Source organism: Anolis sagrei, chromosome 12, assembly GCF_037176765.1.
Source record: "Anolis sagrei isolate rAnoSag1 chromosome 12, rAnoSag1.mat, whole genome shotgun sequence".
Lineage (NCBI taxonomy): Eukaryota > Metazoa > Chordata > Lepidosauria > Squamata > Dactyloidae > Anolis > Anolis sagrei.
The window spans coordinates 12,535,276-12,679,454 of record NC_090032.1 but is presented as its reverse complement, the minus strand read 5'-3'; the positions used below and the strand labels follow the sequence as shown (position 1 = coordinate 12,679,454).

At 40.2% G+C, this 144,179-nt stretch overlaps 1 protein-coding gene and 1 long non-coding RNA gene across 3 annotated transcripts; one reads left to right on the top strand and one right to left on the bottom strand.

The window, feature by feature from the left end:
• Window positions 1-41,308: 41,308 nt before the first annotated feature.
• On the bottom strand, window positions 41,309-43,091 carry LOC132766787 (uncharacterized). The gene is made up of 2 exons (XR_010910411.1): window positions 42,273-43,091; window positions 41,309-41,626 (listed from the first exon to the last, which is right to left on the bottom strand). It is a non-coding gene; the product is annotated as an uncharacterized lncRNA (long non-coding RNA).
• A 28,579-nt stretch (window positions 43,092-71,670) lies between these two features.
• EML3 (EMAP like 3) lies at window positions 71,671-141,421 on the top strand. 2 transcript variants are annotated; one of them, XM_060758254.2, is made up of 24 exons: window positions 71,671-71,878; window positions 89,575-89,757; window positions 90,055-90,142; window positions 91,183-91,734; window positions 93,338-93,445; window positions 94,426-94,454; window positions 96,587-96,622; window positions 100,204-100,327; window positions 102,051-102,200; window positions 103,561-103,630; window positions 103,788-103,898; window positions 105,208-105,303; window positions 105,495-105,629; window positions 110,144-110,282; window positions 111,129-111,280; window positions 124,982-125,107; window positions 125,200-125,331; window positions 126,698-126,765; window positions 126,941-127,029; window positions 127,130-127,227; window positions 137,288-137,375; window positions 137,605-137,703; window positions 137,907-138,037; window positions 140,668-141,421. In XM_060758254.2, exons 1-24 carry the CDS (start codon window positions 71,848-71,850, stop codon window positions 140,845-140,847), a joined length of 3,015 nt encoding a protein of 1,004 aa, XP_060614237.2. In that variant the 5' UTR covers window positions 71,671-71,847; the 3' UTR covers window positions 140,848-141,421. The 2 variants fall into 2 exon arrangements, with proteins under 2 accessions (XP_060614237.2, XP_067328542.1); XM_067472441.1 differs by lacking the exon at window positions 125,200-125,331.
• Window positions 141,422-144,179: the final 2,758 nt, after the last annotated feature.

The window sequence follows — 144,179 nt, the reverse complement described above, 5'->3', positions numbered from 1 at the left end:
ATACTTTTGCATTTCCTTGCATTGATTTTGCATTCTATTTCCATTGCACCTCAATACTTTTGTATTTATTTGCATTGGTTTTGCATTCTATTTCCATTGCACCCCATTTCTTTTGCATTTATTTGCATTGGTTTTGCATTCTACTTCCATTGCACCCCAATTCTTTTGCATTTATTTGCATTGGTTTTGCATTCTATTTCCACTCCACCCCTATTTTTTTGAATTTATATGCACTGATTTTTCATTCTATTTCCATTGCACCCCAATTCTTTTCCATCTATTTGCATTGATTTTGCATTCTATTTCCATTGCACCCCAATATCTTTGAATTGACCATCATAGGTTTTGCAATTTATTTCCATTGCACCCCAATACTTTTGCATTTCCTTGCATTGATTTTGCATTCTATTTCCATTGCACCCCATTTCTTTTGCATTTATTTGCATTGGTTTTGCATTCTATTTCCATTGCACCCCAATACTTTTGCATTTCCTTGCATTGATTTTGCATTCTATTTCCATTGCACCCCAATACTTTTGTATTTATTTGCATTGGCTTTGCATTCAATTGCCATTGCACCCCATTTCTTTTGCATTTTCTGGCATTGATTTTGCATTCTGTTTCCATTGCACCCCAATACTTTTGCATTTATTTGCATTGGTTTTGCATTCTATTTCCATTGCACCCCAATTCTTTTGAATTTATATGCACTGATTTTTCATTCTATTTCCATTGCACCCCAGTTCTTTTGCATTTATTTGCATTGATTTTGCATTCTATTTCCATTGCACCCCAATACCTTTGAATTGACCATCATAGGTTTTGCAATTTATTTCCATTGCACCTCAATTCGTTTGCATTTTTTTGCATTGATATTGCATTCTATTTCCATTGCACCCCAATACTTTTGCATTTTCTGGCATTGATTTTGCATTCTGTTTCCATTGCACCCCAATACTTTTGCATTTATTTGCATTGGTTTTGCATTCTATTTCCATTGCACCCCAATTCTTTTGAATTTATATGCACTGATTTTTCATTCTATTTCCATTGCACCCCAGTTCTTTTGCATTTATTTGCATTGATTTTGCATTCTATTTCCATTGCACCCCAATACCTTTGAATTGACTATCATAGGTTTTGCAATTTATTTCCATTGCACTCCAATATTTTTGCATTTCTTTGCATAGGTTTTGCATTCTACTTTCATTGCACCCTAATACTTTCGCATTGACTTGCATTGATTTTGCAATCTTTTTCCATTTCACCCCAATTCTTTTGCATTTATTTGCATTAGTCTTGAATTTTATTTCCATTGCACCCCAATACTTTTGCATTTACTTGTATTGATTTTGCATTCTATTTCCATTGCACCCCAATTCTTTTGCATTTATTTACATTGGTCTTGAATTCTATTTCCATTGCACCCCAATACTTTTGCAATTACTTGTATTGATTTTGCTTTCTATTTGCATTGCACCCCAATACTTTTGCATTTCCTTGCATTGATTTTGCATTCTATTTCCATTGCTCCCCAATACTTTTGTATTTATTTGCATTGGCTTTGCATTCAATTGCCATTGCACCCCATTTCTTTTGCATTTATTTGCATTGGTTTTGCATTCTATTTCCATTGCACCCCAATACTTTTGCATTTCCTTGCATTGATTTTGCATTCTATTTCCATTGCACCCCAATACTTTTGTATTTATTTGCATTGGCTTTGCATTCAATTGCCATTGCACCCCATTTCTTTTGCATTTATTTGCATTGGTTTTGCATTCTATTTCCATTGCACCCCAATACTTTTGCATTTCCTTGCATTGATTTTGCATTCTATTTCCATTGCACCCCAATACTTTTGTATTTATTTGGATTGGCTTTGCATTCAATTGCCATTGCACCCCATTTCTTTTGCATTTATTTGCATTGGTTTTGCATTCTATTTCCATTGCACCCCAATACTTTTGCATTTCCTTGCATTGATTTTGCATTTTATTTCCATTGCACCCCAATACTTTTGTATTGACTTGCACTGATTTTGCATTCTATTTCCATTAAACCCCAATACTTTTGAAATGACCTTCATATGTTTTGCAATTTATTTCCATTGCACCTCAATTCGTTTGCATTTTTTTGCATTGATATTGCATTCTATTTCCATTGCACCCCAATACTTTTGCATTTTCTGGCATTGATTTTGCATTCTATTTCCATTGCACCCCAATACTTTTGCATTTATTTGCATTGGTTTTGCATTCTATTTCCATTGTACCCCAATTCTTTTGAATTTATATGCACTGATTTTTCATTCTATTTCCATTGCACCCCAGTTCTTTTGCATTTATTTGCATTGATTTTGCATTCTATTTCCATTGCACCCCAATACCTTTGAATTGACTATCATAGGTTTTGCAATTTATTTCCATTGCACCCCAATATTTTTGCATTTCTTTGCATAGGTTTTGCATTCTACTTTCATTGCACCCTAATACTTTCGCATTGACTTGCATTGATTTTGCAATCTTTTTCCATTGCACCCCAATACTTTTGCATTTACTTGCATTGATTTTGCATTCTATTTCCATTCCTCCCCAATATTTTTGCATTTATTTTCATAGGTTTGCATTCTTTTTCCATTACACCCTAATACATTTGCATTTATTTGCATAGGATTTGCATTCTACTTCCATTGCACCCCAATTCTTTTTGTTCATTTGCATTGCTTTTGCATTCTATTTCCTTTGCACCCCAATACTTTTGCATTTTCTTGCATTGATTTTGCATTCTATTTCCATTGCACCCCAATACTTTTGCATTTATTTGCATTGATTTTGCATTCTATTTCCATTGCAACCTAATACTTTTGCATTTATTTGCATTGATTTTGTATCCTATTTACATTGCACCCCAATACTTTTGCAATTATTTTGCATTCTATTTCCATTGCATTCCAATACTTTTGCATTTACATGTATTGATTTTGCATTCTACATCCATTGCACCCCAATTCTTTGCATTGACTTGCTTGATTTTGCCTTCTATTTTCATTGCACCCCAATTCTTTTGCATTTATTTGCATTGGTCTTGCATTCTGTTTCCATTGCACTCCGATACTTTTGCATTTCCTTGCATTGATTTTGCATTCTATTTCCATTGCACCACTATACTTTTCCATTTACTTGCACTTATTTTGCATTCTATGTCCATTACACCCCAATACTTTTGCATTTCCTTGCACTGATTATGCATTGTATTTCCATTGCACCCAATTCTTTTGCAGTCTGTTTTCCATGGTTTTGCAGTCTGTTTTCATTGCACCACAATACTTTTGCATTTATTTTCATTGATTTTGCAATCTATTTTCATTGCACCACTATACTTTTGATTTTATTTGTATTGATTTTGCATTCCATTTCCATAGCACCCCAATTCGTTTGCATTTATTTGCATTGATAATGCATTCTATTTCCATTGCACCCCAATACTTTTGTATTGACTTGCACTGATTTTGCATTCTATTTCCATTGCACCCCAATACTTTTGAATTGACTTGCATTGGTTTTGCATTCTATTTCCATTGCACCCCAATACTTTTGCATTTACTTGTATTGATTTTGCATTCTATTTCCATTGCACCCCAATTCTTTTGCATTTATTTGCATTGGTCTTGAATTCTATTTGCATTGCACCCCAATACTTTTGCATTTACTTGTATTGATTTTTCATTCTATTTCCATTGCACCCCAATACTTTTGCAATTACTTGTATTGATTTTGCATTCTATTTCCATTGCACCCCAATACTTTTGAATTTCCTTGCATTGATTTTGCATTCTATTTCCATTGCACCCCAATACTTTTGCATTTCCTTGCATTGATTTTGCATTCTATTTCCGTTGCACCCCAATACTTTTGTATTTCCTTGCATTGATTTTGCATTCTATTTCCGTTGCACCCCATTTTTTTTGCATTTATTTGCATTGGTTTTGCATTCTATTTCAACTCCACCCCAATTCTTTTGAATTTATATGGACTGATTTTTCATTCTATTTCCATTGCACCCCAATACTTTTGTATTGACTTGCACTGATTTTGCAATTTATTTCCATTGCACCCCAATACTTTTGCAATTACTTTCATTGATTTTGCATTCAATTTCCATTGTACCCCAATTCTTTTGCGTTCATTTGCATTGCTTTTGCATTCTATTTCCATTGCACCCCAATACTTTTGCATTTTCTGGCATTGATTTTGCATTCTATTTCCATTGCACCCCAATTCTTTTGAATTTATATGCACTGATCTTTTATTCTATTTCCATTGCACCCCAATTCTTTTGCATTTATTTGCAATGATTTTGCATTCTATTTCCATTGCACCCCAATACCTTTGAATTGACTATCATAGGTTTTGCAATTTATTTCCATTGCACCCCAATACTTTTGCATTTATTTGCATAGGTTTTGCATTCTACTTTCATTGCACCCTAATACTTTCGCATTGACTTGCATTGATTTTGCAATCTTTTTCCATTGCTCCCCAATACTTTTGAATTGACTTGCATTGGTTTTGCATTCTATTTCCATTGCACCCCAATTCTTTTGCATTTATTTGCATTGGTCTTGAATTCTATTTCTATTGCACCCCAATACTTTTGCATTTACTTGTATTGATTTTGCATTCTATTTCCATTGCACCCCAATACTTTTGCAATTAATTGTATTGATTTTGCATTCTATTTCCATTGCACCCCAATACTTTTGCATTTCCTTGCATTGATTTTGCATTCTATTTCCATAGCACCTCAATACTTTTGTATTTATTTGCATTGGTTTTGCATTCTATTTCCATTGCACCCCATTTCTTTTGCATTTATTTGCATTGGTTTTGCATTCTATTTCCATTGCACCCCATTTCTTTTGCATTTATTTGCATTGGTTTTGCATTCTATTTCCACTCCACCCCTATTTTTTTGAATTTATATGCACTGATTTTTCATTCTATTTCCATTGCACCCCAATTCTTTTCCATCTATTTGCATTGATTTTGCATTCTATTTCCATTGCACCCCAATATCTTTGAATTGACCATCATAGGTTTTGCAATTTATTTCCATTGCACCCCAATACTTTTGCATTTATTTGCATAGGTTTTGCATTCTACTTTCATTGCACCCTAATACTTTCGCATTGACTTGCATTGATTTTGCAATCTTTTTGCATTGCACCCCAATACTTTTGAATTGACTTGCATTGGTTTTGCATTCTATTTCCATTGCACCCCAATACTTTTGCATTTCCTTGCATTGATTTTGCATTCTATTTCCATTGCACCCCATTTCTTTTGCATTTATTTGCATTGGTTTTGCATTCTATTTCCATTGCACCCCATTTCTTTTGCATTTATTTGCATTGGTTTTGCATTCTATTTCCATTGCACCCCAATTCTTTTGAATTTATATGCACTGATTTTTCATTCTATTTCCATTGCACCCCAATTCTTTTGCATTTATTTGCATTGATTTTGCATTCTATTTCCATTGCACCCCAATACCTTTGAATTGACCATCATAGGTTTTGCAATTTATTTCCATTGCACCCCATTTATTTGCATAGGTTTTGCATTCTACTTTCATTGCACCCTAACACTTTCGCATTGACTTGCATATATTTTGCAATCTATTTCCATTGCACCCCAATACTTTTGAATTGACTTGCATTGGTTTTGCCTTCTATTTCCACTGCACCCCAATTCTTTTGTATTTATATGCACTGATTTTTCATTCTATTTCCATTGCACCCCAATCTTTTGCATTTATTTGCATTGGTCTTGTATTCTATTTCCATTGCACCCCAAAACTTTAGCATTTCCTTTTATTGATTTCGCATTCTATTTCCATTGCACCCCAATTCTTTTGCATTTATTTGCATTGATTTTGCATTCTATTTCCATTGCACCCCAATACCTTTGAATTGACCATCATAGGTTTGGCAATTTATTTCCATTGCACCCCATTTATTTGCATAGGTTTTGCATTCTACTTTCATTGCACCCTAATACTTTCGCATTGACTTGCATATATTTTGCAATCTATTTCCATTGCACCCCAATACTTTTGAATTGACTTGCATTGGTTTTGCCTTCTATTTCCACTGCACCCCAATTCTCTTGTATTTATATGCACTGATTTTTCATTCTATTTCCATTGCACCCCAATCTTTTGCATTTATTTGCATTGGTCTTGTATTCTATTTCCATTGCACCCCAAAACTTTTGCATTTCCTTTTATTGATTTTGCATTCTATTTCCATTGCACCCCAATTCTTTTGCATTTATTTGCATTGATTTTGCATTCTATTTCCATTGCACCCCAATACCTTTGAATTGACTATCATAGGTTTTGCAATTTATTTCCATTGCACCCCATTTATTTGCATAGGTTTTGCATTCTACTTTCATTGCACCCTAATACTTTCGCATTGACTTGCATATATTTTGCAATCTATTTCCATTGCACCCCAATACTTTTGAATTGACTTGCATTGGTTTTGCCTTCTATTTCCACTGCACCCCAATTCTCTTGTATTTATATGCACTGATTTTTCATTCTATTTCCATTGCACCCCAATCTTTTGCATTTATTTGCATTGGTCTTGTATTCTATTTCCATTGCACCCCAAAACTTTTGCATTTCCTTTTATTGATTTTGCATTCTATTTCCATTGCACCCCAATTCTTTTGCATTTATTTGCATTGATTTTGCATTCTATTTCCATTGCACCCCAATACCTTTGAATTGACTATCATAGGTTTTGCAATTTATTTCCATTGCACCCCATTTATTTGCATAGGTTTTGCATTCTACTTTCATTGCACCCTAATACTTTCACATTGACTTGCATTGATTTTGCAATCTATTTCCATTGCACCCCAATACTTTTGAATTGACTTGCATTGGTTTTGCATTCTATTTCCACTGCACCCCAATTCTTTTGTATTTATATGCACTGATTTTTCATTCTATTTCCATTGCACCCCAATTCTTTTGCGTTCATTTGCATTGCTTTTGCATTCTATTTTCATTGCACCCCAATACTTTTGCATTTCCTTGCATTGATTTTACATTCTATTTCCATTGCACCCCAATACTTTTGCATTTATTTGCATTGATTTTGCATTCTATTTCCATTGCACCCCAATACTTTTGCATTTTCTTGCATTGATTTTGCATTCTATTTCCATTGCACCCCAATACTTTTGCATTTATTTGCATTGATTTTGCATTCTATTTCCATTGCAACCTAATACTTTTGCATTTATTTGCATTGATTTTGTATCCTATTTACATTGCACCCCAATACTTTTGCAATGATTTTGCATTCTATTTCCATTGCATTCCAATACTTTTGCATTTACATGTATTGATTTTGCATTCTACATCCATTGCACCCCAATTCTTTGCATTGACTTGCTTGATTTTGCCTTCTATTTTCATTGCACCCCAATTCTTTTGCATTTATTTGCATTGGTCTTGCATTCTGTTTCCATTGCACTCCGATACTTTTGCATTTCCTTGCATTGATTGTGCATTCTATTTCCATTGCACCACTATACTTTTCCATTTACTTGCACTTATTTTGCATTCTATGTCCATTACACCCCAATACTTTTGCATTTCCTTGCACTGATTATGCATTGTATTTCCATTGCACCCAATTCTTTTGCATTTATTTGCCATGGTTTTGCAGTCTGTTTCCATTGCACCACAATACTTTTGCATTTATTTTCATTGATTTTGCAATCTATTTTCATTGCACCACTATACTTTTGATTTTATTTGTATTGATTTTGCATTCCATTTCCATAGCACCCCAATTCGTTTGCATTTATTTGCATTGATAATGCATTCTATTTCCATTGCACCCCAATACTTTTGTATTGACTTGCACTGATTTTGCATTCTATTTCCATTGCACCCCAATACTTTTGAATTGACTTGCATTGGTTTTGCATTCTATTTCCATTGCACCCCAATTCTTTTGCATTTATTTGCATTAGTCTTGAATTCTATTTCCATTGCACCCCAATACTTTTGCATTTACTTGTATTGATTTTGCATTCTATTTCCATTGCACCCCAATTCTTTTGCATTTATTTGCATTGGTCTTGAATTCTATTTGCATTGCACCCCAATACTTTTGCATTTACTTGTATTGATTTTTCATTCTATTTCCATTGCACCCCAATACTTTTGCAATTACTTGTATTGATTTTGCATTCTATTTCCATTGCACCCCAATACTTTTGCATTTCCTTGCATTGATTTTGCATTCTATTTCCATTGCACCCCAATACTTTTGCATTTCCTTGCATTGATTTTGCATTCTATTTCCGTTGCACCCCAATACTTTTGTATTTCCTTGCATTGATTTTGCATTCTATTTCCGTTGCACCCCATTTTTTTTGCATTTATTTGCATTGGTTTTGCATTCTATTTCAACTCCACCCCAATTCTTTTGAATTTAAATGGACTGATTTTTCATTCTATTTCCATTGCACCCCAATACTTTTGTATTGACTTGCACTGATTTTGCAATTTATTTGCATTGCACCCCAATACTTTTGCAATTACTTTCATTGATTTTGCATTCAATTTCCATTGTACCCCAATTCTTTTGCGTTCATTTGCATTGCTTTTGCATTCTATTTCCATTGCACCCCAATACTTTTGCATTTTCTGGCATTGATTTTGCATTCTATTTCCATTGCACCCCAATTCTTTTGAATTTATATGCACTGATCTTTTATTCTATTTCCATTGCACCCCAATTCTTTTGCATTTATTTGCATTGATTTTGCATTCTATTTCCATTGCACCCCAATACCTTTGAATTGACTATCATAGGTTTTGCAATTTATTTCCATTGCACCCCAATACTTTTGCATTTATTTGCATAGGTTTTGCATTCTACTTTCATTGCACCCTAATACTTTCGCATTGACTTGCATTGATTTTGCAATCTTTTTCCATTGCACCCCAATACTTTTGAATTGACTTGCATTGGTTTTGCATTCTATTTCCATTGCACCCCAATTCTTTTGCATTTATTTGCATTAGTCTTGAATTCTATTTCTATTGCACCCCAATACTTTTGCATTTACTTGTATTGATTTTGCATTCTATTTCCATTGCACCCCAATTCTTTTGCATTTATTTGCATTGGTCTTGAATTCTATTTCCATTGCACCCCAATACTTTTGCAATTACTTGTATTGATTTTGCATTCTATTTCCATTGCACCCCAATACTTTTGCAATTACTTGTATTGATTTTGCATTCTATTTCCATTGCACCCCAATACTTTTGCATTTCCTTGCATTGATTTTGCATTCTATTTCCATTGCACCTTAATACTTTTGTATTTATTTGCATTGGTTTTGCATTCTATTTCCATTGCACCCCATTTCTTTTGCATTTATTTGCATTGGTTTTGCATTCCTTTTCCATTGCACCCCATTTCTTTTGCATTTATTTGCATTGGTTTTGCATTCTATTTCCACTCCACCCCTATTTTTTTGAATTTATATGCACTGATTTTTCATTCTATTTCCATTGCACCCCAATTCTTTTCCATCTATTTGCATTGATTTTGCATTCTATTTCCATTGCACCCCAATATCTTTGAATTGACCATCATAGGTTTTGCAATTTATTTCCATTTCACCCCAATACTTTTGCATTTATTTGCATAGGTTTTGCATTCTACTTTCATTGCACCCTAATACTTTCGCATTGACTTGCATTGATTTTGCAATCTTTTTGCATTGCACCCCAATACTTTTGAATTGACTTGCATTGGTTTTGCATTCTATTTCCATTGCACCCCAATACTTTTGCATTTCCTTGCATAGATTTTGCATTCTATTTCCATTGCACCTCAATACTTTTGTATTTAATTGCATTGGTTTTGCATTCAATTTCCATTGCACCCCATTTCTTTTGCATTTATTTGCATTGGTTTTGCATTCTATTTCCATTGCACCCCATTTCTTTTGCATTTATTTGCATTGGTTTTGCATTCTATTTCCACTCCACCCCTATTTTTTTGAATTTATATGCACTGATTTTTCATTCTATTTCCATTGCACCCCAATTCTTTTCCATCTATTTGCATTGATTTTGCATTCTATTTCCATTGCACCCCAATATCTTTGAATTGACCATCATAGGTTTTGCAATTTATTTCCATTGCACCCCAATACTTTTGCATTTATTTGCATAGGTTTTGCATTCTACTTTCATTGCACCCTAATACTTTCGCATTGACTTGCATTGATTTTGCAATCTTTTTGCATTGCACCCCAATACTTTTGAATTGACTTGCATTGGTTTTGCATTCTATTTCCATTGCACCCCAATACTTTTGAATTGACTTGCATTGATTTTGCATTCTATTTCCATTGCACCTCAATACTTTTGTATTTAATTGCATTGGTTTTGCATTCAATTTCCATTGCACCCCATTTCTTTTGCATTTATTTGCATTGGTTTTGCATTCTATTTCCATTGCACCCCATTTCTTTTGCATTTATTTGCATTGGTTTTGCATTCTATTTCCATTGCACCCCAATTCTTTTGAATTTATATGCACTGATTTTTCATTCTATTTCCATTGCACCCCAATTCTTTTGCATTTATTTGCATTGATTTTGCATTCTATTTCCATTGCACCCCAATACCTTTGAATTGACCATCATAGGTTTTGCAATTTATTTCCATTGCACCCCATTTATTTGCATAGGTTTTGCATTCTACTTTCATTGCACCCTAATACTTTCGCATTGACTTGCATATATTTTGCAATCTATTTCCATTGCACCCCAATACTTTTGAATTGACTTGCATTGGTTTTGCCTTCTATTTCCACTGCACCCCAATTCTTTTGTATTTATATGCACTGATTTTTCATTCTATTTCCATTGCACCCCAATCTTTTGCATTTATTTGCATTGGTCTTGTATTCTATTTCCATTGCACCCCAAAACTTTAGCATTTCCTTTTATTGATTTCGCATTCTATTTCCATTGCACCCCAATTCTTTTGCATTTATTTGCATTGATTTTGCATTCTATTTCCATTGCACCCCAATACCTTTGAATTGACCATCATAGGTTTGGCAATTTATTTCCATTGCACCCCATTTATTTGCGTAGGTTTTGCATTCTACTTTCATTGCACCCTAATACTTTCGCATTGACTTGCATATATTTTTCAATCTATTTCCATTGCACCCCAATACTTTTGAATTGACTTGCATTGGTTTTGCCTTCTATTTCCACTGCACCCCAATTCTTTTGTATTTATATGCACTGATTTTTCATTCTATTTCCATTGCACCCCAATCTTTTGCATTTATTTGCATTGGTCTTGTATTCTATTTCCATTGCACCCCAAAACTTTTGCATTTCCTTTTATTGATTTTGCATTCTATTTCCATTGCACCCCAATTCTTTTGCATTTATTTGCATTGATTTTGCATTCTATTTCCATTGCACCCCAATACCTTTGAATTGACTATCATAGGTTTTGCAATTTATTTCCATTGCACCCCAATACTTTTGCATTTATTTGCATAGGTTTTGCATTCTACTTTCATTGCACCCTAATACTTTCGCATTGACTTGCATTGATTTTGCAATCTATTTCCATTGCACCCCAATACTTTTGAATTGACTTGCATTGGTTTTGCATTCTATTTCCACTGCACCCCAATTCTTTTGTATTTATATGCACTGATTTTTCATTCTATTTCCATTGCACCCCAATTCTTTTGCGTTCATTTGCATTGCTTTTGCATTCTATTTTCATTGCACCCCAATACTTTTGCATTTCCTTGCATTGATTTTACATTCTATTTCCATTGCACCCCAATACTTTTGCATTTATTTGCATTTATTTTGCATTCTATTTCCATTGCACCCCAATACTTTTGCATTTTCTTGCATTGATTTTGCATTCTATTTCCATTGCACCCCAATACTTTTGCATTTATTTGCATTGATTTTGCATTCTATTTCCATTGCAACCTAATACTTTTGCATTTATTTGCATTGATTTTGTATCCTATTTACATTGCACCCCAATACTTTTGCAATGATTTTGCATTCTATTTCCATTGCATTCCAATACTTTTGCATTTACATGTATTGATTTTGCATTCTACATCCATTGCACCCCAATTCTTTGCATTGACTTGCTTGATTTTGCCTTCTATTTTCATTGCACCCCAATTCTTTTGCATTTATTTGCATTGGTCTTGCATTCTGTTTCCATTGCACTCCAATACTTTTGCATTTCCTTGCATTGATTTTGCATTCTATTTCCATTGCACCACTATACTTTTCCATTTACTTGCACTTATTTTGCATTCTATGTCCATTACACCCCAATACTTTTGCATTTCCTTGCACTGATTATGCATTGTATTTCCATTGCACCCAATTCTCTTGCATTTATTTGCCATGGTTTTGCAGTCTGTTTCCATTGCACCACAATACTTTTGCATTTATTTTCATTGATTTTGCAATCTATTTTCATTGCACCACTATACTTTTGATTTTATTTGTATTGATTTTGCATTCCATTTCCATAGCACCCCAATTCGTTTGCATTTACTTGCATTGATAATGCATTCTATTTCCATTGCACCCCAATACTTTTGTATTGACTTGCACTGATTTTGCATTCTATTTCCATTGCACCCCAATACTTTTGAATTGACTTGCATTGGTTTTGCATCTATTTCCATTGCACCCCAATTCTTTTGCATTTATTTGCATTAGTCTTGAATTCTATTTCCATTGCACCCCAATACTTTTGCATTTACTTGTATTGATTTTGCATTCTATTTCCATTGCACCCCAATTCTTTTGCATTTATTTGCATTGGTCTTGAATTCTATTTGCATTGCACCCCAATACTTTTGCATTTACTTGTATTGATTTTTCATTCTATTTCCATTGCACCCCAATACTTTTGCAATTACTTGTATTGATTTTGCATTCTATTTCCATTGCACCCCAATACTTTTGCATTTCCTTGCATTGATTTTGCATTCTATTTCCATTGCACCCCAATACTTTTGCATTTCCTTGCATTGATTTTGCATTCTATTTCCGTTGCACCCCAATACTTTTGTATTTCCTTGCATTGATTTTGCATTCTATTTCCGTTGCACCCCATTTTTTTTGCATTTATTTGCATTGGTTTTGCATTCTATTTCAACTCCACCCCAATTCTTTTGAATTTAAATGGACTGATTTTTCATTCTATTTCCATTGCACCCCAATACTTTTGTATTGACTTGCACTGATTTTGCAATTTATTTCCATTGCACCCCAATACTTTTGCAATTACTTTCATTGATTTTGCATTCAATTTCCATTGTACCCCAATTCTTTTGCGTTCATTTGCATTGCTTTTGCATTCTATTTCCATTGCACCCCAATACTTTTGCATTTTCTGGCATTGATTTTGCATTCTATTTCCATTGCACCCCAATTCTTTTGAATTTATATGCACTGATCTTTTATTCTATTTCCATTGCACCCCAATTCTTTTGCATTTATTTGCAATGATTTTGCATTCTATTTCCATTGCACCCCAATACCTTTGAATTGACTATCATAGGTTTTGCAATTTATTTCCATTGCACCCCAATACTTTTGCATTTATTTGCATAGGTTTTGCATTCTACTTTCATTGCACCCTAATACTTTCGCATTGACTTGCATTGATTTTGCAATCTTTTTCCATTGCACCCCAATTCTTTTGCATTTATTTGCATTGGTCTTGAATTCTATTTCCATTGCACCCCAATTCTTTTGCATTTATTTGCATTAGTCTTGAATTCTATTTCCATTGCACCCCAATACTTTTGCAATTACTTGTATTGATTATGCATTCTATTTCCATTGCACCCCAATACTTTTGCATTTATTTGCATTGGTTTTGCATTCTATTTCCATTGCACCCCAATTCTTTTGCATTTCCTGGCATTGATTTTGCATTCTATTTCCATTGCACCCCAATACCTTTGAATTGACTATCATAGGTTTTGCAATTTATTTCCATTGTACCCCAATACTTTTGCATTTATTTGCATAGGTTTTGCATTCTACTTTCATTGCACTCTAATACTTTCGCATTGACTTGCATTGATTTTGCAATCTTTTTCCATTGCACCCCAATACTTTTGAATTGATTTGCATTGGTTTTGCATTCTATTTCCATTGCACCCCAATTCTTTTGCCTTTATTTGCATTGGTCTTGAATTCTATTTCCATTGCACCCCAATACTTTTGCATTTACGTGTATTGATTTTGCATTCTATTTCCATTGCACCCCAATACTTTTGCAATTACTTTCATTGATTTTGCATTCTATTTCCATTGCACCCTAATACTTTTGCATTTACTTGCACTGATTATGCATTCTATTTCCATTGCACCCATTCTTTTGCATTTATTTGCATTGGTCTTGCATTCTGTTTCCATTGCACCCAATTCCTTTGCATTTATTTGCCATGGTTTTGCAGTCTGTTTCCATTGCACCACAATACTTTTGCATTTATTTTCATTGATTTTGCAATCTATTTTCATTGCACCACTATGCTTTTGATTTTGTTTGTATTGATTTTGCATTCCATTTCCATAGCACCCCAATTCGCTTGCATTTATTTGCATTGATAATGCATTCTATTTCCATTGCACCCCAATACTTTTGTATTGACTTGCACTGATTTTGCATTCTATTTCCATAGCACCCCAATACTTTTGAATTGACTTTCATATGTTGTGCAATTTATTTCCATTGCACCCCAATACTTTTGTATTGACTTTCATATGTTTTGCAATTTATTTACATTACACCTCAATTCGTTTGCATTCATTTGCATTGATATTGCATTCTATTTCATTGCACCCCAATACTTTTGCAATTACTTTCATTGATTTTGCATTCTATTTCCATTGCACCCCAATTGTTTTGCGTTCATTTGCATGGCTTTTGCATTCTATTTCCATTGCACCCCAATACTTTTGCATTTCCTGGCATTGATTTTGCATTCTATTTCCATTGCACCCCAATTCTTTTTAATTTATATGCACTGATTTTTCATTCTATTTCCATTGCACCCCAATTCTTTTTCATTTATTTGCATTGATTTTGCATTCTATTTCCATTGCACCCCAATACCTTTGAATTGACTATCATAGGTTTTGCAATTTATTTCCATTGCACCCCAATACTTTTGCATTTCCTTGCATTGCTTTTGCATTCTATTTCCATTGCACCCCAATACTTTAGTATTTATTTGCATTCAATTTCCATTGCAACCCATTTCTTTTGCATTTATTTGCATTGGTTTTGCATTCTATTTCCATTCCACCCCAATTCTTTTAAATTTATATGCACTGATTTTTCATTCTATTTCCATTGCACCCCAATTCTTTTGCATTTATTTGCATTGATATTGCATTCTATTTCCATTGCACCCCAATACTTTTGAATTGACTTTCATATGTTTTGCAATTTATTTCCATTGCACCCCAATACTTTTGCATTTATTTGCATAGGTTTTGCATTCTACTTTCATTGCACCCCAATGCTTTTGCGTTCATTTGCATTGCTTTTGCATTCTATTTCCATTGCACCCTAATACTTTCGCATTGACTTGCATAGGTTTTGCATTCTACTTTCATTGCACCCTAATACTTTCGCATTGACTTGCATTGATTTTGCAATCTTTTTCCATTGCACCCCAATTCTTTTGCATTTATTTGCATTGGTCTTGAATTCTATTTCCATTGCACCCCAATTCTTTTGCATTTATTTGCATTAGTCTTGAATTCTATTTCCATTGCACCCCAATACTTTTGCAATTACTTGTATTGATTATGCATTCTATTTCCATTGCACCCCAATACTTTTGCATTTATTTGCATTGGTTTTGCATTCTATTTCCATTGCACCCCAATTCTTTTGCATTTCCTGGCATTGATTTTGCATTCTATTTCCATTGCACCCCAATACCTTTGAATTGACTATCATAGGTTTTGCAATTTATTTCCATTGTACCCCAATACTTTTGCATTTATTTGCATAGGTTTTGCATTCTACTTCCATTGCACCCCAATACCTTTGAATTGACTATCATAGGTTTTGCAATTTATTTCCATTGCACCCCATTTATTTGCATAGGTTTTGCATTCTACTTTCATTGCACCCTAATACTTTCGCATTGACTTGCATATATTTTGCAATCTATTTCCATTGCACCCCAATACTTTTGAATTGACTTGCATTGGTTTTGCCTTCTATTTCCACTGCACCCCAATTCTCTTGTATTTATATGCACTGATTTTTCATTCTATTTCCATTGCACCCCAATCTTTTGCATTTATTTGCATTGGTCTTGTATTCTATTTCCATTGCACCCCAAAACTTTTGCATTTCCTTTTATTGATTTTGCATTCTATTTCCATTGCACCCCAGTTCTTTTGCATTTATTTGCATTGATTTTGCATTCTATTTCCATTGCACCCCAAAACCTTTGAATTGACTATCATAGGTTTTGCAATTTATTTCCGTTGCACCCCAATACTTTTGCATTTATTTGCATAGGTTTTGCATTCTACTTTCATTGCACCCTAATACTTTCACATTGACTTGCATTGATTTTGCAATCTATTTCCATTGCACCCCAATACTTTTGAATTGACTTGCATTGGTTTTGCATTCTATTTCCACTGCACCCCAATTCTTTTGTATTTATATGCACTGATTTTTCATTCTATTTCCATTGCACCCCAATTCTTTTGCGTTCATTTGCATTGCTTTTGCATTCTATTTTCATTGCACCCCAATACTTTTGCATTTCCTTGCATTGATTTTACATTCTATTTCCATTGCACCCCAATACTTTTGCATTTATTTGCATTGATTTTGCATTCTATTTCCATTGCACCCCAATACTTTTGCATTTTCTTGCATTGATTTTGCATTCTATTTCCATTGCACCCCAATACTTTTGCATTTATTTGCATTGATTTTGCAATCTATTTTCATTGCACCACTATACTTTTGATTTTATTTGTATTGATTTTGCATTCCATTTCCATAGCACCCCAATTCGTTTGCATTTACTTGCATTGATAATGCATTCTATTTCCATTGCACCCCAATACTTTTGTATTGACTTGCACTGATTTTGCATTCTATTTCCATTGCACCCCAATACTTTTGAATTGACTTGCATTGGTTTTGCATCTATTTCCATTGCACCCCAATTCTTTTGCATTTATTTGCATTAGTCTTGAATTCTATTTCCATTGCACCCCAATACTTTTGCATTTACTTGTATTGATTTTGCATTCTATTTCCATTGCACCCCAATTCTTTTGCATTTATTTGCATTGGTCTTGAATTCTATTTGCATTGCACCCCAATACTTTTGCATTTACTTGTATTGATTTTTCATTCTATTTCCATTGCACCCCAATACTTTTGCAATTACTTGTATTGATTTTGCATTCTATTTCCATTGCACCCCAATACTTTTGCATTTCCTTGCATTGATTTTGCATTCTATTTCCATTGCACCCCAATACTTTTGCATTTCCTTGCATTGATTTTGCATTCTATTTCCGTTGCACCCCAATACTTTTGTATTTCCTTGCATTGATTTTGCATTCTATTTCCGTTGCACCCCATTTTTTTTTGCATTTATTTGCATTGGTTTTGCATTCTATTTCAACTCCACCCCAATTCTTTTGAATTTAAATGGACTGATTTTTCATTCTATTTCCATTGCACCCCAATACTTTTGTATTGACTTGCACTGATTTTGCAATTTATTTCCATTGCACCCCAATACTTTTGCAATTACTTTCATTGATTTTGCATTCAATTTCCATTGTACCCCAATTCTTTTGCGTTCATTTGCATTGCTTTTGCATTCTATTTCCATTGCACCCCAATACTTTTGCATTTTCTGGCATTGATTTTGCATTCTATTTCCATTGCACCCCAATTCTTTTGAATTTATATGCACTGATCTTTTATTCTATTTCCATTGCACCCCAATTCTTTTGCATTTATTTGCAATGATTTTGCATTCTATTTCCATTGCACCCCAATACCTTTGAATTGACTATCATAGGTTTTGCAATTTATTTCCATTGCACCCCAATACTTTTGCATTTATTTGCATAGGTTTTGCATTCTACTTTCATTGCACCCTAATACTTTCGCATTGACTTGCATTGATTTTGCAATCTTTTTCCATTGCACCCCAATTCTTTTGCATTTATTTGCATTGGTCTTGAATTCTATTTCCATTGCACCCCAATTCTTTTGCATTTATTTGCATTAGTCTTGAATTCTATTTCCATTGCACCCCAATACTTTTGCAATTACTTGTATTGATTATGCATTCTATTTCCATTGCACCCCAATACTTTTGCATTTATTTGCATTGGTTTTGCATTCTATTTCCATTGCACCCCAATTCTTTTGCATTTCCTGGCATTGATTTTGCATTCTATTTCCATTGCACCCCAATACCTTTGAATTGACTATCATAGGTTTTGCAATTTATTTCCATTGTACCCCAATACTTTTGCATTTATTTGCATAGGTTTTGCATTCTACTTCCATTGCACCCCAATACCTTTGAATTGACTATCATAGGTTTTGCAATTTATTTCCATTGCACCCCATTTATTTGCATAGGTTTTGCATTCTACTTTCATTGCACCCTAATACTTTCGCATTGACTTGCATATATTTTGCAATCTATTTCCATTGCACCCCAATACTTTTGAATTGACTTGCATTGGTTTTGCCTTCTATTTCCACTGCACCCCAATTCTCTTGTATTTATATGCACTGATTTTTCATTCTATTTCCATTGCACCCCAATCTTTTGCATTTATTTGCATTGGTCTTGTATTCTATTTCCATTGCACCCCAAAACTTTTGCATTTCCTTTTATTGATTTTGCATTCTATTTCCATTGCACCCCAGTTCTTTTGCATTTATTTGCATTGATTTTGCATTCTATTTCCATTGCACCCCAATACCTTTGAATTGACTATCATAGGTTTTGCAATTTATTTCCGTTGCACCCCAATACTTTTGCATTTATTTGCATAGGTTTTGCATTCTACTTTCATTGCACCCTAATACTTTCACATTGACTTGCATTGATTTTGCAATCTATTTCCATTGCACCCCAATACTTTTGAATTGACTTGCATTGGTTTTGCATTCTATTTCCACTGCACCCCAATTCTTTTGTATTTATATGCACTGATTTTTCATTCTATTTCCATTGCACCCCAATGCTTTTGCGTTCATTTGCATTGCTTTTGCATTCTATTTCCATTGCACCCTAATACTTTCGCATTGACTTGCATAGGTTTTGCATTCTACTTTCATTGCACCCTAATACTTTCGCATTGACTTGCATTGATTTTGCAATCTTTTTCCATTGCACCCCAATTCTTTTGCATTTATTTGCATTGGTCTTGAATTCTATTTCCATTGCACCCCAATTCTTTTGCATTTATTTGCATTAGTCTTGAATTCTATTTCCATTGCACCCCAATACTTTTGCAATTACTTGTATTGATTATGCATTCTATTTCCATTGCACCCCAATACTTTTGCATTTATTTGCATTGGTTTTGCATTCTATTTCCATTGCACCCCAATTCTTTTGCATTTCCTGGCATTGATTTTGCATTCTATTTCCATTGCACCCCAATACCTTTGAATTGACTATCATAGGTTTTGCAATTTATTTCCATTGTACCCCAATACTTTTGCATTTATTTGCATAGGTTTTGCATTCTACTTCCATTGCACCCCAATACCTTTGAATTGACTATCATAGGTTTTGCAATTTATTTCCATTGCACCCCATTTATTTGCATAGGTTTTGCATTCTACTTTCATTGCACCCTAATACTTTCGCATTGACTTGCATATATTTTGCAATCTATTTCCATTGCACCCCAATACTTTTGAATTGACTTGCATTGGTTTTGCCTTCTATTTCCACTGCACCCCAATTCTCTTGTATTTATATGCACTGATTTTTCATTCTATTTCCATTGCACCCCAATCTTTTGCATTTATTTGCATTGGTCTTGTATTCTATTTCCATTGCACCCCAAAACTTTTGCATTTCCTTTTATTGATTTTGCATTCTATTTCCATTGCACCCCAGTTCTTTTGCATTTATTTGCATTGATTTTGCATTCTATTTCCATTGCACCCCAATACCTTTGAATTGACTATCATAGGTTTTGCAATTTATTTCCGTTGCACCCCAATACTTTTGCATTTATTTGCATAGGTTTTGCATTCTACTTTCATTGCACCCTAATACTTTCACATTGACTTGCATTGATTTTGCAATCTATTTCCATTGCACCCCAATACTTTTGAATTGACTTGCATTGGTTTTGCATTCTATTTCCACTGCACCCCAATTCTTTTGTATTTATATGCACTGATTTTTCATTCTATTTCCATTGCACCCCAATTCTTTTGCGTTCATTTGCATTGCTTTTGCATTCTATTTTCATTGCACCCCAATACTTTTGCATTTCCTTGCATTGATTTTACATTCTATTTCCATTGCACCCCAATACTTTTGCATTTATTTGCATTGATTTTGCATTCTATTTCCATTGCACCCCAATACTTTTGCATTTTCTTGCATTGATTTTGCATTCTATTTCCATTGCACCCCAATACTTTTGCATTTATTTGCATTGATTTTGCAATCTATTTTCATTGCACCACTATACTTTTGATTTTATTTGTATTGATTTTGCATTCCATTTCCATAGCACCCCAATTCGTTTGCATTTACTTGCATTGATAATGCATTCTATTTCCATTGCACCCCAATACTTTTGTATTGACTTGCACTGATTTTGCATTCTATTTCCATTGCACCCCAATACTTTTGAATTGACTTGCATTGGTTTTGCATCTATTTCCATTGCACCCCAATTCTTTTGCATTTATTTGCATTAGTCTTGAATTCTATTTCCATTGCACCCCAATACTTTTGCATTTACTTGTATTGATTTTGCATTCTATTTCCATTGCACCCCAATTCTTTTGCATTTATTTGCATTGGTCTTGAATTCTATTTGCATTGCACCCCAATACTTTTGCATTTACTTGTATTGATTTTTCATTCTATTTCCATTGCACCCCAATACTTTTGCAATTACTTGTATTGATTTTGCATTCTATTTCCATTGCACCCCAATACTTTTGCATTTCCTTGCATTGATTTTGCATTCTATTTCCATTGCACCCCAATACTTTTGCATTTCCTTGCATTGATTTTGCATTCTATTTCCGTTGCACCCCAATACTTTTGTATTTCCTTGCATTGATTTTGCATTCTATTTCCGTTGCACCCCATTTTTTTTTGCATTTATTTGCATTGGTTTTGCATTCTATTTCAACTCCACCCCAATTCTTTTGAATTTAAATGGACTGATTTTTCATTCTATTTCCATTGCACCCCAATACTTTTGTATTGACTTGCACTGATTTTGCAATTTATTTCCATTGCACCCCAATACTTTTGCAATTACTTTCATTGATTTTGCATTCAATTTCCATTGTACCCCAATTCTTTTGCGTTCATTTGCATTGCTTTTGCATTCTATTTCCATTGCACCCCAATACTTTTGCATTTTCTGGCATTGATTTTGCATTCTATTTCCATTGCACCCCAATTCTTTTGAATTTATATGCACTGATCTTTTATTCTATTTCCATTGCACCCCAATTCTTTTGCATTTATTTGCAATGATTTTGCATTCTATTTCCATTGCACCCCAATACCTTTGAATTGACTATCATAGGTTTTGCAATTTATTTCCATTGCACCCCAATACTTTTGCATTTATTTGCATAGGTTTTGCATTCTACTTTCATTGCACCCTAATACTTTCGCATTGACTTGCATTGATTTTGCAATCTTTTTCCATTGCACCCCAATTCTTTTGCATTTATTTGCATTGGTCTTGAATTCTATTTCCATTGCACCCCAATTCTTTTGCATTTATTTGCATTAGTCTTGAATTCTATTTCCATTGCACCCCAATACTTTTGCAATTACTTGTATTGATTATGCATTCTATTTCCATTGCACCCCAATACTTTTGCATTTATTTGCATTGGTTTTGCATTCTATTTCCATTGCACCCCAATTCTTTTGCATTTCCTGGCATTGATTTTGCATTCTATTTCCATTGCACCCCAATACCTTTGAATTGACTATCATAGGTTTTGCAATTTATTTCCATTGTACCCCAATACTTTTGCATTTATTTGCATAGGTTTTGCATTCTACTTCCATTGCACCCCAATACCTTTGAATTGACTATCATAGGTTTTGCAATTTATTTCCATTGCACCCCATTTATTTGCATAGGTTTTGCATTCTACTTTCATTGCACCCTAATACTTTCGCATTGACTTGCATATATTTTGCAATCTATTTCCATTGCACCCCAATACTTTTGAATTGACTTGCATTGGTTTTGCCTTCTATTTCCACTGCACCCCAATTCTCTTGTATTTATATGCACTGATTTTTCATTCTATTTCCATTGCACCCCAATCTTTTGCATTTATTTGCATTGGTCTTGTATTCTATTTCCATTGCACCCCAAAACTTTTGCATTTCCTTTTATTGATTTTGCATTCTATTTCCATTGCACCCCAGTTCTTTTGCATTTATTTGCATTGATTTTGCATTCTATTTCCATTGCACCCCAATACCTTTGAATTGACTATCATAGGTTTTGCAATTTATTTCCGTTGCACCCCAATACTTTTGCATTTATTTGCATAGGTTTTGCATTCTACTTTCATTGCACCCTAATACTTTCACATTGACTTGCATTGATTTTGCAATCTATTTCCATTGCACCCCAATACTTTTGAATTGACTTGCATTGGTTTTGCATTCTATTTCCACTGCACCCCAATTCTTTTGTATTTATATGCACTGATTTTTCATTCTATTTCCATTGCACCCCAATTCTTTTGCGTTCATTTGCATTGCTTTTGCATTCTATTTTCATTGCACCCCAATACTTTTGCATTTCCTTGCATTGATTTTACATTCTATTTCCATTGCACCCCAATACTTTTGCATTTATTTGCATTGATTTTGCATTCTATTTCCATTGCACCCCAATACTTTTGCATTTTCTTGCATTGATTTTGCATTCTATTTCCATTGCACCCCAATACTTTTGCATTTATTTGCATTGATTTTGCATTCTATTTCCATTGCAACCTAATACTTTTGCATTTATTTGCATTGATTTTGTATCCTATTTACATTGCACCCCAATACTTTTGCAATGATTTTGCATTCTATTTCCATTGCATTCCAATACTTTTGCATTTACATGTATTGATTTTGCATTCTACATCCATTGCACCCCAATTCTTTGCATTGACTTGCTTGATTTTGCCTTCTATTTTCATTGCACCCCAATTCTTTTGCATTTATTTGCATTGGTCTTGCATTCTGTTTCCATTGCACTCCGATACTTTTGCATTTCCTTGCATTGATTGTGCATTCTATTTCCATTGCACCACTATACTTTTCCATTTACTTGCACTTATTTTGCATTCTATGTCCATTACACCCCAATACTTTTGCATTTCCTTGCACTGATTATGCATTGTATTTCCATTGCACCCAATTCTTTTGCATTTATTTGCCATGGTTTTGCAGTCTGTTTCCATTGCACCACAATACTTTTGCATTTATTTTCATTGATTTTGCAATCTATTTTCATTGCACCACTATACTTTTGATTTTATTTGTATTGATTTTGCATTCCATTTCCATAGCACCCCAATTCGTTTGCATTTATTTGCATTGATAATGCATTCTATTTCCATTGCACCCCAATACTTTTGTATTGACTTGCACTGATTTTGCATTCTATTTCCATTGCACCCCAATACTTTTGAATTGACTTGCATTGGTTTTGCATTCTATTTCCATTGCACCCCAATTCTTTTGCATTTATTTGCATTAGTCTTGAATTCTATTTCCATTGCACCCCAATACTTTTGCATTTACTTGTATTGATTTTGCATTCTATTTCCATTGCACCCCAATTCTTTTGCATTTATTTGCATTGGTCTTGAATTCTATTTGCATTGCACCCCAATACTTTTGCATTTACTTGTATTGATTTTTCATTCTATTTCCATTGCACCCCAATACTTTTGCAATTACTTGTATTGATTTTGCATTCTATTTCCATTGCACCCCAATACTTTTGCATTTCCTTGCATTGATTTTGCATTCTATTTCCATTGCACCCCAATACTTTTGCATTTCCTTGCATTGATTTTGCATTCTATTTCCGTTGCACCCCAATACTTTTGTATTTCCTTGCATTGATTTTGCATTCTATTTCCGTTGCACCCCATTTTTTTTTGCATTTATTTGCATTGGTTTTGCATTCTATTTCAACTCCACCCCAATTCATTTGAATTTAAATGGACTGATTTTTCATTCTATTTCCATTGCACCCCAATACTTTTGTATTGACTTGCACTGATTTTGCAATTTATTTGCATTGCACCCCAATACTTTTGCAATTACTTTCATTGATTTTGCATTCAATTTCCATTGTACCCCAATTCTTTTGCGTTCATTTGCATTGCTTTTGCATTCTATTTCCATTGCACCCCAATACTTTTGCATTTTCTGGCATTGATTTTGCATTCTATTTCCATTGCACCCCAATTCTTTTGAATTTATATGCACTGATCTTTTATTCTATTTCCATTGCACCCCAATTCTTTTGCATTTATTTGCATTGATTTTGCATTCTATTTCCATTGCACCCCAATACCTTTGAATTGACTATCATAGGTTTTGCAATTTATTTCCATTGCACCCCAATACTTTTGCATTTATTTGCATAGGTTTTGCATTCTACTTTCATTGCACCCTAATACTTTCGCATTGACTTGCATTGATTTTGCAATCTTTTTCCATTGCACCCCAATACTTTTGAATTGACTTGCATTGGTTTTGCATTCTATTTCCATTGCACCCCAATTCTTTTGCATTTATTTGCATTAGTCTTGAATTCTATTTCTATTGCACCCCAATACTTTTGCATTTACTTGTATTGATTTTGCATTCTATTTCCATTGCACCCCAATTCTTTTGCATTTATTTGCATTGGTCTTGAATTCTATTTCCATTGCACCCCAATACTTTTGCAATTACTTGTATTGATTTTGCATTCTATTTCCATTGCACCCCAATACTTTTGCAATTACTTGTATTGATTTTGCATTCTATTTCCATTGCACCCCAATACTTTTGCATTTCCTTGCATTGATTTTGCATTCTATTTCCATTGCACCTTAATACTTTTGTATTTATTTGCATTGGTTTTGCATTCTATTTCCATTGCACCCCATTTCTTTTGCATTTATTTGCATTGGTTTTGCATTCCTTTTCCATTGCACCCCATTTCTTTTGCATTTATTTGCATTGGTTTTGCATTCTATTTGAACTGCACCCCTATTTTTTTGAATTTATATGCACTGATTTTTCATTCTATTTCCATTGCACCCCAATTCTTTTCCATCTATTTGCATTGATTTTGCATTCTATTTCCATTGCACCCCAATATCTTTGAATTGACCATCATAGGTTTTGCAATTTATTTCCATTTCACCCCAATACTTTTGCATTTATTTGCATAGGTTTTGCATTCTACTTTCATTGCACCCTAATACTTTCGCATTGACTTGCATTGATTTTGCAATCTTTTTGCATTGCACCCCAATACTTTTGAATTGACTTGCATTGGTTTTGCATTCTATTTCCATTGCACCCCAATACTTTTGCATTTCCTTGCATAGATTTTGCATTCTATTTCCATTGCACCTCAATACTTTTGTATTTAATTGCATTGGTTTTGCATTCAATTTCCATTGCACCCCATTTCTTTTGCATTTATTTGCATTGGTTTTGCATTCTATTTCCATTGCACCCCATTTCTTTTGCATTTATTTGCATTGGTTTTGCATTCTATTTCCACTCCACCCCTATTTTTTTGAATTTATATGCACTGATTTTTCATTCTATTTCCATTGCACCCCAATTCTTTTCCATCTATTTGCATTGATTTTGCATTCTATTTCCATTGCACCCCAATATCTTTGAATTGACCATCATAGGTTTTGCAATTTATTTCCATTGCACCCCAATACTTTTGCATTTATTTGCATAGGTTTTGCATTCTACTTTCATTGCACCCTAATACTTTCGCATTGACTTGCATTGATTTTGCAATCTTTTTGCATTGCACCCCAATACTTTTGAATTGACTTGCATTGGTTTTGCATTCTATTTCCATTGCACCCCAATACTTTTGCATTTCCTTGCATTGATTTTGCATTCTATTTCCATTGCACCTCAATACTTTTGTATTTAATTGCATTGGTTTTGCATTCAATTTCCATTGCACCCCATTTCTTTTGCATTTATTTGCATTGGTTTTGCATTCTATTTCCATTGCACCCCATTTCTTTTGCATTTATTTGCATTGGTTTTGCATTCTATTTCCATTGCACCCCAATTCTTTTGAATTTATATGCACTGATTTTTCATTCTATTTCCATTGCACCCCAATTCTTTTGCATTTATTTGCATTGATTTTGCATTCTATTTCCATTGCACCCCAATACCTTTGAATTGACCATCATAGGTTTTGCAATTTATTTCCATTGCACCCCATTTATTTGCATAGGTTTTGCATTCTACTTTCATTGCACCCTAATACTTTCGCATTGACTTGCATATATTTTGCAATCTATTTCCATTGCACCCCAATACTTTTGAATTGACTTGCATTGGTTTTGCCTTCTATTTCCACTGCACCCCAATTCTTTTGTATTTATATGCACTGATTTTTCATTCTATTTCCATTGCACCCCAATCTTTTGCATTTATTTGCATTGGTCTTGTATTCTATTTCCATTGCACCCCAAAACTTTAGCATTTCCTTTTATTGATTTCGCATTCTATTTCCATTGCACCCCAATTCTTTTGCATTTATTTGCATTGATTTTGCATTCTATTTCCATTGCACCCCAATACCTTTGAATTGACCATCATAGGTTTGGCAATTTATTTCCATTGCACCCCATTTATTTGCATAGGTTTTGCATTCTACTTTCATTGCACCCTAATACTTTCGCATTGACTTGCATATATTTTGCAATCTATTTCCATTGCACCCCAATACTTTTGAATTGACTTGCATTGGTTTTGCCTTCTATTTCCACTGCACCCCAATTCTTTTGTATTTATATGCACTGATTTTTCATTCTATTTCCATTGCACCCCAATCTTTTGCATTTATTTGCATTGGTCTTGTATTCTATTTCCATTGCACCCCAAAACTTTTGCATTTCCTTTTATTGATTTTGCATTCTATTTCCATTGCACCCCAATTCTTTTGCATTTATTTGCATTGATTTTGCATTCTATTTCCATTGCACCCCAATACCTTTGAATTGACTATCATAGGTTTTGCAATTTATTTCCATTGCACCCCAATACTTTTGCATTTATTTGCATAGGTTTTGCATTCTACTTTCATTGCACCCTAATACTTTCGCATTGACTTGCATTGATTTTGCAATCTATTTCCATTGCACCCCAATACTTTTGAATTGACTTGCATTGGTTTTGCATTCTATTTCCACTGCACCCCAATTCTTTTGTATTTATATGCACTGATTTTTCATTCTATTTCCATTGCACCCCAATTCTTTTGCGTTCATTTGCATTGCTTTTGCATTCTATTTTCATTGCACCCCAATACTTTTGCATTTCCTTGCATTGATTTTACATTCTATTTCCATTGCACCCCAATACTTTTGCATTTATTTGCATTTATTTTGCATTCTATTTCCATTGCACCCCAATACTTTTGCATTTTCTTGCATTGATTTTGCATTCTATTTCCATTGCACCCCAATACTTTTGCATTTATTTGCATTGATTTTGCATTCTATTTCCATTGCAACCTAATACTTTTGCATTTATTTGCATTGATTTTGTATCCTATTTACATTGCACCCCAATACTTTTGCAATGATTTTGCATTCTATTTCCATTGCATTCCAATACTTTTGCATTTACATGTATTGATTTTGCATTCTACATCCATTGCACCCCAATTCTTTGCATTGACTTGCTTGATTTTGCCTTCTATTTTCATTGCACCCCAATTCTTTTGCATTTATTTGCATTGGTCTTGCATTCTGTTTCCATTGCACTCCAATACTTTTGCATTTCCTTGCATTGATTTTGCATTCTATTTCCATTGCACCACTATACTTTTCCATTTACTTGCACTTATTTTGCATTCTATGTCCATTACACCCCAATACTTTTGCATTTCCTTGCACTGATTATGCATTGTATTTCCATTGCACCCAATTCTCTTGCATTTATTTGCCATGGTTTTGCAGTCTGTTTCCATTGCACCACAATACTTTTGCATTTATTTTCATTGATTTTGCAATCTATTTTCATTGCACCACTATACTTTTGATTTTATTTGTATTGATTTTGCATTCCATTTCCATAGCACCCCAATTCGTTTGCATTTACTTGCATTGATAATGCATTCTATTTCCATTGCACCCCAATACTTTTGTATTGACTTGCACTGATTTTGCATTCTATTTCCATTGCACCCCAATACTTTTGAATTGACTTGCATTGGTTTTGCATCTATTTCCATTGCACCCCAATTCTTTTGCATTTATTTGCATTAGTCTTGAATTCTATTTCCATTGCACCCCAATACTTTTGCATTTACTTGTATTGATTTTGCATTCTATTTCCATTGCACCCCAATTCTTTTGCATTTATTTGCATTGGTCTTGAATTCTATTTGCATTGCACCCCAATACTTTTGCATTTACTTGTATTGATTTTTCATTCTATTTCCATTGCACCCCAATACTTTTGCAATTACTTGTATTGATTTTGCATTCTATTTCCATTGCACCCCAATACTTTTGCATTTCCTTGCATTGATTTTGCATTCTATTTCCATTGCACCCCAATACTTTTGCATTTCCTTGCATTGATTTTGCATTCTATTTCCGTTGCACCCCAATACTTTTGTATTTCCTTGCATTGATTTTGCATTCTATTTCCGTTGCACCCCATTTTTTTTTGCATTTATTTGCATTGGTTTTGCATTCTATTTCAACTCCACCCCAATTCTTTTGAATTTAAATGGACTGATTTTTCATTCTATTTCCATTGCACCCCAATACTTTTGTATTGACTTGCACTGATTTTGCAATTTATTTCCATTGCACCCCAATACTTTTGCAATTACTTTCATTGATTTTGCATTCAATTTCCATTGTACCCCAATTCTTTTGCGTTCATTTGCATTGCTTTTGCATTCTATTTCCATTGCACCCCAATACTTTTGCATTTTCTGGCATTGATTTTGCATTCTATTTCCATTGCACCCCAATTCTTTTGAATTTATATGCACTGATCTTTTATTCTATTTCCATTGCACCCCAATTCTTTTGCATTTATTTGCAATGATTTTGCATTCTATTTCCATTGCACCCCAATACCTTTGAATTGACTATCATAGGTTTTGCAATTTATTTCCATTGCACCCCAATACTTTTGCATTTATTTGCATAGGTTTTGCATTCTACTTTCATTGCACCCTAATACTTTCGCATTGACTTGCATTGATTTTGCAATCTTTTTCCATTGCACCCCAATTCTTTTGCATTTATTTGCATTGGTCTTGAATTCTATTTCCATTGCACCCCAATTCTTTTGCATTTATTTGCATTAGTCTTGAATTCTATTTCCATTGCACCCCAATACTTTTGCAATTACTTGTATTGATTATGCATTCTATTTCCATTGCACCCCAATACTTTTGCATTTATTTGCATTGGTTTTGCATTCTATTTCCATTGCACCCCAATTCTTTTGCATTTCCTGGCATTGATTTTGCATTCTATTTCCATTGCACCCCAATACCTTTGAATTGACTATCATAGGTTTTGCAATTTATTTCCATTGTACCCCAATACTTTTGCATTTATTTGCATAGGTTTTGCATTCTACTTTCATTGCACTCTAATACTTTCGCATTGACTTGCATTGATTTTGCAATCTTTTTCCATTGCACCCCAATACTTTTGAATTGATTTGCATTGGTTTTGCATTCTATTTCCATTGCACCCCAATTCTTTTGCCTTTATTTGCATTGGTCTTGAATTCTATTTCCATTGCACCCCAATACTTTTGCATTTACGTGTATTGATTTTGCATTCTATTTCCATTGCACCCCAATACTTTTGCAATTACTTTCATTGATTTTGCATTCTATTTCCATTGCACCCTAATACTTTTGCATTTACTTGCACTGATTATGCATTCTATTTCCATTGCACCCATTCTTTTGCATTTATTTGCATTGGTCTTGCATTCTGTTTCCATTGCACCCAATTCCTTTGCATTTATTTGCCATGGTTTTGCAGTCTGTTTCCATTGCACCACAATACTTTTGCATTTATTTTCATTGATTTTGCAATCTATTTTCATTGCACCACTATGCTTTTGATTTTGTTTGTATTGATTTTGCATTCCATTTCCATAGCACCCCAATTCGCTTGCATTTATTTGCATTGATAATGCATTCTATTTCCATTGCACCCCAATACTTTTGTATTGACTTGCACTGATTTTGCATTCTATTTCCATAGCACCCCAATACTTTTGAATTGACTTTCATATGTTGTGCAATTTATTTCCATTGCACCCCAATACTTTTGTATTGACTTTCATATGTTTTGCAATTTATTTACATTACACCTCAATTCGTTTGCATTCATTTGCATTGATATTGCATTCTATTTCATTGCACCCCAATACTTTTGCAATTACTTTCATTGATTTTGCATTCTATTTCCATTGCACCCCAATTCTTTTGCGTTCATTTGCATTGCTTTTGCATTCTATTTCCATTGCACCCCAATACTTTTGCATTTTCTGGCATTGATTTTGCATTCTATTTCCATTGCACCCCAATTCTTTTGAATTTATATGCACTGATCTTTTATTCTATTTCCATTGCACCCCAATTCTTTTGCATTTATTTGCATTGATTTTGCATTCTATTTCCATTGCACCCCAATACCTTTGAATTGACTATCATAGGTTTTGCAATTTATTTCCATTGCACCCCAATACTTTTGCATTTATTTGCATAGGTTTTGCATTCTACTTTCATTGCACCCTAATACTTTCGCATTGACTTGCATTGATTTTGCAATCTTTTTCCATTGCACCCCAATACTTTTGAATTGACTTGCATTGGTTTTGCATTCTATTTCCATTGCACCCCAATTCTTTTGCATTTATTTGCATTAGTCTTGAATTCTATTTCTATTGCACCCCAATACTTTTGCATTTACTTGTATTGATTTTGCATTCTATTTCCATTGCACCCCAATTCTTTTGCATTTATTTGCATTGGTCTTGAATTCTATTTCCATTGCACCCCAATACTTTTGCAATTACTTGTATTGATTTTGCATTCTATTTCCATTGCACCCCAATACTTTTGCAATTACTTGTATTGATTTTGCATTCTATTTCCATTGCACCCCAATACTTTTGCATTTCCTTGCATTGATTTTGCATTCTATTTCCATTGCACCTTAATACTTTTGTATTTATTTGCATTGGTTTTGCATTCTATTTCCATTGCACCCCATTTCTTTTGCATTTATTTGCATTGGTTTTGCATTCCTTTTCCATTGCACCCCATTTCTTTTGCATTTATTTGCATTGGTTTTGCATTCTATTTGAACTGCACCCCTATTTTTTTGAATTTATATGCACTGATTTTTCATTCTATTTCCATTGCACCCCAATTCTTTTCCATCTATTTGCATTGATTTTGCATTCTATTTCCATTGCACCCCAATATCTTTGAATTGACCATCATAGGTTTTGCAATTTATTTCCATTTCACCCCAATACTTTTGCATTTATTTGCATAGGTTTTGCATTCTACTTTCATTGCACCCTAATACTTTCGCATTGACTTGCATTGATTTTGCAATCTTTTTGCATTGCACCCCAATACTTTTGAATTGACTTGCATTGGTTTTGCATTCTATTTCCATTGCACCCCAATACTTTTGCATTTCCTTGCATAGATTTTGCATTCTATTTCCATTGCACCTCAATACTTTTGTATTTAATTGCATTGGTTTTGCATTCAATTTCCATTGCACCCCATTTCTTTTGCATTTATTTGCATTGGTTTTGCATTCTATTTCCATTGCACCCCATTTCTTTTGCATTTATTTGCATTGGTTTTGCATTCTATTTCCACTCCACCCCTATTTTTTTGAATTTATATGCACTGATTTTTCATTCTATTTCCATTGCACCCCAATTCTTTTCCATCTATTTGCATTGATTTTGCATTCTATTTCCATTGCACCCCAATATCTTTGAATTGACCATCATAGGTTTTGCAATTTATTTCCATTGCACCCCAATACTTTTGCATTTATTTGCATAGGTTTTGCATTCTACTTTCATTGCACCCTAATACTTTCGCATTGACTTGCATTGATTTTGCAATCTTTTTGCATTGCACCCCAATACTTTTGAATTGACTTGCATTGGTTTTGCATTCTATTTCCATTGCACCCCAATACTTTTGCATTTCCTTGCATTGATTTTGCATTCTATTTCCATTGCACCTCAATACTTTTGTATTTAATTGCATTGGTTTTGCATTCAATTTCCATTGCACCCCATTTCTTTTGCATTTATTTGCATTGGTTTTGCATTCTATTTCCATTGCACCCCATTTCTTTTGCATTTATTTGCATTGGTTTTGCATTCTATTTCCATTGCACCCCAATTCTTTTGAATTTATATGCACTGATTTTTCATTCTATTTCCATTGCACCCCAATTCTTTTGCATTTATTTGCATTGATTTTGCATTCTATTTCCATTGCACCCCAATACCTTTGAATTGACCATCATAGGTTTTGCAATTTATTTCCATTGCACCCCATTTATTTGCATAGGTTTTGCATTCTACTTTCATTGCACCCTAATACTTTCGCATTGACTTGCATATATTTTGCAATCTATTTCCATTGCACCCCAATACTTTTGAATTGACTTGCATTGGTTTTGCCTTCTATTTCCACTGCACCCCAATTCTTTTGTATTTATATGCACTGATTTTTCATTCTATTTCCATTGCACCCCAATCTTTTGCATTTATTTGCATTGGTCTTGTATTCTATTTCCATTGCACCCCAAAACTTTAGCATTTCCTTTTATTGATTTCGCATTCTATTTCCATTGCACCCCAATTCTTTTGCATTTATTTGCATTGATTTTGCATTCTATTTCCATTGCACCCCAATACCTTTGAATTGACCATCATAGGTTTGGCAATTTATTTCCATTGCACCCCATTTATTTGCATAGGTTTTGCATTCTACTTTCATTGCACCCTAATACTTTCGCATTGACTTGCATATATTTTGCAATCTATTTCCATTGCACCCCAATACTTTTGAATTGACTTGCATTGGTTTTGCCTTCTATTTCCACTGCACCCCAATTCTTTTGTATTTATATGCACTGATTTTTCATTCTATTTCCATTGCACCCCAATCTTTTGCATTTATTTGCATTGGTCTTGTATTCTATTTCCATTGCACCCCAAAACTTTTGCATTTCCTTTTATTGATTTTGCATTCTATTTCCATTGCACCCCAATTCTTTTGCATTTATTTGCATTGATTTTGCATTCTATTTCCATTGCACCCCAATACCTTTGAATTGACTATCATAGGTTTTGCAATTTATTTCCATTGCACCCCAATACTTTTGCATTTATTTGCATAGGTTTTGCATTCTACTTTCATTGCACCCTAATACTTTCGCATTGACTTGCATTGATTTTGCAATCTATTTCCATTGCACCCCAATACTTTTGAATTGACTTGCATTGGTTTTGCATTCTATTTCCACTGCACCCCAATTCTTTTGTATTTATATGCACTGATTTTTCATTCTATTTCCATTGCACCCCAATTCTTTTGCGTTCATTTGCATTGCTTTTGCATTCTATTTTCATTGCACCCCAATACTTTTGCATTTCCTTGCATTGATTTTACATTCTATTTCCATTGCACCCCAATACTTTTGCATTTATTTGCATTTATTTTGCATTCTATTTCCATTGCACCCCAATACTTTTGCATTTTCTTGCATTGATTTTGCATTCTATTTCCATTGCACCCCAATACTTTTGCATTTATTTGCATTGATTTTGCATTCTATTTCCATTGCAACCTAATACTTTTGCATTTATTTGCATTGATTTTGTATCCTATTTACATTGCACCCCAATACTTTTGCAATGATTTTGCATTCTATTTCCATTGCATTCCAATACTTTTGCATTTACATGTATTGATTTTGCATTCTACATCCATTGCACCCCAATTCTTTGCATTGACTTGCTTGATTTTGCCTTCTATTTTCATTGCACCCCAATTCTTTTGCATTTATTTGCATTGGTCTTGCATTCTGTTTCCATTGCACTCCAATACTTTTGCATTTCCTTGCATTGATTTTGCATTCTATTTCCATTGCACCACTATACTTTTCCATTTACTTGCACTTATTTTGCATTCTATGTCCATTACACCCCAATACTTTTGCATTTCCTTGCACTGATTATGCATTGTATTTCCATTGCACCCAATTCTCTTGCATTTATTTGCCATGGTTTTGCAGTCTGTTTCCATTGCACCACAATACTTTTGCATTTATTTTCATTGATTTTGCAATCTATTTTCATTGCACCACTATACTTTTGATTTTATTTGTATTGATTTTGCATTCCATTTCCATAGCACCCCAATTCGTTTGCATTTACTTGCATTGATAATGCATTCTATTTCCATTGCACCCCAATACCTTTGAATTGACTATCATAGGTTTTGCAATTTATTTCCATTGCACCCCAATACTTTTGCATTTATTTGCATAGGTTTTGCATTCTACTTTCATTGCACCCTAATACTTTCGCATTGACTTGCATTGATTTTGCAATCTTTTTCCATTGCACCCCAATTCTTTTGCATTTATTTGCATTGGTCTTGAATTCTATTTCCATTGCACCCCAATTCTTTTGCATTTATTTGCATTAGTCTTGAATTCTATTTCCATTGCACCCCAATACTTTTGCAATTACTTGTATTGATTATGCATTCTATTTCCATTGCACCCCAATACTTTTGCATTTATTTGCATTGGTTTTGCATTCTATTTCCATTGCACCCCAATTCTTTTGCATTTCCTGGCATTGATTTTGCATTCTATTTCCATTGCACCCCAATACCTTTGAATTGACTATCATAGGTTTTGCAATTTATTTCCATTGTACCCCAATACTTTTGCATTTATTTGCATAGGTTTTGCATTCTACTTTCATTGCACTCTAATACTTTCGCATTGACTTGCATTGATTTTGCAATCTTTTTCCATTGCACCCCAATACTTTTGAATTGATTTGCATTGGTTTTGCATTCTATTTCCATTGCACCCCAATTCTTTTGCCTTTATTTGCATTGGTCTTGAATTCTATTTCCATTGCACCCCAATACTTTTGCATTTACGTGTATTGATTTTGCATTCTATTTCCATTGCACCCCAATACTTTTGCAATTACTTTCATTGATTTTGCATTCTATTTCCATTGCACCCTAATACTTTTGCATTTACTTGCACTGATTATGCATTCTATTTCCATTGCACCCATTCTTTTGCATTTATTTGCATTGGTCTTGCATTCTGTTTCCATTGCACCCAATTCCTTTGCATTTATTTGCCATGGTTTTGCAGTCTGTTTCCATTGCACCACAATACTTTTGCATTTATTTTCATTGATTTTGCAATCTATTTTCATTGCACCACTATGCTTTTGATTTTGTTTGTATTGATTTTGCATTCCATTTCCATAGCACCCCAATTCGCTTGCATTTATTTGCATTGATAATGCATTCTATTTCCATTGCACCCCAATACTTTTGTATTGACTTGCACTGATTTTGCATTCTATTTCCATAGCACCCCAATACTTTTGAATTGACTTTCATATGTTGTGCAATTTATTTCCATTGCACCCCAATACTTTTGTATTGACTTTCATATGTTTTGCAATTTATTTACATTACACCTCAATTCGTTTGCATTCATTTGCATTGATATTGCATTCTATTTCATTGCACCCCAATACTTTTGCAATTACTTTCATTGATTTTGCATTCTATTTCCATTGCACCCCAATTGTTTTGCGTTCATTTGCATGGCTTTTGCATTCTATTTCCATTGCACCCCAATACTTTTGCATTTCCTGGCATTGATTTTGCATTCTATTTCCATTGCACCCCAATTCTTTTTAATTTATATGCACTGATTTTTCATTCTATTTCCATTGCACCCCAATTCTTTTTCATTTATTTGCATTGATTTTGCATTCTATTTCCATTGCACCCCAATACCTTTGAATTGACTATCATAGGTTTTGCAATTTATTTCCATTGCACCCCAATACTTTTGCATTTCCTTGCATTGCTTTTGCATTCTATTTCCATTGCACCCCAATACTTTAGTATTTATTTGCATTCAATTTCCATTGCAACCCATTTCTTTTGCATTTATTTGCATTGGTTTTGCATTCTATTTCCATTCCACCCCAATTCTTTTAAATTTATATGCACTGATTTTTCATTCTATTTCCATTGCACCCCAATTCTTTTGCATTTATTTGCATTGATATTGCATTCTATTTCCATTGCACCCCAATACTTTTGAATTGACTTTCATATGTTTTGCAATTTATTTCCATTGCACCCCAATACTTTTGCATTTATTTGCATAGGTTTTGCATTCTACTTTCATTGCACCCCAATGCTTTTGCGTTCATTTGCATTGCTTTTGCATTCTATTTCCATTGCACCCTAATACTTTCGCATTGACTTGCATTGATTTTGCAATCTATTTCCAATGCACCCCAATACTTTTCAATTGACTTGTATTGATTTTGCATTCTATTTCCATTGCACCTCTATACTTTTGCATTTATTTTCATTGATTTTGCATTCTATTTCCATTGCACCCCCATTCATTTGCATTTATTTGCACTGGTTTTGCATTCTATTTCTTTTGCACCCCAATACCTTTGCATTTACTTGCACTGATTTTGCATTCAATTTCCATTGCACCCAATACTTTTCCCTCTATTTGCATTGTTTTTGCATTTTGTTTCCATTCCACCACAATACTTTTGCATTTATTTGCATTGATTATGCATTCTATTTCCATTGCACCCCAATACTTTTGCATTTTCTTGCACTGATTATGCATTCTGTTTCCATTGCACCCCAAAACCTTTGCTTCTATTTGTATTGATTGTGCATTCCATTTCCATTGCACCCCAATTCCTTTCCATTTATTTGCATTGGTGTTGCATTCTATTTCCATTGCACCACAATACTTTTGCATTTTTTGCATTGATTTTGCATTCTATTTCCTTTGCACCCCAATACTTTTGCATTTTCTTGCATTGCTTTTGCATTCTATTTCCATTGCACCCCAATACTTTTGCATTTATTTGCATTGTTTTTGTATCCTATTTACATTGCACCCCAATACTTTTGCATTGATTTTGCATTCTATTTCCATTGCACCCCAATACTTTTGCATTTTCTTGCATTGATTTTGCATTATATTTGCATTGCACCCCAATTCTTTTGCAATTATTTGCAACGATTTTGCATTCTATTTCCATTGCACCCCAATACTTTTGCATTTATTTGCATTGATTTTGCATTCTATTTCCCTTGCACCTCTATACTTTTGCATTTATTTTCATTGATTTTGCATTCTATTTCCATTGCACCCCCATTCATTTGCGTTTATTTGCATTGGTTTTGCATTCTATTTCTTTTGCACCCCAATACATTTGCATTCACTTGCACTGATTTTGCATTCAATTTCCATTGCACCCAATTCTTTTCCCTCTATTTGCATTGTTTTTGCATTTTGTTTCCATTCCACCACAATACTTTTGCATTTATTTGTATTGATTATGCATTCTATTTCCATTGCACGCAATTCTTTTGCATTTACTTGCACTGATTATGCATTCTGTTTCCATTGCACCCCAATACTTTTGCATTTTCTTGCATTGATTTTGCATTATATTTGCATTGCACCCCAATTCTTTTGGAATTATTTGCATTCTATTTCCATTGCACCACAATACTTTTGCATTTTTTGCATTGATTTTGCATTCTATTTCCATTGCACCCCAATTCTTTTGAATTTACTTGCATTGATTTTGCATTCTATTTCCATTTCTCCCCAATATTTTTGCATTGACTTGCATAGGTTTGCATTCTTTTTCCATTACACCCTAATACTTTTGCATTTATTTCATAGAATCATAGAATCAAAGAGTTGGAAGAGACCTCATGGGCCATCCAGTCCAACCCCTTGCCAAGAAGCAGGAATATTGCATTCAAATCACCCCTGACAAATGGCCATCCAGCCTCTGCTTAAAAGCTTCCAAAGAGGGAACTCTCTCCGGGGCAGAGAGTTCCACTGCCGAACGGCTCTCACAGTCAGGAAGTTCTTCCTAATGTTCAGATGGAATCTCCTCTCTTGTAGTTTGAAGCCATTGTTCCATGTCCTAGTCTCCAAGGAAGCAGAAAACAAGCTTGCTCCCTCCTCCCGGTGGCTTCCTCTCACATATTTATACATGGCTATCATATCTCCTCTCAGCCTTCTCTTCTTCAGGCTAAACATGCCCAGTTCCCTAAGCCGCTCCTCATAGGGCTTGTTCTCCAGACCCTTGATCATTTTAGTCGCCCTCCTCTGGACACATTCCAGCTTGTCAATATCTCTCTTGAATTGTGGTGCCCAGAATTGGACACAATATTCCAGATGTGGTCTAACCAAAGCAGAATAGAGGGGTAGCATTACTTCCTTAGATCTAGACACTATGCTCCTATTGATGCAGGCCAAAATCCCATTGGCTTTTTTTGCCGCCACATCACATTGTTGGCTTATGTTTAACTTGTTGTCCACGAGGACTCCAAGATCTTTTTCACAAGTACTGCTCTCGAGCCAGGCGTCACCCATTCTGTATTGTAGCAGACCTTTTGCCCAATTGGGCCCTCAGCCAAAAGCTTGGCTTGGCAACCGGTGAGCGAGCGCAGGCAGAATCAAGAGGACGGACAACGTGATTCATCCAAAGAAAAGCAGTTTACTGAATTTCAAGCAGCTGTGAGAGGTCTCTTCCAAACACAACGAGGCGTCTCTAAGGAAGCGACCCCCTCTAGTGGGCTTAACCCCTTATATACAGTTTGGAGAAATGAAAGTTTTCATTTCCCTGAAATCAGGTGCTTTCCGGGAAATCACATGGTTCCCTATAGGGGCTGCACTCTGCACTCAACTTTTGCACACGGGACCCGCACTCAACCTTTGCACACGGGACCCCCCCCCCCTCACCTTCCTTATTTGGTAATACATCCGCCTTATTCTCATTTTCACAACAATAAGGCTGCCTCATTTCCCCGTTTTCTTTTTTGCTAAGCGTTTTACAAAAGCGAAAGCAAATCAGCAAAGGTTATTATGGGTCCCTCCAACTTTTCCTCTGGATGAGGCCTATCTTTTCTATTGGCGTTACTTGCATTATACACTTTTGGCAGGCTTGGAGCATAATTGGAAAACAACATATTAGCAATAGAAAAATGAAACAGCATAATATAATTATAAACATCAACTCTTTGAGCCATGATATTGAAGGGATCCAAGATGTCAGCCACGAAAAAGGTTTCCACCCATCTTCTTTTACATTATGATTTACTAATTCTTGTAATTTTTCTAAATCATCTTCAATCGTTTGGTTGAGATCATGAAATTGAACCACACAATGGCCCTTTATTATAGAACAGAATCCTCCTTTTGCTGCCAGCAGATAATCCAGGGCCAACCTGTGTTGCAATAACATCTGGCTCAACTCTTCAATTTCAGATTGCAATTGTTTAACTATCTTCCCGGTGGCATTTATGCTTTTCTCTAACCTACACGTGAGCCCTAGAATACTTTTTCTATTCTCTTGGGCAATTATACCTGGGTAGGATCCGAGAGTCAGGACTCCTGTTATCAATCCCCCCCCCCCACCCGTGAGCCCTCAGTGTCAGACAAGGCAGAGTTTATGATCACTTCATCTGAACACTAAAGGCGCCACGGGTTGTAGGGACCTTCGAAGCCTTGTGAGGGTTTTGGGGTGTCTGAGAACTCTCACAGGGAATGTTAAATATCCTACCCCAACACACTGGTATCTTCCCGGATGGTAATTGGTGGCCCATTTGTCAAAGAAAAACCACATATTAGGATCTCTAATTTGCCATCCTGAACAAATACTACCACCACTATTCAAGGTAGTGTAATTTGAATCAAACATTGGATATTCGGGGTACAGTTCTTTCCAATCTGTTTCTGCCAAATTTTGTCTATTGGTATAGGTAGAATTATGGGTTCCATGTAGATAGAACCTATCTGTGCAGTGAGTATAATTCTTTAACCCTATTAGGAAGGCTTTTCTGCATTCCCAATCTCTCCACCTTTGATTCCATGTACCCTTATTTCCACAAAAAAACACATTCCTCGCGTAGTGGCAGTGTACCTTATTCGTCTAAACCTAGTTTGATTTAGTCCATCAGGAACCTGGGAAAACATGGTGGGATTTTGAATACTTCCTTGCAATCCCCCAAGCACCACCTGAGGGTCTTCTATTAGTGCTGGGAGGAAAGACAAATCACCTATTTTTTCTGGATGTTCATATATAAGAGACACATCTTTACCATGTTGGGCAAACATAAGTCTTGCATGTTCTTTTAGCCAATTTCCCTGTATCACAGTGATCATATTTATGAGCATTAGGAACCCAAATACTGTCCGAACTCCTGTTGGTTTTCTGGTTCCTCCTCCTCCCCTTCCCATCACACTGTCTTTCCACCACTTCCAGGATAGTGCTTTTGTTGGGCCACACTGCGACATACTTGACCTTCGACGTTCTGTTGTACCCGATGGGGTCAGCTTCATGGCCTTGTTGACCCCGTAGGGGGTTGCCGGACGATCCTGAGTCTCAGGTCACTCTGATCCGCTTTTTCCACTTTCCACACAGGGGGCGCCAACTTGGCATGGGTGTAATGTATCCAAGGTTTGACTTCCTTCACTTTGATGGTGGTAGGGGTTGATAACAGCACAGTATAGGGTCCTCTCCACTTTGGTCCAAGCGGGTCAATCTTCCACTCCTTGATGAGCACTTCGTCACCTGGCGAAAAACAATGCAAAGGTGTGGTAGGATAAGGTGGGCTCAGTTCTGACGTATATTGAGCTATTTGTTCTATCTGTCCATCCAGAGCTTGCAACTGTTGAATCGTCTGTTTGTCTCCAATCACATGTTGGTCTCCCCCTTTGTTTATTATTGACCTTAAATTTAGTCGTGGCCTTCCATACAGTCTCTCATAGGGGGTCAGACCTGTTCTTTTGTGGGGGGTACATCTTATTCTCAATAGCACCATGGGCAGCACTGCAGTCCATCCCAGCCCTGTCTCTTGGCAGGTTTTTGATATAGCATTCTTTATAGTCCGATTCATTCTTTCAACTTTTGCTGACGACTGGGGTCTATAGGCACAATGTAATTTCCACTTGGTGCCCAATATTTGGCACAGTCCCTGAACTACCTTGTGTACATAGGCTGGACCGTTATCAGATCCTATTTCCAATGGTATTCCAAACCTTGGAATTATGTCTCTCAACAGTGCCCTAGAAACTTCTACCGCCTTCTCAGTACGGGTCAGGTATGCCTCTACCCACCCAGTATAAGTGTCCACAAAAACAAGCAAATATTTGTAGCCCTTTTGTGGAGGCAGTTCAGTGAAATCAGTCAAAATTGCCTCGAACGGAATGTTGCCTACATGTTGAACTCCTGGGGGCTTTAAGGGTCCTTCTCGAGGGTTATTCTTGGCGCAGGTCCAGCACCTGCGTGCAGCCGCTGCCGTTAAGCTATGGAGCCCATCGATGTACATCTGTCGTCCCAACAATGCTGCCAGGGCCGTCTTACCCAGGTGTGTAGTGTAATGCATGTGTCGGACTATGTGCCACGCCATGTCCTTAGGGACGTAGATGCGGTTATCTGGCATCACGATGACCTCTCCCTTCCATTTTCCTTTTTCCCCCAAGGCCCAATTCTCCTCCTCTTGTGTATATGCAAACTTTTCTAATGGGGGGTCCTCTAATGCAGTTGCAGTCAGCAGGCACTGCTTATTGCGGGGGTGTTTTGCTGCCTCCCTTGCGGTCAAATCAGCTAACCTATTTCCTTGCGTAACTGGATCTTCTCCCCTCTGGTGTCCCTTACAATGCATTACAGCAACCCGATCCGGTTCCCAAACCGCCTCCAGAAGGGCCACAATCTCAGCTGCATTCTTAACGCCCTTTCCAGCTGACGTAAGGAGTCCCTGCTCCTTGTACAAAGCTCCATGGGCATGAAGCGTAGTAAAAGCGTACTTTGAATCCGTGTAGACATTGACCCGCTTTCCTTTTGCCAACTGCAGTGCCCTGGTGAGGCTATCAACTCAGCCCGCTGAGCGGAGGTTCCCGGAGGGAGCGACTCTGCTTCCAAAATCTCTCCCCCACCCCTGCACCACCGCATACCCTGCACGCCTCTCACCATTCTCCACGAAGCTGCTGCCATCTGTGAATAGGGTCATGTCTATGTTGGACATTGGTACGTCTTTTAAATATACCTGTTCCATCACCTGAATGCACTGGTGGACCATTTCCTCCCCCGGGGCAGGCAACAAGGTAGCCGGATTCAGGGTGGCACAAGTTGCTAGGGTTACCATCGGGTTGTCACATAACACCCCCTCATACTTAGTCAGTCTCTCTGTGAGCCAGCGTGGTCCCTTGGTGTCTAACAGTGCCTTCACATGGTGTGGTACCTTTACGACCAGTAGCTGCCCTAAAGTCAATTTGTTTGCTTCTTTTATTAAATCTACTGCTGCTGCCACAGCCCGCCGGCATGGTGGCATTCCCTGCGCTACTGTGTCTAGTTGCCTTGACAAGTATGCCACTGGTCTTTGCCATGACCCTAAAGCCTGGGTAAGTACGCCCACTGCTACTCCTTCTCGCTCCGATACGAACAGAGTGAAGGGTTTTTCCATATCAGGTAGGCCCAGGGCTGGTGATGACATCAAAGCCTCTTTCAAAGCTTCAAAGGCTTGTTGGCATTTTTCTGTCCACTGGAATGGATCTTCTCTATTTCCTCGGGTGGCCTGATACAAAGGCTTGGCCAATACAGCATAACCTGGGATCCACTGCCTACAATACTCTGTGGAACCCAAAAAATCCCTAACCTGCCTCCTGTTGGATGGAGTTGGTATTGCACAAATAACTTCTTTCCTTTCGACCCCCAATGACCGATGTCCCTCAGTTATTTCACACCCTAGATATTTTACACTTCTTTGACACAATTGAGCCTTCTTTTTGGACACTTTATATCCTTTTTCCTCTAATGTTTCCAACATTCTCAGGGTGTAGTGCCTACATCCAACTTCTGTCCTACAGGCTATCAGCAGATCATCCACGTATTGGAGCCACACCCCTTCACTCTCTGGAATTTCAAATTCCTCCATGTCTTTAGCCAGTGCCTGTCCGAATATCGTCGGACTGCTGTGATAGCCCTGAGGAATACGAGTCCACATATACTGGGTCCTTTGGCCGGCTTGCTGGGTGTCCCACTGGAACGCAAAAATCGGCTGGGACACCGGAGCCAACCGGATGCAAAAGAACGCATCTTTAATATCCAATACAGTGAACCACGCCGTCCATGCGGGTATTAAACTCATCATGATATATGGATTTGGCACTACCGGGGTCAAAGTAACAGTGACTTGATTTACTGCTCTTAAGTCCTGAACAGGGCGAAATTCGCCCTGCCCTCCTGGCTTTTTGACTGGCAACAGGGGAGAGTTCCAGGGTGAGCTGCAAGGTATAATTATTCCATGTTCCAGTAGCCTGTCAATATGTTTTTGTATTCCTATTGATGCTTCCCGACTGACAGGGTACTGGGGCCTCTTTACCGGCCCCATTCCTTTCTTTACTTCCACCACTACTGGGGGCACATATTTAGCCAGGCCGGGTGGGTTATCTTCTGCCCATACCAAAGGCGTCCTCTCCCACGACCACTGGGCTTTCGGTGGTTCTGATGCTTCCTGCCTTATGAGAAACAACCTCCATTCCTCTTCCATTGGAATAGTCAATTCCATCTGGCCGGTGTTAATTAATTGAATCTGTGCCCTTAATTTAGAGAGAATGTCTTGCCCCAAGTGGGGAACAGGGCAATCTGGGAGGTATAATAATTTGTGACTCACATTATGTCCATCCAAATTACAAGTCCTTTCCTGGAGCAAGGGGCATTTCTGGACTTTTCCTGAAACCCCTACAACTCGAGTGGTTTCAGCACTTGGTGGGCTCGTTAGCTTGTTTATTACTGATCTTTCAGCCCCTGTATCCACCAAGAAATCAATTTGTTGGCCCCCGATTTCTACAGTGACCATAGGCTCCCCGGGGTCCAACAAAGCAAGAACCTGGCTCCTTCATTCACCATCTTCTATGTCCTCCCATCCTTCTTCCTCCACCACTGCAGCCACTATTGCCTCCTTTTCCTGGTACGGTGTATAACTTCCGCGTCCTCTGCCACGTCCTCGGCCTCTTCCTCTACCATTTTCTTGACCTCCTCGGCCACCAATCACCTGCTCTGTACATTCCCCCTTCCAGTGACCAAATTTCTTGCATCTAGCGCATTGATCTCATCCTAGTCTTCCGGTTCCTCCTCTTCCTCGGCCATTTCCCCTTCCACGTCCTCTGCCTCTCTTTTCTCCTGTTCTATCATCCATCATGGTTAGGAGAGTCTTGTATCCTTCCTTTCTGTCCCTCTTCTTCTTTTCTTCTTCTACCTGGTTCCTAGCCATATAGACCTGGTCAGCTATGGCTAATAACTCATTCATGGTCTTCCCTAAAAACCCAGGTTGTTTTTGGATTTTCCTTCTTATGTCATCTGCTGCTTGTGTAATGAAAGACTGTGCCAGTGCCCTCTTTCCATTGTCATCTTCCAAATTGTAGGGGCTATATCTTCTATAGGCATCTTCCAATCTTTCCAAGAATGCTGTAGGGGATTCTGTTTTTTCTTGTTTGACACTCTGTATTTTGAGTATGTTTGCAGGGCGCGGTGGACCGTGCCTTACAGTGTCCACCAAAAGGCCCTGAAATACTTTCAAGTCCACCCTATGTTGTGGATTGTTGGGGTCCCATTGGGGATCCACCTCGATCGGGAGACGTTGGGCCCCCCAAACCACTGCATCTGTCCCCGCGGGGGGCTGTGCCTGAGCCAGTAGTATCGCCTGGTTGATCACCTGTCTCCTTTCCTCAGTAGTAAACAGAACCTGGAGTAATTGTTTGCAATCCTGCCAGGTGGGATTATGGGTTGCCATAATACTTTCCAATAAGTTAGCCATTGCTTGGGGCTGCTCCGAGTATGGAGGGGTGGAATTTTTCCAGTTCAACAGATCACTACTGGTAAATGGGACCACTTGGTATGTTCTCACTATTTGATCCAGGCTATTGAGGATCGGAACTTCCCGGATGGGCATCTCAACCAGTGGGGCATTTATGAGCGACCCAAACAAAGGGGCCAAATTGCCCCGGCTCCTGGTCTGGGCCGGGCTTGCCTCACTCGGCATTCTACTGGACTTTTTCTCAATCTGTCCTCCTTCTCCAACTTGAAGGGCCGACAAGTCTGGGTATCTCAAAGATGAATTTTTATTTCCCCCCTGTCCATGATAAGGTGGGGGTGGTGCCGGAGGTAATGGGGGGCGACCGGCAGTGAAGGGGCGTTAGGGACTGCGGGGGCCGCTGGTCTTCTAACAATTCTCCTTGTCGCCTCAGGTTGGTCTTCCTCTTGCGACCAAACCTTCCCTTTTCCCTTGCCTCCTCTCTTCTTTAATGCCACACATTGTTCTTGTTTACATTTTCTTATCCAATCTGGATTTTCTGAGACAACACTGTTCCAAGTGGCAATATAAATGAACTGGTCTGGATGATTGTCTGCACAATATTCCTCTACTTGTTTAATCTTCTTCAGATCCCAAGTTCCCTCTTTGGGCCAATCAAAGGGAAACGTGGGCCACTCGCCTGTACACAAATTTCTTAACCTGTAATCCTTAAAATCTCCTGGATCTGCTTGACTAGATGCTGCCACAAATTTGTCAAAATGGTCTAACATGCACTGTAATGGAGACATTGGCTTTGAACTCCCCCCTCCCATGGCTTCTAGGTGGGATTTGGCCCTGACCTGGACGCCCGGACACTCAACGGTGCGCCTCAGAAACCGCAGGACCTCCTCCTTTCCTCCCACCAACCCAATGGGAGACTTAGTGGTTCCTTTCCTGGCGCCGGTGTATGTTCCCTAGTGTCTTTACTCAACCACTAATACTTGCCAGATTACTGTAGACGTCGGAACAACCTTCGCCCCTGGACGTTTTCCTCCTGGCCTTCCCGCCTGGTTTTCTCTGGTGATTTAAGTCGTTGCGATTACCTTGATCCAGCGACGCGGACAGAAGAGAGAAGTACCACAACCGGTCAGCTGGGGGCCCCCTTTACTCGGCTCACGGTGGTTGCCTCCAGTCCTCGGTGCTGATCAAGAATCGTCCTGCCAACAGGATCCGCCCCTTGATCCTTGGCTCGTCTTACTCGATCCGAGTCACGGCACCAGAAATGTAGCAGACTTTTTGCCCAATTGGGCCCTCAGCCAAAAGCTTGGCTTGGCAACCGGTGAGCGAGCGCAGGCAGAATCAAGAGGACGGACAACGTGATTCATCCAAAGAAAAGCAGTTTACTGAATTTCAAGCAGCTGTGAGAGGTCTCTTCCAAACACAACGAGGCGTCTCTAAGGAAGCGACCCCCTCTAGTGGGCTTAACCCCTTATATACAGTTTGGAGAAATGAAAGTTTTCATTTCCCTGAAATCAGGTGCTTTCCGGGAAATCACATGGTTCCCTATAGGGGCTGCACTCTGCACTCAACTTTTGCACACGGGACCCGCACTCAACCTTTGCACACGGGACCCCCCCCCCCCTCACCTTCCTTATTTGGTAATACATCCGCCTTATTCTCATTTTCACAACAATAAGGCTGCCTCAGTATCTTTGCATTTCATTTTTTCTGCCAAAGTGGAGTATCTTACATTTGTCACTGTTGAACTTCATTTTGTTAGTTTTGGCCCATCTCTCTAATCTGTCAAGATCGTTTTGAATTCTGCTCCTGTCCTCTGGACTATTGGCTATCCCTCCCAATTTGGTGTCATCTGCAAACTTGATGATCATGCCTTCTAGCCCTTCATCTAAGTCATTAATAAAGATGTTGAACAGGACCGGGCCCAGGACGGAACCCTGAGGCACTCCACTTGTCACTTCTTTCCAAGATGAAGAGGAAGCATTAGTGAGCACTCTCTGTGTTCGTCCACTTAACCAATTACAGATCCACCTCACCGTAGTTTTGCCTAGCCCACATTGGACTAGTTTCCTTGCCAGAAGGTCATGGGGGACCTTGTCGAAGGCCTTACTGAAATCCAGGTACGCTACATCCACGGCGTTCCCCGCATCTACCCAGCTTGTAGCTCTATCGAAGAAAGAGATCAGATTAGTCTGGCATGACTTGTTTTTGATAAATCCATGTTGACTATTAGCGATGACTGCATTTGTTTCTAAGTGTTTGCAGACCGCTTCCTTAACAATCTTTTCCAGAATCTTGCCTGGTATCGACGTGAGGCTGACCGGACGGTAGTTGTTTGGGTCATCCTTTTTTCCCTTCTTGAAGATAGGGACCACATTGGCCCTTCTCCAATCTGCTGGAACTTCTCCCGTTCTCCAAGAACTCTCAAAGATGGTTGCCAACGGTTCCGAAATGACTTCCGCTAGTTCCTTCAATACTCTGGGGTGTAGTTGATCTGGCCCTGGGGACTTGAACTCATTAAGAGCGGCCAGGTATTCCTGGACTACTTCTTTCCCAATTTGGGGTTGGATGTCCTCCAATCCCTCATCCACTCCATCTTAATGAGGTTGAAGATGACCTTCTTTTTGTGAGAAGACCGAGGCAAAGAAGGCATTAAGTAGTTCTGCCTTTTCCCTATCCCCTGTCAGCATTGCCCCATCTTCTCCTCGAAGAGGTCCTATCGCCTCCTTGTTTTTCCTTTTTCTACTGACATAAGAATAGAAGCCCTTTTTATTGTTTTTAATGTCCCTGGCAAGTCTGAGCTCGTTTTTTGCTTTAGCCTTGCAGACCTTTTCCCTACAGGTGTTGGCTATTTGTTTGAATTCTTCTTTGGTGAGTTCTCCCTTTTTCCACTTCTTGTGCATGTCTCTTTTGTGTCTTAGCACAGTTAGAAGTTCTTTGGACATCCATTCTGGCTTCTTTGCACTTGTCCTATTTTTTCTCTTTGTTGGCACGGTTTGCAATTGCGCCTTGAGTATTTCACTCTTGAGAAATTCCCATCCATCCGTAACTCCCTTGTCTTTTAGTATCTGTGTCCATGGAATGCTGCTCAGCGTTTCCTTCATTTTTTGGAAATCAGCTCTCCTAAAGTCCAAAATGCGGGTTTGACTTGTCTTAGTTTCGGCCTTCCTTTGTACCTCAAATTGCAGGAGCACATGGTCACTTGCCCCTAAGGATCCTACCACTTCGACCGCATCGATCAGGTCCTCCGCATTTGTTAGGATGAGATCAAGAGTAGCCAATCCCCTTGTTGCCTCTTCTACCTTCTGGACCATGAAATTGTCTGCAAGGCAAGCGAGGAATTTGTTGGACCTTGTACTCTTGGCCGAGTTTGTTTTCCAGCAAATATCGGGATAGTTGAAATCGCCCATGACTACTACATCTCTTCTCTGTGCCTGTTTGGTCAACTGTTGGCAGAAGACTTCATCAAGTTCTTCCTCCTGGCTTGGGGGTCTGTAGTAGACGCCTACAACGACATCTTTTTGAGTCCCAGTTCCCTTGATTCTTATCCAGATGATTTCAAGCTGGTTTCCCAGATTGCTGTCTTGAATCTCTTCTGAAGCATAAGAGTTTTTGACATATAAGGCTACTCCGCCTCCTCTCCCCTTTGTTCGGTTTCTGTGAAAGAGGTTATCTACATTCCAGCGATAGGAGTCATCCCACTAGGTTTCAGTGATCCCTATGATATCATATTTGTGGTGTTGTGCTAAAAGTTGGAGTTCGTCTTGTTTATTTCCCATGCTCTGTGCATTAGTGTAAAGACATGTGAGCCCCTGCGATCTTCCCTTGAGCTGTTTAATTGGGATTATTGTGCTTTTGGTACTTGGTCCTTGTTGTGTTTGTGCAGCCCTCCGTTTAGCCTTCTGGCGATTCCCAGACATTATGGGTAAAGTAGTGTTCGCAAGGCTGTTGTCCCCCTCCCCCGGTGGACCTAGTTTAAAGTGTGCCTAATGAGGTTTGCGAGTCTGTGAGCAAAAAGCTGTTTTCCTACTTGTGTGAGATGCATCCCATCCCTTGCCAGTAGGCCATCCTCCTGGAAAAGCAGGCCATGGTCGAGGAAGCCAAAGCGTTCCTCCTGACACCATTTTCTAAGCCAGTCATTGACCTGTACTATTTTTCTGGCTCTTGTGGGTCCGTGTCTTACAACAGGGAGGAGGGATGAAAAGACCACCTGTACATTACATTCTTTTAGCTTTGCTCCTAGAGCTCGAAAATCGTTTGTGATCTTTTGAAACGTATGCCTTGCAGTATCATTGGTTCCTACCTGAATCAACATGAGGGGAGGACGGTGATAGGACTTGAAGAGCCTGGCGAGCCTCTGAGTGATATGGTGCATTTTTGCCCCCGGTAGGCAGCATATTTCTCGAGCCATCCCATCCGGTCTGGAAATGACAGCTTCCGTTCCTCTAAGGAGGGAGTCGCCTACTACCAAGACCTGTTTACTTTCGGGAATGACAGGGCCCCTTTTGTGCAATGTAGTGTGTAGGTCTCCAGAAAAGTGATCCTGTTGGTGTGAATTGTGTAGGTGAAAAGTGTTGTCCTCCTCCTCGACATCCCCGGTGCATTCGTCAAGGACAATCCATTGAGATTCGTCCAAGAGCCTATGGTTCTCCTGTATGTGTTCCTGTTGCACCTGGTCTATGGTTGGGGATGGTACACATGCACGATTGTGCAAGTGTGAATGTTGTGAAGTGTTGTCCCAGTCAGGGCTGTCCCCCGCACACTGATCAAGGATGAGCCACTGATCAGTATCTAAGCCATTCTGGTCTTCCCCAATATGTTGTGTTTCTTTGTCAGGTGATAATTGTGTGAGAATTTGGAATCTATTGTGTAACTGCAGCTGAGCGGAAGTATTCTGAGGAGGCTTCCGGGTCCTATGTGTCCTTCTAAGGGTGACATTTCTCCAAGCCTGAGGGTTGTCCACATCTGAGGTGCTGTTCTCTTGAGCCTCCCCGTAATGTTGGTGTGATATGGGCTGCGTGTCTAGGACAGTGTGGTGTGTGGTGTCTAAGAACAGCTCAAGTTCCTGAATGTCCTTAAGGGTCTTAATACGGTCCTCGAGTTGTCGGATCCTGTGTTCCATGCGAGAGATCTGTTTACACTTGGGGCAGATGTAATTGAGTAAATGTAGTGTGAAAAAGCTGAACATGCCACAGCTTGTGCATGAGACGGGAAGTTTTCGTGTTTGTTCCATCTGGAGGTTGCTAATTACCTCCTCTTGGTGTGTGTTTTATGTTGTTGTCTGTATGCAGGGGTGAAAGTATAGGTTACTTAGTGTACGAGTTCAAACAAAGCAGTTAATTTTTAAACTCAGGAAGCCCCGCCTCTCAAGGAAAGCAGCACTGAAAGCAGTTAAATTTAAACAAAGCTTATCCTGAAGCAGAAGGAAACAAAATGGGTTCCTGCTTCCTCAACTTCTGTGGAAAGCCCAGCTGCCCCTTGGGTTCAGACACTGGTTTATATAGGATAACCAGGAAGCCCCGCCTCTCAAACAAAGCAGTTAATTTTTAAACACAGAGAGCTCCGCCTCTTAAACAAAGCAGTTAATTTTTAAACTCAGGAAGCCCCGCCTCTCAAGGAAAGCAGCACTGAAAGCAGTTAAATTTAAACAAAGCTTATCCTGAAGCAGAAGGAAAGAAAATGGGTTCCTGCTTCCTCAACTTCTGTGGAAAGCCCAGCTGCCCCTTGGGTTCAGACACTGGTTTATATAGGATAATCAGTGCATAGGATTTGCATTCTACTTCCATTGCACCCCAATTCTTTTTGTTCATTTGCATTGCTTTTGCATTCTATTTCCATTGCACCCCAATACTTTTGCATTTTCTTGCATTGATTTTGCATTCTATTTGCATTGCACCCCAATTCTTTTGCAATTATTTGCAAAGATTTTGCATTCTATTTCCATTGCACCCCAATACTTTTGCATTTATTTGCATTGATTTTGCATTCTATTTCCATTGCATCCCAATACTTTTGCATTTATTTGCATTGATTTTGCATTCTATTTCCATTGCAACCTAATACTTTTGCATTTATTTGCATTGATTTTGTATCCTATTTACATTGCACCCCAATACTTTTGCATTGATTTTGCATTCTATTTCCATTGCATCCCAATACTTTTGCATTTCCTGGCATTGATTTTGCATTCTACTTCCATTGCACCCCAATTCTTTGCATTGACTTGCATTGATTTTGCATTCTATTTTCATTGCACCCCAATTCTTTTGCATTTACTTGCATTGATTATGCATTCTATTTCCATTGCACCCATTCTTTTGCATTTATTTGCATTGGTCTTGCATTCTGTTTCCATTTCACTCCAATACTTTTGCTTTAATTTGTATTGATTTTGCATTCCATTTCCATTTCACCCCAATTCGTTTGCATTTCTTTGCATTGATATTGCATTCTATTTCCATTGCACTACTATACTTTTGCATTTACGTGCACTGATTATGCATTCTATTTCCATTGCACTCAATTCTTTTGCATATATCTGCCATGGTTTTGCAGTCTGTTTCCATTGCACCACAATACTTTTGCATTTATTTTCATTGATTTTGCAATCTATTTCATTGCACCACTATACTTTTGATTTTATTTGTATTGATTTTGCATTCCATTTTCATAGCACCCCAATTCGTTTAGATTTATTTGCATTGATAATGCATTCTATTTCCATTGCACCCCAATACTTTTGTATTGACTTGCACTGATTTTGCATTCTATTTCCATTGCACCCCAGTAGTTTTGAATTGACTTTCATATGTTGTGCAATTAATTTCCATTGCACCCCAATACTTTTGATTTTATTTGTATTGATTTTGCATTCCATTTCCATAGCACCCCAATTCGTTTGCATTTATTTGCATTGATAATGCATTCTATTTCCATAGCACCCCAATACTTTTGCATTGACTTGCACTGATTTTGCATTCTATTTCCATTGCACCCCCATTCATTTGCATTTATTTGCATGGGTTTTGCATTCTATTTCCTTTGCACCCCAATACATTTTCATTTACTTGCACTGATTTTGCATTCAGTTTCCATTGCACCCAATTCTTTTGCATTTATTTGCATTGATTTTGCATTCCTTTTCCATTGCACCCCAATACATTTGCATTTACTTGCACTGATTATGCATTCTGTTTCCATTGCACCCCAAAACCTTTGCTTCTATTTGTATTGATTTTGCATTCCATTTCCATTGCACCCCAATTCCTTTCCATTTATTTGCATAGGTCTTGCATTCTATTTCCATTGCACCACAATACTTTTGCATTTACTTGCATTGATTTTGCATTTTATTTCCATTTCTCCCCAATATTTTTGCATTGACTTGCATAGGTTTGCATTCTATTTCCATTGCACCCCAATACTTTTGCATTTTCTTGCATTGATTTTGCATTATATTTGCATTGCACCCCAATTCTTTTGCAATTATTTGCAAAGATTTTGCATTCTATTTCCATTGCAACCTAATACTTTTGCATTTATTTGAATTGATTTTGTATCCTATTTACATTGCACCCCAATACTTTTGCATTGATTTTGCATTCTATTTCCATTGCATCCCAATACTTTTGCATTTACTTGTATTGATTTTGCATTCTACTTCCATTGCACCCCAATTCTTTGCATTGACTTGCATTGATTTTTGCATTCTATTTTCATTGCACCCCAATTCATTTGCATTTATTTGCATTGATTATGCATTCTATTTCCATGGCACGCATTCTTTTGCATTTATTTGCATTGGTCTTGCATTTTGTTTCCATTGCACCCCAATACTTTTGCCTTTACTTGCATTGATTTTGCATTATATTTGCATTGCACCCCAATTCTTTTGCAATTATTTGCAAAGATTTTGCATTCTATTTCCATTGCAACCTAATACTTTTGCATTTATTTGCATTGATTTTGTGTCCTATTTACATTGCACCCCAATACTTTTGCATTGATTTTGCATTCTATTTCCATTGCATCCCAATACTTTTGCATTTACTTGTATTGATTTTGCATTCTACTTCCATTGCACCCCAATTCTTTTGCATTTACTTGCATTGATTATGCATTCTATTTCCATGGCACCCATTCTTTTGCATTTATTTGCATTGGTCTTGCATTTTGTTTCCATTGCACCCCAATACTTTTGCATTTACTTGCCATGGTTTTGCAGTCTGTTTCCATTGCACCCCAATACTTTTGCATTTATTTGCCATGGTTTTGCAGTCTGTTTCCATTGCACCACAATACTTTTTAATTTATATGCACTGATTTTTCATTCTATTTCCATTGCACCCCAATACTTTTGATTTTATTTGTATTGATTTTGCATTCCATTTCCATAGCACCCCAATTCGTTTGCATTTATTTGCATTGATAATGCATTCTATTTCCATTGCACCCCAATACTTTTGTATTGACTTGCACTGATTTTGCATTCCATTTCCATTGCACCCCAATACTTTTGAAATGACTTGCATTGATTTTGCAATCTTTTTCCATTGCACCCCAATTCGTTTGCATTTCTTTGCATTGATATTGCATTCTATTTCCATTGCACCCCAATACTTTTGCAATTACTTTCATTGCACTGATTTTGCATTCTATTTCCATTACACCCCAATACTTTTGAATTGACTTTCATATGCTGTGCAATTTATTTCCATTGCACCCCAATACTTTTGCTTTTATTTGTATTGATTTTGCATTCCATTTCCATAGCACCACAATTCGTTTGCATTTATTTGCATTGATAATGAATTCTATTTCCATTGCACCCCTAGACTTTTGTATTGACTTGCACTGATTTTGCATTCCATTTCCATTGCACCCCAATACTTTTGAAATGACTTGCATTGATTTTGCAATCTTTTTCCATTGCACCCCAATTCGTTTGCATTTCTTTGCATTGATATTGCATTCTATTTCCATTGCACCCCAATACTTTTGCAATTACTTTCATTGATTTTGCATTCTATTTCCATTGTACCCCAATTCTTTTGCGTTCATTTGCATTGCTTTTGCATTCCATTTCCATTGCACCCCAATACTTTTGCATTTCCTGGCATTGATTTTGCATTCGATTTCCATTGCACCCCAATATTTTTGCATTTATTTGCATTGGTTTTTCATTCTATTTCCATTGCACCCCAATTCTTTTGCATTTATTTGCATTGATTTTGCATTCTATTTCCATTGCACCCCAATACTTTTGAATTGACTTTCATGTGTTTTGCAATTTATTTCCATTGCACACCAATAATTTTGCTTTTATTTGTATTTATTTTGCATTCCATTTCCATTGCACCCCAATTCGTTTGCATTTATTGGTTTGTATTCTATTTCCATTTCAACTTTTGCATTTACTTCCTCTGATTTTGCATTCAATTTCCATTGGACCCTACTCCATCTATTTGCATTTGTTTTGCATTTTGTTTCCATTCCACCACAATAGTTTTGCATTTATTTGCATTGATTTTGCATTCTATTTCCATTGCACCCGAATGCTTTTGCATTTATTTCAATTGGTTTTCCATTCTTTATCCATTGCACCCCAATAATTTTGCATTTACTTGCATTGGTTTTGCATTGTATTTTCATTGCACCCCAATACTTTTGCATTTATTTGCATTGATCTTGTATTCTATTTCCATTACACCCCAATTCTTTTGCATTGACTTGCACTGATTTTGCAATCTAATTCCATTGCACCCCAATTCTTTTGCGTTCATTTGCATTGCTTTTGCATTCTATTTCCATTGCACCACAATACTTCTGCATTGACTTGCCTTGATTTTGCATTCTATTTCCATTGCACGCCAATTCGTTTGCATTTATTTGCTTTGGTTTTGCATTCTATTTCCATTACACTCAATACTTTTGCATTTGCTTGCACTGATTAGGCACTCTATTTCCATTGCACCCAATTCTTTTGCATTTATTTGCATTTGTTTTGCTTACTGTTTCCATTGCACCCCAATGCATTTGCTTTTATTTGTATTGATTTTGCATTCCATTTCCATTGCACCCCAATTCGTTTACATTTATTTGCATTGATTTTGCATTCTATTTCCATTGCACCCCAATCCTTTTGAATTTACTTCCATTGATTTTGCATTCTATTTCCATTTCTCCCCAATATTTTTGCATTGACTTGTAAAGGTTTGCATTCTTTTTCCATTACACCCTAATAGTTTTGCATTTATTTACATAGGTTTTGCATTCTACTTCCATTGCACCCCAATTCTTTTGTATTTATATGCACTGATTTTTCATTCTATTTCCATTGCTCCCCAATTCTTTTGCATTTATTTGCATTGGTCTTGCATTCTATTTCCATTGCACCCCAAAAGTTTTGCATTTACTTGTATTGATTTTGCATTCTATTTTCATTGCACCCATTCTTTTGCATTTATTTGCATTGGTCTTGCATTCTGTTTCCATTGCACTCCAATACTTTTGCATTAATTTGTATTGACTTTGCATTCCATTTCCATTTCACCCCAATACTTTTGAATTGACTTTCATAGGTTTTGCAATTTATTTCCATTGCACCCCAATACTTTTGCATTTATTTGCATAGGTTTTGCATTCTATTTCCATTGCACCCCAATACATTTGCATTTACTTGCACTGTTTTTTCATTCAATTTCCATTGCAACCAATTCTTTTCCATCTATTTGCATTAGTTTTGCATTCTATTTCCATTGCACCCCAAAGCTTTTGCTTTTATTTGTATTGATTTTGCATTCCATTTCCATTGCACCCCAATTCCTTTCCATTTATTTGCCTTGGTCTTGCATTCAATTTCCATTGTACCACAATATTTTTGCATTTTTTACATTGCTTTTGCATTCTATTTCCATTGCACCCCAATGCTTTTGCTTTTATTTGTATTGATTTTGCGTTCCATTTCCATTGCACCCCAATTCATTCGCATTGATATTGCATTCTATTTCCATTGCACCCCAATTCTTTTGCGTTCATTTGCATTGCTTTTGCATTCTATTCCATTGCACCCCAATACTTTTGCATTTCCTTGCATTGATTTTGCATTCTATTTCCATTGCACCCCAATACTTTTGCATTTATTTGCATTGGTTTTGCATTCTATTTACATTGCACCCCAAAACATTTCCTTTTATTTGTATTGATTTTGCATTCCATTTCCATTGCACCCCAATAACTTTACATTTATTTGCCTTGGTCTTGCATTCTATTTCCATTGTACCACAATACTTTTGCATTTTTTGCATTGATTTTGCATTCTATTTCCATTGCACCACAATACTTTTGTATTTATTTGCATTAGTTTTGCATTCAATTTCCATTGCACCCCATTTCTTTTGCATTTATTTGCATTGGTTTTGCATTCTATTTCCATTGCACCCCAATACTTTTGCAATTACTTTCATTGATTTTGCATTCTATTTCCATTGCACTCAATTCTTTTACCTTTATTTGCATTGGTTTTGCATTCTGTTTCCATTGCACCCCAAAACCTTTGCTTTTATTTCTATTGATTTTGCATTCCATTTCCATTGCACTCCAATTCGTTTGCATTTATTTGCATTGGTCTTGCATCCTATTTCCATTGCCCACAATACTTTTGAATTTACTTGCTTTGATTTTGCATTCTATTTCCATGTGTACCCAATATTTTTGCATTGACTGGCATAGGTTTGCATTCTATTTCCATTGCACCCAAATACTTTTGCGTTCATTTGCATTGCTTTTGCATTCTATTTCTATTGCACCCCAATACCTTTGCAATTACTTCCATTGATATTGCATTCTATTTCCATTGCACCCCAATTCTTTTGCGTTCATTTGCATTTGTTTTGCATTCAATTTCCATTGCACCCAATTCTTTTGCATTTATTTGCATTGGTCTTGCATTCTATTTCCATTGCACCCCAATACTTTTGCATTGACTTGCATTCATTTTGCATTCTATTTCCATTGCACCCCATTTCTTTTGCATTTATTTGCATTAGTTTTGCATTCTATTTCCATTGCACCCCAATTCTTTTGTATTTATATGCACTGATTTTTTATTCTATTTCCATTGCACCCCAATTCTTTTGCATTTATTTGCATTGGTCTTGAATTCTATTTCCATTGCACACCAATACTTTTGCATTTACTTGTATTGATTTTGCATTCTATTTCCATTGCACCCCAATACTTTTGCATTTCCTTGCATTGCTTTTGCATTCAATTTCCATTGCACCCCAATACTTTTGCATTTCCTTGCATTGATTTTGCATTCTATTTCCATTACACCCTAATACGTTTGCATTTATTTGCATAGGTTTTGCATTCTACTTCCATTGCACCCCAATTCTTTTTGTTCATTTGCATTGATTTTGCATTCTATTTCCATTGCACCCCAAAACCTTTGCATTTTCTTGCATTTTTTTTGCATTCTATTTGCATTGCACCCCAATTCTTTTGCAATTATTTGCAAAGATTTTGCATTCTATTTCCATTGCACCCCAATACTTTTGCATTTATTTGCATTGATTTTGCATTCTATTTCCATTGCAACCCAAATCGTTTCTATTTCCATTGCACCTCAATACTTTCGCATAGACTTGCATTGATTTTGCAATCTATTTCCATTGCACCCCAATACTTTTCAATTGACTTGTATTGATTTTGCATTCTATTTCCATTTCACCCCAAAACTTTAGCTTTTATTTCTATTGATTTTGCATTCCATTTCCATTGCACCCCAATTCGTTTGCATTTATTTGCATTGGTCTTGAATTCTATTTCCATTGCACTCCAATACTTTTGCATTTACTTGTATTGATTTTGCATTCTATTTCCATTGCACCCAATTCTTTTCATTTATTTGCCTTGGTCTTGCATTCTATTTCCATTGCACCACTATACTTTTGCATTTTTTGCATTGATTTTCCCTTTTATTTCCATTGCAATTCAATACTTTTGAATTTACTTGCATTGATTTTGCATTCTATTTCCATTGCACCCCAGTACTTTTGCATTTGCATTGATTTTGCGTTTTATTTCCATTGCAACCCAATTCAATACTTTTGAATTTACTTGCATTGATTTTGCATTCTATTTCCATTTCTCCCCAATATTTTTGCATTGGCTTGCATAGGTTTGCATTCTATTTCCATTGCACCCCAATACTTTTGCATTTTCTTGCATTGATTTTGCGTTCTATTTGCATTGCACCCCAATTCTTTTGCAATTATTTGCAAAGATTTTGCATTCTATTTCCATTGCACCCCAATACTTTTGCATTTGCATTGATTTTGCGTTTTATTTCCATTGCAACCCAATTCGTTTCTATTTCCATTGCACCCCAATTCTTTTGCATTGACTTGCATTGATTTTGCTTTCTATTTCCATTGCACCCCAATTCTTTTGCGTTCATTTGCATTGCTTTTGCATTCTTTTTCCATTGCACCACAATACTTTTGCATTTATTTGCATTGATTTTCCATTTCATTTGCATTCCACCCCAATTCATTTGCATTTATTTGCATTGGTTTTGCATTCTATTTCCATTGCACCCCAATACTTTTGAATTGATTTTCATAGGTTTTGCAATTTATTTCCATTGCACCCCAATACTTTTGCATTTATTTGCATAGGTTTTGCATTCTACTTTCATTGCACCCCAATACTTTTGCCTTTATTTGCATTGCTTTTGCATTCTATTTCCACTGCACCCCAATACTTTTGCATTTATTTGCATTAATCTTGTATTCTATTTCCATTGCACCCCAATTCTTTTGCATTGACTTGCATTGATTTTGCATTCTAATTCCATTGCATCCCAATTCCTTTGCGTTCATTTGCATTGATTTTGCATTCTATTTCGATTGCACCACAATACGTTTGCATTGACTTGCACTGATTTTGCATTCTATTTCCATTACACTCAATACTTTTGCATTTGCTTGCACTGATTAGGCACTCTATTTCTATTGCACACAATTCTTTTGCATTTATTTCCATTTGTTTTGCATACTGTTTCCATTGCACCCCAATGCTTTTGCTTTTATTTGTATTGATTTTGCATTCCATTTCCATTGCACCCCAATTCGTTTGCATTCATTTGCATTGCTTTTGCATTCTATTTCCATTGCACCCCAATACTTTTGCAATTACTTTCATTGATTTTGCATTCTAATTCCATTGCACCCCAATTCTTTTGCGTTCCTTTGCATTGCTTTTGCATTCTATTTCCATTGCACCCCAATACTTTTGCATTTCCTTGCATTGATTTTGCATTCTATTTCCATTGCACCCCAATACTTTTGTATTTATTTGCATTGGTTTTGCATCCAGTTTCCATTGCACCCCATTTCTTTTACATTTATTTGCATTGGTTTTGCATTCTATTTCAATTGCACCCCAATTCGTTTGAATTTATATGCACTGATTTTTCATTCTATTTCCATTGCACCCCAATTCTTTTGCATTTATTTGCATTGGTCTTCCATTCTATTTCCATTGCACCCCAATACTTTTGAATTTACTTGTATTTATTTTGCATTCTATTTCCATTGCACCCCAATACTTTTGAATTGACTTTCATAGGTTTTGCAATTTATTTCCATTGCACACCAATACTTTTGCATTTATTTACATAGCTTTTGCATTCTACCTTCATTGCATCCCAATACTTTTGTGTTAATTTGCATTGCTTTTACATTCTATTTCCATTGCACCCCAATAGTTTTGCATCGACTTGTATTGATTTTGCAATCTATTTCCATTGCACCCCAATACTTTTCAATTGACTTGTATTGATTTTGCATTCTATTTCCATTGCACCTCTATACTTTTGCATTTATTTTCATTGATTTTGCATTCTATTTCCATTTCACCCCAATTCATTTGCATTTATTTGCATTGGTTTTGCATTCTATTTCCATTGCACCCAATTCTTTTGCATTTACTTGCACTGATTATGCATTCTGTTTCCATTGCACCTCAAAACTTTTATTTATATTGTTTTTGCATTCCATTTCCATTGCACCCCAATTCCTTTCCATTTATTTGCATTGGTCTTGCATTCTATTTCCATTGCACCCCAATTCATGTGCATTTATTTGCATTCGTTTTGCATTCAATTTCCATTGCACCCCAATTCCTTTCCATTTGTTTGCATTGGTCTTGCATTCTATTTCCATTGCGCCCTAATACTTTTGCATTTACTTGCACTGATTATGCATTCTATTTCCATTGCACCCAATTCTTTTACATTTATTTGCATTGGTTTTGCATTCTGTTTCCATTGCACCCCAAAACCTTTGCTTTTATTTCTATTGATTTTGCATTCCATTTCAATTGCACCCAATTCGTTTGCATTTATTTGCATTGGTCTTGCATCCTATTTCCATTGCCCACAATACTTTTGAATTTACTTGCTTTGATTTTGCATTCTATTTCCATTTCTCCCCAATATTTTTGCATTGACTGGCATAGGTTTGCATTCTATTTCCATTGCACCCCAATTATTTTGCGTTCATTTGCATTGCTTTTGCATTCTATTTCCATTGCACCCCAATACTTTTGCCTTTATTTGCATTGCTTTTGCATTCTATTTCCACTGCACCCCAATACTTTTGCATTTATTTGCATTAATCTTGTATTCTATTTCCATTGCACCCCAATTCTTTTGCATTGACTTGCATTGATTTTGCATTCTAATTCCATTGCATCCCAATTCCTTTGCGTTCATTTGCATTGATTTTGCATTCTATTTCGATTGCACCACAATACGTTTGCATTGACTTGCACTGATTTTGCATTCTATTTCCATTACACTCAATACTTTTGCATTTGCTTGCACTGATTAGGCACTCTATTTCCATTGCACACAATTCTTTTGCATTTATTTCCATTTGTTTTGCATACTGTTTCCATTGCACCCCAATGCTTTTGCTTTTATTTGTATTGATTTTGCATTCCATTTCCATTGCACCCCAATTCGTTTGCATTCATTTGCATTGCTTTTGCATTCTATTTCCATTGCACCCCAATACTTTTGCAATTACTTTCATTGATTTTGCATTCTAATTCCATTGCACCCCAATTCTTTTGCGTTCCTTTGCATTGCTTTTGCATTCTATTTCCATTGCACCCCAATACTTTTGCATTTCCTTGCATTGATTTTGCATTCTATTTCCATTGCACCCCAATACTTTTGTATTTATTTGCATTGGTTTTGCATCCAATTTCCATTGCACCCCATTTCTTTTACATTTATTTGCATTGGTTTTGCATTCTATTTCAATTGCACCCCAATTCGTTTGAATTTATATGCACTGATTTTTCATTCTATTTCCATTGCACCCCAATTCTTTTGCATTTATTTGCATTGGTCTTCCATTCTATTTCCATTGCACCCCAATACTTTTGAATTTACTTGTATTTATTTTGCATTCTATTTCCATTGCACCCCAATACTTTTGAATTGACTTTCATAGGTTTTGCAATTTATTTCCATTGCACACCAATACTTTTGCATTTATTTACATAGCTTTTGCATTCTACCTTCATTGCATCCCAATACTTTTGTGTTAATTTGCATTGCTTTTACATTCTATTTCCATTGCACCCCAATAGTTTTGCATCGACTTGTATTGATTTTGCAATCTATTTCCATTGCACCCCAATACTTTTCAATTGACTTGTATTGATTTTGCATTCTATTTCCATTGCACCTCTATACTTTTGCATTTATTTTCATTGATTTTGCATTCTATTTCCATTTCACCCCAATTCATTTGCATTTATTTGCATTGGTTTTGCATTCTATTTCCATTGCACCCAATTCTTTTGCATTTACTTGCACTGATTATGCATTCTGTTTCCATTGCACCTCAAAACTTTTATTTATATTGTTTTTGCATTCCATTTCCATTGCACCCCAATTCCTTTCCATTTATTTGCATTGGTCTTGCATTCTATTTCCATTGCACCCCAATTCATGTGCATTTATTTGCATTCGTTTTGCATTCAATTTCCATTGCACCCCAATTCCTTTCCATTTGTTTGCATTGGTCTTGCATTCTATTTCCATTGCGCCCTAATACTTTTGCATTTACTTGCACTGATTATGCATTCTATTTCCATTGCACCCAATTCTTTTACATTTATTTGCATTGGTTTTGCATTCTGTTTCCATTGCACCCCAAAACCTTTGCTTTTATTTCTATTGATTTTGCATTCCATTTCAATTGCACCCAATTCGTTTGCATTTATTTGCATTGGTCTTGCATCCTATTTCCATTGCCCACAATACTTTTGAATTTACTTGCTTTGATTTTGCATTCTATTTCCATTTCTCCCCAATATTTTTGCATTGACTGGCATAGGTTTGCATTCTATTTCCATTGCACCCCAATTATTTTGCGTTCATTTGCATTGCTTTTGCATTCTATTTCCATTGCACCCCAATACTTTTGCATTTCCTTGCATTCATTTTGCATTCTATTTCCATTGCACCCCAATACTTTTGTATTTATTTGCATTGATTTTGCATTTTATTTGCATTCCACTCCAATTCTTTTGCATTTTTTTCCATTGGTTTTGCATTCAATTTCCATTGCACCCAATTCTTTTGCATTTATTTGCATTGGTCTTGCATTCTCTTTCCATTGCACCCCAATACTTTTGCATTGACTTGCATTAATTTTGCATTCTATTTCCATTGCACCCCATTTTTTTGCATTTTTTTGCATTGGTTTTGCATTCTATTTCCATTGCACCCCAATTCTTTTGTATTTATATGCACTGATTTTTTTTATTCTATTTCCATTGCACCCCAATTCTTTTGCATTTATTTGCATTGGTCTTGAATTCTATTTCCATTGTACCCCAATACTTTTGCATTTACTTGCACTGATTATGCATTCTGTTTCCATTGCACCCCAAAACGTTTGCTTTTATTTGTATTGATTTTGCATTCCATTTCCATTGCACCCCAATTCCTTTCTATTTATTTGCATTGGTCTTGCATTCTATTTCCATTGCACCACAATTCTTTTGCATTGACTTGCATTCATTTTGCATTCTATTTCCATTGCACCCTAATACTTTTGCATTTACTTGCACTGATTATGCATTCTGTTTCCATTGCACCCCAAAACGTTTGCTTTTATTTGTATTGATTTTGCATTCCATTTCCATTGCACTCCAATTCCTTTCCATTTATTTGCATTGGTCTTGCATTCTATTTCCATTGCACCACAATTCTTTTGCATTGACTTGCATTCATTTTGCATTCTATTTCCATTGCACCCCATTTCTTTTGCATTTATTTGCATTGGTTTTGCATTCTATTTCCACTGTACCCCAATTCTTTTGTATTTATATGCACTGATTTTTTATTCTATTTCCATTGCACCCCAATTCTTTTGCATTTATTTGCATTTATTTCCACCCCAATAGTTTTGCATTTACTTGCACTGATTATGCATTCTATTTCCATTGCACCCAATTCTTTTGCATTTATTTGCATTGGTCTTGCATTCTATTTCCATTGCACCACAATACTTTTGCATTTTTGCATTGATTTTCCCTTCTATTTCCATTGCAATTCAATACTTTTGAATTTACTTGCATTGATTTTGCATTCTATTTCCATTTCTCCCCAATATTTTTGCATTGACTTGTATAGGTTTGCATTCTATTTCCATTGCACCCTAATACTTTTGCATTTATTTGCATAGGTTTTGCATTCTACTTCCATTGCACCCCAATACTTTTGCATTTTCTTGCATTGATTTTGCATTCTATTTGCATTGCACCCCAATTCTTTTGCAATTATTTGCAAAGGTTTTGCATTCTATTTCCATTGCACCCCAATGCTTTTGCATTTCCTTGCATTGATTTTGCATTCTATACTTTTGCATTGACTTGCATTCATTTTGCATTTTATTTCCATTGCACCCCATTTCTTTTGCATTTATTTGCATTGGTTTTGCATTCTATTTCCGTTGCACCCCAATTCTTTTGCGTTCATTTGCATTCCAGCTTTAGACTTGGAAACAGACATCGTCATGCTTATCGGCGCAGATTGTCCCATGCTGTTCCGTATTAGCAACCAGATTGAAGGTCCTAAGGGATCGCCCATAGCCCAGCAGTTGCTTTTAGGATGGACGGTGTTAGGCCCAGTCTGCTTGAACAAGATGTTCCAGCCTGTCACAAAAAGGCCTTCACTAATGCAAGGATGTGCCATCCACATTTCAGTTTGTTGCCAGGGAGTAATGCCTGATTACTCTTCCATCTTCGAAGTCACAGAGAGAGATGAGCAACCAGCCTTCTCTAAAGATGAACAGAAGTTCCTTGAGATGATGTACAACCAAGTCACTCAAGACCCTCAAGGTAATTGGATAGCACCTTTACCTTTCAAGCCAGAAAGACCATCTCTACCCAACAACAGAGATGCTGCCCTTCATCGTCTCCTGTCCTTAAAAAGAAGGATGTTAAAGGATCCCAAGGTGAAAACCCAGATCACCCAGTTTGTAGAAGACCTTTTCAGCAGCAACTACACTGAACCAGCGAGTGCATGTGCGGAGGGAGAAGAGCAGTGGTTCCTACCGTACCACAAAGTGACACATCCTCAGAAACCCGACAAAGTCCGCATTGTTTTTGATGCTAGTGCTGAATGTCAAGGCAAAGCTTTAAATCATGTTCTTCTTAAAGGCCCTGACTTGCTTAACAGCCTGCTTGGAGTTCTTTTAAGGTTCAGAGAAAAGAAGTATGCAGTAATAGCCGACATACACAAAATGTTTTACGCATTCTTAGTTTGCCCAGAACATTGAAGGTTCTTGAAGTTTTTATGGTTTAGAGATACTGAGTCCCTCTCTGACGTGACCGAATACCAGATGAGGGTTCACGTGTTTGGTAACACTCCGTCTCCGGCAGTTGCCAATTATTGTTTTAAAAAGACTGCAGACAAATTTGGCCATTTGTTTAGCCAATCAACATCAATGATTGTCAACCAGAACTTTTACGTTGATGATCTCCTTACGTCCTTTGATTCTGCGCAGCAAGCTTCAAAGACAGTCAAAGAAATTCAAGAAATGTTGAGCAAGGCCAACATCCATCTTTACAAAATAAACTCAAATAGTCCAGCGATACTTCAGGCTTTCCCACCAGAAGACTTGGTGGAAAAGGATGCATCAAAGTTGTTTCAAGATTTGAACGCTCAAACCAGTCTAGGTTTGTTATGGAATGTAGCTACAGACTGTTTTACTTTAAGAGCCCCCAAATTGGGCAGAGTCACCTCCAAAAGACTTATGTTGTCTGCCATCAATGGCATTCATGATCCATTGGGTATAGTGTCTCCAGTAGTCATCTCTGCCAAATTGCTTTTCAAACAGGCAATCCAGCACAAGCTCACCTGGGACCAAGAGCTTCCCCAAGATTTCATGTCACAATGAAAAAATTGGACTTGCCAAGCCCAAGGCTTAGAAAACATACAACTGCCAAGACAGTACATAGCAAACAGTTCCTCACCTTCAGAGATCATGGAACTGCACATATTCTGCGATGCATCCACCAAGGCCATCGCTGCAGTCGCATATGCCAGACAAAGAGGCATCAGTACCTGCTCTTCAGGATTTGTGATGTCAAAGGCTAAAGTAGCACCCATTGACTCTACAGTGCCCAGATTAGAACTCTGTGCCACTCTCCTAGCTACTCAGTTGAATCAAACCACCAGAGAAGAAATAACTTAAACAAAAGGACGCTCCTAGACACCAATGGGCTAAGGGTATTGTGTCTAAATTATATCCTAGCTCTGACAATAGAGTGCGCAAGGCCCAAGTTAAGGTCGTTTCAAACGAAAAGGTTTCTTTGTTTGACAGGCCTATTAGTGATATGGTTGTGTTATTTTCACAAGACCTACAGTCTTAGAGTTATAAAAGTTAAAGGTGTTTAACTTCATTTTTGTTTAGATTTTTGAAAGCCCGAAAATCTAGGCCGGGAGTGTGACGGCGCGAGTGGCGCCACCTATGTATAGAACTGTTAGTTGTAAGATTTAAACTGTAGTATTATGCTTAATCCTGCCCCTTTTTACCTTGCTTGTGTACAGTTGTATGGATTGGTTGCTTGTAGTTGTCAGTCAGTACTGTTTGGCTCCACCTCTTCCTGCAAGAGGGGAGAACTTCCTTTTCTTTTCATTCTGCCTTCAGAGATCATACCATATGGACGTGAGTAAGAGACTTCATTCTTAAGGACCCTGATTTAAGTTACCTCTTAGCACCAGTTCTGAGGTTTTCTACCCTGGGGACTCATGCTTTATGTCCAGATCATCCTGGATAACATTGAGGAGACCCCAGCGCCTTCATACCAGTTCTTTTGACAACAGAGGAAGATCCTGAATCTTCAAAAATAGGCCATCTGAACTGGGGTTGTGGTTTGCTCCGGCATTCACAGCCATTGAGGAAGAGGAAACCTGGTGAGGCTTCTCAGCTTCAAACCCCTTGGACCCAGGACTAATAGAGACTGTAAAGCATGTTTTCCTTCACCCTCTGAACTTTTCCAGCTCATTGCTTTAAAGAAATTACTTCGTGTTCAATAAAACTCATTTTGAGCATTTTACAGCGTTTTGGGTTTTTGGGAGTTCCAGTTTCCTATAGGAGGGCAAGAAGCAATCCCCTGGGGGAAAGATGCCACGTCCACCCCTCCTTTATTGAGGATAATAGCTCCCAGGTGCGACGGCACACTTGCATTGAAAACATTCACAGTATCAGAAATAGATATCCTCCCAATGTGACAAACTTCATGTATATGGATATTTCCGAGGAACTTGCTTTGAAAGCATTCACAGTATCAGAAATAGTTGGTACCCTCCCAATGTGACAAACCATGTATATGGCTATTTCTGAGGAACTTGCATTTAAAACATTCACAGTATCAGAAATAATTGATATCCTCCCACTGTGACAAACGTCTTGTATATGGCTATTTCTTAGGAACTTGCATTAAAAACATTCACAGTATCAGAAATAGTTGATATCCTCCCAATGTGACAAACTTCATGTATATGGCTATTTTTGAGGAACTTGCATTGAAAACATTCACAGTATCAGAAATAGTTGATATCCTCCCAATGTGAAAAACTTCATGCATTTGGCCATTTCTGAGCAGCCAGCATTGAAAACACTCAAAGATTCAAAAACAGTTGAACCCCTCCCAATGTGACAAACTTCATATATATGGCTATTTCTGAGGAACTTGATTGAAAACACTCAAAGATTCAAAAACAGTTGAACTCCTCCCAATGTGACAAACTGTTGCATCCCAGTTCAAGAAACAAGACCATAAGATTAAATCCACCACTCTGGACTGTAGGAAAAGCAATCCTTGTTTATTGATGAAAAATTGGTTACAAAAGAAAGGTAAATGCAGAGTAAAAAAAACCACAGAAAAACACAGGAGTCAATAGGATCTCTGAACTTGAGCAAAACTTCAAAAGCCACAAAACAATAACCAAGAGTCTGTTAGCCTTTTACTAACCATGAACTTGGAAACAGAAGCCTCTGGGATTACTGGCCATGGAACACAGGAATCCTGCCAAGACCAGCCACAGTCCCGAACGTTGCTTGACCTAAAGAAGCACCCGGCAGGGATGCTCTTAAACCAAAGAAGCTATTCTTAGAAACGCCCCTTGACTTTTCTGTTTGGGTCTCTTTTTGCTGAAGCCGCTGTGACCTTCGTACAGACTGGGAGACAAATCTATCTCTCACTATTTGTTCTCTCTGGAGCTCAATATCTAGCCCAGGTGGGGAGATATCACGGCTAACTTCCAAAACATTCTCTTCTAACTGTTGGGTTTCGTTTTCATTCCCACTGAGCTCTGCATCAACAACAGATTCCACACTGTCAGGATCAGGGAAAGCTTGCTCAGTTTGAAAAACTATCGGAGAATCGTGTTCACACAGATCAGGATCAGGCTGAACCCCAACACAAACTTCATGTATATGGCTATTTCTGAGGAACTTGCATTGAAAACATTCACAGTATCAGAAATAGTTGATATCCTCCCAATGTGACAAACTTAGTGTATATGGCTATTTCTGAGGAACTTGCGTTGAAAACATTCACAGCATCAGAAATAGTTGATATCCTCCCAATTTGAAAAATGTCATGCATTTGGCCATTTCTGAGCAGCTAGCATTGGAAACACTCAAAGATTAAAAAACAGTTGAACTCTTCCCAATACGACAAACTTCATGTATATGGCTATTTCTGAGGAACTTGCATTAAAAACATTAGTGCGTCTTTATTGTGTGCCAGGGCCCATTTTGCCCATTTGGCGCCTTAAGGAAATTGTTTAGCGCGTCTTTAGTGTGTACCAGTGAAGCTGCTAGGAGCTTTAGGAGGGTCTTCCCCAGGAGGAAGGACCCTAAGACCCCACCAAGGAGGGTTCGCAACTTTGGCGAGCCAGAGAAGCCTGATTTCAGCAATTTTATTTGTATTAAAAATTCAGAATAAAGCTCACCAAAGTTGAAGAAGTGGTACTGAGGTGTTTATTAGCGATTCAGCTGAAAAGGATGCTAGGTAGCAATAATTCGCCTACAAAGCATACCAGTACAGAGATCAGAGGCATTTTTATAGGAGTTTACAGGTTTGAAAGTTCAAAATTCCCACCCCCGCCCTCCTCCCAGCTCGCAGGTGATTGGCTGACATGATTCCAGCTGAGAGTAGGCGCAGCTGCCCGCCCTGCGTCAGGGCCAATCACAGAGCTCCTCCGCTGCACGGGAGCCAGTGGGAAGACTTCCTCTGTCTCGGTGCTCTGGCAAATCAGAAGAAGGGAGGTGGGGCGAAGAAGAAACAATGGGCTGATGAAGAGATCAATGGGTTTTGATGCCCAGGAGCTTGGAGCCCGAGAAATCCAGTCTATTGTGGGTGCCCAGTTTATTGTCCCTGAGTGGATTTGTGATGAGCTTTGATTACCTTATCCGAGTCTTCCTGTTGCAATCAGATAAGGCACAAAGGAGAGGCTCGGGAGGAATGTCTAGTTTGAATGAAGTAAACAAAATTGGGAAGGCGAGCTCCTGAGGGTCGTCTTGCCCCTATTGTGAAATGACCAAAAAGTGGGCAGAAGGAAATTCCAGTCTGATGGCTCTACTTTGAAACCAAATAGGAATTCCAAGTCTTATTGTCCGTGTCAGAGTTTCAATGATATGGGTTTCTTTTGTGGTTGTCAACAGCTGGCCGCCTCCTTGATGGGCCCCCCTCATGATGAAGGGAGAGGGGCTGGGTGCCAAAAAGAAAAATACATGGAGAAATATAGGGATCTGAGGAAATTCATATCAAGCCTCCCTTCCCTCCCTCCACCCGCCAGAGAAATTGATTAAAATATTAATTTTATTTAAGCAAGAGTCCATAGTTCATATTGGGAAGTTCGGATATGAAAAGGAGTTCATTGGAGCCAAAAAGAAATTTGAAGAAAGTCCAACAGTTACAAAAAGTGTTTGATTATTTCCACTGAACCAAAGGATGGATTCCTGCATTGCCAAGATCGAGTTGGTTTTTGGTCCTTGGGAAACTATAACTCCCTCCAAGGACTGGGGTCTCCAGGCCAGGCTCTTCCCTGTGAGCCTCATGGGATAGCCACACCAAGTCTCCAGGGGCAGGGGTCTGGCAGAGGCAATGGAATGGCAGAACGCAGCAGCGCAGCAGCAACGGAGCTGGCTTTTTTGATAATCAGCTGTTCCTTGTAAAAATATATTCTTTAAATTAAAAGGTTATTCCCCGGGCGTAGAAGCCCGAAATGCAAAAAGCGAGACAGCAGATAGTGTTAGGATTAAGCTAGGAAAAATATGCCATCAAAATGGAGGCGATCCGCCATCTCGTGGATACTGGGGTCCGAAAGGGGGAATTCAGTATCCACGGTTGGAGAAGTGCAGATTCGGTCTCCCCAGAACGCCAGGAAGGCATTCCGGGCAGGCCTGCAGTCTCCCATGGCCTGGAAAAGGTTAGTTTCATGCATTTAGATAATTTAGGCAGGGAAAGACACAAAGTATCAAGCCAGAGAGTTGAAAGTTGTAATTTCATTAATCTTTATTTGGGGATTTGTTACAGAGTTGGGGCTGGGTAGGAAAGTGAAAAGGGAGAGAATAGGGCTGTGTTGAGTCCCTGGTTGAGCTTTGCTGTTGGGGCGCATTTCAATGCAAAGTCATCAGAAATGTCCAAATGTCCGTTTTGCCTATTTTGTGCCTTTTAGAAGATGTACAATGTGCTCTGGTTCATCTGAGTCCACACTGCCATAGTTCAAAGCAGATAATTTTGCTTTTTATACAGCTGTGTGGAAGTGGCTCAGTTCAAAGCAGATATTGTGGATTATCTCCCTTGATATTCTGGGTTATATTGCTGCACGGAAGGGCTTAGGGTGCAATGTTCCAATTTGGCCACGTGATGGCAGCAAAGGACTATATTGGGGCTGCCCAGTCCTGGGCAAAAAGTGCCTCTGCAACTTTAATGAGAGAGCAGATCAAGGAGGGTGTAATTTCCGACCAGTGTCTACTAGGGGTATCACAACATAACTTTGGAAAACGGATACAGAAATTATTATTATTACTGTATTATTAATACTCAACAATAATGCCTTGTCTAACGACAATCCCCAGGATTCGATTGCAGCTAAAAGTGGCACCAAACTGCATTAATTCTACAGTGTAAATCCGCCCCTAAGTTTTCTGCTTTAGCTGGGGAACTGTGATGCGGTTTTTGTTTTGTTTTTTGTACTGCAAGCAAGCATGCAAGGCGGAACATCCCGAGAAGAAGCGCTGCTTTGCCCGCTCCTTCCCTTCCTTCCTTTTGCAAGGGAAATGACATACAGATCTGGGCAGTGCTCCTAGCCTCCTCCTCCTCCTCCTCCTCCTCCTCCTCCTCCTGCTTCTTCTTTTGCCCAACTTCAGCCGTGATGGAGGGCTTTCCCGAGGGAGACGCCAACGGTGAGGCTTGCACTTTGTTTGGATTCGTAAACAGAGCCATCATGAGGCTCGATCCAGGAATGGGAGGGAAGAGAGGCTGCACTGGAGAATTAACCCAACTTGATACCGCTTTTCCGAAGAGAAAGCTAAAACAGGGTCAGCGTCCAAAAGAGTCAGAGAATCCTAGAGTTGGAAGGGAACCCCAAGGGCCATCTAGTCCAACCCCAACCTGTCTCTGCTTGAAAAGCTCTAAAGAAGGAGACTTCATCATCATCATCATCATTATTATAAAAGATTATTATGTTTGGGTTCTTTGATGGGAACGCAGATTTCCACTACGATTGCAGATCACCACACCATCATTATTATAAAAGATTATTGGGTTGTTGTGAGTTTTTTCGGGCTATATGGCCATGTTCTATAGGCATTCTCTCCTGACATTTCGCCTGCATCTATGGCAAGTATCCTCAGAGGTTGTGAGGTCTGTTGGAACTAGGAAAATGGGTTTATATATATGTGGAATGACCAGGGTGGTACAAAGAACTCTTGTCTGTTGGAGCTAGGTGTGAATGTCTCAACTGACCACCCTGATTGACATTTGATGACCTGGCAGTGCCTGGGGCAATCTTTTGATGAGAGGTGATTAGATGTCCCAGATTGTTTCCCCTCTGTTGTTTTGCTGTTGTAATTTTAGAGTTTTTTAAATACTGGTAGCCAGATTTTGTTCATTTTCATGGTTTCTTCCTTTCTGTTGAAATTGTCCAGATGCTTGTGGATCTGTCCAAATGGCTGTGTAGCCTGATATGGTGGTTGTGAGAGTGGTCCAGCATTTCTGTGTTCTCAAATAATATGCTGTGTCCAGGTTGGTTCCTCAGGTGCTCTGCTATGGCTGACTTCTCTGGTTGAAGTAGTCTGCAGTGCCTTTCATGTTCCTTGATTTGTGTTTGGGCAATGCTGCTGCGTTTGGTGGTCCCTCTGTAGACTTGTCCACAGCTGCTTTTCCTAGTTCCAACAGACCTCACTACCTCTGAGGATGCTTGCCACAGATGCAGGCGAAACGTCAGGAGAGAATGCCTCTAGAACATGGCCATATAACCTGAAAAAAACTACTACAACCCAGTGATTCTGGCCATGAAAGCCTTCGACAATACATAAAAGATGATGATGATGATGATGATGATGATGATAGAATCCTAGAGCTGGAAGAGATCCTAAGGGCCATCCAGCCCCATTCTGCCAAGCAGCAAAAGCACAAAGCTCTGTTGAACAAATGCCACAGGAGGAGAATCCATCATTATAATCATCAAGTAATAATAATAATAATAATAATAATAGGAAGAGACCATCCAGGCACACTGGCATTGTATTTCTATGTACCGCTAACCGTTTCAGAGTAATGAATGCAAGGTGGAATCAAATTATTTGGATAATGTGGTTCAGACCAGAGAGTTAGAGACAGTTCCCCCCTTGTACAGATGTGACTCCGCAGATTTGCATTGAGTTCATATCCATGACTTCATGCACTAAAATCCTCCGGTGTGTCAATATTTGTCTTCTCCTTGGTATGGTGACACCCACAATACTTGTCTGGGGAGAGGTTTGTATGTGGACCCTATCAGTCCGGGAATGAGAAGAATCCACATATTGCACAACACCTGGACTCTAGGTTTGTAAATGTGGGAAAGAACTTCCAAATGTTATGAAGTTGTTGTCCGTTTTATTATGTTCATACCTCTGCTTCAGGGCTTTTAGGCCTTGATTGATTTCAACTCATTACAACTCCGTTAAAATGTTACGCTTTTCAGAAATGGAAATTTTTAAACAAAGGCTGGATGGTCATCTGTTGGGAGGGTTTTGATTGTGTCCTCCGGCCTGGCAGAGTGTTGGCATAGATGGCCTTTGGGGTCTAGGGATCTATAAAAACAATCTTTGATAAAAATGATTTTTTTTTTGTCGCGTCAGGAGTGACTTGAGAAACTGCAAGTCGCTTCTGGTGTGATAGAATTGGCCGTCTGCAAGGATGTTACCCAGGGGACACCCAGATAATTTGATGTTTTTATCATCCTTGTGGGAGGCTTCTCTCATGTCCTCACATGAGGTCTATGTGCCAAGTTTGGTGTAGATCAGTCACTGGATGAAGGTCACAGCAGTCTCAGAAAGTGAGTGATGGTACTGCAAGTCCCATCATACATGATCCATCCTCCTCCAAACTGCAGTAGGATGTAAAGTTAGTGAAGGTACTGCAAATCCCTCAGGTACTTTCCTTTCTCTTCTCATCCACTTGGGAATGTTAGAATGGTTTTTTTTTGGGGGGGGGGTTGTTTTTTTGTGGTGTCAGGAGTGACTTGAGAAACTGCAAGTCGTTTCTGGTGTGAGAGAATTGGCCGTCTGCAAGGATGTTGCCCAGGGGATGCCCGGATGTTTTGATGTTTTATCATCCTTGTGGGAGGCTTCTCTCATATCCCCGCATGAGGAGCTGGGGCTGGTAGAGGGAGCTCATCCGCGCTCTCCCCGGATTCGAACCTGTGACCTGTCTTTAGTCCTGCTGGCACCGGAGTTTAACCCACTGCACCACCAGGGACTCCTCGATAATAATGATGATAATGATGGAGTCTCCTCTGGAGATTTTAAAACAGAGGCTGGATGGCCATCTCTCGGGAGGGCTTTGCTTGTGTCTTTGTTTATAACAGAATGGGGTTGGCCTTTGGGGATCCCTTAAAATAAGAATAAGGTTGGACTGGATGGCCTTTGGGATCCCTTGCAACTCTATGATTCTATAATAATAATCTTTGATGATAATAATGTTGGAGTCTCTCCTTATGTGGAGGTTTTCAAGCAGAGGTTGTTTGGCCATCTGTTGGAAGGGCCTTGATTGTGTCTTCCTTTGTGACAGAACAGGGTTGGACTGCATGGCCTTTGGAGATCCCTTAAAATAAGAATTTTACGCTCATTTTAAAACTAATTTTTTGAGTCCTGACCACACCACAGGCTTATTTATCTCTAGCATCACAGATTGAGAACTTTACATGTGACTTCAGTTTTTCTCCCTGGGTATCATCAGAAGCTTATCACCGAAAAAGACTCACCATGCGACGGACTAGATTTCCTGGCCAACGGCTGATGTGCTGCTGTTTTCTTTTCAGTGTATAACCACAGAATATTTGTTAACTTCCCTTCTGCAGGAAGCAGCTCTATTTCTAGTAGCAGTACATCTATGACAACTTTATTTTTATTTTTGGAGATCAGCATAGATTTCTAGACTACTGTTCTTTAACCACTATAGCAACAAATTGACTTCTGGCTGTAAATGCTATGGCTGAAATGAAAGCTGTATTTCTAATGCTCACAAACAGTAGGGTTTGAGGTGGGACTCGAACTTGGGACTTTCCAGCTTGTGTTACGATCGGCAAAATATATTTGCTTCTAACATAGAATCATGGAGTTGGAAAGATCCAAACCCAAACCCATTCTGCTATAAGGGAAGACACCATCCAAGCCCTCCCAACAGAGGGCCATCCAGTCTCTGCTTAACCTCCAGAGAAGAATACTTCCCCAGACTTCCAGGTAGTCTATATTACACTATGAGTGGGAAGAGACCCTGGAGATGATCCAGTCCAACCTTATTCTGCCATTCAGGAAAACATACTCAAAGCCCTCCCAACAGATGGCCATCCAGCTTTTGCTTAAAAACCTCCAGAGAATAATGATGATGATTATTTTACATTATTATTATGATTACAATTGGAAGCGATTATCTAGTCCAACCTGCTTCTGCCAGGGAGGAAGACACCATCAAAGCCCTCCTGGCAGATGGCCACCCAGCCTCTGCTTGAAAGACTCTAAAGACTTTATAATTATTATAAAAGATGATTATTATGTCTGGGTCCTTTGATGGGAATGCAGATCTCCACTACGATTGCACCATTATTATTATTATTATTATTATTATTGTATTGTCGAAGGCTTTCATGGCTGGAATCACTAGGTTCTTGTAGGCTTTTTCGGGCTATAGGGACATGTTCTAGAGGCATTTCTCCTGACGTTTCGCCTGCATCTATGGCAAGCATTCTCAGAATTATTATTATTATTATTATTATTATTATTATTACCACCACAAGATGAGTCCACAGCAGACACTCTGCTGGCTGTTGTGTTGGATCACACGTCGGACACTTCCCACTTCCCACGTCGGACTGTGTGATGTATCGGCAAATAATGCATGCAGATCCCAGTAAGGTGGCCTTTTGCAGCTGGCAGATGGTAATCTTGTCAGTGCTGATTGTATGTAAGTGTAGGCCAAGGTCTTTAGACACCGCACCCAGTGTGCTGCTGCTGCTGATTATTATTATAGTAGATTCTCGCTTATCCAACATAAATGGGCCAGCATAACGTTGGATAAGTGAAAATGTTGAATAATAAGAAGGGATTAGAGAAAAGCCTATTAAACATCAAATTACGCTATGATTACGTTATGATTTTACAAACTAAGCACCAAAACATCATGTTTTACAACAAATGGGCAGAAAAAGCAGTTTAACACATGGTAACGGTATGTAGTAGTTAATGCATTTACTAATTGAGCACCAAAAGAGACAAGGGTTCTTTCTTTCTCCCACCCTGGACTGTGTTGGATAATACAGAACGTTGGATAAGTGAAGGTTGGATAAGTGAAACTCTACTGGATTATTATAGAATCCTAGAGCTGGAAGAGACTCCAGTCCAAACCTATCTTGCCATTCAGGAAAACATAACCAAAGACCTCCCAACAGATGGCCATACAGCCTCTGCTTATGTATATGGGTAACCAAGTAATGGAAGGAAAGCATCATTCAGTATATATATATTCTGTGTGTGTGTGTGTGTGTTCAACCATTGTGTATTTATATGTTTTGCATCAGACTCAAGAAGTCTGATGTCAACTGCTCATAACTATGCAACAACGTTTGGAATTTTTTCTGTTCTTGGTTTGAAAGTGTTATTTCGATATTCATTGAAAAACTATAGCAAAATGTGCTGCTGGAAGTTGCACAAAAACCAAGTTTAGCAAGTTTAATTAACTTTTCCCATGTTTTTATGCAAGAACCAATTAGGAAATGACATTTATAACCCAGGAACAAAAAATGTGCTACATCGTGTTATCTGACTAAAAGGCAGAATAGGTTTGGACTCGATGGCCCCTTGGGTATAGGGTGGCAACATGCGTTGGACGGGGTTACACTCCCCCTGAAGCCACAGGTCGACAGTTTGGGAGTCCTCTTGGATTCATCACTTACGCTTGAGGCTCAGGCCTCGGCGGCGTCTGGGAGGGCTTTCGCACAATTAAGACTCATGCGCCAACTGTGACCGTACCTCGCGAAGGCTGATCTGGCCGGGGTGGTCCATGCCTTGGTCACCTCTAGATTGGACTACTGTAATGCGCTCTACGTGGGGCTGCCCTTGAAAACGGCTCAGAAGTTCCAACTGGTCCAACAGGCAGCGGCCAGGATGTTAACTGGTGCTCCTTACAGAGAGAGGTCAACCCTTCTGTTCAAGGAGCTCCACTGCTTGCCGTTTATTTTCCGAGCCCAATTTAAGGTGCAGGTGCTTACCTACAAAGCCCTGAACGGTTTGGGACCATCCTACCTGCGTGACCGCATCTCCATCTACGAACCCACGCGTTCACTTCAGTCATCTGGAGAGGCCCTGCTCGTGATCCCGCCTGCGTCGCAAGCGCGTTTGGTGGGGACACGAGACAGGGCCTTTTCTGTGGTGGCCCCCTGACTCTGGAACACCCTCCCCAAAGATCTTAGACAGGCCCCTACATTGGCAGTCTTTAGAAAGAACTTGAAGACCTGACTGTTCCGATGTGCCTTCCCAGAATAGGAAATCTCCAATACCAAGCCCCATAAGCACTTTATTAAAACCAAGATTGCCGCACGCTGCACACTGCACTTGCCCTATAAGCCTTATATACCACCTGTCACATCAGCACTTTTAATTCTGTACCCATTACTCTGGCCCGGCCCAGTTTTACTGTGTCTTAGTGTATTGTTTATTGCTTTTGTTTATATTGCTTTAATTGTTTTTAATTTGCTTTAGGTTTTGTATTGTTATGTTGTGTGTTGAGGCCTTGGCCTTTGTAAGCCGCATCGAGTCCTTCGGGAGATGATAGCGGGGTACAAATAAAGTTTAATAATAATAATAATAATAATAATAATTGGGGTCTCTTCCAGCTATCTTAACTATTGTGAACTATTCAGAGATGTTGTTATGTGCTTTCAAATCAACTCTTTGAAGCCTTTTATTTGCCATATTTGTTTCGTGGAGGTTGGCGAATGCTGCCCTTTTAGGTTGAGAAAAGATTAGGCAATGGATTCCCAACTGAGCAGGATTTGAACCCACATCCAACACGGACATTGGCTCGGACTTGTACAAATGCTCTACAAAGAGAAAGTGGGGAGGTGCCAAGGATGAGCACCTTTGCTCAAAAATGCCATCCAACATGTTTAGCAGGAAGGGTGAGGTGTGTGTATGTGTATGCATTATGGGTGTGTTGAGGGGGGAGTTGTGCTGATATTCCTATAGGAATTGGAGAACCAGAAACAGGAAGCTCCTATTAAGGTTCGTCTTCTGCACAGGAAACAACACATCAGGATCTGGGGGAAGTGATAAGAATCCAGAAACAACAGGTTCCTTTCTATGAGTATGAGGGCCCTTCCTGACAGGCCCTATATTCCAGGATCTGATCCCAGTTTTCTGCTTTAACTGGGATTATATGAGTCCCCACTGCCAGATAATCTGGAATAAACAGAAAACCTAAGGTCAGATCCTAGGACAGTGATGGGCAACCTTTTGAGCTTGGTGTGTCAAAATTTGCCAAAAACCTGAGCATAACTTGGGTGGGGTGTCAACTTCGAGAGAAAAAACCCATAATTTTGCAATATTTATAGTTTAAATAAGAAAAATGTATATTCCATGCTGAGTTATGGAGTGAACAATGCTCAAACATGCAGATGTTAAATTTGTAGAACCTTTTACAAATTTAAGGATAGAATTAGATTGGTTCTTATAAGGTGTACTTCTCTGTATGTGGTCGCGTGTCATCAAAAATAGCCATGCGTGTCAGTGCTGACACACGTGTCATAGGTTCACCATCACGGTCCTAGGATATAGGTCCTGTCTGGAAGGGCCCTTAGTGTTGCCCTGAGTCCCTTCGGAGAGATGGAGGCGGGGTAGAAAATAAACTTCTTTTCTTCTTCTCTCTCTTCTGCTTTGGTCAGACCTCACCTGGATTATTCTTATGGATATTCCTTATGGATTGGGTTGTTGTAGGGTTTTTTTGGGCTATATGGCCATGTTCTAGAGGCATTTTCTCCTGACGTTTCACCTGCATCTATGGCAAGTATCCTCAGAGGTTGTGAGGTCTGTTGGAACTAGAAAAATGGGTTTATATATCTGTGGAATGACCAGGGTGGGACAAAGGACTCTTGTCTGTTGGAGCTAGGTGTGAATGTTTCAACTGACCACCTTGATTAGCATTTGATGGCCTGGCAGTGCCTGGGGCAATCTTTTGTTGAGAGGTGATTAATGTCCCAGATTGTTTCCCCTCTGTTGTTCTGCTGTTGTAATTTTAGAGTTTTTTTAATACTGGTAGCCAGATTTTGTTCATTTTCATCGTTTCCTCCTTTCTGTTGAAATTGTCTCCATGCTTGTCTGTGGCTTCTCTGTGTCATCTGATATGGTGGTTGTGAGAGTGGTCCAGCATTTCTGTGTTCTCAAATAATATGGTGTGTCCAGGTTGGTTCATCAGGTGCTCTGCTGTGGATGACTTCTCTGGTTGAAAGAGTCTGCAGTGCCTTTCATGTTCCTTGGGCAATGCTGCTGCATTTGGTGGTCCCTATGTAAACTTGTCCACAGCTGCACGGTATACGGTAGACTCCTGCAGAGGTGAGAGGATCCCTCCTTATGGATTATTCCTTATTATTCTTATGACTATCTGTTGCACTCTAGGCCACGAACACCTTTCCACACAGCAACACACAGAGTCCAGTAGTAGCTAACTAGCAGTTTATTTGCAAAAGAATCGACAGAAGGGAAAATGGGCATTTTCCAAAGGGCAGTAGAAAAGGTGCTATGAAATAGCAATAGTCCAAATATAGCAAGGTTCAGGAAATCCATGAAGTCAAGATATTAAGGTACATGAAATGCATGAATTCAAGAGCATAAGCATAAATCCATCAGCAAGAACTTTTCAAAGACAAAACTCAAAACAGGAACAAAGGCAAACTTGAGTGCTGAACATGAACTTGATTTTGTGGCAACGTTGTCTGCTATGGAAAGCCCAGGAAAGCATCACTTAATTTAAGCTCAAATCTGAGCAAACATGAGAGCCTATACCAACTGGATTTCAAGGACTGTTTCTCACAGAGTTTTTCTGACCTTCTAATTAACCTTTCCTTTGCTCTTTCTGAGCAGAGACCTAATGCCATATCAGGGGGTGAATCCCCATCTTCTGACGACGGAGAAGGCTGAGAAGGCTGATTCTTAAGAGACACAAAATCTCAAACATTCTCTGTCTCTTCTGTGTCTCTCTGATCTACGGCCTGTATTTCAGCCAGATCAGACACTCAGTGAGTTAAAATGGCTGGAAGAAACATCTAAGGTTGTTACCTTAGATATGCAGATGATACCACTTCGATGGCTGAAAGCAAGGAGAAGCCTTCCAACCAAGGTGAAAGAAGAAAGTGCAAAAGCTGGGTTGCAGTTAAACATCCAAAAAAACAAAATGGTGGCAACCAGACTGATTGATAACTGGCAAATAGAGGGAGAAAACACAGAGGCAGTTCTAGGCATTAATATGACTGCAGATGCAGACTACAGCCAGGAAATCAGAAGACGCTTCCTTCTTGGGAGGAGAGCAATGACCAGTCTCGATAAAATAGCGAAGAGTAGAGACATCACACTGGCAACGAAGATCTGCATAGCTAAAGCAATGTATTCCCCGTAGTAAGCTACGGATGTGAGAGCTGTACCATAGGGAAGGCTGAGCGAAGGAAGATAGACGCTTTTGAGGAAAATTCTGAGAGTGAGGAAAATTCCGAGAAGATCCAACCAGTCCATACTTCAGGAAAAAAAGCCCGACTGCCCATTTCAGGAAAGGATATTAGAAGTAAATACAAAGTCCTTTGGCCACTTAATGAGAATACAGGAAAGCTAGGAGAAGATGATTCTGGGGAAAATGGAAGGAAAAAGGAAGTGAGAGTGACCAAGGGCAAGATGGATGGATAGCATCCTTGAAGTGACTTGTCTTGGCCTTGAAGAAGCTGGGTATGGTCACAGCTGACAGGGAGCTCTGGCATGGGCTGATTCATGAGCAGAGGCGGCCCTAGGTAATTTTCAACGGTAAGCAAACAGTATTTTGGCACACCCCCCCCCCCCCACAACCAATCACTGATATATATTTTCTGTTTATCGTGGGAGTTCTGTGTGCCATATTTGGTTCAATTCCATCGTTGGTGGAGTTCAGAATGCTCTTTGATTTTAGGTGAACTATACATCCCAGTAACTACAACTCGCATAAATGTCTGTTTTCCCCCAAGGGTGCCTCAAGAGCGCCCCTGAGCAAAATCAATTATACTGCAAATGCTTACTTTGCATAATGGTTGAGCCGCCTGTCCATGAGTGTTGGAGCATGCAAAAATCAGTTAGTGAGTGTGTTAACTGAACAATACAAAGCACGAAGCTGATAGGTTGGGCTATGCCCAGGATGCTAGCTGAGCCTGGGAATTTTGGCAACAGTTACATATTTAGGTTTTTTGTGCAAGAGCTTGCAAGACAAGTTAGTATATTTTCTGCTTCTGAGCTGCTGGAAGAAGATCTCTCACATGGAAACTCAAGGACCATTTGAACTTCTCTCAAAGGACATTGTGTGAGTCAATGCAACTGTTCACACGACTGTATATATTTTGTACTGCATAACAAAGAGCAAACATCTTATTCTTTACTGATCATCCGTGTGGCATATCTTTTCTCTAGCAAGACAGCGTGTAGATTGGTAAAGATGTGAACTATGTGTGATTTTAATTCCGCCACAATGGGGTCACAAAAAGTCGTAAATGACTGAATGAATAAACAACAACAAACAACAATATTTATTAGATAGATAGATAGATAGATATTGTATGTGTTTGTTGAGACAGTTGGGAAATGAAGAAGTGCTTAACTGCACAACTGCAAACTCGCTCAGTGACACAAAGCCACAAATGACTCAAAATTTCAAAGTTGCGCAATTCTTCCAGTAAATAAAAAGGGGGGAATATGGAGAAAGAGGGGCAATGCACAAGTTGGGACGAGTTGCGGCCAAGGTGATGTGCTTTTTGAAATTACTTTTAGCAAAAGGTTTGTGCAATGTGACATGTTCAGGCTCACCGAGATGGTTTTGCAATGCTTTATAGCCCTCTGTTTCCCAATCCCATGGCCTTTCCTACTAATAGTTATGTCTCACATGCAGTCAAAGCTCCTCTTATCTTCTCCCAAATCTGGGGCAATATGAATAGGAAAAGGTCATGGGAAGTGAGTTCTTTTTGTTTGCCAAGCTTTCTAGAATGAGGAGGAGAAGAGCGGGACAAAGCAGAGCCTGTTTGGGATATTATTACTCTTTGAAACACTTCTGAGGTTTTGTGCCTCTTGGCACAAAATGCCAGAAATATCCTGCTTTTCTCAAATAGGAGTCTCTGTAGCAAGTCTGTGAGATGGGGGCACAAGCTGTGATGTTTCGAAATGTCCTTCAAAACACAGACGAGGCTTTATTTCAGTAAGCAGTGACTTGTGTTTTCTTTTTTCAGCTTCCAAAGTTTTATTTTTCAGTACTCTACTATCAAAGCACTCCCGACAGATGGCCAGGCAGTCTATATTATATTAAAGTTGGAAAAAACCCCAGGGGTCATCCAGTCCAGCCCCATAACAATCACAATAACAATAAAGCCAATTAAAGTGCTCCCAGTTGTGATTGGCACACTGGGTGCAGTGTCTAAAGACCTTGGCCTGCACTTAAACACAATTGGTGCTGACAAAATTACCACCTGTCAGCTGCAAAGGGCCACCCTTTTATTTGCCAATACATCACACAATTCTAGACACATCCAATACAACAGCCAGTTTAGTAATCTTGTTTGCTGTATACTAATCTTGTTGTGTTTATAATAATAATAATAATAATAATAATAATAATGGAACTACAAAGGCTCTGACATAAACCAGTACAGGTGGTTCCAGTGGTAATCAGCACACTGGGTGCCATGCCAAAAGATCTCAGCTGGAATTTGGAAACAATAAACATTGACAAAATCACGATCTGCCAATTGCAAAAGGCCACCTGACTTGGATCTGCGTGCATCATTCAAAAATACATCATTCAGTCCTAGATGCTTGGGAAGTGTTCGACTTGTGATTTTGTGATGTGAAATCCAGCACATATATCTCATTTGCTGTGACACAGTGTTTTTGTGTCAGAATAATAAATATAATGATAATATTAGAATATAAATTATAAATTATTATTATCATCATCATTATTATTATCCAGCATATATAGCTCGTTTGCTGTGTCATACTGTGTTTTTGTGTCAGTAAAATAATAATAATAATAATAATAATAATAATAATTTTATTTCTTACCTCTGCTTTATAAACCTCTAAAGAAGGAATCCTAGAATCCTAGAGTTAGAAGAGACCCCTAAAGGCCACCCAGGCCAACCTCATTCTCCTGTAGTTGTGTCAGGAGCAAGTCGCTTCTGGTGTGAGAGAATTGGCTGTCTGCAAGGACATTGCCCAGGGGACGCCTGGATGACTTGATGTTTTTATCATCCTTGTGGGAGGCTTCTTTCATGTCCCTGCAGGCTCATCTGCCTCTCCCCGGATTCGCACAATCAAAGCCCTCCTTATGGATCGCCATATAGTCTCTGTTGAATTACACTATGTAACAAAATTTGAAATATTTTCTGTTCCTGGTTTGAAAGTGTTACTTCCTGTTTAGTTGTGTATTTTGAAAGTATTTGTTCTACTCCAGAAACTGTTTTGGTGGGTGCCGCAAATTAGGTTGAATTGGTTGAGACTGTGAGAGATTTGTTGAAAAATTAGAGCAAAATGTGTTGCAAGATGTCCCACGAAAACAAAGTTTTTTGCGGTTTAATAAAGTTTTCACATGTTTTTATGATACAACCAATTATGAAATAATATTTATAACCCAGGAAAACATATTACACAGTGTTATAAAATCCTAGAGATGGGAGAGATCCTAAGGGCCCTCCAGCCTGCCCCCATTCGGCTACAAAGGAGGACACAATTGAAGTACTCCCAACAGATTACAGCCCAGCATTTCCTTTATAAATTTCCAGAGAAGGAAACCTAGAGTTGGAAGATACCCCAATAGGCATTCAGTCCACCCCCCCTTCTGCCATAAGAAGACACCATCAAAGCCCTCCCAACAGAGGTCCATCCAGCCTCTGCTTGAAAGCCTCCCAGAGAAGGAGAATCCATCATCATCATAGATGATTATCAAAGGTTATTCTCCTTATTATTATTATAGAATCCTAGAGTGGGAAGAGTCCCCAAGGGCCAGCCAGTCCAACACTTTTCTGCTAGGCAGGAAGACACAATCGAAGCCTTCCTGGCAGATGGCCATCCAGCTTCTGCTTAAAAGGAGACATGGTGATGATGAAGAGGGCATTAAGGGCAACCTGGTCTGATGACATGGTCTTGTTCAGCTCATGTGGGGCCTTGTGTACTGAGATAGGCGTCAGGGGCGTCTGAGGCCGAGCCATTTCCTCCTGGTGCCACGATCTTTGGCTGCCAGGACAAACGAGGCTAGCTGGGCATGAAGCAAGACCTGGGCTGAGTGCCTGCAAGGAAGAGGCCAGAGTCCCTGCTGCTTCGAGAACCAAACAAATGTCTCCTTTTCTCCCCCACAAACTGGGACGCTCCAAGCCTGGATTGGGAAACATCAAAGTCTCAGCCCACTGCTTTAATTATAGGCTGCCAACATTGTGTATTCTTGGACATTTCTTTTGTGATAAATAAGGAACGACTGCCGAGTTCTGGGTCACGCAAAACTCTTTTGCCTAAATCATAGAATCATAGAGTTAGAAGAGACCTTGTGGGCCATCCATTCCAACCCTCTGCCAAGAAGCAGGAAAATCGCATTCAAGACACCCCCTAATAGATGGCCATCCAGCCTCTGTTTAAAAGCCTCCAAAGACGGAGACTTCTGTCTTCTGGAGTATTGGCTATCCCACTCCATTCAGTCCCGTCTGCAAACTTGATGATTGTGCCTTCTAACCCTTCATCTAAGTCATTAATAAAGATCCTGAACAGGACCGGGCCCAGGAGGGAACCCTGCTGATGGCACTCCACTCGTCACTTCCTTCCAGGATGAAGAGGAAGCATTGATGAGCACCCTCTGGGTTCGTTCATGTAACCAATTACAGATCCACCTAACCATAGTTTTGGCCCTCCTGGTGTTTTGGACTTCAAATGTAGGAGTTATTTATTTATTTATTTATTTTACATCCTATTTTTTCTCTCCATGCGGAGACACAAAGTGGCTCACAATTAAAAACATTACAATACAACTTAAAATATAAAATATACAATAATAAACCAGTATTGTCATTATATATTATATGTAGTACTAGCTTGGGGACCCGGCGCTGCCCAGGTTATTTGAGAAAGGAATTGTGTATCAAGGTTGGTCTTTATCAGTTATTTATATGGCTCGCAGTGGTCTCAGGAAGTTAGTGAAGGTACTGCGAGTCCCATCATCTGTGTTCCATCCTCCTCCAAACTGCTCCAGGATGGAGAGTGGGTCATGGGGGCTCTGAGTGCCAAGTTTGGTCTTGATTGGTCATTAGATAAGTATTGCAGAAGTCTTGGGAAGTGAGAGAAGGTACTGCAAGTCCCATCATACATTGTCTGCCCTTCTCCCAACAGCACCAGGATTTAGAGTGGCTAATGGGGTCTCTGTGTGTCAAGTTTGGTCTTGATCGGTCATTAGATGAGGGTTGCAGCAGTCTTGGGAAGTGAATGGAGGTACTTTAAGTCCCATCATCCATGGTTCATCATGCTTGAAACAGCATCAGGATGTAGAATGGGTTATGGGGGCTCTGTGTGTCGACTTTGGTCTTGATCAGTCATTGGATGAGGTTCGCAGAGGTCTCAGTATGTGAGTGGAGATACTTCAAGTCCCATCATCCATTGTCCATCCTCCTCCAAGCAGCACCAGGATGTAGAGTGGGCCATGCGGGCTCTTCGTGCCAACTTTGGACTTGATCGGTCATTAGATGAGGGTTGGAGCAGTCTTGGGAATTGAGTGGAGGTATTTCAAGTCCTATAATCCATGGTCCATCCTGCTGGAAATTGCACCAGGATGTCGAGTCATGTGGGCTCTCAGTGTGATTTGTGATCCTGATCCATCATTGTTGGCAGTTGTATTGGTATTAGGAAGGGAGTGCAGGTATTGCAAGTCCCATCGTCCATGGTGCATCCTCCTCCAAACCGCACCAGGATCTAGAGTGCGTCATGGAGATTCAGTGTGCCAAGTTTGGTCTTTATCGGTAATTGATGGGGGTTGCAATGGTCTCAAGAATTGAGCAAAGGTACTGCAAGTCCCATAATCCATGGTCCATCCCCGACCAAACCACACCAGGACGTAAAGTGGGTCATGAGAGGTCTATGTGCCAAGTTTGGTCCTGATCAGTCATTGCATGAGGTTAACAGCGGTCTCAGAATGTGAGTGATGGTACTGCAAGTCCCATAATCCATGGTTCATCCTCCTCCAAACTGCAGTAGGATGTAGAGTGGGTTTGCGGGCTCTGTGTTCCAAGTTTGGTCTGTATTGGCAATTTTTTGACGCAGCCCCTGGCCTTTTCCTTTCCTCTCTTTGTCATCTCGAAATCTTGGAATTGAGGCTGGCCAATCAGAGACCATATCCAAATTTCCTTCTCTCATGTCTCTGTTTCTGTCATGAACCCTTTTCTCCACCAGGGGCTCCTGTTGGAGCTGGTCAATCAGAGACCATATGCAAATATCACCACAGTGGCAGCTAATTGGAATCTTGGAACTTTCAGGCTGGCCAATCAGAGACCATTTGCAAATAGCACCACAGTGGCAGCCAATCAGAAAGCAGGCACATACCCTGTCACACTGCCATAATTCCGTCTGCCGCATACAAACTTTGACTTTTATTATATACTAGCTTTGGGACCCGGCGCTGCCCGGGCTATTTGAGAAAGGCATTGTGTTTCAAGGTTGGTCTTTATCAGTTATTTATATGGCTCGCAGTGCTCTCAGGAAGTGGGTCATGGGGGCTCTGTGTGCCGAGTTTGGTCTTGATCGGTCATTAATGAGTGTTGCAGAAGTCTTGGGAAGTGAGTGGAGGTACTTGAAGTCGTCCGTCCTCCTTCAAACAGCACCGGGATGTAGAACGGGTCATGGGGGCTCTGTGTGCCAAGTGTGGTCTTGATTGGTCATTATATGAGGGTTGTAGAAGTCTTGGGAAAGGAGTGGAGGTACTTGAAGTCCCATCATCCATGATTTGTCCTCCTTGAAAGTGCACCAGGATGTAGAGTGGGTCATTGGGGTTCCATGTGCCAAGTTTGGTCTTGATCAGTCATTGGCGAGGGTCTCAGTGGTCTCAGGAAGAGTGAAGTTAGTGCCAGTCCCATCATCCATCTCCAAATTTTTCCAAACCACACCAGGACGTAAAGTGGGTGATGAGAGGTCTATATGCCAAGTTTGGTCTTGATCAGTTATTGGATGAGGGTCGCAGAGGTCTCAGAATGTGAGTGAAGGTACTGGAAGTCCCATCATCCATGGTCCATCCTCCTCCAAGCAGCACCAGGATGTAGAGTTTGTCATGGGGGCTCTATGTGCCAACTTTGGTCTTGATCGGTCATTAGATGAGGGTTGGAACAGTCTTGGGAAGTGAGTGGAGGTACTTGAAGTCCCATCATCCATAGTCTATACTCCCCCCAAACCTCACCAGAATGTTGAGTTGGCCATGGGGGCTCTATGTTCCAAGTTTGGTCTTTATTGGTTTTTGAATGAGTGTCGCTATGGTTTCAGGAAGTGAGTGAACGTACTGCAAGTCCCATCATCCATCGTCCATCTTTCAAACAGCACCGGGATGTAGGGTTGTGTGTGCCAAGTTTGGTCTTGATCGGTCATTAGATGAGGGTTGCAGCAATCTTGGGAAGGGAGTGGAGGTACTTGAAGTCCCATCATCCATGGTCTGTCCTCCAAACTGCACCAGGGTGTAGAGTGGGTCATTGGGGCTCCGTGTGCCAAGTTTGGTCTTGATTAGTCATTGGCGAGGGTTTCAGTGGTCTCAGAAAGTGAGTGATGGACCATATGCAAATTTCCTTCTCATGTCCCCGTTTCTGTCATGAACTCTTTTCTCCACCAGGGGCTCCTCTTGAAGCTGGCCAATCAGAGACCATATGCAAATAGCACCACAACGGCAGCCAATCAGAATCTTGGAACTTTCAGGCTGGCCAATCAAAATGCTGGCACATACACCGCCACATCGCCACACCGCCACACTTTTGTCCTCCGCATACAAACTTTGACTTTTATTATATACTAGCTTGTGGACCCGGCACTGCCTGGGTTATTAGAGAAAGTGGGTAATGGCGGTTCTGTATGCCAAGTTTGGTCTATTGGTCTTTGGATAATGGCCGCATTGTTTTCAGGAAGTGAGTGAAGGTACTTGAAGTCTCATCATCCATGGTCCACCCTCCTCCACCCTCCTCCAAACAGCAGCAGGATATAGAGTGGGTCATGGGGGCTCTGTGTGCCAAGTTTGGTCTTTAACTGTGTGCCAAGTTTGGTCTTCACTCACTAACTGAAACCACTGCCACCCTCATCCAATGACAGGATATAGAGTGGGTCATATAACAGGATATAGAGTGGGTCATGGGGGCTCTGTGTGCCAAGTTTGGTCTTTATCAGTTAGTTGGATGAGGGTGGCAGTGGTTTCAGTTAGTGAGTGAAGGTACTGCAACTCCCAACATCCAAAGTCCATCCTCCTTCAAACTGCAACAGGATGCAGAGTGGGTCATGGGGGCTCTGTGTGCCAAGTTTGGTCTTGATTGGTCATTAGATGAGGGTTGCAGCAATCTTGGGAAGGAAGTGAAGGTACTTGAAGTCCCATCATCTATGGTCTGTCCTCCTCCAAACTGCGCCAGGATGTAGAGTGGGTCATTGGGGCTCCATGTTCCAAGTTTGGTCTTGATTAGTCATTGGCGAGGGTCTCAGTGGTCTCAGAAAGTGAAAATTACCTAGGACCGCCTCTGCCTCCACAATAATGATTTAATCAGAGTTGGACAGTCTTATCTTAAATTACAGTTCTATGAAAATATTCAAAAACATTTAACCTATTGCTACCTAATTACCTCTATTTTATTTTTATTTTTGAAACAAGCTTAGCTACCTCATTTTATATCTGTCCCTTCTGTCTATTGCTTCAACTGGAATTCCTCTTTTTTCCTGAGGGCCACAGCAACACATGGCAGGGTACAGCTAGTAGAAACAATATAATCATCATCATCATCATCATCATCATCATCATTGTCTTGGCATAACTAGACAATGTTATATGTAACTAGACATTCTCACTCTCTTTCCTTCACTCGCCATTCCTTTCTCTCTCTCTAATCATAACATTGGTACTTTCTTCCTCTTAGGGGAAAACCCCTTGGGCGGCAACAACATCCTCCATCACCAAGGCTGGCTCACGGACCTCGACTCCCGACTCCGAAGCCAGGAAGAAGAACTGATGCTGGTTAAATCAGCCTTGGCGGATGCATTGAGAAGGCTCAGCCTCTATGACCAGCAGATCCCTTTGCTCAGGCAGCAATTGCTTGAAGGTGAGGCTAGTGATTATTGGGGAACTCTTTGGCAAAGAGTTGGCCTGACTCAGAAATCAATTGAGTCACTTAGAGCAGAGGAGTATTTTGTCCAAAATCTCCCAAAGCTTCAAGCTGTACCTGGCTAGAATTGTTTTGAGAAGTCTTAGTTTTTTCAGAATTGTTTAATCATTTATATAAGCTGGATCTACACTCTCATATAATCCAGTTCAAAGCAGATAATCTGGATTTTATATGGCACTGCAGACGGGGGCCATATTTTGTCACAGCAAAGACAAATGCTTTGTTCCTCTGCAGCAAATTCTGGTGCGCTTGACACTGAAGACCCTTCGCTCCTTCCACAAGGCAAACACGCTCTTTGGATCCTGCCCCCGAGCATCTCCAGGTACTTTTTGGGATTCCCTTCGTACTCTAGGATCCTATTATTCTATTGCCCTGTTCCTCCATGAACTTTCTAATGTGAGACTGGATGAACATCTGTTGGGAGGGTTTTGATGGTGTCTTCCTTTATGGCAGAAGCAGGTTGGACTTGGATGGCCTTAGGGGTTTTCCTTCCAACTCCAGGATCCTATTATTCTATTGTCCTGCTTCTTCATGAACCTTCTAATGTCTATGCAGTTAGGTGGCCATCTGTTGGGAGGGTTTTGATGGTGTCTTCCTTTACAGCAGAAGCAGTTTGGACTTGGAGTCGCCTAAGGGCTGAGAAGGGTGGTATACAAATATAGTAAATAAACAAATAAATACATTGGACGGCCTTTGGGGTTTCCCTTCCAACTCTAGGATTCTATTATTCTATTGACCTGTTTCTCCATGAACCTTTTAATGTCTGTGAAGCTGGATGGCCATCTGTGAGGATGGTTTTCATGGTGTCTTCCTTTATGGCAGAAGCGGGTTGGACTCGGGTGGCCTTTGGGGCTTCTCTTCCAACTCTAGGATCATATTATTCTATTGCCCTGCTACTCCATGAACCTTCTAATTTCTATGAAATTGAGTGGTCATCTGTCTGGAGGGTTTTGTTGGTGTCTTTCTTTACGGCAGAAGCGGGTTGGACTTGCATGGCCTTTAGGGGTTCCCTTCCAACTCTAGGATCCTATTATTCCATTACCCTGCTTCTCCATGAACCTTCTAATGTCTCTGAAGCTGGGTGGCCATCTGTTGGGAAGGTTTTGATGGTGTCTTTCCTTTACAGCAGAAGCGGGATTCTTTTCAACTCTAAAATCCTATTATTCTATCCTATTATGCTTCTATTTGAGTTCTTTCTTCCTGGAAGTTATGGGCAATGTCTTTGCAGATGGCCAATTCTCTCACACCAGAAGTGACTTGCAGTTTCTCAAGTGGCTCCTGACACGAACAAATCTAGAAAAGTTTGTTTCCATGCATTATTTGCAAGCATGAGTGAAATTGACTGTTGTGTTTCATTTGTAGTTCATCCACTGTGCAACAACCAGATAGCAATAAGGAGTTGGTACCCCAAAGTAATAGGATGCAAGAGTCAAAACAAGTCAGCATCGGGACACAGACAGAGGAGTCCACTGTGCTGGCCATGAAATATGGCCACTGCCTCAACAATGGACACCTTAAATCAATTGTCGAGAGTTCGTTCGCTGGAGAAAAAGCAGTCCAAGATCTCTTCTGCACGAGGGACCCAGACTCTCTTGAAGGCCTTGTAAAGGAACTGGTGACGAAGAACTCCTTCGGGCCCCAAGCAGATGATGGCGAACAGGGCTTGGAGATGCAAGATATCCAGGGAAGCACTGCGCATGGAGGCCTTGTGTGCTGTCTTTCCAGTTCCGGACCCCATGAAGGCCAGGATGTTGGGGAGCCTCCACCCAAAGACAAAGCCCCGAACGCAGCAGAGGCTCCACCATCAGCTCCATCTCCGGAGCCATTCTCCGAAGGAGGCAGCAGTGGCGGCAGCACCCCGGCCTCCCCAGTGCCAGCAGCCGTTCAGCAGTTGGCAGCCAACAAGAAAGAGCTGTGAGTAGCCATGTTTCAATATCTGATAGGGGGCCCCAATGGAGGAAGGGGTCCAGCCCCTTACCATGCGCCAACTGCTACCGTACCTTGCGAAGGCTGATCTGGCCAGGGTGGTCCATGCCTTGGTCACCTCTAGGTTGGATTACTGTAATGCGCTCTACGTGGGGCTGCCCTTGAAAACGGCTCGGAAGTTCTCATTAGGGTACAGCATGGTTAAAACAGACAGAATATATTTTTAAACAGTTCACGAGAAAAGAAATTAGGGAAATCAGAAACCCAATGCTGAGCAATACATTAGAAGTATGGAGCAAATATAGGAGAAAGTTAATAATGGAGGGGTCAATTATAACCCCAATTGTAATGGAAAAGAAGTTTCCAAAAAAATCTAAAAAAAGTAATGGATAAAAAGTTAAGGGAATTTTTTTTAGATAAGATAGGGGATTGGATAAAGGTGGGAATGAAGAAGGAAATGATTATGGAAGAGTTTAAAGAAATAAAATTGACATGGTTCCATTGTATACAATTAGAACAATGGCTCAAAAATTGGGGAAAAAATAATAGAAATGGAAGCAAACTTAACCAATTTGAACAAATAATACAGAAGGGAAGGGTTGTAGAAGAGCATGAAAATTTGAGAGGAATAACTAGTAAAATATATAAGATGATAATTGAAATAAAGGAAGGTAATACAAAAAATAACATCCTTAAAGAGGTTTGGGAAGAGGATTTAGGGATAAAAATAAACGAAACAGAGTGGCAACAATTATGGGGACAAAGGCATTTAAAAAACTTATCAATACGGGTTAAAGAAAATTATTATAAGCTAATATGGAAGTGGTATCTGACACCAATTTTAAAAATTGTTGGAGAGGGTGTCAAGAACCAGGAACATATATACATATGTGGTGGCAATGTAAATATGTAAATAATTTTTGGGAGAAAGTATTTAGAGAAATAGTAGATATAATGAATATGAAAATTGAAAAAAGTCCTAGTATAGCCTTATTATCACTATATATCAACAAACAATTGAAAAAGGAGGATAAAGAAGCGATAACAAACTTATTAACAATAGCAAGACTGCTCATAGCAAGGAATTGGAAAAAAGAAATAAATATACAAATAGAGGAATGGTACAAGGAAGCATGGAAATTGGCAATAAATGATAAGCTGACATGTATATTAAAAGTTAAAAAAAGGTATATGGAAACAAAGTGATTTTGATGTTCTATGGGGTAAATTTGTTGTAAATGGTTTAAAAAATAAAGAAGGAAGGTTACCGCCACAAGAAGAAATGAGATTTTGGACAGATGATATGTAAAAGTTGTGGCTTGAAATGGGGGGGAGGGAGCACAGTGGTGGGGAAAAAGGGGGGGGGGGAATAAAACGCTTAAGCAGAAGAATAAGATTATATGTTAAAGAGGGTGTTGAATAATATGTAACTGCTATAAACAAATGTATAATAAATGTAATAATCATGATAAAGTAATAAAAATTTTTTTTAAAAACAGACAGCTGTAGGAATCTATGAAGAAAGTGTCATCATGACTTATGTTAGTGGAACATCATTACACCCATTAATTAAATTAATATCTATTTCCAGATTTCGGAGAAACAGCTCTTCTGACAAGCCCAGCCGAATGAAGCATTACGTGCCCAAGAAGGCAGCTTCCTCAGCGAATCTCTTGAACCGCATGGGGAGCCTTGAAAAGTAAGACCCACTCATCTGTCTGTTGCACCCCAGGCCTGGAAACCCCTATGAGCACCACACAAGAGTCCAGAGTATAAGCAAACAGTTTATTGTAAAAACACATAAAATATTTTTAAAAATAGGAATAAGGAAAGAAGATGTAAAATCCAAAAAAGCATTAGCAATAGGTGATAACCGGACAGTAATCCAAATGTCTCGTGCAAATCTCAAGGTAATATAGTCCAGGAATAGCCAGAAAGTCACAAGCACAGCATAAGTCCATAAGCAAAGGAAATACAAAAACAAGAACATAGAAAATTTCCAGGATACTTAAATCCAAAACCGTGGCTTGACTTGAAACAAAAACCACAGAACTTGGGACTAGCTTCTCACTTGAATCTACATTGCCTTAACTAACTTTTAGGTAAACAACTTGCTAATTAATAAACACTCTTTTCCCATGAATTCTCTCCTCAGCTTTCCCATGTTGTAAGCGCTCTGACCGGAACTGCCTATTTTCTGTTCTAATCTGTAAACAAAGACTTTTGTTGATCTTCGTAGCTCTAGGTGTTTTTCCCTGGGAGCCTTCTGTATCACTTAGCTCTTTACCCAACTCCTTATCTAATGTTGCAGTTTCTGGCTCCTGTAACTAATCTTGAGGCCTTGCACTTTTTGAGTCAGGTTTTTCCCATAGAGGAACATATTTTCTCTGATTTGAATCTTCCTCACTTTGTGCCCCAGGAAATCTCACAGGAAATCTCACAATTCTCTCTAAACCATCAGTGAACCCAGCCTCAGGCTGTACTACATCACTATCTTTCTTAATAATGTTTTAATCAGAACACAAATCATTTCATATAAATCAAAAATAGCATTTAAGGGTACAAACATATTCTTCAACATCTTGAAAATCAGAGATGTAGTCTTAGCTTGGAATTCAGCCTTGACTTCTCTCTATAAGGAATATACACATATTTTACTATTGTCTTTTTCTTTTCTAGCCGAAATAAGGATCCCTCCCTGAGTCCAGGTGAGCTTTAAGGAATGGTGATGGCTAATTGAATGACAAAACCTTTAGTAGGAACCTGTACAAAGATGTTAGGAGGAAGCTGTTTCTATCTCATCTTCCAAGGAGACATAGGGAAATTAGTAGAAAGCTGTTAATGTACTTAATAAGGCCATTTAATTATGAGAAACCATTTTTGGCGATTTCTTGTTGTGTGCCTTCAAGTCCTTTCCAACTTTTGGCAACCGTATTATTATTGTTATTGTAATATTAATATTACAATAACTGGGAGCCATTAGTGGTGCAGTGAGTTAAACTGCTGAGCTGCTCAACCTGTTGTCCGAAAGGTCGCTGGTTCGAATCCGGGGAGCGGTGTGAGCTCCTGCTGTTAGCCCCAGTTTCTGCCAACCTAGCAGTTCGAAAACATGCAAATGTGAATAGATCAATAGATCAATAGATCACTGCTCCAGTGGGAAGGTAACGGCGCTCCATGCAGTCATGCTGGCCACATGACCTTGGAGATGTCTTTGGACAGTGTCGACTCTTGGGCTTAGAAATGGAGATGAGCATTCCCCCCCCCCCCCCCCGGCCCAGAGTCAGACATGACTGGACGTAATGTCAGTGGAAAACCTTTACCTTTACCTTAATATTAATAGAGCAGGTGGTTGTTATTGTTATTATTATTATTATTATTGTTATTGTTATTATTATTATTCATCTGTCCTGCCTTTCTCCCTATAGGGACTCAAGATGGCACAACCTAATAAGTTTTAAAACACAGTAGCCCTAAGTCTACCAATATATTTTGTCTCATGCATTTTAATATGGTGTATGTTTTCATATATGCTTTTATGGTTCCTGGAGAATCACTTCCAGAAGGTGTTGCTGGGGGACACCTGCTTGGCCCCACAGACTTTGTCCTGTGGAGTCCCACAGGGCTCACTACTGTCCCCCATGTTGTTTAACATCTACATGAAGCTGCTGTGTGAGATCATCCGGAGTTTTGAGTTTGATGTCATCTGTACGCAGATTAAGTCCAACTCTATCACTCCTTTCCACCTGCTGGTGGAACCAGTGCTTGGCAGCTGTGATAGTCTGGATGAGGTCGAACAAATTGAAACTGAATCAAGACAAGACAAAAGTACTCCTGGTCAGTCAGAAGGCCAAACAGGGTATAGGGTTACAGCCTGAGCTGGACGACTTACACTCCCCTTGAAGACACAGGTTTGCAGTTTAGGAATTCTGGATTCCTCACTGAGCCTGGAGCCTCAGGTCTTGGCAGTGGCCATGGAAGCTTTAGTACAATTAAAACTTGTGCACTAGTTGCGCCTGTACCTTGAGACGCTAGATTTGGCCATGGTAGTCCATGCTATTGTTACATCTTGCATAGACTACTGCAACCCGCTCGATGTGGGGTTGCCTTTGAAGACTGTTCGGAAACTTCAAGTAGTCCAATGAGCAGCAGATAGATTCCTCACCGGGGTGGTGTACAGGGACCATTCAATTCTTCTGTTACGTAGGCTCCTCTGATTGCCAGTCTGCTACAAAGCACAATTCAAAGTCCTGGCTTTGGCCTATACAGCCCTAAATTATTCGGACCCAGCTTACCTGTCCAAACGTATCTCCCTCGTAGGTTAAGATCATCTGGGGAGGCCCTACTCTTGGTCCCACCTCCTTCGCAAGTGCGATTGGTGGGGATCATGACTGACAAGGCCTTCTCAGTGGTGGCCCCTCGCCTGTGAAACTCCTCAGCAAAATAACGCTATTAAAAACATGGCTGTGGAACCAAGCCTTTGGACAGTAAATTCAGTGATATAAGTGATATGGAATAAGTGCAATTACAACCGAAATAGGTCCTGGGTGATGATTTTGGATTGTGTGGTTTTAATCATTGGTTTTAATGTTTAGACGTTTTAATATATGTTTTTATCTATATGTCTGTTCTTGCTGCATTGAATTGTTGCCTACGTGTAAGCTGCTCTGAGTCCCCTTCAGGGTGAGAAGGGCGGGGTATAACTATAGTAAATCAATCAATAAATAAAATATAAGTATTAATAATGTTAATAATAATAATAATATGAATATGACAACTATGTAAAGGGTTCCTTTTCACCATGAAATGCTTAGCCTATCCCTTCTTTACTTTCTTTCTACAGGACCGTGGAGCACGCGGCGTGGGAATTATAATCTAGGTATATAAACTGTTTACTAAAGAGTTTTAGGAAAACAGAGGGATGAACAGAGAATTGTCTCAAGTCTGATAGCAAGTTGGCTCTCCTTAACGAAAACTAAGTAAAGTTACTTTTTGTATTGCGACATAAAAATATGACTACTGAACATGCCTCCAAAGGGATGCTGACAAGTCAAACCCGCATTTTGGACTTTAGGAGAGCTGATTTCCAAAAAATGAAGGAAACACTGAGCAGCATTTCGTGGACACAGATACTAAAAGACAAGGGAGTTACGGATGGATGGGAATTTCTCAAGAGTGAAATATTCAAGGCGCAATTGCAAACCGTGCCAACAAAGAGAAAAAAAAGGACAAGTGCAAAAAAACCAGAATGGATGTCCAAAGAACTTCTAACTGTGCTGAGACACAAAAGAGACATGCACAAGAAGTGGAAAAAGGGAGAAATCACCAAAGAAAAATTCAAACAAATAGCCAACACCTGTAGGGAAAAGGTCCGCAAGGCTAAAGCACAAAACGAGCTCAGGCTTGCCAGGGACATTAAAAACAATAAAAAGGGCTTCTTTTCTTATGTCAGTAGAAAAAGGAAAAACAAGGTGGGCCTCTTCGAGGAGAAGATGGGGCAATGCTGACAGGGGATAGGGAAAAGGCAGAACTACCTTCTTTGCCTCGGTCTTCTCACAAAAAGAAAGTCATCTTCAACCTCAGCAAGATGGAGTGGGTAGAGATTAGAGGACATCCAACCCCAAATTGGGAAACAAGTCATCCAGGAATACCTGGCTGCTCTAAATGAGTTCAAGTCTCCAGGGCCAGTTCCTGGGAAAACTTGAGAGCCAAATTGACAAAGAAAAAAACATGGCTGTGGCTCACAAATGGGACTTGAAAAAAGGAGACAAAAGAGGGCCTGATTCTGGCAGCCCAAGAACAAGCCATTAGAACAAATAACATCAAAGCCAGAATTGAAAAGTCGACAACAGATCCCAAATGTAGACTCTGCAAGGAAGCAGATGAAACAATAGATCACATCCTCAGCTGCTGCAAGAAGATCGCACAGACAGATTACAAGCAGAGGCACAACACCGTTGCTCAGATGATTCACTGGAACTTGTGCCACAAACATCATCTGCCTGCGACAAAGAACTGGTGGGATCACAAGCCAGAAAAAGTTACAAAAAAGGAACACGTCAAACTCCTCTGGGACTTCCGGATTCAGACAGACAAGAGTTTTGGAGCACAACACCCCTGACCTTACGATCGTGTTAAAAAACAAAGTATAGATTGTCAATGTTGCAATCCCAGGTGACAGCAGGATTGCCGAGAAACAACTGGAAAAGCTGACACGATATGAGGATTTAAAGATCAAACTGCAAAGACTCTGGCACAAGCCAGTCAAGGTGGTCCCAGTGGTGATTGGCACACTGGGTGCAGTGCCTAAAGACCTTGGCCTGCACTTAAACACAATTGGCGCTGACAAAATTACCACCTGCCAGCTGCAGAAGGCCACCTTACTGGGATCTGCACGCATTATTCGCCGATACATCACACAGTCCTAGACACTTGGGAAGTGTCCAATGTGTGATCCAATACAACAGCCAGCAGAGTTATTTTGTCTACTGTGGACTCATCTTGTGTTTCAAATAATAATAATGCTCAGATGATTCATTGGAACTTGTGCCATAAATACCATCTGCCTGCGACAAAGAACTGGTTGGATCATAAACCTGAAAAAGTTACAATGCCAGGCGACAGAAGGATTGAAGAGCAACACCTGGAAAAGCTGACACAATACAAGGATTTACAGGTCGAAAGCGAGGAGGAGCTGAGGAGCCTTCTAATCAAGGTGAAAGAAGAAAGTGCAAAAGCTGGGCTGCAGCTAAACATAAAAAAACCAAGATTATGGCAACAAGAATGATTGACAACTGGAAAATAGAGGGAGAAAATGTGGAGGCCGTGACAGACCTTGTATTTCTAGGTGCAAAGATTACTGCAGATGCAGACTGTGGCCAGGAAATCAGATGACGCTTCCTTCTTGGGAGGAGAGCAATGTCCAATCTCGATAAAATAGTAAAGAGTAGAGACATCACACTGGCAACAAAGATCCGCATAGTCAAAGCCATGGTATTCTCTGTAGTAACCTACGGATGTGAGAGCTGGACCTTAGGGAAGGCTGAGTGAAGGAAGATCGATGCTTTTGAACTGTGGTGTTAGAGGAAAGTTCTGAGAGTGCCTTGGACTGTGAGAAGATCCAACCAGTCCATCCTCCAGGAAATAAAGCCCGACTGCTCATTGGAGGGAAGGAGACTAGAGACAAAGTTGAAGTCCTTTGGCCACATCATGAGGAGACAGCAAAGCTTAGACAATGATGCTGGGGAAAGTGGAAGGAAAAAGGAAGAGGGGCCGACCAAGGGCAAGATGGATGGATGGCATCCTTGAAGTGACTGGACTGACCTTGAAGGAGCTGGGGGTGGTGACGGCCGACAGGGAGCTCTGGCGTGGGCTGGTCCATGAGGTCACGAAGAGTCGGAGACGACTGAACGAATGAACAACATTATTATTATTATTATTATTATTATTATTATTATTATTATTATTTGAAACACAACAAGATGAGTCCACAGCAGACACTCTGCTGGCTGTTGAATTGGATCACACGTCGGACACTTCCCAAGTCTCTAGGAAGTGATGTTTCAGCGAATAATGTGTGCAGATCCCAGTAAGGTGGCCTTCTGCAGCTGGCAGACGGTAATTTTGTCGGCGCCGAATGTGTTTCAGTGCAGACCAAGGTCTTTAGGCATTGCACCCAGTGTACCAATCACCACTGGGACCACCTTTACTGGCTTGTGCCAGAGTCTTTAAATCCTCATATCATGTCAGCTTTTCCAATTATTGTTGTTATTGTTGTTGTCGTTGTTGTTGTTACATTTATTACATTCCACTCCTTTCAGCTCGAGGCAGGGCCTGGAGAGATCATAAGTTATTTGAAAAGTTACTTTTTGGACTACAGTTTTGTGAATGACAGGACATTAGACTGAATGGCCCTTTGAATGGCTATTAAACAACAATAACAACAACAGCAACAGTAATGGAAGAAACCACAGGGGCCATTCAGTCCAATGTCTTGCCATTCACAAAACTGTAGGCTAAAAAGTAACTTTTCAAGTAACTTATGGTCTAACCAGGCCCTGCTTCAAGCTGATAAAAAGTGAGGCAGGTATTATTATTAGTAGTAGTTGTTGTTGTAGCAGTAGAGGCAGGTGTTATTATTATAAGACTACTAGTAGTAGCAGTAGTATTATTAGTATTATTTTATTGCAAGAGACCACAAGTGACATTCAGTTCAACCTCCTGCCATACACAAGATTGTAGTCTAAAAAAGTAACTTTTCAAGTAACATATGTTCTAACCAAGCCCTGCTTCAAGCTTATGAAAAGAGAGGCAGTTATGACGATGATGATAATGATAATGATGATGAGCATCAGTCTAATTTGTAAATAGATTGTAGTCTAAGAAAGCAACTTTCCAAGTAACTTATGATTTCTCCTGGACATGTTCACACTCTCTCTTCTCTACCTCTGATCTCTTTAGAAAGGTTTTCGACCAAGATGTTCCTGCGGGGCCGTCCCATCACCATGTACATCCCTTCGAATTTTCCCAACTACGAGGAGCTGCGCATGGAGCTGCCAGTGGAGAAGTTGCAGTTGGACTGGGTGTATCCTTGGAAGAAATGGACCTTTTTCTCCTCTTGCCTTTACAGCCCTTCCTAATAGTATATAGTAACTCTTAGGGTTCAAAACGGTTCCCGCAATTGTTCGTGCTCCAAAATGAATGTCATTTCTCCCACCCTGGACATCATTCCACAGATATATAAATCTTACTTACCTAGTTTCCAGCAGACTTCACAACCTCTGAGGATGTCTGCCATAGATGTGGGTGAAGCGTTAGGAGAGAATGCTTCTGGAACATGACCAGACAGCCCGGAAAACTCACAACAACCCATGAATGTTATAGTTTGCAGCCTCATAACAAAGGAATAATACCAGTATAATTGTGGAATCCTAGAGTTGGAAGAGACCCCCAAGAGCCATCCACTCCAACAACCTTTCTGCCAGAAAAGGAGACACCATCAAAGCCATCCTGACAGATAGCCACCCAGCCATTTTATGTAGAGGTTGGATGGCAACCTGTTCCGCTGGGGGGGGGGGGGTGGCTCTGATGGTATATTCATATTCTGTGTCTATCTCGATGAGGAGGAACAAGCTGAAGATCAATCCCGACAAGACAGAGGTCCTCCTGGTCGATCGTAAACCTGACCGGGGTCTAGGGTGGCAACCTGTGCTGCACGGGGTTACACTCCCCCTGAAGCCACAGGTCCGCAGTTTGGGAGTCCTCTTGGATTCATCGCTTACACTTGAGGCTCAGCCGTCGGCGGTGTCTGGGAGGGCTTTCGCACAATTGAGAGTCGTGCGCCAACTGCGACCATACCTCGCGAAGGCTGATCTGGCCGGGGTGGTCCATGCCTTGGTCACCTCCAGATTGGACTACTGCAATGCGCTCTACGTGGGGCTGCCCTTGAAAATGGCTCGGAAGTTCCAACTGGTCCAACGAGCAGCGGCCAGGATGTTAACTGGAGCTCCTTACAGAGAGAGGTCAAACCTCCTGTTCAAGGAGCTCCACTGGCTGCCGTTTATTTTCCGAGCCCAATTTAAGGTGCAGGTGCTTACCTACAAAGCCCTGAACAGTTTGGGACCTGCCTACCTGCGTGACCGCATCTAGGTCTACGAACCCACGCGTTCACTTCGGTCATCTGGAGAGGCCCTGCTCGTGATCCCGCCTGCGTCGCAAGCGCGTTTGGTGGGGACACGAGACAGGGCCTTTTCTGTGATGGCCCCCCGACTCTGGAACACCCTCCCCAAAGATCTTAGACAGGCCCCTACATTGGCAGTCTTTAGAAAGAACTTGAAGTCATGGCTGTTCCAATGTGCCTTCTCAGAATAGGAAATCTCCAATACCAAGCCCCATAAGCACTTTATTAAAACCAAGATTGCCGCACGCTGCACACTGCACTTGCCCTATAAGCCTTATATACCACCTGTCACATCAGCACTTTTAATTCTGTACCCATTACTCTGGCCCGGCCCAGTTTTATTGTGTCTTAGTGTATTGTTTATTGCTTGTTGTTATATTGCTTTAATTGTTTTTAATTTGCCTTGGGTTTTGTATTGTTATGTTGTGTGTTGAGACCTTGGCCTTTGTAAGCCGCATCGAGCCCTTCGGGATATGCTAGTGGGGTACAAATAAAGTTTAGTAATAATAATAATAATAATAATAATAATAATAATAATAATATTCCTGACAGGGTTGGGAAGGCTGCTACAAAGCAATCATTTGTATTGTCACCCATTGATCATTGCCTTGCTCCTTGACAGTCTCAGCTATGGCTACCGCGGTCGTGACTGCCGCTCCAATCTCTTTGTCTTGACTTCTGGGGAGCTGGTTTACTTCATTGCCTGTGTGGTTGTGCTGTATCACCTGCGATGTCGCACACAACGCCACTATCTGGAGCATACTGACTGTGTTCGCTGGTGAGACACCAGAGCATAAAATCTCCCCCTCTTCCCCTCCAAATGATAGGAGAATACGATAACAGACATTTGGCAAGAATATGTCCATAAGGATGGGATATTGGTTTTAGGTAGTCCCAGTGGTGTTTGGCACACTGGGTGCAGTGCCTAAAGATATCGGCCTGCATTTAAAAACAATTGGCGCTGACAAAATTACCATCTGTCAGCTGCAAAAGGGCACCCTGCTTGGATCTGCATGCATTATTTGCCGATACATCACACAGTCCTAGACACTCGGGAGGTGTCTGACATGTGATCCAATACAAAAGCCAGCATAGTGATTGTGTTTGCTGTGTACTAATCTTGTTGTGTATCAAATAACAACAACAACAACAACAATAATAATAGCCTCGTAAGTGGATGGGATATTTGTGTCATAGAATAATAGAGTTTTAAGAGACCCAAAGGCCATCCAGTCCAACCCCCTTCTGCCTGACAGGAAGGCACCATCAAAGCCCTTCCAACAGATGGTCATCCAGTCTTGGTGCAAAAAAAAAAAACTCCCAGAGGAGGAGGCTTTATCATCATCATCATTACTATTGTGATTGTTATTATTATTATCGAATCCTAGAGTTATAAGGGACCCCAAGGGCTATGCAGTCCAACTTCCTCCTGCGAGACAGGAAGGCACCACCAAAGCCCTCTCAACAGATGGCTATCCAGCCTCAACTTAAAAGGGTACAGAGAAGGAAAGTCAATTATTGTCTTTATTACGATTACTATTAAAGATTATTATTGTTGAATCCTAGAGTTGGGACCACAAAAACTATCCAATCCAACTGCATTTGATCATAGGATACCATCAAAACCCTCTCGATATATGGCCATCCAGTTTCTGCTTTAGAATCTCTAGAGTAGTGGTTCTCAACCTGTGGGTCCCCAGATGTTTTGGCCTTCAACTCCCAGAAATCCTAACAGCTGGTTAATTGGCTGGGATTTCTGGGAGTTGTAGGCCAAAACACCTGGGGACTCACAGGTTGAGAACCACTGCTCTAGAGAAAGAGACTCCACCACCATTATAATTATTGTATTTTTTTATTTAGACAAGTAATATTAAAAGCAGAAGAGTCGAAAGAGTTGGTTGCCTTACAGATGAAGGGTTTCAACTTGGGTCACTGTTGGATTCTGTGCTGTTGTATTGGACTTTTCCAAAGGAGGCTTGACTTCTGCTGACTGCTAATGTTGGGCCAAGGCTAAAGTCCTATACCTTGTCCTGGGGATTATACGAGTTATGCTAGTGGAACAGGTTTGATGACTTTGGAAAGGAAACAAATAATGAATGGAGATAGTTTTCTTAAATATATGATGTTTTCTTTTCCAGCCTTGCTGTACACCCAGATCGCATCCGTGTTGCCACCGGGCAAATGGCTGGTGTGGACAAGGATGGGAAGGTAAACCCTTAGACTACATATTTCCAACTCTGGCTGAGACAATTTGATGTCATTTATCGTGAGCTACTTCCAACGTGTTTCCAGCCTCTACCCCTTTGTAGTTTTGATGACTGTGGATGCTGACTCTTTCCTTGTTGACGCCTTTCCTTTCTCGCAGCCCCTGCAACCCTTTGTCCACATCTGGGACTCCTCCAACCTCAACACTCTGCAAACAATTGGCCTGGGAAACTTCGAGAGAGGCGTGGGTTCCCTTGCGTTCTCCACCGCGGTGAGCACTAACCTTCCTTCCATACTGCTATTTACCAGCACCATTGTTCAAGATAATTATTCACCAATGTATATAGTACGGAGCCCCTGGTGGCACAGTGGGTTAAACTGCTGAGCTGCTGAACTTGCTGTTCGAAAGTTCACGGGTTCTAATCCGGGGAGCGGAATGAGCTCCTGTTGTTAGCCACAGCTTCTGCCAACCTAGCAGTTTGAAAACATGCAAATGTGAGCAGATCAATAGGTACTGCTCCGGTGGGAAGATAACGATGCTCTATGCAATCAGGCCGGCCACATGACCTAGGAGATATCTATGGACAACATCGGCTCTTGGGCTTAGAAATGGAGATGAGCACTAACCTCCAGAGTTGGACACGACTGGACTTAATGTCAGGGGAAAACTTTTACCTTTACCTATATAGTACCCAGTGCTGCCTTGGGTTATGTATTTTGTATTGGTATTTACTAGTAACAATCAGGCCCTGACCCTTTCCTTCAACCTTCTAGTGGACTCTTGAGCTAACTCCTGGCCCTTTCCCACGGCCATTTAATGACCTCTTGGACTAATGCTTTCTAGCAACCTTTTGAGGTAACGCCTGGCCCTTTCCCACAACCCTTTAATGCAGGCAACTTCTAGAATGCTTGACAATTAAACAAGCTCATTAGGGCTTCTGCGAGTTGGAGGCCCAAACAGCTGGAGGGCCTCAGTTTGAGGATGCCTACTTTAATGACCACTTGGGATAATACTTAGCCCTTTCCCCATGACCTTTTTGGTGAACTCTTGAGGTAACAGCTGGTCCCTTCCCATGGCCTCTTAGGGCAACCCCTGGGCCTTTCCTATGACCTTCTAGTGAACTCTTGGGCTAAGGCCTGGCCCTTTCCCATGGTCCTTCATTGACCTTTTGGGAATAATTCTTGGATCCTATGGCCTTCTAGTGAACCCTTGAGACAACATCTGGCCCCTTCCCGTGACCTTGTGGTGAACCCTTGAGGTAACAGCTGGCCCTTTCCCATGATCCTTTCCCACGGCCCTTTAATGACCTCTTGGAGTAACACCTAGCCCTTTTCTGCAACCTTCTAGTCAACTCTTGGGGCAACACCTGGCCCTTTTCTGTGGCCTTTTGGTGAATGTTGGGGTAATACCTGACCCTTTCCCACGGCCCTTTAATGACCTCTTGGAGTAACACCTAGCCCTTTCCCATGACCTTCTAGTGAACTCTTGGGTTAACGCCTGGCCTTTTAATATTAGTAATAATAATAATAATGATAATAATACAACGGACCTCTCATGATAATTTTAATCTCCTTTTTAGGACAACGGCGCATACCTTTGTGTGGTGGATGAATCCAATGAGCACATGCTGTCCGTTTGGGATTGCGCCCGGGGTCTTAAACAGGCCGAAATCAAGGTGAGCAGTTCAGAACAGGTTGAACTCCATCTGGCTGGGTTGAAAACCATACATCACAGGGAAATATCACAGACTGGCTGAAAGTCCCAGTGTTCTCCCTTTGACCATTGATCCCATCACTTGAGTATCTGCTCCCTTAAACCTTCCTCCCTTTGTTTTTTCCCCATTTCTCCTCCCATTGCATTTGACAGAGTACCAACGAATCCGTCCTGACAGTGGAGTTCAATCCCCAAGACAGCAGCAATATTATCACCACTGGAAAATCCCATGTCTATTTCTGGACCTGGATTGGGAGCAGTCTGACCAAGAAACAGGGCATCTTTGGGGTGAGGCTTTGTTGGTGTCAATGTGAGGAATGGGTTGCTGGTGAGGTTGCAACTCTAAATGAAAAGGAGGCCAAACCAAGAAGGGGCTCATGGCTTCAATCTCACCTTGAAGACACAGGTGTTAGATGCAACATACACTATATGTCCCATAGAAATAAGTTATCTTCCCTCCCTCCCCCGCTTTAGGCATATCTTTTCCCCTATTGCAGTGAGCATTGCCTTATTGCTTTCTCCACTGTCACTTGGTTCTTTTAGTCCCTTCTGGTTGTACATTATTTGATTTGGGATATGACGTTTATACCCTACATACGAGGGGTATTTTTTAAGTAAGGTCCGTTTTGTTGTAGACACTAGTAGCTCGCGCGCATACCGCAATGAGCGCGTGCTCGGGAACAACTGTGCTCAGTTTCCGCTCTGTAGCTAACCTGTATGGTTCTGTTCTGTGCTTTAAAAATGTTTAAGACTATCAACTCACCCGCCGATGAATTTCTGCAGCAGGCAGGTTCCTTGCTGACAAAAACCGTATCACTAAGCGAACCTCACATGCGGCAGGTGAGTTGATAGTCTTAAACATTTTTAAAGCACAGAACAGAACCGTACAGGTGAGCTACAGAGCGGAAACTGAGCACAGTTGTTCCCGAGGCATGCCGGTGCACGACGCACGCGCTCGTTGCGGTATGCGCGCGAACTACTAGTGTCTACAACAAAACGGACCGTACTTAAAAAATACCCCTCGTATCTTATGATTATGATTATGATTGTTATTGTTATTTGATACACTTTACTTCACTTTATTTCTTAATTTGTCGCTCTCCACCAAGGTGCTCCGAGCGACTTACAATTTAAAATAGCATTTCACAATATAAAACATTCAACATAAAAACCTTTAGCAGTGACTTTGGCAAATTTGATTTGATTACTTAAATGCACAACCAAACAGCCATGTCTTGAGCGCTTTTACAAAAGGTCGCAACTCCGACATTGCTCTAACATATGGAGGCAATGAGTTCCACAGAATTGGAGCACAAGTCGAAAAAACTCTACACCTTGTAGCTTCCCTAGGAGATATAGGAGATTTTCCTGGGTGGATCGAGGTAACCACTGATGGAAAAAAAAAGCAACGTGGCAGTCCCTAAGATATAAAGATCCTTGGCCATTTTGAGCTCTAAATGTCAGGATCAGTATCTTGTAAGAGATCAACAAGATTACTATGCTGGTTTTTTTATTTGATTATTATTATTATTATTATTATTATTATTTTACTGATACAAAACCACAGTATGTCACAACAAATGAGATCTATATGCTGGATTTCGTATTACAAAATCACAAGTTGAACACTTCCCAAGCATCTAGGACTGTGTGATGTATTTTCGAATGATGCGCGCAGATCCAAGTAAGGTTGCCTTTTGCAGTTGACAGATCGTGATTTTGTCAATGTTTATTGTTTCCAAATGCCAGCTGAGATCTTTTGACATGGCACCCACTGGGACAACCTGTACTGGTTTATACCAGAGCCTTCTGATAATGACTGAGTTTTTCCTGTTGTTTTTCCTCAATGCGACTGTTACCCGGTATGGTACATTAATAATCTAAACTTTTTTCTTTTTCACAATCGTGATGTCTGGCGTATTGTGTTGCAAAACATTGTCAATTTGGATTTGAAAGCCCCACAGTATTTTGCGTGTTTATTATTATTATTATTTGAAACACAACAAGGTGAGTCCACAAGATCACTCTGCTGGCTGTTGTATTGGATCACATGTCGGACACTTCCCAAGTATCTAGGACTGTGTGATGTATTGGTGAATAATGCGTGCAGATCCCAATAAGGTGGCCTTCTGCAGCTGGCAGATGGTAATTTTGTCAGCGCCAATTGTTTTTAAATGCAGGCCAAGGTCTTTAGGCACTGCACCCAGTGTGCCGATAACCACTGGGACCACCTTGACTGGCTTGTGTCAGAGTCTTTGCAGTTAAATCTTTAAATCCCATATTGTGTTAGCTTTTCCAGTTGTTTCTCTTCTATCCTGCTATCACTTGGGATTGCAACATCAACAATCCATATTTTGTTTTTAAAGACGATTGTGAGGTCAGGAGTATTTTGCTCCATAACTGTCTGAATTCAGAAATCCCAGAGGAATTTGACATGTTCATTTTCTGTAACTTTTTCCGGCCTGTCTTTGTCGCAGGCAGATGGTATTTGTGGCACAGGTTCCAATTAATCATCTGAACAATGGTGTTATGCCTCTGCTTGGAGTCTGTCTGTGCGATCTTCTTGCAGCAGCTGAGGATGTGATCTATTGTTTCATCTGCTTTCTTGCAGAGTCTACATTTGGGATCTGTTGTCGACTTTTCAATTCTGGTTTTGATGTTATTTGTTCTAATGGCTTGTTCTTGGGCTGCCAGAATCAGGCCCTCTTTTGTCTCCTTTTTTCAAGTCCCATTTGTGAGCCACAGCCATGTTTTTTTCTTTGTCAATTTGGCTCTCAAGTTTTCCCAGGAATTGTCCATGAAGAGCCTTCTTTTGCCAGTTTTCTCTTCTGCTCTGGATTGTGTTTTTACCGTATTCCCTCTTTGTCTTTTGCACTTTAAGCAGTTTACTACTATTGACTTCCTTCAATGTTGGTTCTTGACTGCCTTTCACATAATCTGCCAAGGTGTGTTTCTCTTTTTCTACGGTTTGTTTCACTTGCAGAAGCCCTCTTTCTACTTCCTGATTTTCTGGACAAGTAAAATCTGTCGACATAACTACGCAGGTGTAATGAGTACTGGATTGTCATCAGTTTTCTTGTTTTTCTGTCCAGATCATCCAGCTCTGCTTGTGTCCAGTTCACAATTCCAGCAGTCATTATCTTTGAATCCTGTGTTTGATAGATATAGATATAGATATAGATATAGATATAGATGAGTGCTTTGCTATGTGTGTTTTATTGTATGTATTTGTTGCACTCTGTTGCGACCCAGAGCAGGAAACTGGACCCTCAGACAACCATCCACCACACTTGACTTCAGGAAAACAATCCTTTTTTATTGATGAAAGATGAATACAAAATAGAGGAAAAATGCAAAGGTAAAAAGTCACAGTAAAAATCAGCAACACGAAATGTCCATAAACAAGATCATAAACCCCACAGTAAAACTGCTGAATCCTGGAACCTGTTAGCAATCCAATAACTGTACTTGGAACAACTAGAAAACCTCCGAGGAACAAGGCCACTTGAATCAGGAGACCTGCAAAAGCTTGCACATTAATCTGGAACGATGCCTGGTCTGAAGCTGCATTCAGGCCAGGCATACTTAAAGCTGAGAAATCTATTGCGAGACATGCCTGAAGTTTTTGTTTGCATTTCTCTCAATCTGGCTGACCTACGTAAACTTTGTGCTTCTCCCCGGCTCTGCCAAATCTGCCCCCGCCTATCCTCATTAGGCAGACAAGGTGTCAGATTCTCTGGAGAACTAAGGCTGGGAGGAAAAGGGAGTGAAACTTCTCCGCTCGGCTCGGAATGCATGTTCTCATGGGAATTTTGACTTTCACTTTCCAAGGCTGTAGGATTTTCACTACTCAAACCATCACCATCTAAATTGGCCTCAGAATTCACATTGACATCTACATTGGCATCAGATTTTTCAAGACAGATCATTCAGTGTGTGAGTGTGCATGCACATGTTATAAAAGACAATTACCTTGTTAATAAACTATTCAAACTGTGTTGCCTGAACTGACCTTAAGGTAAAGAACTTGCTGTTTAATAGACACCCATTAAATCTTTCCATTTCCCATGAATTTCCTTCCCAACTTTCCCACATAATCTCTCTGAACGATGCAATCTATTTTCAGCTCTGATTTGTAAACAAAGACGTTTGTTCATAGCTTGCAGGTGGGTTCCAATGGGAACCCTCCTTATCACTCAGCTCTTCACTCGATTCCTTATCTGCTGTTGCTACTTCTGACTCCCCTGAGTGCCCTTGAGGCCCTGCACATTTCAAGCTGGTTTTCTCACAGAGAGAACTATTATTTCCCAGACTTGAGGGCTCATCACTTTGTGCCACAGGAAAGCTCACAATCTTCTCTGAACTATACACAGGAAAGCTCACAGTGCTATCTAAATCATCAACTAAACCATCAGCTTCTGGTGACTTATCTACAAAGCATTTAATATTGATAGGTTTTTTTTCTTGGTTGTACTTCACCTCAAGTTGATAGGAGAGGCAGGTAACAAATAAAACGTGTTGTTGTTATTATTATCTTTAACTTCTTGACTCAGTCAATGTTTCTGCTTCCATTGGCATACATTCTCGGTAGTGAAGTGACTTGCCAAATGGCTAACCCTCTTTGTGGTTAAAACAGTGAGATAAAACAAAAACACTATTAATATATATAGAACAAATACAGATAAAATGCAGATTAAAATTCACAGAATGCACAGATTAATGGAAATGGGACAAAAGACCCAGTTTGATATCTGGACCTGAAAATAATTCTATTCACTTTCCTCCTATCTCGATCTTTCCAGAAATACAAGAAACCCAAGTTCATCCAGTGCTTTGTGTTTGACACCAATAATGATGTCCTCACTGGAGACTCGGAAGGCAACATCCTCACTTGGACCTGGATGAAGGCAGATATCAGTACGCCAGGCAAAGGAGCAAAAGGTAAAGCTCATTCCAAGAGAAAGCCTGGGTGGCATAGCTGAGCATTGAGGCTATTACAGGTTCTGTTTGGTTATTACCAAAATAGAATAGGCATCAGAGGTACCAGGGATTGAATCTGCCTCCTTCTGCATACAAAATGTACACTCTTTCACTTAGGCCGGATCTACACTACCATATAATTAATATCTGATTCCAGATTATTATGGGTCTACACTCCTATATAATCTAATATCTGATTGGAGATCTACACTGCCATATAATACATTATCCGATTTCAGATTATTATGAGTCTGCACTGCCATTTAATCCAGTATCTGATTCCAGATTATTATGAGTCTACACTGCCATATAATCTAATATCTGATTTGAGATTATTAGGAGTCTACACTGCCATATAATCCAGTATCTGATTGGAGATTACTATGGGTATACACTGCTATATAATCCAGTATCTGATTAGAGATTATTAGCAGTCTACACTGCCATATAATCAGTATCTGATTGGAGATTATTATGGATCTACACTGCCATATCAATGCAGATCTGTAACCAGATACTGAATTACATGGCAGTACAGATGCAACCTTACTTGGAGCCAGTGGTGAATGGATGGAAAAGCTGATCTTTTCTTTTTTTTTTACTACAATTCCCTAAATGTCCTTTGAGCTTTTTATTCAGAAGCCATTGTGATTCAAACAGCCTTCCGATAGGGAAAGGGCACTCCAGAGAAGATCCGGCATGAATCATAGTTGAACCCTGTTAACTAAAACCAAAATAAAAGAATGGATACACCGGATGGGTATTTGTCATGGAGATCTCAGTCTTTCACCTTGTTTTCTTTACCAGGGACCTACCAAATCGGCAAGCAAACACGGGCCCACGAAGGCAGCATCTTCTCACTCTGCCTGTGCCATGATGGCTCAGTGCTCAGCGGAGGCGGCAAAGACCGGCGTCTGGTCCGATGGAGCCCTGGGCTCAGCCTCCTGCAGGAAGCAGAGGTAAGGCAGAAGTATGGTGAGAGTGGGGAGGAAATATGGTTTACTTGCCATGTCTCTTAATGGCATAGCAGGCCTGTTTGGAGGACTGCAGAACTCCAAACTTGAGTCAACAATGTAATGTGGCAGTTTAAAAGGCCAATGCAATTCTAGATTGCATCAATATTGAGGGAAATCATACTCCCACACTATTCTGCTTTGGCCAGATCTCATCTGGAATAACATTGTGTCTGGTTCAACTGTCTTAATGTCAGAATCTGGAAGATCTTCCTAGAAGAAAGTGGGACTAGTCAATTTAAACATGGAAAAAATGGAAATACTATTTAATTGTCTGATTACGGCGGCCAGAATGGTATTCGCAAAAAATTGGAAAAGGCAGGACCAACCCAGAATAGAGGACTGGTTAATGAAAATTATGGACATAAAGGCTATGGACAGCCATACTCAACAAATAAGATTTAAACGACAGAAAATCCAAGAAAAGATTGACTGGTTCACAGTTGAAAATTTTATAAAAGAAAAGCTACAGGGAGAATCAGAACAGGGCAGACAGCCAGATGAGAGCCAGATGAACGCCCTTCCCATGGAGGTAAGATCAGCCTCCTCGCTGATGGTATTCCGAAGAAGACTAAAAACTTGGATGTTCAAGCAGGCATTTGGCTAATTCGGTGCAATGAATGTGTTGATTCGGATTGGTAATATGGATGATGCAATTGGACCACGATTTTAGTTAGGAGATGTATTGGATTGTGATTTCGTGTAATATTGTGTATTATGTTTTTTATGGTTTTAATTGTATACTGTGCACTGTATATTTTGTTGTAAACCGCGTTGAGTCGCCAATTAGGCTGAGAAACGGCGGTATACAAGGACAGTAAATAAATAAATAAATAAATAAATAAGACTGATATAAGGAAAAGGACACCAAATTGCAAAGTTGGAATGAGGAAGTCTCAATACCCTTTTTTTCTTTTTTCTTTTTATTAGTCCCCTGTCCTACCCATTCTTTCACTATAGAAGATATATTTTGTTTTATTTCATTTTATTATATACTGGAAAAACCACCTTAGATGCACAACTCTGTAACCTCCTACCCCCTATTCTCAATAAAATATTATGGACAAAAAGAATCTGGAAGATCTTGGAGTTAAAATCAAGCTCATAACAATAAAACGCTGCAGACAAGTGGTTTATTCCATCTTTCACAATCCTAAAAAGATAGTTCTCCTTTGTGGTGTCTGGTGAAATAAGCACATATGATAGTTGGTGCACCTGTGCAGCAATCACTGGAAACCTCTGAAAAGCTGACAAGGCTTGTGGCTGCAGCCCCGCCCCTCTTCCCCATGAGGCATATGTGCTGTAGGAAAGGCTGTAGCTCTAGTTCCTTTGTTCTAGCCACCTTAGCAGCAGCTCTTAGGAACCTCTCTGAAAATTTACAAATTTACCTACGACTTGGACTGTCTTTTGGATTACTCTTCTCTTTCCAACCCTGACTTGGACTGTTCAACGGACTTCTCTAATCTCTCCAACCCTGACTTCGGACTGGTATTGTTGACTAAAATCATAGAATCAAAGAGTTGGAAGAGACCTCATGGGCCATCCAGTCCAACCCCCTGCCAAGAAGCAGGAATATTGCATTCAAATCACCCCTGACAAATGGCCATCCAGCCTCTGTTTAAAAGCTTCCAAAGAAGGAGCCTCCACCACACTCCAGGGCAGAGAGTTCCACTGCTGAACGGCTCTCACAGTCAGGAAGTTCTTCCTCATGTTCAGATGGAATCTCCTCTCTTGTAGTTTGAAGCCATTGTTCCGTGTCCCAAGGAAGCAGAAAACAAGCTTGCTCCCTCCTCCCTGTGGCTTCCTCTCACATATTTATACATGGCTATCATATCCCCTCTCAGCCTCCTCTTCTTCAGGCTAAACATGCCCAGCTCCTTAAGCCGCTCCTCATAGGGCATGTTCTCCAGACCCTTGATCATTTTAGTTGCTCTCCTCTGGACACATTCCACCTTGTCAATGTCTCTCTTGAATTGTGGTGCCCAGAATTGGACACAATATTCCAGGTGTGGTCTAACCAAAGCAGAGTGGAGGGGTAGCATTACTTCCCTAGATCTAGACACTATGCTCCTCTTGATGCAGGCCAAAATCCCATTGGCTTTTTTTGCCGCCACATCAGATTGTTGGCTCATGTTTAACTTGTTGTCCACGAGGACTCCAAGATCTTTTTCACACGTACTGCTCTTGAGCCAGGCATTGTCCCCCATTCTGTATCTTTGCATTTCGTTTTTCCGGCCAAAGTGGAGTATCTTGCATTTGTCCATGTTGAACTTCATTTTGTTAGTTTTGGCTCATCTCTCTAATCTGTCAAGATCGTTTTGAATCCTGCTCCTGTCCTCTGGAGTATTGGCTATCCTTCCCAATTTGGTGTCGTCTGCAAACTTGATGATCCTGCCTTCTAACCCTTCATCTAAGTCATTAATAAAGATGTTGAACAGGACCGGGCCCAGGACGGAACCCTGCGGCACTCCGCTCATCACTTCTTTCCAGGATGAAGAGGAAGCATTGGTGAGCACCCTCTGGGTTCGTCCATTTAACCAATTACAGATCCACCTCACCGTAGTTTTGCCTAGCCCACATTGGACTAGTTTCCTTGCCAGAAGGTCATGGGGGACCTTGTCGAAGGCCTTACTGAAATCCAGGTATGCTACATCCACGGCATTCCCCGCATCTACCCAGCTTGTAACTCTATCGAAAAAAGAGATCAGATTAGTCTGGCATGACTTGTTTTTGATAAATTCATGTTGACTATTAGCAATGACAGCATTTGTTTCTAAGTGTTTGCAGACCACAGTTAACAATCTTTTCCAGAATCTTGCCTGGTATTGACGTGAGGCTGACCGGACAGTAGTTGTTTGGGTCATCCTTTTTTCCCTTCTTGAAGATTGGGACCACATTGGCCCTCCTCCAATCTGCTGGAACTTCTCCCGTTCTCCAAGAACTCTCAAAGATGGTTGCCAATGGTTCCGAAATGACTTCCGCTAGTTCCTTCAATACTCTGGGGTATAGTTGATCTGGCCCTGGGGACTTGAACTCATTTAGAGTGGCCAGGTATTCCTGTGTGACTTGTTTCCCAATTTGGAGTTGGATGTCCTCAAATCCCTCATCCACTCCGTCTTGCTGAGGTTGAAGATGACTTTCTTTTTGTGAGAAGACCGAGGCAAAGAAGGCATTAAGTAGTTCTGCCTTTTCCCTATCCCCTGTCAGCATCTCCTCGAAGAGGCCCTATCGCCTCCTTGTTTTTCCTTTTTCTACTGACATAAGAAAAGAATCCCTTTTTATTGTTTTTAATGTCCCTGGCAAGCCTGAGCTCGTTTTGTGCTTTTTCCACTTCTTGTGCATGTCTCTTTTGTGTCTCAGCACAGTTAGAAGTTCTTTGGACATCCATTCTGGCTTCTTTGCACTTATCCTATTTTTTCTTTTTGTTGGCACGGTTTGCAACTGCGCCTTGAGTATTTCACTCTTGAGAAACTCCCATCCATCTGTAACTCCCTTGTCTTTTAGTATCTGTGTCCACAGAATGCTGCTCAGTGTTTCCTTCACTTTTTGGAAATCAGCTCTCCTAAAGTCCAAAACGCGGGTTTGATTGTCTTAGTTTCATCCTTCTTTTGTACCTCAAATTGCAGGAGCATATGGTCACGTGCCCCTAAGGATCCTACCACTTCAACCGCATCGATCAGGTCCTCCGCATTTGTTAGGATGAGATCAAGAGTAGCCAATCCCCTTGTTGCCTCTTCTACCTTCTGGACCACGAAATTGTCTGCAAGGCAAGCAAGGAATTTGTTGGACTTTGTACTCTTGGCCGAGTTTGTTTTCCAGCAAATATCAGGATAGTTGAAATCGCCCATGACTACTACATCTCTTCTCTGTGCCTGTTTGGTCAACTGTTGGCAGAAGACTTCATCAAGTTCTTCCTCCTGGCTTGGAGGTCTGTAGTAGATGCCTACAATAAGATCTTTTTGAGTCCCAGTTCCCTTGATTCTTATCCAGATGCTTTCAAGCTGGTTTCCCGTATTGCTGTCATGCTCTTTTGTCTCATCCCTAAATTGATGATGGCTTCTACTGTAGTTGCTAGGAAATGTGCTTCTTGTGGGGAGAAGCTTTCTGATACAGATAGCCATGCTTTGTGTCTCCTGTGTTTATGAGAAAGTAATTCTGTGAAGTCCTGCTCTGCCTGCAAGGCTTTCACGCCGCAGGCAAGGAAAAGCCGGGAGCAGCAACTGAAGGCCCTCCTTTGTGAAAGGACTCTATTGCCTTCTATTTCTGATGGACACCGAGCAGTATCAGAGCCTTCTGGACCCCTGAAGGGCCAGAATAGTGCTTCCCTGGCCTCGGCTTCTGCAAAGCGAAAAGGCCTTGAAGAGAGGACTCCCTCACCTGGGAAGAAGGGAGGGAACGCAGAAGACGAGCGGCATGCTCAGCGTTCTCCATAGCCGTCATTCCTTGCTGCCTCGCTCCTGTCACCGCCTTCTCAGCCTCCTTCTCTGGAGCAGGCGCTGCAGCCCACGCTGCCTTCTTTGCCGCTCCAGACTCCTCCGCAAGAGCAGCTGGGGCAGGTGCAACGTATACTTCTGGCTTTGACCGGAAGTGGAGACGGGGCTTCACCCTCCCCTTCCTGCTTGATGCCGCAGCCCTTGGAAGAGCCGCAAGTTGGCTCAAACCGGTGGAATAACTCGGTAGGCTTGCTGGCAGGCAGTGCGCATCGGCGCTTAAGCCCTGGGCAAGCTCTTTTGCTACCAGCTGCCCTGTCACCAAGGGAACAGCGCAGGTCGTGCAGATCTCCCTCCTATCAATCTTCGGTTTTGAGGACCATGTGGCGGTCCAGTTCTCAGAATTGCTTCCCATCTCCAGGTTTTTGGCGGGGTCGAAGCCCAGACCCATATGGCCGGCACCAGCCCTACACTGCCAGTGCAACTGCCAGGTCAGAGGGCTGTCAGCTGGATGAACACTATGGCTTTCGTTATCCTCCGGGGGAGACCATACTGCCTTGCTCCACTTCAGGAGCCTCAGCTTAAGGCTGCAGTACGCCCACAACCTCCTGCCCAACTGGTGCCTCTGCAGCAGGAAGTGCCACAGCGCGCTGTGACTCCACTGCAAGACCTTCCAGACGAGCCTTGTTCTGCCTCGGAGTCAGCGTCCTCCATGGATGTGCCTAAGGCCCCAGAGCCTGCAGACACCTCCCCAGCACCACCTTCAGAGGACACTTCTGTGTTTTCAGCTTTGATGATTCGTATGTCAAAGGCTAAGAATCTTTCCACAAAGAAGGGGCGGGACCCAGTAGAGCAGTGGTTCTCAACCTGTGGGTCACCAGGTGTTTTGGCCTACAACTCCCAGAAATCCCAGTTAGTTTACCAGTTGTTAGGATTTCTGGGAGTTGAAGACCAAAACATATGGGGACCCACAGGTTGAGAAACACCGCAGTAAAGGATCCAATGTTTCCTCCTGATGAGCAGGTCCAGCAGCTATTGGCTTCTACAACCTTACCTGCTCTTCCATACTTACTCCAGCTTACTAAGAATCCTGACCAAGCCCTGTCAGCGGTGCCAGCAGTTTCTAGGGCATGGGACGCACACTACCTCATTGATCTTGCATCTGCAGATTGGGTAGCACGGCTGCCTAAGCCTAACACTGTGGTGGTGAACGTGGCCAAGTGCAAGCATTGCCATAAGACTCAGCCCACTCCTCCAGATAAAGAGGGAAAAATGATGGAAATCATGGGGAAGAAGTCCCATGCCAATGCCAGCCTGACGGCTCGTATGGCGCATTATGGGGCATACATGTCCTCCTACAACGCCTTTCTGTGGAACAAGATCGGGCCATACCTGGATCTGCTCCCATCGCCTTAGCACAGCATGGCCAAGATGTACCATCGTGAAGCTCTTGTGCTCACTCGTGCCCACAAGGACATGGCTCAGCACATTGCCAACACGGCAGGAAAGCGGTTTTCTCTTGCCATGTCAATCAGAAGGCATGTGTGGCTGCGCATTTCAACACTGTCAAAGGAAGGCAAGATGCTGGTGGAGGACAAGCCTGTTGGGTTGTTCAGTCCTGGGACAGACACCAACTTGAAGGAGTCTCAAGAAGTCAGGCAGGCTGCCAACAAGTTTGGCTTCACGCAGCCCTCTTATCATTCTCGGCCTAGAGGCCAGCAGTCCTCTTCATCCACTCGGAGAACTTATCCGTCTTCCTCATGTAATTCTACCCAGCAGAGAGCTCTACGTTCACCAAAGCAGCAGATGCAGTCTTCAACGCGTCAGCAGGGTAAGGGTAAGTTTCAAACCAAGGGCAAACATTGTTTTTAGTGACATCTCCCCTCCCCTTTCTCCACCTGTCTCCCTTTCACTTCCTCACAGGGTGCCTTCACTTCAACTTTCTTCTCAACCAACATCACTTGTGTGCTTCGGCATGTGTTTGGCCGGCTTCTACAAGGCATGGAAATCTATCACCACCGATAGGTGGGTGCTTGATGTGCTTCATCATGGTTACTCTATTGAGTTTGAAAGTCCTCCACATCTCGGCTTTGTTAGAACTATGTCCTTTTGGATGAGGTTCGCACCCTCCTCCAGAAAGGGGCAATTGTGCTGCTTCACCCTTCTCAGTATTCTTCTGCTTTTTTCTCCACCTATTTCTTAGTCCCTAAGAAGGATTACGGCCAAAGGCCTATTTTGGATCTGTGTAGTCTTAATCAATACATCCGACCATGCAAGTTTACATGGTGACTCTCCAGACCATCTTGCCACTTCTTCCTCGTGAGGCGTGGTTCGCCACAATAGATTTGAAGGATGCCTACTTCCACATAGCCATCACGCCATGCCACCACAAGTGTCCTTCAAAATAGGTGACAAGGCATATTCTTTTACAGCCTTCCCCTTCGGGATCTGTACTGCACCTCAGGTCTTTACCAAGGTCATGGCAGTGGTGGCAGCTTACTTACGGGTGAAAGGGATCACTGTGTTTCCTTACATCGATGATTGGTTGGTCGTTGGGGCCTATCGCTCACAGCTCCTGCAACATCTGGACTTCACGCTCCCTTCGGGTCTCGGCCTCGTGGTCAATGTGCAGAAGTCCCACCTAGAGCTGATGCAAGACATTTGCTTCATTGGTGTGCATATCAACTCCATTGAGTGCAAGGCGTATCTTCCGGAAGAGCGGTTTTGCAACCTCCCAGCAGCTGTGCAGTAATCTGTCATTCGTCCTCTGTGCAGACCAAGCACATTCAGTCGACGCTGGGGCATATGGCTTCAACAACTGCTGTAACACCATTTGCCCGGCTGCACTTTCAACCGCTGCAGATGTGGTTCATCAGGGTGTTCGACCCTCTCCATCACAGCCAGCACCTCATGTTACATCCACCAACATCCGTCCGGTGCTCCCTCCATTGGTGGACTCTTTGCGACAGTGTCTGCATGGGCGTGCCATTTCGCCCTCCAGGGCCTTCAGCAGTCGTCACCACCGACGCCTCTCTTCAAGGCTGAGGAGCCCACTCCTGCACCCTCTCAGTACAAGGCCTGTGGACATCGGCCGAGACCAAACTCCATATCAATGTGTTGTAGCTGACTACTGTCCAGAAGGTGCTCTGAGCATTTGAGTGCTTCCTTCAGGGGCCATGTGGTCCAGATTCGCACGGACAACACAACAGCCATCTGGTACATTAACAAACAAGGAGGGACACGGTCCTGCTCTTTGCTGCAGTTGGCTCTCGACATCTGGCAATGGTGCATTCCCAGGAAAATCCATCTTGTGGCGTTGCATCTGCCCAGCCAAGACAACACGGTGGCAGACCACCTCAGCAGGACTGGGCCCACCGACCACGAGTGGTCCCTCCACCCTCACGACCCACCTCCTCTTTCGACAGTAGGGATGGCTGTACATTGACTTGTTTGCAGTGCCAGTCAATGCCAAATGCAAAAGTTACTGTGCCAGGATGCCACAGGACATGCAGCAGGGATGTCTGGGGGATGCATTCCTCTACAGTTGGCACGGGCCCCTGTTGTACATTTTTCCACCAATACTTCTCAGCAGAGTGGTTGCCAAACTGGATGCGTACAGAGCCTTGGTGGCCAAGACAACCCTGGTTCGCCCTCCTCAAGACCATGGCTGTGGGCGATCATCTGCCACTGACCAGTCGGCCGGACTTGCTCACGATCCAGGACGGTCAGGTCCATCACCCAGACCTCGACGGCATGGCGGGTCAGGCTGCACCACTACCTGAAGCAGTAATGGCCATCCTCAATGCTGTACACCAGCCATCAACACAGCACTTGTACAAGGCTCAGTGGAAGCGCTTTGTGGCATTTACACACCAACATGGTGTGCAGCCTCTGCAGGCCCCTACTTCACTCCTTCAGTTCCTTGCGACGTTGGCAGATGAGGGTCTAGTACTTTCTTCGATCAAGTGCTGTGAGCACTGTCAGCATATTGCCGCAGGGAAGGTGGCTCGTCCTGGTTTCAGGATCATAGAATCATAGAATCATAGAATCAAAGAGTTGGAAGAGACCTCATGGGCCATCCAGTCCAACCCCCTGCCAAGAAGCAGGAATATTGCATTCAAATCACCCCTGACAGATGGCCATCCAGCCTCTGTTTAAAAGCTTCCAAAGAAGGAGCCTCCACCACACTCCGGGGTAGAGAGTTCCACTGCTGAACGGCTCTCACAGTCAGGAAGTTCTTCCTAATGTTCAGATGGAATCTCCTCTCTTGTAGTTTGAAGCCATTGTTCCGCGTCCTAGTCTCCAAGGAAGCAGAAAACAAGCTTGCTCCCTCCTCCCTGTGGCTTCCTCTCACATATTTATACATGGCTATCATATCTCCTCTCAGCCTTCTCTTCTTCAGGCTAAACATGCCCAGTTCCCTAAGCCGCTCCTCATAGGGCTTGTTCTCCAGACCCTTGATCATTTTAGTCGCCCTCCTCTGGACACATTCCAGCTTGTCAATATCTCTCTTGAATTGTGGCGCCCAGAATTGGACACAATATTCCAGGTGTGGTCTAACCAAAGCAGAATAGAGGGGTAGCATTACTTCCTTAGATCTAGACACTATGCTCCTATTGATGCAGGCCAAAATCCCATTGGCTTTTTTTGCCGCCACGTCACATTGTTGGCTCATGTTTAACTTGTTGTCCACGAGGACTCCAAGATCTTTTTCACACGTACTGCTCTCGAGCCAGGCGTCACCCATTCTGTATCTTTGCATTTCGTTTTTTCTGCCAAAGTGGAGTATCTTGCATTTGTCGCTGTTGAACTTCATTTTGTTAGTTTTGGCCCATCTCTCTAATCTGTCAAGATCGTTTTGAATTCTGCTCCTGTCCTCTGGACTATTGGCTATCCCTCCCAATTTGGTGTCGTCTGCAAACTTGATGATCATGCCTTCTAGCCCTTCATCTAAGTCATTAATAAAGATGTTGAACAGGACCGGGCCCAGGACGGAACCCTGCGGCACTCCACTTGTCACTTCTTTCCAAGATGAAGAGGAAGCATTAGTGAGCACTCTCTGTGTTCGTCCACTTAACCAATTACAGATCCACCTCACCGTAGTTTTGCCTAGCCCACATTGGACAAGTTTCCTTGCCAGAAGGTCATGGGGGACCTTGTCGAAGGCCTTACTGAAATCCAGGTACGCTACATCCACGGCATTCCCCGCATCTACCCAGCTTGTAGCTCTATCGAAGAAAGAGATCAGATTAGTCTGACATGACTTGTTTTTGATAAATCCATGTTGACTATTAGCGATGACTGCATTTGTTTCTAAGTGTTTGCAGACCGCTTCCTTAACAATCTTTTCCAGAATCTTGCCCGGTATCGACGTGAGGCTGACCGGACGGTAGTTGTTTGGGTCATCCTTTTTTCCCTTCTTGAAGATTGGGACCACATTGGCCCTCCTCCAATCTGCTGGAACTTCTCCCGTTCTCCAAGAACTCTCAAAGATGGTTGCCAATGGTTCCGAAATGACTTCCGCTAGTTCCTTCAATACTCTGGGGTGTAGTTGATCTGGCCCTGGGGACTTGAACTCATTAAGAGCGGCCAGGTATTCCTGGACGACTTCTTTCCCAATTTGGGGTTGAATGTCCTCCAAACCCTCATCCACTCCATCTTGCTGAGGTTGAAGACTCTCTTTTTGTGAGAAGACCGAGGCAAAGAAGGCATTAAGTAGTTCTGCCTTTTCCCTATCCCCTGTCAGCATTGCCCCATCTTCTCCTCGAAGAGGTCCTATCGCCTCCTTGTTTTTCCTTTTTCTACTGACATAAGAATAGAAGCCCTTTTTATTGTTTTTAATGTCCCTGGCAAGTCTGAGCTCGTTTTTTGCTTTAGCCTTGCGGACCTTTTCCCTACAGGTGTTGGCTATTTGTTTGAATTCTTCTTTGGTGATTTCTCCCTTTTTCCACTTCTTGTGCATGTCTCTTTTGTGTCTTAGCACAGTTAGAAGTTCTTTGGACATCCATTCTGGCTTCTTTGCACTTGTCCTATTTTTTCTCTTTGTTGGCACAGTTTGCAATTGCGCCTTGAGTATTTCACTCTTGAGAAATTCCCATCCATCCGTAACTCCCTTGTCTTTTAGTATCTGTGTCCACGGAATGCTGCTCAGCGTTTCCTTCATTTTTTGGAAATCAGCTCTCCTAAAGTCCAAAATGCGGGTTTGACTTGTCTTAGTTTCGGCCTTCCTTTGTACCTCAAATTGCAGGAGCACATGGTCACTTGCCCCTAAGGATCCTACCACTTCGACCGCATCGATCAGGTCCTCCGCATTTGTTAAGATGAGATCAAGAGTAGTCAATCCCCTTGTTGCTTCTTCTACCTTCTGGACCATGAAATTGTCTGCAAGGCAAGCGAGGAATTTGTTGGACCTTGTACTCTTGGCCGAGTTTGTTTTCCAGCAAATATCGGGATAGTTGAAGTCGCCCATGACTACTACATCTCTTCTCTGTGCATGTTTGGTCAACTGTTGGCAGAAGACTTCATCAAGTTCTTCCTCCTGGCTTGGGGGTCTGTAGTAGACGCCTACAACGACATCTTTTTGAGTCCCAGTTCCCTTGATTCTTATCCAGATGATTTCAAGCTGGTTTCCCAGATTGCTGTCTTGAATCTCTTCTGTAGCATAAGAGTTTTTGACATATAAGGCTACTCCGCCTCCTCTCCCCTTTGTTCGGTCTCTGTGAAAGAGGTTATACCCCTCGATATCTACATTCCAGCGATAGGAGTCATCCCACCAGGTTTCAGTGATCCCTATGATATCATATTTGTGGTGTTGTGCTAAAAGTTGGAGTTCGTCTTGTTTATTTCCCATGCTCTGTGCATTAGTGTAAAGACATGTGAGCCCCTGAGATCTTCCCCTGAGCTGTTTAATTGGGATTATTGTGCTTTGGGTACTTGGTCCTTGTTGTGTTTGTGCAGCCCTCCGTTTAGCCTTCTGGCGATTCCCAGATATTGTGGGTAAAGTAGTGTTCGCAAGGCTGTTGTCCCCCTCCCCCGGTGGACCTAGTTTAAAGTGCGTCTAATGAGGTTTGCGAGTCTGTGAGCAAAAAGGTGTTTTCCTACTTGTGTGAGATGCACCCCATCCCTTGCCAGTAGGCCATCCTCCTGGAAAAGCAGGCCATGGTCGAGGAAGCCAAAGCGTTCCTCCTGACACCATTTTCTAAGCCAGTCATTGACCTGTACTATTTTTCTGGCTCTTGTGGGTCCGTGTCTTACAACAGGGAGGAGGGATGAAAAGACCACCTGTACATTACATTCTTTTAGCTTTGCTCCTAGAGCTCGAAAATCATTTGTGATCTTTTGAAACGTATGCCTTGCAGTGTCATTGGTTCCTACATGAATCAACATGAGGGGAGGACGGTGATAGGGCTTGACGAGCCTGGTGAGCCTCTGAGTGATATGGTGTATTTTTGCCCCCGGTAGGCAGCATATTTCTCGAGCCATCCCATCTGGTCTGGAAATGACAGCTTCCGTTCCTCTAAGGAGGGAGTCGCCTACTACCAAGACCTGTTTACTTTCGGGAATGACAGGGCCCCTTTTGTGCATTGTAGTGTGTAGGTCTCCAGAAAAGTGATCCTGTTGGTGTGAATTGTGTAGGTGAAAAGTGTTGTCCTCCTCCTCGACATCCCCGGTGCATTCGTCAAGGACAATCCATTGAGATTCGTCCAAGAGCCTATGGTTCTCCTGTATGTGTTCCTGTTGCACCTGGTCTACGGTTGGGGATGGTACACCTGCACGATTGCGCAAGTGTGAATGTTGTGAAGTGTTGTCCCAGTCAGGGCTATCCCCTGCACACTGATCAAGGATGAGCCACTGATCAGTATCTAAGCCATTCTGGTCTTCCCCAATATTTTGTGTTTCTTGGTCAGGTGATAGTTGTGTGAGAATTTGGAATCTATTGTGTAACTGCAGCTGAGCGGAAGTATTCTGAGGAGGCTTCCGGGTCCTATGTGTCCTTCTAAGGGTGACATTTCTCCAAGCCTGAGGGTTGTCCACAACTGAGGTGCTGTTCTGTTGAGCCTCCCCGTAATGTTGGTGCGATATGGGCTGCGTGTCTAGGACAGTGTGGTGTGTGGTGTCTAAGAACAGCTCAAGTTCCTGAATGTCCTTAAGGGTGTTAATACGGTCCTCGAGTTGTCGAATCCTATGTTCCATGCGAGTGATCTGTTTACACTTGGGGCAGATGTAATTGAGTAATTGTAGTGTGAAAAAGCTGAACATGCCACAGCTCGTGCATGAGACGGGAAGTTTTCGTGTTTGTTCCATCTAGAGGTTGCTAATGACCCCCTCTTGGTGTGTGTTTGATGTTGTTGTCTGTATGCAGGGGTGAAAGTGTAGGTCACTGAGTGTACGATTTCGTACACTGCCGGCGCGCGCGACACTGGTTTATATAGGATAACCAGGAAGCCCCTCCTCAAACAAAGGAGTCAATTTTTAAACTCAGGAAGCCCCTCCTCTCAAACAAAGGAGTCAGTTTTTAAACTCAGGAAGCCCCTCCTCTCAAACAAAGGAGTCAGTTTTTAAACTCAGGAAGCCCCTCCTCTCAGACAAAGGAGTCAGTTTTTAAACTCAGGAAGCCCCTCCTCTCAGACAAAGGAGTCAGTTTTTAAACTCAGGAAGCCCGTCCTCTCAAACAAAGGAGTCAGTTTTTAAACTCAGGAAGCCCCTCCTCTCAAACAAAGGAGTCAGTTTTTAAACTCAGGAAGCCCCTCCTCTCAAACAAAGGAGGACCCTCTTGTCCAACTCTTCCTAAGAGGATACAGGAATCTCCACCTCCAGTATCCCCTCCATCTCTCTCTTGGCAGCTTGACCTTGTTTTGTCAGCATTGATGAAGCCACCTTTAGAAACCATGGCTACAGCCAATCTTTCTCATCTTTCATGGAAAGTTGCTTTCTTGGTGGCAGTCACCTTGGCTCACAGATCCCCGCTCAAACCTCCTCTATATATCATCCCCAACTCCTATCTGATGCTTAGTGGCCAAATATTGTGCCCACAGTCTGTTAACTGCAGCTTCAATTTCCCTCTCTTGAAACAGATGTCTTATCTATACTACCTTCTCCAAATGTACCCAGCCTCCCTCCCCTCCTCCTTTTTTTATGGCAGAGAAGCAAAGCAGCCAGGCCCAGGCTGATACAGTGATGCTGACATATACAGTTGTCATTTGTTTTGCCAATCTAGATCCCAGAGCAATTTGGTGCAGTGCGCACCATTGCCGAAGGAGACAACGGGGAGCTGCTAGTGGGGACCACACGCAACGCCCTGCTCCTGGGGAGCTTGACAGATGGCTTCCAGCCCATCATTCAAGTAAGTGGAGCCAGCTTTTGGGAAGTCTGCTTCCCCTCATTCGTAGTTCTCTCCTCCTCCACCGCCTCCTGCTCTGCTTCCTTCCTTTGCAGGGGCACACAGATGAACTCTGGGGGTTGGGCACGCACCCTTCGCGGGACCTTATTGTCACCTGTGGCTATGACAGGCAGCTCTGCATGTGGGATGGCGGGGAGCACGCGCTGGCATGGAGCGTCATGCTGGAGGTATGGTACCCGGATAGGCCAGAAAACATAGCCTTTGGAGCCCAGTCAGTAGCCCAATCTGTTTCCATGTGGCACATTTCCAATTAGTGATATTAAACCTACAGGATTCCACTTTCTATGTATCCCAGACCGAATCAACACTGCCATGTAGTCTAGTATCTGAAACCAACCTTTCTGGTTTGAACTGGGCTTTATGAGTTTGCCCTGCCATATAAACTGCACGGCCAAACTTCAGCCCTCCAGGTGTTTTTGACTTCAACTCTCACTTCAATTCCTCACTTCAACTCTCACTTCAATTCCTAACAGCCTACCAATTCTTGGGAGTTATTGTGGAAGTTGGGATCTGGGAAACCTGGAGGGAGGGCCCAAGTTGACCCATGCCTACACTAAAATTAAGATAATATTGTAAAAGTACCAACCAAAACAGAGAGTTCAGACAGGGGTAAAGTTTGAAAGGGAAATGCCTAGTAAGAAGCAGGCACAGGAGGGGGAAGACAGCCAAGAAAAGCAGGCACAGGAATACTGGTAAGAGCTGGTGCCAAAAATAAATAGATAGAAATGGGCACAAATAGAAGAAAATAGCCTAAAAATAGCCTGCATGCATGCTCAAGGCTTTGGCTATAAAACTGAGTTGTGTCTCAGTACTGTACTTTCCTTTTGTTCACCCGGCAGGGTATTTGATCAAATAAACCTGTTGAATGATTAAAAAAAACACTCCTATATAATCTAGTTCAAAGCAGATAATGTGGGATCAGGAACTGGATTATATGTCAGTGTAGAAGGGGGCATAACTGTCATGCTCTTGTAGGCATGTTGGAAATGACTGCCAAAATATAGTTGTTGTTGCTGTTGAGTTCAAAGTAACTGCTAAAATGATTATGCTGCTGTTGTTGTTGCTGTTATTATTATTCACTGGCCAACCGAACTTTTGGTGCCTCAAATGTTATTTATTTATTTTATTTATTTTATTTATTTTGGGCACTTCTACCCCGCCCTTCTCAACCCCCGAGGGGGGACTCAGGGCGGCTTACACAATTTGATGCCAACAATTCAACAAATAACTTACTTAACAGCAATAACCGCAGTAGTTAAAACAATCAATTAAAACAATAACAATTAAACAATTAAAAGCCAATCTAGTGGCCAACGTTCTACCTGTTTCTGGGTATATTTGACCTGCTGATTAAAAAAATGTCACCAGTTTTTGGTCTCATCACCAGGTGCCTTCTATGTCTTTTTTCTGTGTAGGCTTTAAACATGTTGAATTAATGCTGTATCTGGTTTGATCTAACCTACATCTATCCTACGTATATCCTACGAATGTATTGAATAAATCTAATGTGGCTCCTCTTTCTCTATTCCTTAGGAAACAGGCCTTTGTGCCGACTTCCACCCAAGTGGGAAAGTGGTGACGGTGGGGCTCAGCACTGGACGGTAATGACTTCTTTAACCCCAACTATCCTTTCCCCAGTCAGCCTGTGGCTTTTATGCAATTGGCAGGGCTTCCACTGCGTTTTTAGATTTGGGGATAGTCCTATACCAAAGGATTGCGCATATGGAGCCCATAATTAGCTACTGGCCCCTAAAAATACTAATTTTTCTCTTACAGCTGGGTTGTAATAGACACTGAGACCCAGCAAGTGCTGTCAGGCTACACTGATGGGAATGAGCAACTCTCGGTGGTGCGCTATTCACCAGGTTAGACTGTTGTTTCCTTTTTGAATATTATTTGCTTCCCAATCTAGCTCGTGTGCTTGTCTTCCATCCTTCTCTTCTTATGACTTTTTTTTTCTTCCAGATGGGGATTTCTTGGCTATTGGCTCTCATGACAACTTCATCTATATATACAACGTGGAGGAGAGTGGGCATAAATACATCCGCTTTGGCCGCTGCACTGTGAGCAGAATTATATCTTTGTTGCAGCAGGAATGACAGGGCATTATATTTATTTACTTATTTATTTACAGTATTTACATTCTGCCCTTCTCACCCTGAAGGGGACTCAGAGTAGATCACAGAACACATATATGACAAACATTCAATGCTGTTATACACTGACAAGACAGATAACTGTACTTAAATAGAGGTATATATAAGCTTTCCCATCTTCAGCATCTTGGAGGCTGTGCTCGGTTCCAGCTATGGGGGGGGGGGGGAGTGTGCTGTTGCTCCATCTTCCCTGCCGAAAAGCTTTGTCCATAACTTCCTTCTTTTGATTGAATCGCCAGCATTTTTCTGGCATTTCCTTATGGGTGCCTTAAATACCTCCCTGCTTTAAAGCAATACCTATTTATTGTTGCACTCCAGCCAGAGTTCACCTTGCCCTTAGCAACAATCAGGACTCCAAAAGCAGTAGGGAATACTTATAAAAAGGAAAAATCACCAAAAGGAATAGGAAAGGCAAAATCCAACAGGTACTCAGAAAAGTAAGTAAAACCCAACTACACTGGTGAGGAGTAAAACACTTCAAAGGCAATAATCCAAATGGTACAGGAAAATGTGAATCATAACATGAGCATAATCCAGGGAAACAAGAATCAAAACATGAATGTAAATCCAGAAAAACAAGAATCAAAACATTATCATTGGAACGACGCCGTCACCAATACAATATGTAGGGAGAAAGGAGATAGAGTGGCTGAGCACTTATATGTGTGTGTGTGTGTTTATTTGTAAAAGAGGCTTGACTTTTAAATGATGTTGTATGTGTCACTTTTAATATGTGTAACTCAACACCATAAACTGTATTCAGCTCCAATAAGATCTTCAACCGTCTTCCTGTAGAATATCTTAACCTCAGTAACTTGACACAAGTCTTACAAAGAATTGAACAAAGAAATGTTTATTCGTGGATTCTCAGACACATAAAGCATATTGTTTACACAGTATTTTCTTCACAGTACTTCCTGGATATTGTTACAGTTGACTTTTATTATTATGAACACATGAAACTGTTACTATTTAACATTCAGAATGGCTTATCTTTTGCCAACTTGGATTAGTAACTTCCTTCACTTTAAAATAATAATAATAATAATAATAATAATAATAATAAACTTTATTTATACCTCACATCTTTTCTCCTCAGTCCCACTGACTAATACTTATGCACAGATTATCCTTTTATTTGCTTCTGTTCTGCCACTGAAGGCACAATATATTACTGGAAACTCCTTTCCCCTAGCTCACAAGCTAGATTCCAATTCAAAATAGTTCCTTTAACACCTTAAAGATCAAGGCTGAAGACTTAAACTTAGCATAGGAACCTCCTCCAGCTCTCACATAGCCAGGGACATCTTCCTTTTAGCTCAACCAACTAAAGACTGGCTCATATTTTTAAAATGTCCACTCTTCTGTTGACAGTTAGCTCCGCCCTTTTTTCCTCCTAGCTCTGCTGAAAGGAATACATTTCTACTGCAGGCTTTGCTACTATGGCAACGCATCAACCAATCAGCTGTAACTAAAGCTGGCCTGTGCTTGCCATATACTAACATTAATAAACACATTCAAAACTTACATTATAAGTAGATATTCTGTTACAAGCATGAATCCAGAACCAAGGCTATAACAGTTTCTTAAAACAAAACTCCCAAGAACTTAGACTAAAAACATGAACTGGAAACAGGACTTGATAGCCTTACTATTACACAGTGTTGCCTGATCTGAATTCTCAACAAGATGCTCTCTAATTTAAGGGCTGCAAAACCCGAAGGCATTTCTTTGACCCTGACTTTCTGGCTTTTGGAAAGTTTCTCTGCGCTTCTTTCTCACTGAGTCTTTTGGATTTCCTGAGCTTGATGTTTTTCTCCCTAAGATCAACCCTGATATCCCTGTTCCCTCAGGCGAGCTATCTTAGTCTGCCAGGTCTTTTTTTTCCAAATATTTTTTATTGGTTTTCTTAGAATACATCAATACATCAATATCTTCAATAATCTTATATTCCATCCTCAATTCATTACATCCTCAATTCATTACATCAAGTGTATATATATATATTGTATATTTTTTGTATATTTTATATATATCTCTGTGCCCCCCCCCCCCTTCCGAGCCACTTCAATTTGCATTCTCTTTCCAAAATACCATTTCTTCTTGTGGAGGTAATTTCCCGTCTACTTCTTTTAAGCCATTCTCAATAACTTTTCCCCAAACTTTATCAAAATCATTTTCCTTCCATACCCCTTTCCTGACTCTTAACCTACATGTCAATTTATCATTTATTGCTATTTTCCATAATTCTTTATACCATTCTTCAACTGATATGTTTATTTTACCTTTCCAATTCTTTGCTATCAGTAATCTTGCTGCAGTTAACATGTTATCTATTGCATCTTTCTGTTTTTTTTCCATTTCTTAACATTATATAGTGACAACAATGTAATACTTGCACTTTTCCCTATCTTCATATCCATTATAGCTTCTATCTCTCCAAATACCTTCCCCCAAAATTCATTTACATATTTACATTACCACTACATATATATACCCACCTCCTGGCAACCTCACTAACAATTTTTGTGGCATTCCTATTAATATTTGCAATCTTTACTGGTGTTAAGTACCATTTCCAAACCAATTTGTAATAATTTGCTTTAACACGTATCGATAAGTTCTTTAAATATCTTTGATCCCATAATTGTACCCAATCCGCTTCTTTTATTCTAATCCCTAGATCTTCCTCCCATATCTCTCTTAATATTACGTCCTTTATTTTTTTTCCCCTTAATATCAATAATTATCTTATACAATTTGCTAGTTATTCCTTTCAGCTTGTAGTATCCTCCCTTCACTCTTTCTTTTTGTATCATTTGTTCAACTTGTGTAAGTTTGCCTCCTTCCCCATTATTTTTTATCCAATTCTTGAACCATTGCTCTAACTGTAGACAATGGAACCATGAGAGTTTAATCTCTCTAAATTCTCTCAATATAGTTTCCTTCCTCATGTTTGCTTTTATCCAATCTCCAATTCTATCTATATTCTTCTTTCTTAATTTTTTATCTAATATATTTTTTAAATTTTTTGGGAATTTTTATCCATTATTATTGGTGTTAGTGTTGAACTTTCTGATAATAATATTTCCTTGTATCTATTCCAAATTCCTATCACATTTCTCAACATTGGGTTTTTTATTCTTTTTTTTCTTATTGCCATTGCAATATTTATTTATTAATTGTTGCCATTTGTTTAATTCCTCCTCTGATATCTGTAGTGGTACCATTCTAAATATAAAATTTATCTTTGGAAGAATTTTCATTTTAACTAGCGCTACCCTTCCAAACCATGATAGTTTTATATTTTCATACTCTCGTAATTGTTTTTGAGTTACTTTCCTTAATCTTGTTACATTTGCCTCTTCCATTTCATATAATTCCTTAGTTATAATTATTCCTAAATATTTTATTTCATTCTTGATCTTTATTCCCATGTTAACCTGTTTCATAAATTCTTCTTCTTCCTTTTTTGTGTAATTAAGTAACATCATTTCTGATTTTTTCCAATTAATTTGTAAACCTGTTATTTTGCCAAATATCTCTAAATGTGACTTTATTCTATCCATATTGCCACCTATATTTTAAATTGTCAATAATGTGTCATCAGCAAATAAACTAATTTTTTGTTTTGTTGTTCCTACCCCTTCTAGTTTCGCATCTTTTCTTATTACATTAGCAAGTAATTCTATCACTGTGGCGAACAATATTGGCAACAAAGGGCAATCTTGTCTTGTTCCCCTCGTTATCTTTATATCTCCTGTCACTCCATCGTTTATTGTTACTATCACTGTATTGTTTGAATAATATTGTTCTATCAATCCTTTCATTTTTTCCCCCATTCCAAACTTACTCATAATTATTTTTAGTGTCCTCCATTCTACACAATCAAACGCCTTAAATATATCCAGGGCCAGTATCCCTACTTTTGTTTTCCCCTGTTGAGTTGCCCAAACTTTATTTATTACTCTCCCTATTAAATTTGGCATTTGTCTCCCTTTCACGAAACCACACTGGTCATTTTTTATATATTTATACATACAATTATTAATTCTATTGGCTATTATTGATGAGAGGCTTATGTATAAAAGAGGCAAGCATCCTTAATTTTTTAATATGCTTGCCTCTTTTATACATAAGCCTCTTACCACCGCTTTCATTGTATCCCACAGTATTCCTTTTGACACGTCCCTTTCATTTATTTTCCATATTTCTTGCCATTCGACTCTTATTTTTTCCACAATCTCCTTATAATTCAGTATCCTAGTGTTTAACCTCCATCTTTTCATTTTTTCATATTCACATTTTAACACAATTTCCATTGACACCAAGGCGTGATCAGAGACCCTTATATTACTAATATTCGCATTTAACAATTTACTCAACATATTTGCTGAAACAAAAAGGTAATCTATTCTTGTGTATACTCTATGTACAGCAGAATAAAATGTGTATTTCTTTTCGTCACCCTTTACCACCCTCCATACATCCTTCAATTGCCATTTATTCATGACTTTAGAATCATAGAACCATAGAATCATAGAATCAAAGAGTTGGAAGAGACTTCATGGGCCATCCAGTCCAACCCCCTGCCAAGAAGCAGGAATATTGCATTCAAATCACCTCTGACAAATGGCCATCCAGCCTCTGCTTAAAAGCTTCCAAAGAAGGAGCCTCCACCACACTCCGGGGCAGAGAGTTCCACTGCTGAACGGCTTTCACAGTCAGGAAGTTCTTCCTCATGTTCAGATGGAATCTCCTCTCTTGTAGTTTGAAGCCATTGTTCCGTGTCCAAAGGAAGCAGAAAACAAGCTTGCTCCCTCCTCGCTGTGGCTTCCTCTCACATATTTATACATGGCTATCATATCTCCTCTCAGCCTTCTCTTCTTCAGGCTAAACATGCCCAGTTCCCTAAGCCGCTCCTCATAGGGCTTGTTCTCCAGACCCTTGATCATTTTAGTCGCCCTCCTCTGGACACATTCCAGCTTGTCAATATCTCTCTTGAATTGTGGTGCCCAGAATTGGACGCAATATTCCAGATGTGGTCTAACCAAAGCAGAATAAAGGGGTAGCATTACTTCCTTAGATCTAGACACTATGCTCCTCTTGATGCAGGCCAAAATCCCATTGGCTTTTTTTGCCGCCACATCACATTCCTGGTTCATGTTTAACTTGTTGTCCACGAGGACTCCAAGATCTTTTTCACACGTACTGCTCTCGAGCCAGGCGTCACCCATTCTGTATCTTTGCATTTCATTTTTTCTGCCAAAGTGGAGTATCTTGCATTTGTCACTGTTGAACTTCATGAACTTTACTTAAATCTGTTAATCCTGTATTTATTCTTTGCATTGTTTTATCTTTTTCTTCATCCATACAACAATTACAATCTCCTCCAAAGATAATATTTTGCTGGTGATAGTTTTCTACTTGATTTAAAACTTTTTCATAAAATTCCTGCTGTTTAACATTTGGAGCATATACATTTATTAATACTAACTTTTCTTCCCCTATTTCGCCATACATATATATCTTCCTTCCTCGTCTTTCACAACTTTATTTACAATCATATTACATTTATTGGCAATTATTATTGCTACTCCTTTAGATTTAGATGTCCCAAATGATTTTTCATAATGTCTAATCCAATTTGATTTCAACTCATTTGTGTTTTCTCTGGCTTGGTGGGTCTCCTGCAGGAAGATCAGGTCTGCTGCGTCTTTCTTCAATAAGGCTTCAATTCTCCTCCATTTCATTACCGTCCCTAAACCCCTGGTGTTTAATGTTGCGATTCTTAATTTAGTGGACATCCCAAATATTATTTACCTTCACATTTTTTTTGGCTCGGATTAGTGTGAACCCTTTCCCTTTGTCCTCTATCCCTCCCTCCCCTCCCTTTGTTCCCCCCTTTCCCCTTCTTCTCCCTTTTCCACATTCCCATTTGTTGGGTCTCAACCCAACCATGGCCCCCTGGCCTTCCAAATGGGTGGAGACAAAATCCGATTATGGCCCAAGGTCACCCTCCCTCCGAGTGCTCATAATTTTTTTCTTTTCTTTTCCTTGCAAAGCTTAATTCACTAATAGTTTTCCTGTAGCTCCATTTCTCCAACTGCTCCACTCAATTTCTCCTGTTTACTTTCTTCCTTCTCTACTCCAACCGGTTCTCCTGCTCCTCTATTGTTTTACTTTCTCGCCGTTCCCAATCGATCCGCTGGTACCTCCTTCATTCTGCTTCTTGTTGATATTCAGTTCCTTCAATAGTTTTAGTCCTCCTTCCACGGAGTTCACACTGTATCTTTTCCCTGCCCATTGGGACTTCAGGAGTAGTGGGTATCCCCATATGTAGGGTATACACGCTTCCATCAATTTGACGTAACTAACTTCATTCTCTGGGCAATAGTCATTATATATTTCTAGTTTTGTTCCTCCAATTTTTAATATTTCTGGGTTTTTCCTCATTATTTTCATTAATGCTTCTTTCTTTGAAAAATGTAATATTTGAATTATTACATCTCTTGGCATCATTTTATTCTTTCCTGTTGGCAACCGGTGTGCACGTTCTATATCTATATCTTCCCAATTCAGCGATGGGGAAATATCCTGTAGCCACTTTAATATTTCTGATTTCAAATCTTCCTTCTTCTCTCCTTTTTGTCCCTCTGGCCACTTTCTCAAGATTATATTATTTCTTCTTTGAGCATCCTGCATGTACACCATCTTCATTGTGTTTTTGTTTTTTTTGTTTCGTTCCTGGCCTGTTTTATTTTCCTCGACCTCTGTTTTTATTGCTTGTATATCCCCATGTACATCTTGTATATTTTTTGTATACTTTGGAATTTTTCATCTGTTTTTTTTCTGATCCAGGGACACCTGAACTAATTGTGCTTGTACATCTTTCATTTCCTTTATGATATTTTGTAAATCTGATTTGAAAGCACTTTTTATTTCTTCCATTTCTCCTTTCCTCCTTCTGGACTCCTCCTCTTTCTCTGCCTTCCTTTCCTTTTCTCTTTCTTTTCTCTCTTTCTCAAATCTGCCATCCAGTTCCATGAATCTTTTGTTGTTTTCTTCTCTCAGAATCATTGACATTTGTTTTGACATTTTGTCAAAGTTACTATCTTCCTTTTCTGTCATGCTCTCTGTTTGTGAGAGAGTAGGCAACGATTTTGAAGTGGAGGCAAGAGGGAAGGTTTGTTTACTCTTTTTTTCTGACTTTTTTTGAGGTGGAGTTCTCTGCATTTCAGTGTTATGCTAGGTTTTTTCAACGTTCTCAGCTCTTTGCAATCTCCCAAGTGTTTTATCAGATGGTCTTTCACGATTTTGGGCCCACGCTTTTTGACTCTGCATTCACTCTCTCCTTCTCTTCCCTTTCACCTTTGACAGTTTTGCTGGAGTTGCTTCCCTTTCTTCTGCTTTCTTTGTTACTGTTATTGTGCCTATATATTATGGTGCTTATCTCTCAATCTCCTATTAACTTTCCTGGTTCTTCCTTGTTAAGTCTATAGTAAATCTGTATTGAGTCTATATGGAAGTCTATGTTCAATATTCAATACCTCACTTCCTGTTCCTGGTCTTCTGGAGGGGCTTGACTCACTTCAGATCTATCAATTATATTCCAAACAGGCTTTAGTTCCAGTTTGCTTCTCTTTGTTTAAAGAAACCAACTTCGCAGACACAACATTTCCTCTTCAAGGTCAGTCTTGCTAATCAGCCTCCTCTCGCCATTAAACTCCGCAATGTCAGCACACCAGTAAATCAGGGAAGAGGGGAGGTTTTCAGATTTATCCCAGCAGTTCAGGGGAGTTTAAAAGAGTTGCAGAGAGAATTAAAGAGAGTTGCAAAGTTACACAATCCAAGAGATCTTTCTTACTTATTTATTTCCTGTAGCTCTTGTTGTAGTTTCACTTTTCTTCTTTATTCTCTATTCTGAGATACACATGGCTGATAATTTCCTGGGCATCCAAATCACCTCCTGCAGCCCACCTTGCCCCTTGGACACTACTGCCAGGTCCGTCTAGAAATCTCTCCTTGAGGGAAAGACCCTTTTGGGTCCCAGCTGGTGCCCTTGGGCTTTGCTGCCTCTCGCTTTGTCTGCTGTGAGGAGGGAGCCAAGCTCTACTGATAGCCTTCAGTCTTCAGCCAGTCTGTCTCATCGCCAAGTAGCATAGGAAATACAAATTTTCTTCTCTTCCAGGAAATAGGGTTCTTATTTCTGCTTTCCAGTTGTGGAGTATGGAGCAAACAGTTCTTAGCAATTCATTTTACTGCAAATAGTTCTCTTCCCCCACGAGGAGCTCAGAGGGTGACCTCCTTAGCCAGCCATGTCCAAACTCCGCCCCCCGTCTGCCAGGTCTTTATCAGGGATTGCGAAGTCCTTGTGGGCAAAAGGTTATGTCCCTGTCTGCTGGACTCCAAAACAGTTCCATTTTCAAGCCCCGTCTCACAGACGGAATCTTGCTCTGAAATCCCCTCATTTCCCTCATCGAAAGAACCATCCACCATGCTCTCAGGCTCTGAAAACCCAGTCCTCTCATCTTCATCTGTCTGAACCACAACACTTACCTACACACATTGCTGTTTTGGAAATAGCTAGGTAGGCAGATCACCCTGACCTGGGCTTTGAACTGTCAACCTTTCAGTTGGCAAGATTTACTACAGCTGGTGGATAACCTGCTGTGCTAAAGCCTGGTCCTATAGATCAGGAGTCCTCAAACTTTTTAAACAGAGGGCCAGGTCATAGTCCCTCAAACTGTTAGAGGGCCGGATTATAATTTGAAAAAAAAGAAGAATTAATTCCTATGCACACTGCACATATCTTATTTGTGGTGCAAAACCACTTAAAAACAATACAATAATTAAAATGAAGAACACTTTTAACAAATATAAACTTATTAGTATTTCAATAGGAAGTGTGGGCCTTCTTTTGGCTGATGAGTAGTATCGTTGTTGTTGTTGTTGTTGTTGTTGTTGTTGTGTGCTTTCAAGTCATTTCAGACTAAAGTTGACCCTGAGTGAGGGCCAGGTAAAAGACCTTGGAGGGCCGCATCCGGCCCCCGGGCCTTAGTTTGTGGACCCCTGCTATAGAGTATTTCAATCTTATGCTTTCTCCTCTAAAGTCTGGACAGATGTGTCACTCTTATAACTTTCTTAAAATTTTCAAAGCTCTTAGGGTTTTATTGTTTTATTGCTGTTATTTTCTTTGTTTCCTTCTTTTGGCCTCTATGATATTATGAAATCTTCTGCTGAGGAGCAACTAGAAGCATCTTTTTTTAAAAATGTTTTTATTTGGAATATGTTGCTCCTTAGAAAGAGCGGATAGAAAGAGAAAAGAATAAATGAATCAGAGAAATCAAAATACAGTGTTTACATGGAAAGAGTGGGAACAATGTTTGCAAGAAAGTTGGGAAAAGCATTTTAAAGTCAGCTAACTTCAGAAAAAGGTGGGGGAGAAGGAAGGGGAGAAATGAATGGACAAACAGAATCAGACATGGATGGGTATGTTTTCTGATTGTTGATCATTTATTGTTATTTTGGCGTACTGCTGCAAATAGATGGAACTGATTGCATTCGTAAATTGGTGACCTATGTCCAATTCTTTTAATAGATCCAGGATGAAATTCCAGTTCACATTATCAAATGCTTTCTTCGCATCTAAGAACATCAGGGCAGCTTCTTTCTGGTTGTTCTTTTCATAAAAGTCTATCACATTTATTACAGATCTTATGTTGTCACTTAGCTGTCTCCCTGGCAGAAAGCCCACCCAATCTTCTCCTATTCTTGCTGCTGCGAATTCCGTTAGTCTTGTGACTAGGATTGCTGTAAAAATCTTATAGTCCGTGTTGAGTAGTGATATAGGGAGATAATTTTTAGCATCTTATGTAATGTTTTTTTTAAAAAGAAAAACCCAACTAAATTGGAGTTAGCTACCTCCAAATCAGCACTCCTTTTCTCTTCTTCCCCATTACTATAGGGACACTCCAGTTTCATTACACATCTGGACTGGTCCAAGGATGGGAAATTCATCATGTCCAATTCAGGAGACTATGAAATCCTTTATTGTAAGTATCATGCTTATCCCAAGATGCAAAGCCCTGCACTCAAATACCTGCCTCTTCATTTATTAGTAAGGACTGCTTAACTAAATAAATAGTCAGCCTGGAAAAGATCTGGCAAAAGTCATAGGACACTCTGACTAATTCAGTGGAGGACTTACAATGCAAACTTTCTTAGGAGTACTGGGGCCTCTTCTGTGCAACACATTTTCTCATGTTTGTTCTTTGTCTGCAGGGGATGTAGCCAAAGGCTGCAAGCTGTTAAGGAATCGGTTTGAGAACAGAGACCGGGAATGGAACTCATACACCTGTGTGCTGGGTTTCCACGTCTTTGGTAAGTTTGGAAGTAAAATAAGAGGAATGACCCTTGACTTGTCCATTTTGGCTCCAAAAACTGCCCTTGACTTATACATAAGGTCAATCAATACACAGGTATATTCAGTAATAAATAAATAAATGTGTGGCTTCTTCATTACCCATTCCCTTCTGCCTCTTTTCTCTTTCTCATTCCCCTTTTCTTCCAATTATTATCTGCAGGAGTGTGGCCCGATGGCTCCGATGGCACTGACATCAACTCTCTCTGCCGTTCCCACAATGAGCGGGTTGTGGCCGTGGCAGATGATTTCTGCAAAGTGCACCTTTTCCAGTATCCTTGTGCCAAGCCCAAGGTAGCCAGGAGTGGGGGGGGGGGGAATAGGATGGGGAAAAAAGGACAGTCCTCTAGGCAAGAGGTCATTTGTACCTGCTTTCTGACCACTATTGCAGGCCTGGTTGGACCATGTTCAGTGGCATATAGAGAATAGGAGATATTATAGCCATGCTTAAATATTTAAAAGGTTTCACATAGAGGAAGGGTCAAACATGTTTTCTGCCATTCTTTACTCGTAGCCCAAGGATGATGGCCCTCCAGGTGTAGTATCTTGGTAGTGGGTCTGTAGGTGGCTGTGGAGCCCTATTCTTGACCCACATGTTTTCCCGCAGTGAGGACATCGGTTTCCTGGTCAGGGTTGGCTTGGCGCACCTTCCTCCTCTTGGCACATTTCTCCCTTTCATCTCAATTCGTGCCTGTTCGAATTCTGCAGCACTGCTGGTCACAGCTGACCTCCAGTTAGAGCGCTCAAGGGCCAGGGCTTCCCAGTTCTTGGTATCTATGCCACAGTTTTTACGGCCTTTCTTTAAATCTCTTTTCCTGTCCATCAACATTATGTTTCCTGTTCTTGAGTTGGGAATAGAATAACTACTTTGGGAGATGGTGACCTTTGGGCATTCAGACAACGTGGCATTAAGTCCAGCAAAGTTGATGGCGTACGAGCATCAGTTCAGTGCTGGAGGTCTTGCTTCTTCTAGCACGCAGACATTTCCTGTCCTGTCTTCCCAAGAGATTTTCAGGATTTTTCGGAGGCAACACTCATGGAATCGTTCCAGGAGTTGAGCATGACGTTTGTAGACAGTCCACGTTTCGCAGGCACATAACAGGGTTGGGAGGACAATAGCTTCATAAACAAGCACCTTGGTCTCCCTATGGATGTCCCGATACTCAAACACTGTCTGCCTTTCTAAAATCTAGGACACAATGGGGCAATTTTAATCTAATGTTTTGTTTTTTATATAATGTTGTGCATAATATGTTGTATGTTGTCGGCATCTAATTGCTGCTGTTGTAAGCCACCCTGAGTCCCCCTTTGGAGGTTGAGAAGGATGGGATAGAAATATTGGAAGTAAATAAATAAATAATGATATAATAAAATAAATGAAATAATAACAATAAATAGAGCAAAATAATAATTGCAATAAAATAATAATAGAGTAAAATAATGGAAAAATAATAATAATAATAGTATTTATTTATTTATTTATTTACAGTATTTATATTCCGCCCTTCTCGCCCCGAAGGGGACTCAGATCGGAACACAATGCACACATACATGGCAAACATTCAACTCCCTTTTTAGGTATATAAGATAGGCAGATAGAGGTATTTTGCCATTTTCCAACTTCAGCACCTGGAGATTATGCTTGATTCCGGCCAAAGGGGGTGCTGTCGCTTCATCTACTACGACGCCGAGCCCTTTTGATCATAGTATTTCCTCCTTTTTCTTTTATCGCCAGCATTGTTATGGTGTCATAAAATACCTCCCCGTTTTAAGCAGTGCCTAATTGCTCTACTCACATCTCAGCTTTTTTGAACTGCTTAGGTAATAATAAAGTATATTTATAAATGTAATAATAATAATAATAATAATAATAATAATAATAATAAACATGTCAAACTACTAAAAAATTCTGGGACAGAATTTTGGAGCACAATACTCCTGACCTCACAATTGAGTTAAAAAACAAAGTATGGCTCATCGATGTTGCAATCCCAGGCAACAGCAGGATCAAAGAGAAATAACTGGAAAAGTTGACACGATATGAGGATTTAAAGATCGAACTGCAAAGACTCTGGCACAAGCCAGTAAAGGTGGTCCCAGTGATGATTGGCACACTGGGTACAGTGCCTAAAGACCTTGGCCTGCACTTAAACGCAATCTGCGCTGACAAAATTACCATCTGTTAGCTGCAGAAGGCCACCTTACTGGGTTCTGCATGCTTTATTCGCCAATACATCACACAGTCCTAGACACTTGGGAAGTCTCAGACGTGTGATCCAATACAACAGCCAGCAGAGTGATCTTGTCTGCTGTGGACTCATCCTGTTGTTTTCAAATAATAATAATAATAATAATAATAATAATAATAATAGAGTAAAATAGTGCAAATGTAATAATAATAAATAGAATAAAATAATAAATGTAATAATAATAATAATAATAATAATAACAATAATAATAATAACAACTAAAATAATAAATAATTTTGATTTGAGTATAAGCCAAGGGAGGCTTTTTAATTCTAAAAAAGAGGCTGAAAAACTTGGCTTATACTTGAGTATATACAGTATAGAATCTTAGAATTGGAAGAGACCACAAGGGCTATCCAGCCTAACCTTCTTCTGCCAGACAGGAAGACACAATCAAAGCCCTCCCAACAGATGGCCATTCAATCTCTGCTTAAAAGTCTCCCGAGAAGTAGACTCCACCAAACTCCCATGCAGTCTATATTACAGAAGAGTTCAAATGGAAACCCAAGGGCCACCCAGTCCCACTCTCTTCTGCCATGCAGGAACATCCAATCCAAGCCCTCCCGGCAGATGGCCATCCTTTCTCCAGAAAAGGCTGTTCCCAGCCTCTGGGAAAGTTTAAAGGTAACTTTGAATATTAATTATCTTCCTACGTGCGTTCTTTTTCTTTCGCAGGCGCCAAGTCACGTCTACCGGGGCCATGGGAGCCACGTCACCAACGTGCGCTTTACACATGACGACAGTTACCTTATCTCTATGGGGGGCAAGGACACCAGCATTTTCCAGTGGCGAGTTCTGGGCAGCAACGGCCATTTCTCCTCCGTCTCCTCCCAGGATGCAGGGCTTAACACCTGAAGCTGGAAGAAAGGCACAAAAACCATGCAAAACCCTCAGTATTTTGGCTAACCTTTAATGAGAGAGGGTGGTGTAATCCACTGCTCCATGCGTGATGCCTGGAAACTGTGCGCTCAGGGCTTTCGGATGCCTTGGGAAGATAAGGAGACTCTTCTCTCCGGCAGGCGAGATTATTTTTCTTTGGCTAACTGTGATTCGCTTTATTAACTCAAGGGTGAGGGAAACAGCCAGGACAATGAGCTGCCAGAGGCTCGTTGCGTAAAGGATAAGCCAACATCTCAAATGTTCTGTGTAAGAGAAAGTGGAAATCCATGGGAGATTTTGGATGGAAAGAAGGGTTGAGTGGTGAGTAGGATATGGAAAAATGTGGGGGAAGCCACTGCAATGTGGTTCTGCTCTCAGTCCAGGAATGATGGGGAAATGGCTTTGGCTCCCTTTGATCCCTCCCTCCGCACTTCATTTACATTCCAAGTGATCCCTGAAGATGCTGCATCTGATGTTTTATATATAGCGAGAGCAAAGAGAGGCTTTAACACTGTGAGAAACCTGGTAAAATAAACCTTTGCCTTCAGAATGCTGCTTGCGTTGCTTTTCCAAAATCTTTTTTTAGAGAGAGAGAGGAGAAAGCGAGACATAAACAAACAATCATAACAATAATAGTACATAGGGAAGAGTAGGTCAGAAGAAAGGGATCCTATGTCTTAGCTGATAATAACTAACAGTGCTGGGAAAATGTGTCGTCGAAGGCTTTCATGGCCAGAATCACTGGGTTGCTGTGAGTTTTCTGGGCTGTATGGCCACAGAAACTAGCACAGGTGCACATTTCACAGAAACCGCAATGAAGAAAGGGGTCCCCCCTTTACATTAGGAAGAACTTCCTGATGGTAAGAGCTGTTTGGTGACTATGATAAGGTTTCCTTCTCTGGAGGTTTGTAAGCAGATGTTGGATGGGTTGCTGTGAGTTTTCCAGGCTGTCTGACCATATTCCAGAAGTATTCTCTCCTGATGTTTCGTCTGAATCTATGGCAAGCATCCTCAGAGCTTGTGAGGTCTGTTAGAAACTAGGCAAATGAGGTTTATATGTCAGGGTGGGAGAAAGAACACTTGTCTGCTTGAGACAAGTGTGAATTTTGCAATTGTCCATAGAATCATAGAATCAAAGAGTTGGAAGAGACCTCATGGGCCATCCAGTCCAACCCCATTCTGCCAAGAAGCAGGAATGTTGCATTCAAATCACCCCTGACAGATGGCCATCCAGCCTCTGTTTAAAAGCTTCCAAAGAAGGAGCCTCCACCACACTCCATTCCGGGGCAGAGAGTTCCACTGCTGAACAGCTCTCACAGTCAGGAAGTTCTTCCTCGTGTTCAGATGGAATCTCCTCTCTTGCAGTTTGAAGCCATTGTTCCGCGTCCTAGTCTCCAAGGAAGCAGAAAACAAGCTTGCTCCCTCCTCCCTGTGGCTTCCTCTCACATATTTATACATGGCTATCATATCTCCTCTCAGCCTTCTCTTCTTCAGGCTAAACATGCCCAGTTCCTTAAGCCGCTCCTCATAGGGCATGTTCTCCAGACCCTTGATCATTTTAGTCACTCTCCTCTGGACACATTCCAGCTTGTCAATATCTCTCTTGAATTCCAATATTCCAGGTGTGGTCTAACCAAAGCAGAATAGAGCATGGGGAGCATTACTTCCCTGTATCTAGGCACTATGCTCCTATTGATGCAGGTCAAAATCCCATTGGCTTTTTTTGCCGCCACATCACATTGTTGACTCATGTTTAACTTGTCCACGAGGACTCCAAGATCTTTTTCGCATGTACTGCTCTCGAGCCTGGCGTCCCCCATTTTGTATCATTTTGTCCAATTTGATTAGCATTTAATGGCCTTGCAGCTTCAAAGCCTGGCTGATAGTTGCCTGGGGAAATCCCTTTGTTTGGAGGTGTGAATTGGCCCTGATTGATTCTTGTCTGGAATTCCTTTGTTTTCTGAGTATTCTGTATTTACTGCCCTGATTTTAGAGTTTTTTAAAACTGCCAGCCGGATTTTGTTCATTTCCATTATTTCCTTCTTTCTGATGAAATTGTCCACATTGTGGATTTCAATGGTTTCCTCCAGACAGCAATCAGCCCCACTTTGAAGCTGCACGGCCATTCAATACTAATCAAGGTGGACAATTGCAACATTCACACTCGCCTCAAACAGACAAGAGTTCCAGTCTCCCACCCTGGACACTCTTGCCTAGTTTCCAACAGACCTCACAGCCTCTAAGGATGCCTGCCAGAGATGATCATCAAGTTTGGAGATGGGATCGAATACAGGAGCAGGATTCAAAATGATCTGAACAGATTAGAGCCATGATGGCGAACCTATGACATGTGTGTCAACACTGACACGCGTAGCCATTTTCAATGACACGCGGCCGCATACAGAGAAGTATGGGGCTGCATGCTGAGAAAGATGTTTCATCCTCGGCTCCTGCATGGCCAGGTGCTGCAGCCGAGGATGAAACATTTGCTGTAGTGTAGTACAGACACTCTGTGCCAGAGGTCTGTAGACCAAAACAACAGAACTCCAGCACAGAGCACCTAGTTCTGGGACCTCCAGTTAGGCTGTTAGGGGTTCTTTGAGCAGGGAGCAGCGGAAGCAGCAGAATGCCACGTGGGACACATTTCTGGCGGGCCTGTGATCGCCATTGCCAGCAACCACATAACCACAACAACCTTCATCCAATCTACTGTTCTGGGGTGTCATGGGCTTCTAATTGACCACCATTACTGAGATAAGTGAGGGGGAGGCTGGGAGAGGCAAGGGCCTGTGCTATGGGTGCTGTTTCCCGCCACTAATAGGCAGGTTAGTTAAAGAATTCCCCCTCCCCCTCACTTATCTTAGTTCACAGTTAAATAATACCAAGACCAACAAAAGAAACTGACTGATGGATGAACAAAGAAACAACTAAGCAGATAAGTTAAGTAACTAGTTTTTGGTTTATTAAATACAGTTCTACAGTATATTACATATATATAGCGAAATTATGGTTTTTATTTCAGGTGATACCCCACCTGAGATAATAATAATAATAATAATACTTTATTTATACCCCGCTCCATCTCTCCCAGGGGGACTCGAGGTGGCTTACATGAGGCCATGCCCATCAATACAGCATAACACAATATAACACAAAAGCATAACACAATATAACACAAGGCATAACAGAACTAGAAAACATAAAATGCAAAATCTAAATAATAAACGAGACAGCAGTATAAAATTGGACAGTAAACACACAGAAATTGCACAGGCAAGGCCAGATTTAAGGATAAAAATTAAACATTT

Bases quoted from the DNA above. Each gene is read 5' to 3' on its own strand.
- EML3 (XM_060758254.2), top strand. From the start codon at position 71,848: ATGGAGGGCTTTCCCGAGGGAGACGCCAACG. The intron at 125,108-125,199 runs GTAAGTGGAGCC...CTTCCTTTGCAG, and splicing joins GCTTCCAGCCCATCATTCAA to GGGCACACAGATGAACTCTG. The intron at 127,228-137,287 runs GTGAGCAGAATT...CCATTACTATAG, and splicing joins TCCGCTTTGGCCGCTGCACT to GGACACTCCAGTTTCATTAC.